Source organism: Electrophorus electricus, chromosome 13 (assembly GCF_013358815.1).
Source record: "Electrophorus electricus isolate fEleEle1 chromosome 13, fEleEle1.pri, whole genome shotgun sequence".
Classification (NCBI taxonomy): domain Eukaryota; kingdom Metazoa; phylum Chordata; class Actinopteri; order Gymnotiformes; family Gymnotidae; genus Electrophorus; species Electrophorus electricus.
The window spans coordinates 3,083,619-3,227,797 of NC_049547.1; the positions used below are offsets into that span (position 1 = coordinate 3,083,619).

Consider the following 144,179-nt stretch of genomic DNA (forward strand, 5'->3'; position numbering starts at 1 on the left):
GAAAAAAAACAAACTGCTGAGCACCCCAAACACTCTCCAGATCTCTCTTGTACTGCTGATTACACACCCACACACACTCTGAAACAAACACATGTCCACACTGGCATTGCACAAGCCCTCAGCCTGTGCTCATGTTGGAGGGTCTGGGCAAATATTTTGGGGGAAATATAATGGAGTTGCTTGGTCAATGCTACAGATAGTGGCAGAAAAAAACCCCTGATCAGCAGGAAAAACAGATTCGAAGTGCCCCAGATCTCTCTGGTCACTCATTTGGAGTTTAGTCACAGCTCACTTCTTGGCAAACACTCTGAAGAGAATGTCAAACAGCTCCCCGGCTCTGCAGAGTTTGGCTCGTAATGTTGGAGGAGATAAAGATGGTCAATAAACTCACACGTTTCTCTGTCTTTTTTAAGGGCAAGTGCAAATTGACAGCAGCCCTGTGGAGCCTAACCAGGACATTAAGTGCCCTTTATTTGTGTCCAATTACAGCACTATCCCACACTAAGCCACTCCCCTCTAAAACCGCACAAAAGGCTACATACACATGGCCTTCTGCATGAACATTTCAGTCTTTAGTTTTGGAAGTTCGGTAGTCTTATCCATAACATTAAAACTAGCTGTGGTTTTGTTTAAAGAAAAATGGCCAGTGGTTACTGAATACCACAGAAGTGGGGGCGGTATAGCTGTTCTTGTTCTAACAGATATTTTCAAAATTGTCTCATTATTGTCAATAATTAAACACATACTGTGCAATGAATGTGTTTCATGCCCATTTCCTGGGCCTGTTTAATTAGTGCTCTGATTATAAGCTCCTCTGAGAGGCAAATTCTGCTCCACCACGCGAGAAAGACTCCATGTTCACAATGTGGAGCACATTCAGTGCACTCATCCAAACACATCCGTCAATCTTATATGAAAACTAGAAAACATGTTCATCTGGACAAATGTAACAACACTAAATCCATCTATATATCAGTAATAATCAGGAGTAATAATGAAAATAATAACAATGCAATCGATGCATTAAGCATGTATAGTAGCTTTTTTATTCAAGTGCAATAAACTTTAATCAGAGTGAACGTTTCTATTTTTAGTACCTTTGATCATTTCTGATTTGTTTTTAGGCAGTAATTTGACATGCTTATGTTAGTCTAAACCTTTCTGCGCCAACAAACAGCCTTGAACACTTGAAGAGGTAGAAAAGGTTTGGGCATCCAAACAGTTTTGTTTATTAAAAACCACTTCTTTGGGCCCACAAGGGGGACCCCAGCGCAGTTATTTACAAACGGGTGATATATAGGCAGAAAATGCACACTGAGGTCTGAGAGAAAAGAAATGCTACATTATAAGAGGAGAGGGTGGTCTGAACATGACTCTTCACAAGCTGCCGTGCTGAGCACATTCGTGTTTAGACAAGAGAACACAAGGGTGGGAAAAAGGAGCGCAGGGGGCTGGCAGATTTGTGGGCCTCTGGAGCAGGACGGGGGTTGCCAAGGCGCTGTTTGTGTGCGTTCCGGTGTGTGTGTGTGTGTGTGTGTGTGTGTGTGTGTGCGTTTTGGCGTGTGTTTGTGTGCATCTCTGCGTGTGTTTGTGTGCACATGGGTCACCATGCCCATTTTTCCCACTTTAGCATTGTGGGCGAAACGAAATGCAGAAACAAAGCGCGCTCATATTCAGGCTTCGGAGTGTCAAGGATTACTTGTTCCATTGAATATGCTCGCCATTATCTGCTTATCACTCTCTCCCTCTGCCCCTTTAGTCTCTTTCTTGTCTCTCCTCAATGGCTTCCTCTCACTATCTCTCCCTCCCCTCCCTCTCTCCCTCCCTCTCCAGCTCTCCCTTTCTCCCTATCGGCCTCTATCTTTTAACACTTACAAAACTGAAAGGGCTCAGTCTGGCCCGGGCCTGGGCCACCTGGAAGCAGCAATGGACTTTCCCTCGCCCCCCCCCCCATGGCTCCTCGCCAGTGGCCAGCTGTAGCATTGTGCGCCGCGCTCCCTGTCTTACTTCATTCCAAGCATTGGCAATTGTTGCCGCCTCTGTTTATGGCCCACCCCCTCCCTGGCCTCTGCTGGCTCCCCCGGGCCGATTGTCCCAGGCCGTCCCTTGTTTAATGCTGTTTTGCAAGTTATTAAGCCCTGGAAGTCTATTAATCACAGTTCAGGGGCTGGGTAAGCCCACACATAGGCGGGCGGGGGAGGGGGAGCAAGCAGGCACGCTCACAGGCCTGAAAGAGCTTAGACGGTGGTCCATTCAGATCCCTAACGAGATCATTACCACTAACTAAATACAAACCTGACCCCTGCGACCCGCTGGGAAATTACGTAGGAGGTCCCTCCCGGTGTGGGACATTAATATGCTGTGGTGGACCACCCCTCTAACCCCTCCCTGTTCCTTACACTACCCACCCACACACACACACACACACACACACACACACACACACACCCTTTACTCCTCCCTGCTTTCTCTCCAATGGCCAGAAAACTAAACCTGTCATCAAAAGAAGCCTAATCACTGCTGTGATTGTGGTAAACCAAGCCTGACAGACATTTTACTGAGGCCTCAATGGGACCACGTCGGTGCCACCTCCAAAGCCCCCTCCCCCGCTCCTATCCTTCATTCTCTCGCTTTTTAAAGCAGGCTCCCAGCCAATCAGTGGCCACAGAAGCCGGAGGCTTTTCAGATTACTCGACACACTGTCCACTTTTCAGGGGACCACCTGGTAAGCTCATTTTAATATAACACCGCCTTGGCCCGCTCTCTCTCTCTCTCTCTCTCTCTCACTCTCTCTCTCTCTCTCTCTCTCTCTCTCTCTCTCTGTCTCTTCTTCCTCTAATTCCACCTCTCAAGCCAAACCACCACCGTGAATTCTGCCTAATCCATTGACCCCGGCAGAACATTCCTGGTTAACACTCCTCGGAAGAGGCTGGATTTGGGGGGATTACATGGTTGCAGCACTGTTGGGTGGCACCTGTGACTGGGAACTGAGGGGAACAATTACAGCCGGCTGCGGAGAGGACAAGAGCCCCCTACCCCGGCCAGCGTTCGCGCTTTTATTCTGCCCTGCTTCAGTTGGGGTGGGGCAGCGCAGACCATCAGGCCTCTAATCCCTACCTGTGACTGTAACAGAGTGCCTCCATGCTGGGCAGCTCCTGACCCGGGGCAACCGGCGACTGGTTTGTGTGGGAGTGAAGGAGACCAGCAGCGAGGGAGCTGGGTTCAGGGGGTTGTGACAGGGTCCTCACGGCTTATGTTAAGTTGCTGTCACTTTTGGTGTCTCAAGTGTCTCCACTTCAGAGCGTGGGAGCTTAGCGGTGGTAGCAGTGGTGGGCGGATTGTCCAAAACAAAACAAGACAAAACAAAACAATCGAAACCATCGGTTCTTAAACGTCCTCGCTGGCTTTTTTTCATGTCTACATTCACTTGAAGAGGATGAATTTCAGTGGTGAAGAAATATATTCCCCCTACAAACTTCTTGAATTATATCTCTTATCCTTTTGGATTAGGCATATCTAAATTTAATTGTTTCGTTGTTTCTAATCAAAAGTGCTGTTTGTTTTTGTTATTTTTTTAAATTAGGGTCTCTAATCCAGATACTCTGGCTCTCTCATCCATGCGTGGTAGTTGGTTATGCCCATTTGAAATGGGGAGTGCTATCAGTCTGTTAATCCCTGATAAGAGTGTGCTACTCAGATGCTGTGAAATGGAGATTTTAGTCACAAGCGGTTTGTGATTAAAACACGCACGTTCATTTATCTGGATCTCATCCTGCCTAGGACAGACAAGGAACTCTGCTCCACTTCAGAGACTGCCAATGTGTTGAGTTCCATGCTACAACACATTTGTAATAATGTTCGGGTGGAGTGTCACTAATGCTCGGTAGAGTTTATTTTCATTTTCTCTTTTGACGGGTACAAGTAGGGCCTTGCTGATATCTTTCCTGTTTGCTGCAGTCTCTCTCGCTCCCTTCTACTCTCTCTCTCTCTCTCTCCCTCCCTCCCTCCCTCTCTCTCTCTCTCTCCCTCTCTCCATCCCTCTCTCTCTCCCTGCCTTCTACCCGCCCTCTCTCTCTCTCCCTCCCTTCTACCCTCCCTCCCTCCCTCCCTCCCTCTCTCTCTCTCTCTCTCTCTCTCTCTCTCTCTCTCTCTCTCTCTCTCTCTCTCTCTCTCTCTCTCTCCTATGCCCTCTCACACACACTCTAAGCACACACTCAAGCTAGCGTAGCAGGCAGGATGGAGCACTGCCTAGTTGCCCATGCTGATTGCTTCTCTCCACTGACCAATTGGAATCCCATCACCACCATCTCCACCGTGACAAGTGATTTTAACCTGCCTGTGATCCACCCCTCCCCATGGCCGCTGCTCAGCCTCATGCCGCAAACAAAAACACTCTCCTTGTGCTTGCCGTTTAAGAGCATGTTCATTAATTCCACTCTGAAGCACTTTCCGCTGCTGTTTGCTCAGATACCAAACGTCAAATCCCTCTTATGCACACAAATAAACACTCAAAACAACAAAGGGAATGGAGAAAAAAAGCACAATAAACATCGAAATTGACTGAGGGTACAAGATGAATGTTTTAGAAACCTGCTCATGCCACGCTGTAAAATTACTTTTACCCCAGTAGATGAGTGAAAAATGCCTGTGTCAGTGGTGTTTGTGTGGAACATCTCTTTATCGTAATTGTGCTCTAGCAGAATGTCTCCAAAACAGTCGCACAAGAGAGGGCAAACATGGATTTACGCAGTGGTTTGGTTTTGAAACACGAAAGAAACATGTGTCCAAACATTCTTCAAGTGGTCTCAGACACACAAACACACGTCCTCCCTCATATCCGCCACTGACAAAACCCTGTAGCACTCTAGTGCAAACACACATACAGGACACATTTCACTCCCCATTTGACACCCAGACACCCAGCCCTGTTACCTGTACCCCAGCATCCCATGATCTGTTCCATATTTAATGCCCTGGCAGTGCTGAGGTGGCAGCCGGAGTCGCCACGGCGATCCACAGGCCGGCAGGCGCTTCGGCTGGGTAATTAGACCAGCGCAGCAGGTGCAAGCGAGGTGAGCAGCACGGAGCCGTGACACCCCACCCTGCCGGCCATGACCTCTGCCCTCCCTGCGACAGCTAGCACAGCCGCGGTAGCCTCTCATGCAGAATTCAGAACCTCTGCTTAGTTTACCTGGCCCAGTGCTGCACGCATCTCACCACTCTCTCACCGACTCCATACATACACATATGTGCACATACACACCAACTCAGCCTAGAAACCCGAGTGTCAAGTTCAACCTAGGCCAGAGGCGCCGTACTGTAACCATGGCGACTTGGTCACCTGCCTGCCTGCTTTTTTATTTTTAAGGTACAAATGAAGCAGAAACGATGGAGTGTTTGTTTTCCCACACTCTTGTTTTGTTTTTTTTTTTCCTTCCCAGCTGCACTTCCTACCCCTCCACCCACACCCACACCCACACCCACACCCACACCCACACAGGCACACTCATCCACCACCACCCACCCCGCGCTTGTCATGTCATGGCTATAGGACTCGTCAGGGTGGAGAGTTCATTTAGAGCTCCTGCTGTGAAAGAGGCTGTTTGGAGAGGGAGAAGGTGAGCTCTTGCAGAAAATGACCCTCATGCTCTGATTGTTCATGGGATTTTTATTTATTTATTTATTTTTAAATGCTGCCGACTGACACTCGAAGCAGAAAACAAAGAGAAGGGGGTGGACGCTCAGAGCTAAAGTAGCGGTGGGCAATCAGACGGAGTCACCTGCGGCATCATGGACGCAGGCTTTAGATGGCGTGGTACTCTGTGTTCTTATAAAACAATGTAAACTTCGAAAAATGAATATTTTGGTACTGCCACTTATATTTCTGATGAACCCCAAAGCCCCCATGTCAGTAGTAACAGGTCAAATTATCTGGCTTTTTCATGTTTTCATTCTTTTATATAAATTTGGTTTTAGTTTGTACTGATAAGTTTGTTTTTGGTTTTTTTTTTGTACCAAAGTTAAGAGGAACCTAAGGGCTTTTTAGTAGCTAAAAAAACTAAATGTGGTCACACTGGTCAAAACAATGTTCAGTGTTCACATTCAAACAAAAGGATCCCGGTAAGAAGTATATCTAATGCAGCAGAAAGACACTAGGTGCAACAGCAGTCCATTAAAATCTATTTTATGCTAATAAAATTTGTGTGTGTGTTTGTGTGTGTGTCTGGATAGTGTCAATGGCATCAATTAGACCTGTTCGACCTGTACCCTAGAGCATGTTTTCTGCATGTCATGTCATATCTGCATATTAGGCCAGTCTCTGTAATCAGATGCTCTCATTCAGACACACTCATTTTGCTCGTGCTCATCACACAAGCATTCGCGTGTACACCAGCACACAGTCGCACTCGCACGTCCAAGCTTTCTTCTCCGCTCTTCTATTCACTTCGGCTGCGTGATTAATTGGGCTGAGCTCTGCTCAATAGTCGGTGAAAGTTAAACAGACCGACGGGCTGTATGCGGAGATTACAGCCGCCCATTACAGACGGAATGAACCATGAAATTGCTTTTTTTCGCCCACCTGCGGCGGTGGTGGCGAGGCCCCGTTCCCGGCCGCTATCGGGGGTGGGGGTGGGGGTGGGGGTGGGGATGGAGGGGGGTTGAAGGAGCGGCATGTGGATATTAACACTCCCTCGCCGGAGATCACAAATCAATCCCATAGGCCCGCGACCCATGTCTGTCAGATGACCGTCGAACGCTCACGCAGCGATGCTGAGAAGAGTACGCACCACGTTGTGGATGGCTTTGCAGGGACAAACAACCATGTCGGCATGCGAAAAACACGATGGCATGCTCTTATGCAGCCCCTAAGAGGCACAAGAAGGTAGGACGCAAGGAGGTACGGAGATCCTCTCTCTTTGGTTATGGATTTAATCACATGGCTTTGCCTACCTGTGTTATACTGACTCTGCGTGGTGCACCATGCCAAAATAAAAGTACTGGAAGCTGTGCGCCATGGCGACTGGCTTCTGCCCTCGACTAAGGCCATGTCCTCGTGGAGGAAGCCGTGCCAGGGTTCCAGCCTCCTCCAACACAAAGCGCCGTGAGCCAGTCGGGAGGTCATGTGGTCTCCTGAGGCTGTTGAGTACTTAGTGCTCTCCTCCAAGCTCATTGAGGCACTCCTTCAGAAAGATGCGCTTGCAGCTGCCTCCACACACGTCAGCGGAGGTGTGTGCGGCTGTCCAGCTTCCTGAGTAGTGCTGACATGCAACAGGAGAGAGCTGCTTTATATATAATATAAGAGGGCAATAGCACGTCAGATGGAGTGACCCGTACTTTGCTTTCGCTATATTAGCTTTTTTAAATAGGATGAGCACTTTCTCTGGCCCTGTGCATCCCAGGTTTTGGAATGACATTGTGGCCGCAAGGATGTCGGCTGTTGAGAATAATAGCTTTTTATCAAGCCACCCTTTCAAATGATGTCAGTTTTCAGTGTTAACTGTGCAGAAACTCTAGTTCCTTTAGATAACTGCCTTAAGCAGGATTTCAGGCCACTGTCCACAGCAAGCAGCCACCAAAGTCACTGACAATGTCAAAAGGAAAAGGTTCATTTTTAAAATTATTTCAAAAGAAAAAAAAACAACAACAACATTGTATGCTTCTCCAGCCTCTAGCTTTTAAGTAATACATTTCTATTATGGACCAAATTCAATCACTTGAGGTCATCTGTCTGTTATGTACATGCAAATGTAAGTGAGGATTGAACTGATTTCAATTAAGCCATTTCAGACCATGAGCACGAGGGGGATGAAAAAGGATGAATTTTTGTACCCTTTCTCCTCAGCCATAGGTATCAAGGCTGCATTCTACATAACATTCTAAATCATTTTCACATTACACAATACTCTCCTTAGAGGGAGCGAGAGAGAAAACATGAATAAGAGATAAGGGGGGAGTTCTCTATTTTTCTCCCTCGCTTTCTCTCTTCTCAAGTTGCTGTCTCTGTGCTTGGTCAGGGGTCAAAAGGTCACGGCCACAAGGCGCGGATGTTGAGGAGAGCAAGAGAGAGACGATTTGGAGGAGGCGGCAGAGCTCGGATCAAGCGCGCAGATGAAAGCGTTCACTCCTGCCTGAGGACTCCTCTCCATCCCCACAGCGAAGGGGGTCGTTTTTAAGGACAGTGTTATCAACGGGAAGCCCCCCTCAAAAAAAAAAAACAGGAAAAATGTTTACTACTGCAGAGTCGTGGCATAATAGGGTTTTTTTCACTGCTAGGAGATAAATAGCTTCCACATGCAGAATATATAGCATAATATAACAAATTGTATGGCATAGATTATAGAATGTTCCAATTAAATTTCATTTCTGTACACACCCTGCCCCTTAATCAGTATAAGTACATTATAATTTGGTATAATGTTTTGTGATTAGCTGTATGTGATAAGCAGAGAACGGTTTGTTTCCACATAAAATTATGTACACAGACACATTAGTGAAAACAAGTCTGTTTCTCTTTTTTTGTTAAAAAAAACGGGTATTAAAACAAAAGAAGAATTGTTTTGCTTACATCAAGTGTATCGTTTTAACTTCTTAACCTCCAAACACTTCATGTGTTTGCATGCTCTTCCTGCCCCTTTGATGGACAAAGGAGGCTCAGTGTGGAGTTACAGCACACAGCCCGGAGGCATCCATGAATGCTTATTACCCCAGCGCAGCCGTGAGGGTGAAGTCTGAGGTTTTGCCAGTCCCCAGCGGGAAGCGTCAGCGCTGGCCCAGTGGAGGCCCTCCTGGGGCCCGGGGCCATTGTGTCAAGGCCTGGTCTACTTCACGCACATTAAGGATCACATAACCGCAATTTCACGCCACCGTAGGGGAGAGGGTAAACCCGCCCTCCACACGCCTCCACACCCTCACGCCCTCACCCCCATCCTTTTGGTGGTGAGTTGGGCAGAACTGACATTTATTGCCTGGTTGATGTTAACAAGGTCACTGTTGTTAGTACACACTGAGTAGCGTGTTGACATCACAAGCTCAGCTGGGACTGAAGCGTTAAGGGAAAATGAAAAGCAGGGTCAGCTGGCTTTTTTTCTGCTATGTCGATGATGTTTGTTTGCTTGTTTTTTTGTTTGTTTGTTTGTGTGTGGCATGCCTGTAACCTGCTGAAGAAGTAGGAGGCTATTGACTGCTCAGGTTCCTTTTTTTCTCTGCTCCACTTCAACATTTCTACTGTCATTTTCCTACAGTCCTTCAGAGTAATTCTTCTTCCCCCTCTATTTCTGCAGTGCTGCTCTGTGTGGCAGCCTGAATTGTGTGTTATTACCCAGCTGGAGACAATATCATTACTACATATTTGCTGTCAAGGGTCTGCAAAGAATAGCGGCGTTGTGGGCCTGGGTGATCTAACAAGCACGCGCAGTGGTCCTGAATTACCCACTCCTACAGGGAGGAAGTCAAACACTAGCCGCTCGAGAGGTGAGCAGACAAAAGAGCACATGTATCTCTCTTTCTCTCTCTCTCCCTCTCTCCTCTATCTGTTCCTGCCAACACAACCTCACATAGATTGCTAACTCTCTGTCGCTATAATGTTCTTTTTTTAATTCCATTTTCTTCAGACTGGTCACACTGAGGTTTTAGACTCAGCTCTCAAATGTAACATATTACACAATTTATATGCAGAACTATTTCCATTTCCTTGTCTAATAACGACAGATGAAATGGATGCAAAGTTTCATCTCATCAACATTTTATTATAATCCTTTATACTTTTTCAGTAATATTTCAGAAGGTTGGGACCTTTTGTATTTTTTCTCCCAGAACAATATGAAAAGAGAGACCATTTCCAGCAAATATAAAGAAAGCTACACAAACTCTGGCACTAATTTAATGACTTTGATTTTGTAACAATGACCTATGACTGAGAAAAAGAACTTTGTGTGAAAGGTGGCCTATCACTCTCACTCCGTTCTGTCCCTCTCGCTATCATCCTCCCTCTCTCTCTCTCTCTCTCTCTCTCTCTCTCTCTATGTCTCTCTCTCTTTCCCCTTGCCCTCTGTCTCACATTCTATGCAGTCAGGCAGCTGAAGAACAGAGAGAGTAAGAGAGAAAGAGAATTCCTCATAATGCTTTTGAGACTATGCAAAGGAATTGAAAATGCACAAATACGCTGGCATATCTCCCCTTCTTATGTGTTCAGTACAACACTCTTGAAACAGCCAAATACCATTGTCTAAAAAACAAAACAAAACAAAACAAACAAGTAAAATGAAACTGTGTGGGCTTTAATATTTTTATATGCTACAAGCAAAGCAGCAGAAATCCTTGGAGCCACAGAATAAAAGGAAGAGTGTGAGCGAGCACTCTGCAGATTGGAAGGCGAAGCGGGAACACTTGATGAGGCAGTCCATCTTTAGCACACCCTTTCTGAAGCAATCTGACCAATCACAATAGTGGGAGTCCTTGATTTCCAAGAACAGGAGTGAAGAAAGCAACGTTTATACCTCCTCATTTAAGACCGTTGATTGAAATTGTGAGCTATATTTTAGCATCCTCGACGCGAAAGCCCTGTTCTGTAGAAGCGCCTTAAATAGAATATGTAATTATATTCAGGAAAACTGCCCTCATCTTTAACAATTTTAATCATTTTAACAGCTATGTATATTTGTGTCAAATATCACACATCTACTCAAGATGTGTTCTAATTTTGGAAATGATTATAATGAAAAAGTTCACATTTGTTAAATGCCTAAATGCTAACATTTCGTCCAATTAATTTGCTGAATTTGAACAAAAAATAATATCTTGTTTGGCATGATTTTAAATAATATATGGATTAGTGACACTGATATGTACTGATAAGAAGACGTTGAGAAGTTCCGTTTCTACGTTAACCTAATTCTAATTGGATTTTAGATAGATAACTGCACAAATGTATGTTTTCTTTTCAAGCTAATGTACTAACTGATCAATCGACTCGCCGTCCTCTTCCAGAGACATTGTAGGTCCATTTTAATTTTAGATGAAGCGATAAAAAATAATGGTTTGTATCTCATCTTTTCACATCCATTAAAATTTCTGGAAAGGATATGATTAGTTGAACAACGGGAAAAGAATCCACTTTGTGAAAGCAATCCAGCATTAGAGACAAAAGGAGAAGTGAAGGGGGCGGGGTTTGGGGTGGGGTGGGGCGGGGTTTGGCTCTAAATGCTCTTGTCTGTGGGACTTGATTCTCACACAGGGCTTTTTTTTAGCATGGGTCACTACACTGGGATGACGAGCCAAACTGTGTAGTGGTGCGCTGCTGCTTGTTTGGAACTGGATTACTGGGCCTTTTAACAGGGACTTCTCTAGTCAAAACAAATATGGCTTTCAGGATCTCCGAGGGCACCGCTTATCGGAAACAATGCTTGGTCAGGGTCTGTTTCATTTCCCATCTATGAATATCAAAGATGAATAAACCCAACTTAATTGCAAGATGGCGCTTTGTTCTAACTTGGATAGACACAAAACATACTATGGTTCAGTGAGAGTCAAGAGTCCTGTCCAAACAGGTGTCTGGCTTTGCAACATTTGGTCAATAAAAGCCTAATCCCTCCTTTTTGCAGTAAAATGACTTTTCTAACAGTAGGTTACACTTGGCTAAAGCGCCAGCCATGGGAACATGGGTTGTAATAGTTGCTGAAGTCTCTGAGCCTTTTGAAGTTCCCAGCAGTCAGATGTCATTGCTCACTAGACACTTCCAGAAAGAGTGAGATTTCAAGATAAATATAATGAGGGGGAGGACCAGGGTGTATAAAATCCCACAATGCTAAAGTGTCAGATAGCCCACTGATTTTCATACCTCTACAAAGATGCTAGTCTTTCCATGAACATGCCAGTCTGTCCATAAAGAAAAGTCAAAGAAGAACAGGGACATTTCAGCTTTAAATCCTTTAAGTCTAACTGCAAAAAAGCTTGTAACAATCATTTCCTGTTGCTTAATTTTTAATAAGTGTCTTAGAGATAGAAAGTAATTTTGGCTATTAGCTATTGAAATACATTCATATAGAAACCTTTCATATAGAAATCTTTTCCTACATTTTACCAACAAATTTGCGAATTTGACTACTCATAACTTAACAAAAGATTTTGAAGCGATAGCAAATAATGTCTGAATCTTGCTTCTCTGTTCTCTCAACTAATGCAGCACCAGATTGTTCATGTTAGACTAGAGGCCTGTGTCCACATCACAAAACACTTGGACCAATCTGCTAATGTTTGCTGTAGCTACGGAGGTCCCTCTAGTCGCGGTGTTCCTGACTAAGGCGAATTTGCTATACTTTTTATTGACAATCATGTTGACTTTGTGTGGAGTCTGACAGGCAAGCACTTCAGCACTCGTTGCCATGGCCACCGCCATGTGTCCAGCTGGAACCAGCCCAAAGGAGCCAACAGAACCCCCCTCTCGACCCACCGAGGCGGCCGAGGAGCTTTCGAGCTGGTCGGAGTCGGGGTGGCATGTCGGAGGTTTAAGATAGGTTAAAGATTAAAATTTGGCGTACCTTCCCTTGAAGTTCTCTGCCGTGTGCACTCTCCAACCAGAAAGCCAATTCGAGACGCTTTATAAAAGAGGAGGATGCAATCTTCCAGACCCAAGAGGCTTTGGGCTGGTGCTGAGAATGTAAATGCAGAGTTAGTGTGATAAGGTCAATAAGGTTAGGGAGATAAGGTCAGCACTAGCACTGTGGCACCAATCCCCTGACAGGTTGCCTCTGTGGGAAGGAGAAATCCGGCTCTAAACGTTAGTGCTCGGCAGACATCAGTGTCATTTACCGAGATGTATTCGATGTGATTCAGCCAGAGGCTGAGAGAGGCCATATCTTAATGGGATCCTCACCACTTCCTCTGCTCTATTCTCTAAGAATATTTCACTGGAATTTTGATATCATATCCACTAGTCCATTACAGCGAGGCAGAAACAGCAATTACGTTTTCAGAGGGGTTTTCAGATAATGTGACAGAAACCGGGTCTGTTAGATGACACAACTCTTTTCTGTCGTGCGTGCATGTAAGTATTTTATGCTCAGACAGTAAAGTTTAAAAAAAAAAAAGAAAAAAGGAGTTTGGAATTGATCTAGAGAATGTTGTAATTATGTAGACTTGGGCACCCTGACATGACACCACAACGTTGTACTCATCAATTAATTCTGGTATCTCCGGCAATGTGTCCTCTCTTTTTGAACTTACACACTCAGTAAACATGGCAGGTTAGATCTCCTTTAGCGGTCTAATTTCTCATCCGGTGTATGAAACTGACAAAGCGTCACGGTACCATGTTTGAAGGAAAGAGAGAACCGCTCACAGGTGCATGTCAAAATCAATTTAGCTGGAGAAAAGTGGCCGAGGGGTTTTCTCCCCTCTCCTTTTAAAAGGGTTTTCAACAGCTCGTTGCTTTTGAATAACGTGCCACTGCGCCTTCCCCTGTCCTTCACATTTCCCCAGCTCTGCAGCCCGCTGCTGTCTTTCACGCAGCCTGTGTGTCCTCAGGAGAACAGGGAGGGAAGGGAAAAAAGAAAACAACAAAAAGCCCCCCCCCCCCCCCCCCCCCTCCAAACAGCCATTGTCTTCAGGTGATTCCGGGCAGTAGTTCAGATGGAGCGAGGGCACGGAGCCAGATCATCTGCTGCAAGAGTCCTCGGCAAAGCGGCACAAAACACAAACACACATGTCTGGGAGCGCTTCACCACACCAGTGGATGCAGCTGGATGGGAAAACTGTGTGGGGTTTTTTTGGGGGGGTGGGGGGTTCTTGCAGAGTAAGTGTGGAGATGGCAGAATGGCAGCAGTGGTGGGGTGGTAGGGAGGGGGTTGCGGCACTAAACCTCAACGAGGACAACCAATCACCTCATTCAGCAGCTGCCTCCACACTGCTCATATTGTCAGCTCGCCAGTTTAAAGGAACCTTGAGCGGCATCAAAGATCTTTTCAAAGCCTTAATCCTAATAGGTCGCGGTTTGTTCTGTCACATCAAAAGAGTGAGAGAGGGAGGTACAGAGGGAAAGAATGCATCACAGGGGAGCTGGCAGAGATTCTTATAGGGAAGATTGGCAGAGGATTTGCAGCACAGGGAGCACTAAAATCTGAAATATCAGCCATGGAAAGCCTGTTGTAATAGATATGAAATGGGCCTTCTCAACACCATGAAAGGCTGACATTTGCTGAAAGTTTGTGGCAAGGAGCCTTTTATTCCCTGCCATCTATCAGTGTTTGTACTGCCACCATGTCCACACTGGAAATCCGCAAAGTGTCACTCTTCCTGGTTAATGTGGGATTGGTCATTTTGAATATGTTTTTTTTTTTTTTTTTTTCCCAGTGAAATGTTGCATCTTCAGTGAAAGTATTTTTCAGTCAGACCTGCTTTTTTAAATTGCTCACAAAGAACATGAGGAAATAAATATATTATTTTTGTTGCACACACACACACACACACACACACACACTTCCACCACATGAATGTACACATGCACAGACGGCCAAGCACACAACTACGCCGACAGGCTCTCACACACTGCCATGTGTTTACCTCTCACCCCCTGACACTTTCATCTGCAGTCCAGTGTCTCTCATGCATTTGAACTGATACGATCGCGTGACCCAGGGCTCCTGCCCGTGAACCGGCAGTGGACAAGTGCCGCGTTAATTATCCAGCCGTGCGAGAGCAGCTATCGATTTCCTGTCAACACGTCGAGGCTCCGGCAAAAGAAGAAGAAAGAAAGAAAGAAAGGAAAGAAAAAAGAGGAGCGCTTTGTTTTTACAGCCCTGCGCTGGATGCAGCGGACGACAGCGATGAAAGAGATCTTTCACTGGCAAGACGCTGCCGATGAAACGAGCCCCGCTCGCAGGCGCAGGCTCAGACAGGGAGGAGAGCTCTCGGTGGGGAGAAGAGATAATGATGATGTTGGTCTCTCTAGCATTTCGGAGTCAACAACAAAGGGTTGGGGGGGGGGGGGTGGATTCACTGAAGTGACTCAGAGACTGACTTTACTGTGAGAAGCACGGCCTGCCCCCCCAAAAAAGCCCAGGGCCGATGCTGGAGTTTCCGAGAGTTGGATGGTTCTCTATTGGCCCCGTGATGGACTGGCTCTATTCCCACTGGTGCTTGTTATTTCCCACCCCTGTGGCTAGAAACGGAGCCAGAAGTTGGGACACGGTCCCTTAAAGAGAGTGAACAAACTTAGAGAGGGAGCCTGGCTAATGATGCTATCACACATATGGCTATTCTTGCTGAAACCAAATAGGCCCCTAAAGAGACACTGAAATGTGTGTGCTTTGTTGCGGTTGCAGTGTGACGCCGTCCACTTTGCTGCGCACAGTAAGGTGGCTTGCCGTGTACCGCAGGAGGAAAGAACCGTAGAACAAAATGATCAATAACACAGGCCCAGTATGGAGTCACAGCGAGTAGTTTATCAGCCATACAAGATCAGACTTCAATTTTTGTCTTATCATATCCCAGGAAAAGGTAAAGTGCATAAAGTGCATTAAAGAGTTTGTTGTTCAATGAAATGGTGTGCTCTCCAGTATGAAACTGTATAGAATTTTCATATATATATATATATATATATATATATATATATATATATATATATATATATATATATATATATATATATATATATTACATGCATATATATGAATATTGAAATATATGTAATATATGTATATGTAATGTATTGAAATATGATGTATTCCGAACTCTAATTTGAATTTTCATAATGAATTTTCTGTATTTTACATGTTTTATGGGAAACACCCCTGAAGAATGATATGACTTCAGGCCGTCCTAAAATGTGTACCTGGAATAGAGTCCTCAATTGAAAGTGTGACCATTCATACTAGAAATATCTGAGTATTTGGGCTGATGACAAGCTGTTCAGTAGCAGGAAACCCGTGTAAAGGATCTTACCAAGGACAGCTTGAGAAATGTTCTTGAAAATGTCTCTGTTCTCTGCACAACCTCTGAGTTCTGTCCACAGCATTCTTATTGGTGTCCTCCTCTGCTGCTATCATTTTCAGCTGCTCTTAAAAGTAGACAATTGATCCTGGCTTTGAGACAAACTCATAGCCTGATATTCATTTACAAGGCCTTCTTTTGCAAAAATGATTCCCTTCCATTATATCTCTTTTGACGGTGCGAAACATGTATTATTCTGTTTGTACATCAGGCCCGGCTTCTTTTTCCTAAAACATTTCATTTCTGATGTAAATTCCAGCGTTAAGTGTTATTCTTTGAATGAAAGTTTTGATTCAATAGATTCTATAATCACTCTTACAAAGTCAAAGTAGGTCCTGCATTCCTTGTATAAACGCTCAGTGACATGTAATGCTAGTTTATGCATTTGAAAGTCATAGTAGCATGTAGGAAGCACTTTATATGATTTTTAGATCAAACTCTGAACTCTTATTGGTCATATCACCTGCTGGTGGATGAAGATCAAATCATAACAGTAACCCACGACCCTCTTGGTGCAAGACTGGGATTGAAGGCAGGCATTGTTTATCTCATAAATAAGGAAGTCATTTTCAACAAGAATGTGCTTGAAAAATGTCTAACTTTGAAATATAAGGCTGCTAACTTGGGGATGAATTCATTCTTCTTTTGATGAGCACATGAATGGAGACATTGGTTAACACATCATTTAACACATGAAATTATTTGTACATCATGAACTGATGTACAGTAGAAAACACATCGTGAAGAGCTTCAAAGATGCCAGATGGTTCTTAAGAAGGTAGTTTTACATTCAGGTGAACCCAATTAAAGTGTGAGGGCTTCTGTTACCCATCTACCCCTTCGTCTTCTAAGAGTGGGATGACTAGCGAAATTGGAATCAGATTATGAGCAAGAAATACTGAAGAACCAATTTCTCCGTACCCTGTATCACGTTTTCTACACAGAGACCCCCTGCCATGCATACAGCTAGAAACACCTTCTCTCCGTGAAAATAATTCCCTTTTCCTCTGCTTATTAATTTCACTGCAGATGATCTGTTCAGATAGAAGATGCTTTTAGGACAGAATTTAATTAAGTGTGTGCAACATTTTTAGAAGCAGTCATGTAAAATATTCTGCCATAGTGTAATATGCCTGATTCTGATTACTCAAATGCAGGCCAATCTCGTTAACCCCACTGATGTTTGAAATTCAGTGTTCCAAATGTAGTGCTTCAAATTCAGACCATAAGCACTGAATCTGAAAAACAAGCTTACTCTCTACTGAATTACTCACATTTTCACAATGGCACACTTAACGCAAAAAGGAAAGCAAAAACAGAGTTGTTTTGCATATTCACGTTTAGCAGTTCTGTCTAATGTGTGCATAGCTTTAAATGTTTTGTCGAAGGAAACTTGAACCAAACGAAAGGATAATTTCGATAAACCTTTAATATCAAATTAAGTGTTCATTTTGCGCACTACCTTTTGCTGCACAGTAGACATACTCCAAAGCGACCCCTGATGGTTGTGTGGAATTGACACGCTTCAGGATAATTCAATGGTGGCTGAAATCACCGTAAGTGTGGGTGTACTACTGACGGAAAAGGATAATGAGGTCAAAGGGAAGGGTGGCTTTTATATTTTGGAGTAAGCTGCCGTTTTTGACAAATGGCCTGTCTACAAAAATCTTATTTCAGAATTTTTCATCTTTGAACCTCCGCTGCTTTCACCCTTGTGTCTGCATGTGAATTAATTCTCCCCAGAAACAATTTTATGTATTTTAATTCCTGACAGAAGACCTGAAATGAACAGTTCTTTAGTAATCCTCTCATACGTCCTGCAGTAACGATGCTGCCTTGCTCCACTGTAAATTAATAAATGATGGTCAGTTGTTTCATTTACTTTGGGCAATAAGTGTACCGACAAAGGTAATATTCAAACAAAAAAATTGTACTGCTGGATTTCCTTTTTTTTTTTTTTTCTGAAGAAAGACATACTGACATATAATAGTGGCATCATTGTCATTAGCATCTTAATATGGGATAATGGGGCGCATTAGCTTTTAATGACACTTAGATTTTCAAAAAAGGAAAAGCCATAACCACGCGGAGAGGAAAGTCAAGTGTTTCCAAGCTCTACATGTGAATTTAGTGCAGACAAGTGCTTTTCAAACCTTGGAATACATTTGGTGAAATGCCACTAGAAGAGATTCATTTATAGGGTAATGGTGCCACCTTTTGGTTGGTAATATATCCTTGGACGTCAGTTAATTCTAAACAAATACATTAACTGTATACGACTAATGCAATATGTTAAACATATTAACCACTGCTGTAGAATAATTGCTTCATATTCTGTAGTGTTTAGTTAAATATTTATGTGGTTTGTGCATAATATGCACTAATATGGAACACTATAACAACACACGCATCCCGAATGCAAAATGGATTTCACCATAATGAATCTTTTGTTTAAACTTCAAACTTCTTCTCTTTTACTTAGTAGGGTTGTTTGTCAAGATTACAGCGTAAATACGTATGTATTTAGATTTGTATGTCTGTTCATTCATGTTTAGATGACTGACTTCTAAACTCTGCTGGTCTGAAATATGATAGACACGTGTGTGTGTGTGTGTGTGTGTGTGTGTGTGTGTGTGTGTGTGTGTGTGTGTGTGTGTGTGTGTGTGTGTGTGTGTGTGTGTGTATGGCAGTGAGGCTGTGACCATGTTCGCAAAGATTAAAAACAGTGTTGATAAAGAAATTGTTGGTGAAGTTAACTCACCAGCGCATCCACTACTCACAAAGAAAAGCCAACGTAGCCTATTCCATTAACTAAAAATCTGCATGACAAAATGTTTTGTCAAAAGAAGTACTGCTGACTTTAATCTGTTGAGCTTCCAAGTAAAGTGGATGTGGTTAATATGATTCTTAACTGGCTTCTGAGATTTTTGTAACTACAAAGTGAAGCAGCAAATTTTAACACTTAATTCATTAATTTTCAAAGTCAGGTCAGCTTTCTCTCGCCCAGCAGACCAAAGCTTGTCTGTTCAGGAGCGCCATCTGCTGACTGTCTTTCTGAACAAAGGAACAAATTCTTAGGACAGAATACATAGCCTACTTTACAGAACAAAACCATCGAGAGAGGGAGATTTCTTTTTTAAGATCTGAAATTGTTTCACATAAAGGATTAAAAGATAAACAAAGCAAAACAAATTCATGATATATCCAAGTTATCTCATTAATTCAACGACCTAGTCCCTTCTACACTATACACTATACACTATAAGGCACTATATTTTTCCTATTACAGTCAACTTGAATTTCTGCCTCAACTGCTCTTCAAAATGCTAATTTGCTGCCATGTTAAAAAACAATTAAACTCACCAGGAAGCTGAACTTATCTTAATGTAGCTAGACCTTTGGTTCACTTACACCACAGGAGGCCTGTCTGCCATAATATTTGATTTTTCTTCTTTTTTTTTTTTACTGGCAAGTAAAATCTTCCAGTCACCAGCTTGAATTAAAGGCAATAGAGAGTGTTTGCCAAGGAAAGAGAAAGCTGTTTTGACCTCGTGCTCCTTCAACTGTGCCCAAGCAGAAACCAGCACAGAGGGGTGCAGACCCAGAGTTGCAATAAACATGGACAATTTTATTGTGACTCTGGGTTTGCACCCCTCTGTGCTGTACTCTCTCTCTCTCTCTCTCTCTCTCTCTTTCTCTCTCTCTCTCTGTCATCTTTCTTTTCCTCTGAAGGTGACCTTACTTGACTCATTTTAATATTTTCCATACATGTTTTAGCCTAATTGTCTGATTATAAAATAGAGGAGACATTGCAGCAAATAAGGGTTCAAAATCAAGTCAGTATAATTATTTAACACCAGATGGCACTGTGGAGTTTTGTTTTCTAGGTGGATTGCAAACATTAAACTGAACTTCCACATGGTAAAATGTTATTTTGTTGCCATCTTTCCAAAATAATGTGAATGTACATTTGTATATATTACACTTGAGACCAAACCCCAGTTATAAAATGCAAAAATAGGCAAAACAAAAAATAGGTGAAGCTATTTAAAATGCTATAGTAGTAAAATAAAGGAAAAACAAGCGCCCAGTTTATGTACTTAAAATGCTATAGTAGTAAAATAAAGGAAAAACAAGCGCCCAGTTTGTTAGGTGGCATATATAAAGCTCAGATTATTATTATTATTATTATTTATATTATTATTATTATTGTTGTTGTTGTTAGATATAGTTACTAATATAATAATATACCTATAATGATCACGTTATTATTATTGTTGTTATATTTTTTATTTAGACAGCTCTAACAGTTGAGAATCGAATGCACTTCATCTGAACCCAACATATCGACATCCTTCCAATCGGCTATTACCCAAACACACTACTATACTGATCACCGATCCGCCAGTAACGCATGTTGACAACACGACGTTGTCGCCTAGTAAAGGGTTACAAACAACCCGCTACCTTCTAAAGGGGCGTGTCTCTTCGGCTCGGGATGTGAGCGCTTCCGTGTTTACACGCCCACGAATAGGCGGGCGCCTGGAACACGGGCGCGCGGCGACGGTGAGAGGAGGACACCGACTGGATGGTAAAGAGGAGGTAAAAGCAGGCTCCAAAATTGACTTTTACACCGGAATGTTCACTCGAAGGGGCTATGGAGACGTCAAGAAATCTACACAGAAAGTTCTGGACCCAAAGAAGGACGTGCTGACCCGCCTGAAGCACCTTCGGTCGCTGTTAGGTGAGTGAGGAGGTCTGATGCTGTGACGGAGTGTCACTGACAGGACGGTTAGCCGAATATCTTAGTTTAGCTTAGCCTAGCCTAGCTTCGGCTAACGCTGGCCAGCTATACGCAGCACTAGACGACCTGCCTTTTGTTTCATTGAATGGAGCTGGGTTTTTTGTGTGTGTGTCAATAAGGACACTACAACCTCTTAGCTATGGTTTTGATGAAAAAAATGGGAATTATGTTATGAATGCATCAGTTTGTGTGTTCTGCAGTGAGTCTGCCTTGCGATGCTGTGTGCTGTCTGGTGTCAGGTGTCGTTTGGGTTTAATTGTTCAGCGGTACGATGTTCTGGCTTAGTTTAGCTGGCTTGATGGCTGGGAGCTAGCGGTTAGCTCGATGGCTAGCTAACCTAGCTAGCTTCGTCGAGCAGCGGCAAGACCACCTGCTATCTAACACTGTCTAGCTAACCTAGCTATCTGACAGTTCAACGGTCAGACCCCTGTAGTTGGATAGCTAGGTTAACAAATTGCTTAAAATCCAAACAGTAACCTAGATAGCTACGTTTTCTTACTACGTAATTGTGCATAAAGTTATGTGCTACGAATAACTCTTTGCTTTTCTTGGACCTTTGACAACATCTGCAGCATTTTGTGGATGTCTCTAACACTATCCTTATGTCACCCTACGAAAAATGGTTATCTTAGCTTAGCTAAATTAAGCATCTAAAGCTTGTGAGTGTCATCGAGATACCCAGCAGCAATGCACACGAACTGTTACTTGTGATGAATTAATCGAGTATACGAGCCGCCGTAGTACTAAAGATTGGTTTAAAGAAAGCCTAATGCCCCGGATCGTGACCAGGAGAAATAGCGGTAGTGTAGGTACTTGGAAATGACTACAGCAGCTGATGTAGCGGCGGTGTTTGTGCAATATTTATATTGCAGTTAAAGAAACAGACGTGAAATAATTTTCAAAGTTGATAAAATGTTAAGGAAACGATCGGCACTATGGACTGTTTTACGGAGACATAGTCGTAATGATATCAGGCTATTTGATATGGTTGTTCAGAAATTGTCCAGTCTTTACTATGCTGGTCAAGTTGAACATGCGGTTTACTTCCTTCTAGTGTCCTTTCAAGACAACATAACGAGCAGCGAACCAATATGCAGGAAAAACAGAACTGCATTTTAGTGCTGGCTTGCACTCTTGGTATGAAAAATGTTATCAGGTTGCTTTTATGCAATTGCAAATATTATCTCAGGACCTATAATCCCTGCCTCAGTTGAGTTTGTAGGCAAGAAAGCACCTTGGTTGATTTAACTACACCACTGCACCATGTTGAAACACATAGATTGAGTAATTGTAACTGCTCTGATATAAACAAAATAACCTGCAATGCTGAATACCACAACAGGGTCAGGCCATGCGCTACTCTGATAGAATGTGACATTTTAAAAGGTTTCTGTGATTAATGTCAATTTCCCCCTTCACATTGTAGAAATGCAATGGTAACGCATCTGTAAATGACATGTGTTTCAAGAGACCTTGAAAGACTGCAGAGGTCAGCATGCTTAATTCAGAGTCTTCAACACTGCTATGCTAGCTCATCTCATGTTTATACATATTAAATATGACACCCCCCCCCCCCCCCCCCCCCCCCATATTACATGGCCTAGTTTTTGCCTCATCCACAAGGAAACCAGACTATTAGACTATTAACCCTATACAGGGAGATGGCTTGTTTCACCTCTGACATGTACTACTTTTGCACTACTTTTTTAATATTAAAAGTATCTACCTTTCAGATGTATATAGTCTGATATATTTAGCAGCTCTAAAGGAGGATTAGCCTATTTCAGTATTTGATTACTTCAGCAATCTGTCAAGTATCTTTTTGATTTTGGTTGAATAACTAATGACAGTTATGCTGTATGATTTTTACCCTTTCTAGAGCGATGTTTAGAGAAGTCTTTCAGCAATATCTTGATTGTATGCCATCTGAAAGAAATTCAGAGTTTTATGACCATATCCCTTTGCTTGACTGCAAATGCATGCACAATAAGCCAATTTCTAACCAGTCCTGATGTACCTGATGTATTCCTGATCAAGCAGGCAATCGAATTATTCCAGATTATGCAGGCCATCTAAACAAACTTTGTCATCTTCGATCAAGTTGGCTGCAAACAACAATGGGTGTGGTTTGTGTGACTGTATGATGGTAGCAAATGATATAAACTTTTACGTCATGATTTAGGGGTGGTTAAAAGTTTACATTTTTTTTAAGGAGAATGGTGGCTGTGACGCACTAACATTGAACCCCATTCAGACAGAGCAATACAATCATCTTGCTAGGTTCTGATCTACCATTTATGTCATTGTGGAAACCATTTCATGAATGTCAGCAGTTAAATTATGAAATTATTATGTTCTCTAAATTTGGCTAAATGATTTGGCTAAAACAAAAGTGGTGTCTTAAATTAATGATTCATTTATTTTACTGAGAGAACTTTTTTTTAAATGTTATTTTATTTTATTTTATTTTATTTATTTTTGCATCAGTAACCTCATTGCAGCCCTAATTATTGCAGCCCTAATCTAAAGAAATTTCCTATTAAGGAACAGGCAACCACCATTGTTGAACGTTAATAACAAGTACTCAGCTAGCAACAGGACACAACTAAGTTAACACATTTCAAGTAATGTAAATTATGTTAAAGCATCGCGACATTTGGGGACTTCTGCACTGCTTTGAAAGTGTTATGTCCACGCATTGTGAGGACAGTGGATCAGTGCCTTTCCTGCTGATTCCAGTCCTGGTTCAATGTCAAGCACACAGAACTGAGGTCATAGACCAGTTAATATTGCTTATAACTTCCCAGCATGTTGTTTTTGTCTGCATGTGTTAGGCTAGATAAGTCCCATCTGTTTGCCCTGCAAGGTCTATGTTCTGCCCTTGCAACACCTTTGCCTCATGGGGTGCTGCTTTCATAAAAGGAAGGATTTCCTCCACTGGCTGCTTCCTGTACAGATAGGAAGTTAGGATGAGTGATGGTGTGTTGCATGGCCTTTTTTCTTTTGCTCGGTTTTGTTTCCCCTTTCAGATGTCATTTACCTTCCCAAAATCCCTGTTTTTTTTTAATGAAAAAGGTTTATTAATGTTTGGCAGCTAAATCTTAGCTTATTGGTTAACAACTTGATTTATGGTTCATCTGCTAAATGTACATAAATTTGGTAGATTGTGATTCCACTGTCAGAAGATGTGGGTTTAAGTTGGAAAGCTTATTTGTGTGATCATCATGGTTGGTTGGGCATGGCTGAATTTGTTAATTACTGAAGCACCTGGTCACACAAAGCCTGTCTTAACTCACCCTCCTATTAGAACAACAAGGCTAAGTGTCAACATGACTACAACAGTGAAAAGAGGATTTTGGTTCCAGTGAGTGCTAGCTGTTGCTCTTCATTTTATTATTTCTGTTTCCCTGTGCTCACTTGCATACATTTACATACATACTTTGTTTTCATTTTAAATTTCTGTACTGACTTATTCTTTGATAAATACTTTTGTAACTTTCACCTCTTTTGTAGTGAGAGAATGTAGTCTAACTGCCACTAAGCAAATGCTCAAGCCCAGTATTTTTTGGTTTAGTATTGGAGCCAAATGTTAACTAGAGACCAGGCTGTTGTGCCTAACCTTGATTTCATAGTACTCATAGTTCTTATATTTAATATCCTGTATGTGAATCATTTGAGAAAAGACCTAATCATTTCTTTAAAATGGTTAGTTATATAGAGAAAATTGGTCGTGTTTCCTGTCAGGTAATGTACTGATCATTATATTTGCATTTTTGTTTGCATGTCTGGCTTGTTGATGCAAATTATCCTCAGGCCTGGTTAACCCGGGGGGGGGGGGGGGGGGGGGTTGTCCTCGTCAATAAGCCTCTTTGTTTACAGGTGGAGCCATACACCAAATGGGCCTACTAGGCTACATTTAATATTAGATGATCAAAGTTTCCTGTTGTAGATCACTTCAACTCTGATGTTTGATCTGGGGTTTTTTGTTGTTGTTGTTGTTTTGTATACTGATATGATGATGAATGTAATGAGCTATTTATTATTTATTAGAATGTCAGTGTCATATCTGGAATGGTGGAGCACTAACCGTACATAGTCGTATATGGTAATATAAAATTTCCTGTCCTGTAAGACAGTATATTTTCAGAAACAGTATAGTCAGTACCATTGTGACAGGGAAGTAGGGGGTGCAGTACAGGTTAGGTGACATTCAGAATCCATTAAGAGGGCTATGTCTCGTGCTCTCATTATGTTGACAACGTCTGTCATAACTTTATGCTTTTAGGGACTGGCAGTGCCCTGGCAGAAGAGGGAGTGGTAAAGAGTGCTCAGGCTTGTTTTCAGATAACTGTTTTAAGTGTAACGACCTTATCTTCTGTTAAGAAAGTGAGTACACATATCTATGCCCTTAAGTTGGAAAATTGTTCAGGAGACAGGTTGTTGTTCCTGAAAGTTGTACAGGAGACTCTTAATGGGTTGGGTACAGATTTTACCAGCTCTTTTGCAGGGACCTATTCATGAAATTGTTGGACCAACACAAGTTGCATCAGGTTATCATATTTGCATTGTCACGAAATAGTAAAATACACGCTAACCATAGTCAGGCATTTTCATCTTTCTTTTTTCTTATTTCCACTTTGAGAATGTTAGTATGACTTTTCTGTTCTAGCAGTAGCCCCCTGTTAAACGTCAAATAAGACACATAGTGCTACTGTGCCACATGTGAATAATGTGGTATAAATGGTCAATTCCCAGTTGAAAGAAGGGCACTTTCTTTAACTGGGTATGTTGTGTTATCTCTTTGGTTGTAGCCTGTTTCATGTTTTTAAGTATCCCACAAAGTATGCTTAGTTCCGTCTGTTGTTAACACAGTGGCCTACTCGTGAGGAGGTACGGCAGTAGTGACCAGTTGAATAAAGAATGGGACATCATGACTTTACTCTTTTGCACCCAAAGCATGTTGATGAGGTAGCTGCAAGTCAGTTTGTTGTCAAGGGTGGTTTGCTGCTTAGCCAAGGTATGACAGTGGTGTGATTGTGTTTTGAGCATGTCAGGGGAGGATGGTGCCTTGCTACATGAATAAGATTTTTCTTTAGAAGATGTAAATTATTTCTGCTCTTTCCACTGTTTACCTGTTTATGGAGAAAGCAAAACACATTTGTTTATTTGGCATATATATAATGCCTTTTATAATGGTTTGCTTGTCAGTGAGAAATATGCTATATCTTTTGTGAATGTTATTTAAGCAAATGCAGTTTGAGTGCAGTAATATACTAAATCTGATTAATGCATCAGTTCTAAAGACTCTCTAATATTATTGTGAAGCTATATACAGTAAAAAAAATCTTGGACAGTTTATTAAAATAAAAAAAAATATATATATATATAACTTCATATTTTGTTGCAGTCAAGATTGAAATATGATGATCAAGAATGACTACTTTAGGTCTTTAACCATTTATTAAACTCTGCTTAAGTAATTGTTGACCTGAATTTGGATAGAGTTTACAGAAGTGGGAAAGGTAATTTCCATATTGACTGTATGACTACTGACAAGAATTGTACATTTTCCTCATCATAACAAAATATGAAATATTGCCAAATATTAATGTGTGAACAAACCAATAAACAAATTGATATTGATGATGAAGCCTAAAGGTTACATGCAATGTATGCAGTGTATGATTTAGGGCACATACATGTTCTGGTAGGAAATGGAATGAGCTGTTTTAATAACACAAATACCTTTTTCCAGTTTGTTGAATTTTATAAGTTAACAGGTTACAACGGAGGCATGTCCATTTTTGTTGAGTTTAGCAAGCATACTGTTAGATGCCTAAGCAGGTCCTAGCCATTTATCACTCACAAAATTGGCTACCATACTTGTCTAGGACTGCATGTTTTCAAGCTGTATTTCAGTTCATCCAGCTGAGGTCACTAGTTCTAACACAGCTGGCCCTGTCCAATTCTAATAATGTGAGTGAGTCCTATGCTAATGATATGAGTGTGTCCTATCCTATGTCTATGCAGGGATATACTAAAATTGGGAGGCCATCAAACTGCACTGACTCACCACCATTGCATTCTCAGTCTCCAGTCCTTGATATCTCAGGCAGCACACCCACAAATCTCAACGTCAAACAAGCACAATTAAATTTGTTTAATTAAAGGGGTGGTCATATATGATGATGACTGATACCAAAAGTAACTAACTGAATTTGGGGACATTGACATCCACCAAATTCAGACAAAGGCAATCAGAGCACATTATGTACCTTTTGGGGTATATACCCAGCCCCAACCCCCCACCCAAGTGTGAACTGTGAATCTCTCCCGAATTCCAACGGTCTTTTCTTAACATATACATATTAGTGTCGTATGAGTTTAGCAAGCATACACCGCCAAAATTCCTATATTGGTGGATCACAGTGGTATTCATTGGGGGAAATGCTGGGGATCGTATATCAGACGGTGATATACAGAGCCAAAAGTTTATCTTGGAGCATACTGAGAAACTTTTCTTCATACCTTCACAAAAACCCTTCTTTCCAATTAAATGGCACCATCATCTACTCTGGATTATAGACAAATAACACTTTTGCTTTTTTAAAAAAAATAAACAAAATTGCTCACTCAGGACAGCAGAAGCTGACATAGCAGATGTAGCAGAGTTGTGCTCTACTATTTCTAAGAACCTCTTCTTAGCTATGTACACAGTGTTAGGTGTTATAAATCTAAATATAAAATATTGAAGACCCATATTCATTTTATGTTTTATGCCAGTGGAGATGAACATTTCTCTGCATGAGCATACATTTAAATGAAAAAATATTGTCTAAGAAACGCTTTAGTAAATGGTTTATTTTAAACAGATGGCATCAAACAATGTCAGGTCAGCTTTTAAATGACTTTTCCAAAAAACATCACACATGGATTTAAAGACTGAATTAATAGTAATTAATATATTAATGTAATTAACTGAATAGTTATTGAAAAAAAATACAGAAATTTAAAAACAGAAAGTATTTAAAAATGTACAGCATGTTCGTAAGACTTCCTACTCCCTGATTCTTTAAGAGAGGCATTTGAAGAAATCAGGGGTCCAGCCTCTCTTTTGGGATGGTAGGTGGCACTGAGCTTTGATCTGAGCACTGACAGGAACATTTCATCTGTCTCAGTTTTCCACCTTTCTGTCCCAGGCCACAGCTCTAGGTGGTAAATATGAACATTCACTTTGCCAAAACTCTGTAAGGAACCATGACCTAGTCTTTAGACTTTGCTGCATGTCAATATCTCTGCAGTTACTTTAATAGTTTATGTTGTAAAAAAACAAACAAAAAACAGGCAAAAGGGAAAAAAATAAAAGAAATAAGTAAGTTTTTAACACTTATTAATGTTATCAGCAGGTAATAATTCAGCAAATGAAAATCAATGTGAACAGCTAGTGTTTTTATATCAGAGGGGTAGTTATCCTGTTTATAGTTTGTCTTGCCCTCTTCTTTAGTATATGTATTGGATTTTCTTTGAAAAGCAATTGCTTACTTTTTCTTAATACAATTAGTTATCTGCCATTTTATACGAAAATGAAGAAATTCATTTATGTGTTTACTGTTCTGGTGTTTTTTATTTATTTATTTATTTTAGTAGGTTGCATACACTTCACTCCTTCAGTGTAGTCCTAGAATATAGAGTACCCTTAGAATTGGTCTTTTTTAAATATTTTTTTTATAAAGGTTAGTTTTATTTTTAGATTAATTTAAAAAAAAATCTTGAGATCTTGCCACAATTTAAAAAAATGATTCTGTGTGTTGTAGTTGTTTATTTGGGCTCTTTATGTTTTAGTTCATTTCAATGGCCACATACTTTAGTGTGTGTCGTATTCTCTGACTAATAAGTGAAATGCCTGGAGAGGTCATTGTGTCATGAAGAATACCAAGATAGTGTCAAAAGATACAATGTTTTCTGATACTTGAAATGTATTTTAGCCAGATAAATACCCACAAATGAATGTTGTAATGACATGGTTTAGAGTTATGATTTTGTCATATAATTTACGTAGTTCTTGGTATATGTAAACCTTGTAGTCCCAGTGCAAAATTAGACATTGAACTTCAGTTGAATTTAGTTTGCAAGTACTTTAGACAGTAGGTTATAGGACTCTAACAATAAAGAAAATCAGCATCATTAGGTAGTTACTAATGTACTTATTTGTTGCATCAAAATAGAGGCTTCCAAAGTTGGTAGCCTAAACATTTGGTTTGCTAAATAGAACAAATTATTTAATTTAGCTAATAGATAGCAATCATGCTGCTTTAAGAATTATGTCTTAAAGGTGCGATAGAATGGAAAAACATATTTATCTTGGAATAGTTGAGTAAGGAGTATTTGGTACATGGAACTATGAAACTCTGTTCTCACTTCCTTCAAATGTAAATTCCCCATAAGCAAAAATGTTTGGAAAAGTGACCAATTCCAAAAAATCCTAGACTATGGACTGATTATACCCCAACAATTTGCAGACACGTTCTAGCCCAGACAATATCAACATGCACCTGCACTGCCAGAACTTCAACAGTTCTACAGGTTTTGTGAAGAACAAAACAATGACCACGGAGCAACTGGCATGGTTGATATTCAAATTTAACAGGATCCCAGTTTTTAGTTTCCTCTGCACATTTTCTCAAAACCTTAGACAATTGAGTAGGCTTTGTGTTTGACACTGAAAAGAGGGGTAGATCCGTGACTGCAACCTGTAGGGAGCAGTGCCAGATAGCTACTTATGAGATTTTCCCCACTTTTAGTCGGTTTTTGTCAGCTCATCTTGCATTAAAAGTTTCATACTGAGAAGTTCAGTTTATTTTGTGGTGTTGTTCAAATTGAGTATAGTATAAATAATGTTAGCTACTAGCAAGTTCTGAGTAACTAGCTAGTTAGCTGAATGGTATGACAGGTTAGCTTATTTACATTGAGGTTCATTTTATTTTCCTGTCTGTGTCCCATTCAAAGAAATAGCCTGTGTTGTCTTATAAATCTACAGTGTAAGATGCATCTTTGTTAATTCCTTGGTTAGGTAAATTTCCAATGAATATATAGTATAGCATTATAAAAACCCAAAATATCCAGCTTGTCCCATTCTAGGGCCAACTCATAGGGTTGTAAATGAGAACATCAGAGAACAAGTTTCAAATGCGAAACCTTTAATGAGTTGGCTTGAACTTTTAGTCCATATTGTAATTTCATAATCTCATTTACATCTTTCTTTGATTTTTAATGTCAATTAATACTGAATTAGTTTGGGTAACACTTTGAGCGGTTCTTTTAGAGATGATTAATACATTCTCAACAGCATATCAGTGACATTATCTTATATAATGTTATATATAGTTACAGCATTATCATGTAGTTTCATAATCTTCAGATCTCATTTACATCTTTCTTTGATGTTTGATTTTTAATGTCAGTTAATATTGTATTACTTTTGGTAACACCTTGAGTGGTCCTTTATAGATGATTAATACATTCTCAACAGAGTATCAGTGACATTATCATGAATGAATCAGAGGTGAGTTTGGATACAATTGCAGATGGGTTCATTACACCAAGCCAAGTGGAACAGTTCAAGGGTCAGACAGCAGTGATCAGACCTCAAACCAACCCAACTAACATTACTCAACCCAAAATGTAATCTTAACCCTAATTCTAACCCAAATTTACACCTCAAGACAACACCTAACCCTCACACTGGCCCTAATCCTGACCCTAGCCCTAACCAAAATCCATTTACAGAATGTTGTGAACAGCATATCTATAAAGGCCCGTTGAGTATGCTAAGATGGTATTGCACCCACATGTTCACTTACTTATCAGGTTAATATCTACAGATATGAACCTGGACACTCAATGTGAAAAACAACTGAATTCATCAGATTATAAACAAATCTTAATCACACAGTCAGAAGTCTCTTGCTAATCTTCTGAATAATCAGATGCTTTTCTACTGCTACATTATTGATATGTTATGTTAGTTACTAAAGACTGTTAATTATTTAATGTAAAAAGGACCACTCAAAATAAAGTGTCACCAAAATGTTTGTATGAATCAGAGTTCTGTTTTTTTTTTCCATAAAAGTATGCCAAGATAGTAGATGGCATTTTATTTCTTCTATGAGTGCCACACACTGAATCTTTCCGCTTTCACTGGTGGTGTTTTTCTCACTTACTCTTACGACAGCGTAACAGCTGATAGTCAAAATATGCTCAAGCTCTCAGCCAGTCATCGACGTCTTTTGCAGTACATTCCAGAGATTATCATAGAGTGCAAAGTTTGCTAACAAAATTACTTAAGGCAGAGTATATGTTGACTCAATTTCTATACAAACCTTTCTCATTCTGATTGGCAAATTGGCTTTAAAAACCCTTTCTGCTGAACAGTAAACAAGTGATGAATGTAACTGGGATTACATTGGAATGTTTACAGTTAAAATAAGGAAGCTCTAGATGGTAGACTACATAATCATACTACAGACATACCCTTTTAATGATTCCTAAAAATGAACCATTCCAGGTGGCTTTTCAGGTGCTGGAAATAGGTGGAGTTTTTTTGTAGGTGAAGTGTCAGCATTGTTTGGTAAAAATTTGCTGCAGAACAGGTTTTTTTTTGTTTACTGTGTAAGCACAGTGACCATGTGAGGTCAAAGTTGTTACTTTATACTGCATGATGACTACATGCATATAATAGTGATGCATTAGTCTGATACTGTATGCTCAGTTCAGATAGACATTTGGGCATTTTGACCATGATTAAAGTGAATACACGTATGTCATAATTCTTTTGCATGTTATCTGGCATTAAAATTTCATATATAGGTGCCATCTTTTACAGAACCAATTTTAGGTTATAGAAACACTTCAAGGTGTCATGTGCCAGAACTCCCATAAGGTCTGTACTTTTATCCTTATTGTAAGTTCCTTTTTCCATGTCTGTCAGAGCACTTTCTCTACCTCCATCCATGACACCATGCAGATTGGTTTGACAGGTCAGGCTGCTGGAGAAGCACATGTTTGGGGAGTAGACAGCAGCTGGACAAGCTCCGACGGGTTTATGATACATCTAACTGAAGCGATCTGATATGGTTCTCTAGTTTTCACTGCTTTCCAGACCAGAAACACAAGAGAATATGTTAGCTACATGATTTGCAGGAACCATACTACTGCATGCTTTGATCATTCTGAATTTTTTTTATTTTTTATTTTTGTTTAATACAGTGTTATCAATTTTTTCTGTTGGAAGTACTAGTTTTTGAATAATATAAGCATTGGCTGTGATATAGTACTCTACTGTACATGAGCTCATATAGCACTTTAGATTTCTAGTCTTTTTGTGTTGTATTCTATGTAAATCACCTTTTGTACCTTGGAATAACAATAAATATGCAATGCATATACAATAAAATGCACACTAGATAAATCACAATGTGCATGTTATAAGCCCATCAGAGCTACTCAAACTGCCGATGAGCTGATTGAGGAAGATTAGTCATTATTTAGGCTAAACTGTATCTGAAATGTTATTAGTAACCCTAACCTAGTAATTTTAAAGCATAAGAGGGTGAATTCTTGGTGGGCCTTTAACATAACACATTTGGTGTTTGACACAGTAGCGAGTTTTCATATGCAATATTCTAATCAGAAAAATTCTAATGCTGACAATAAGGAAGCAAATAGATATTTGATCAAGGTTTCCTGATTCAGTTGAGAGTACTATACTGTGGGGGTTTATTATGCAGAAAAACATTCTTACATATTATTGTGATGTGCAACTAATGCACTTTAAAGCAGAGATCTTGCAGAAATCTGCAAAACTGCACCATTTCATCATTGCAATTAATACTGTGTGAGCAGCTCATAGGGGTGTGCATGTTTTAAGACATCAGAATTCTGCCATTGGCAGTCACAGCAGTTTAAAAAAAAGCTGATCCAGTCTCTGTGAGAGCTATACATGCCCATCCAAGCATAATTCAAAGGTTAAATTCAGTATAGTACATAAAATCTAAATTTAACTTGTATAGTGCCTTTTTTTATAGTACCCCTAGATTTGAACAAGGGATTAGAGTCAACAGTGGCACAAAGCTTTTCAGCACTCATGGTTCAACAGTCTTGGTGTTGTGCCTAATCTTTGAATTAAATATTTAATGTATATGATCCTTAGGGGTTAGGTGTTGACATACAACATTAAATATAAAGCAAAGGTTTGAGATTGGCGTCTACCACTGTTAAGTTGCCACTGTGGGGCTCCTGAGCAAGGCCCTTATCTCTCAATTGCTCAAGTTGTATTCACTCATAATTGTAAGTAGCTTTGGATAAAAGCATCATCTAAATGCTGTAAATGTAATGTACTTTATTATTGTATAGTATTCTTCAATATTGAATTGTATTCTTTGTAGTGATACAATTGTATGAAAATTGCTGATTGATACTGATAGTTCCTGATTTAGAAAAAACACTCTCTGATGCCAATAGTAACCTTGTTGCATAAGTTTCAAGTTTGGTTTATTTGTCACATACATAGTCATACATAGTTATAATTGTACACGCCCATAAACTAACACTTTTTTGAAGCACCTTTTTTGATTTCATTTCAGTGTCGACTATGTTTGGATAAGAGTTTATCAGCTTGTTAGTTATCAAACTAACTGCACACACTATCCATCAGAATACAAACTTTCTGTCTGGTTGGCTAGCATCTGTACCCTATCTTGCTATCTACTTAACATTCCCAGCAAGAATCAAAAGACACCATAAAACAGAAAGGTAATGCAGAGAAGGAAAGCACTGTGCCAGTTTTAAGTTTTGCACCAACCACCATACACCATGTGGAATGCCTCTTCGACATTTTCTCTCCTTTTTAAATCAAAATGACAGGTCACTAGAGACAAGCTAGTACCCCCAAGTTTTATTGACTAGATGGTTCTCATGCCATTGTGAAAAAGAAAATATAGGAAAATATGAATTAAACATTATTCTCATTGTTCTCATTGTTTGTTTCTTCTGTAATACATAGATGGTCTTCCTCAACAATACAGATTACATGAAGATCTCTACAGGTTTATTGATTTTCAAATCCTAAATTTTTGGAATATGTGCATAAGTTATGTATTAACTGAGGGCAGCTCTTGTTTACAGCCATCTGGAATTTGTTGTATTTCCATTCACATCTCTGGCAAATGTATTCATTATAATCGTTTATTGGTTACTGTAGCAGTCACTCACAACAGTTGTTAATGTTCATTCTCACAGCCCTGAGAAGTTAAATGACCATCAAGCTTTGTATTGCTTTAAGACTGGATCATCAGAGGACCACACTGAAAATGTAGTGTTGAGAATTTTTGTGTAAGTCTAAATTTGGCTGAAACCTTTCGGTGCACATTTGACATTGCAGGAATTGGAGGGGAAGTGTTTCAGATGGCCTGGGTAGAAGGCCAGTATAACTCGTCTGGGATGAGTGCACACAAGCAGATCAGCTTCAACACCAGATGCAGTCATTGGGACCTTTCTCTTTCTCCACATATACACAAATAATATATCACATTATTTCCCTCCCTGAAGATATATCTGCCGCTGGACTCGCTCCCTTCTTTGATGAATCAGCATGTTTTTCAGGAAGAGACCTAACACAATAAGGAATGCTGAATGGCACAGCATGTGACACGCTCTGATAAGAGCTCCACCCATGATATTGTATTGCTGTGTGTGTGACAGAGGTTTTGCTTCTGTAATTTCTTGTTTGTAAAGTTCATTGTCAGCTAAAGATGTACGTCTTTTGTACTATTCTACATGTAGTTTGCTCAATCACTTTCCTGCAGCACTTCGTGAGAATTGTGGCATCAGGAAAACATAATTTTTATTTATATTTCCTTTGTTATTACACACACCCTGGCCAAAAAAAAAGGTCACACACACTAATATTTCATTGGACCGCCTTTAGCTTTGATTACGGCACGCATTCGCTGTGGCATGCTCCCTGAACCACTCTTTCACAATTTGAGCCAGATGAATCCTGGCATTGTCATCTTGGAATATGCCTGTGCCATCAGGGAAGAAAAAATCCATTGATGGAATGACCTGGTCATTCAGTATATTCAGGTGGTCAGCTGACCTCATTCTTTGGGCACATAACGTTGCTGAACCTAGACCTGACCATAGCACTGCCCCCACAGGCTTGTACGGTTGGCACTAGGCATGATGGGTGCATCACTTCAGCTGCCTCTCTTCTTACCCTGATGCGCTTTTTTAAGAGAATTGAAGGTGCACTTCTCTTAAACCTTCAAGCCTTCAATTGAGGCTTGAAGGTTTAAGAGAACTGAGAAGCAAAGACACCGCTATTTTATTAAGTGAAACACTTTAAATCCCAAATACAATGCAAAAAATGTCTTATGTCTTCCACTGAAAACTATCTTGAGGTTGAGCATTTGCAATCTGTGCAATTTAGGCTTACCTGTTCAAATGTTTGGTTCTCATTCTCACTTTCCTTTTGACTTTTTAGGTTAAGGCTAGCATAAGAATGCAAAAAAAAAGTCACAAAAGCATGCAATTCTCTTGAATACTTGAATACAAATTTGAGTCCATGATTGGCCTTTTTCAAGATTTCAAATGCACATATTGAGTGGTGGTCTGATGGATACTGGCTCAGAGTAACGTTCCAACTGAGTATTTCAACCGTGAAATCTACTCCTCTTAATTATGTCAACCATTCTGAGTCCCAGTGCTATCAGAAATCAGGCCAGCACTGCTGCCGCAAATTGGCTCCAAATAACGGAATTTCCCCAGAGTTGTGGATTGAGGCTTTAGAGGGAGAGCCTAGCTTCTGTCTGCTTTTTTTTTTTTTTTTTTTTTTTTTTTTTTTTTGCACGTGATAAACTTTAAGTGACAGCAGAAAGAAAAGGCAATCACACAATTAGCATGTGGTCACCTCCCTCACTATGAAAGCATGTAGAGGTACCATGTTAGAGCCCATTGCAAATTGATTCCTTTAAGACTTATAGTGAATATCATTGAATAAAGTTGTCTTTGGTAACAGACATCTGTTTACACCATAAGCTTAAAATTCTTCATGGTAGATTTTGTTGTAGGATTTTCCTTAGTGCAGAAACGTTTGCTGTATGATTTTCAGTTAAGGGGCTAGCCAGCATAGCTACCATGTGATGTTCTGGTATTTATGGCACACACACAGACTACAGAGGTTTGAACATAAGAATAAAATGTTGGCATGACTGCAGAACACCACATCAGTAGGCTGGCCTCATTGTGACTTCAGTTTTTGTGTGTGTTGGGAAGGTTTAAGCTTCTTGTCATACTCTGCTTTGATGTTAATACAGGGCATGTATTTGTTGTTCATGCTAAGTCATGATACTTTCTAGATGATGTGGACTAGACATGCAGGTGAATTCCTTTGGCATTTGTAATCAGCATCATTCTTTGTATTGTTAATTGTTTGAACGTTTAAAACTCACACCCTTCTTGGGTTGTGGCCTTTATAAATCTATACCTCATCATTCCATTCAGCCTCAGAGAAAAGATGTTGGATTAATAGTGTAACATTATTAGAATCACACAACCTTTTTATTGGTAAATATATTCTTGTGCTGTGTGACAGGGCTTAGATATAACAAGAAAAAAAGACTTTTGTATAAAAATCTTTTGTATATCATCAATATAGAAGACAACAAATAAACATAAAACAGTGAATAAGATTTAAGTCATCTGCATTGTTTTTATATGCTTGCATCTTTAGACTTAAGTCTATCAGTATATATTAGGTTAAAGAATAAATGATTTTTCAAGTAGACAACTCTCTGCTTCAGCGTGTCGGCCCAATGCTGTAAATGCAAATACATATTGTAAAAATGTAAGCTGTGATGCTGAAATGAAGAATCAGTATTTTCTCCTTATTCTGAAATTTCCATGATCAAAAATTTCTACCTGAAGCCTTGTCCTTTATTAACCACTGAGCCTAGTAGGTTTGGCTACTGTGTGGCATTGTGGCATTTGATTACTGTACCTAATCAGCTAGAGTAAAACTACTGCTGTTTATTTGTACTCGTGTGTTTGTGGGTCCTAAGCCTTTTAAATAATTGTGTATGTTTTTGTATCTTTACAGACATTAGTGAGAGGAGTGAACTGAAGACATTTTTTGAAACCAACTGCTCACAGATTTATTTTATCTTCTATGAAAATTTCATTACACTGGAAAGTAACTTAAAGCAAAGAGGTAAGTTCAGTGGTCTTTTAAATTCTTCTTTTGTGCCTTGCAGTCTCTGTAGTTCTGCCATGTGTAGCATGGGCTTTGATGTTCTGCTGTCCTATGGGGTTGTGGGCTGGGGCCAACAGGCCTGAATCCTTTCCAGTGACACATGCTTAAACTTGCCGCAATGAGACACAATGAGACACATGAATACAACATTCATTGATGGCAAGCAATTCCATTAAATGTCCATTCAATTTCTGAAGGTTTAGACTTTTAATGCAACCTCTGTGCGTAGCTATATCCTGTATTACACTAGTCCGCTATAGTATTTTTGTTGAAACAGAATTCTGAAGTATAACAAAGGTTTGCACATCCAGATATATCAGCTGTTCGATGGTATACTATGGAATGTAATTTTAAATGCCTCAGATATTACTGTTGATTAATACATGGAATGTGTGATATGTGCTGTGTTCCTTCATTTGGCCAGGGTCTCAGTCCACTGCTCACTCTGAACAGCAAGGTGACAGCCTTTAATAGTTAAAACATGCAACTTGCATTTAAGCATAGGCCTAATGAGCTTCTGAATGATTAAAGCTGCTGGTTTAACCTGTCTTGGGGCGCAGTAACGACACAATGGTCAGGGGTTGTGTGTTTCCTGCCTAGTGGCCATTGAACAGTGAAGGGGATTGCTCAGTATGCTGAGATCTGACAAACTGCTGATTTAAAAAAAAAATAATCACAAAACATGGTTAGAAACACTTAGATAAACAAACCACAGGGCATCGGTCTAAACAGTTGCTTCTACCTCTACAACCAGAGGGGAGTGAGCTAACATCATGGCTGAAGAAACTTGTTATTCTAGCCATGACCAAAGCAGAGGAGAAAATAAAGAAGCTGTGTCATAAAATGGCCGAGAGTTATGCATTTCCTTTTTTCTTTTTAAATTTTAAACCCATTGCTCATCTTTCACTCACAAAAAAGTGAGTAATATTTCTGCTTGTTTGCTGTAGACTGAATGTCATTTGCTTTTCAGGGAACAAGTCTCATCGGGAGGAGCTGGACTCCATCCTCTTTATTTTTGAAGTAGGTGTTTTTTCAAACCCTTTGGCTGTTGCTTGGCAGTGTGTTCTGCTTGTGTTAAAGTAGCATGAGCCCATGTTATTGGTGAGAATGGTTGACCTGCGAAATAAATGTGTTCTTTGTCTCTCAGATTGTATTTGTGTTTAAAAGTGCCACATGTTGTGTGTTCATTGAAAACTTGACTAAAGAGAAATGGATATTTAACAATAGTTGGTATCTTTTGTTGCCCAGTGACAAGAGACGATAGTGACATTTGAGATGTTCAACAGCTAGTGGGTCCCACTGGAAGCTGCCTGTAACCCATTCATTACCCAATTCTGCCATTAGTCAGTTATGATTAGCGAGGTTAGCTCATCTTACCTTTGACTATACAGTATTATGTGACCAAATTAATTATTTGAAACCTTCATACAAACTGCTTTTGACTGAAGAGTGTCAAGTGCATCAAGATGAATGAATTCAAGTGAACAATCAGACACAATTTTATGGATGGGCCATGACACCTCTGTGTTTGTTGGCTTGAATACTGTTAAAGATGTGTGTCACTCTGTATACCTGCAAGCACTCTATGTACAGGTGTTTCAGCTGACAGTAGGTTTGTCAGTCTTCCCTGTGTTCCCACCTGGCCAAAATGGAGGCTGTAGTGTCCAATGCAAACAGGCAGGCTGGCAGGCTGCGTGCTCTAGTTACATTTATTCAGGGAGGTGAGAAATGGAGTCTGGGTATGAGTGGAGTATTTGTATTGCGCCAGTAGAGGTCAACTCAAAAGGCCACAAACAAACAGACTGTTAGATTTGTAACAGAGCTGAGTCTGTTCTACAGAGTTCAAGACTATAGAAAACCTGCTGCTTCGTCCTGACACGTTGACATCATTTGCTCAGCCAGTCACTTGCCATTTCAGCTTTGCGTGTATGGGACCTTTCTGACAGAGCCTTGAGTTATGAGCTGTGTACAGGACGGTGGCCATTAGTGGATCCATGCTGTGTGAAGCGCATGAGTTAATGTAGCATGACAGCTACATAATATCCCACCCTCCTCCCTCATCCATCCTGCCTTCTAGAGGAGAGCTGCTGCTCCTCTAGGCGTCCTCCCTGCTACACAGAGAAACAGGCCTCTATGCATATGAAATTCTGCCCCTTTGTCATAACCCAACTTGGCATCTGTGTTTTCTGCTTGTGATAGGGGTATACAGGATTAGCCTTAATGCAACTGTGTGCTGTGGTATGTGACCCCCTTTTGTAGGGGATCACCCCCGAGGCTGCAGTCAGAGTGGAGGAGGGAAGCTATTGTTCCATCTCTCTCCCTCCCCACCTCCCCCTCTCTGCTCTCTTTGTGTCTGGCACCATCTAGACATCCACTGCAGTGGGTGTGGGTGTATGTGTGGATGTGAAATAGGAGTGTGTTAGTGTGTGCCTGTGCACTGAATACTACCATACATTGTACAGGATATGTTGAACACTCTGTATTAATCTGTTATTTCATGTGCAGTATGTATCAATTTCTGAATGTCCAGCCAACACAATGCTGGCACTCCTCAAGACCACGCAGAGAAGTGTAGATGGTCAAGACAACAATGCTTTCTCAATTTTATGTTTAAAAAAAATCTGTACTCACTTCTGGGAACACAAAATCATAAGTTTAGCATTATTCCTTCAAGGTTCCTCTCTTTGCAAAGCATGATGGTCGATTTATGTTGTGTGAATTATTTTTGCTCTCAAAATTCTTTCCCATAGGTAAAAATGGCTGTGATTTCAAATGCACCATGAGTGCTGGACTGAGGAATAAGAGCAGCTGCTCTTTTAGCGTTTGGATCGTTTGCTTAGCTACTAAACTAAAAAGGCACAACACTCAACATGTTCTGCATTCACAACTCTAACTCATAAGAGCCCTTAAGCTCTAACCATCAAGAGCCAGAATGGTTCAGTCAAAAATGCTTTTTGTTGCCAACAATGGACACTAATGGGTACCAAATTGACATTCCCTGATATTGTAACATAATGTTAACTGGTGGATGTTTATTCCTTATTAGACATTCTAAAGTTAGTATTTTTGTCAAAATTATTCTTCTAGGTCTGTGTGTGTTTGTCTTTGTCTGTGTGTGTGTGTGTATGTTTGTTTGTAAACACTCATCACAAAGCATATGGGCAGTTACAGCCAGTTCATGAATCCCACTGTCTAATAGCATGCTGTGTGAAAAGTGGTAGGATTACAGTTTGAGTCCCTGCTCTTGACTGCAATTAGCGTAAACTAATTTCTTCCCCATCCAGATCAGCACATAAATGCTGCTTCCACTCTTCTGTGAGCTCTTTATTAGTGCCTTAGTGCCTGGGTAAACCATAGCTTCAGCCTGCAGCCTCATCTCACACTCACAGGTGACACACACATACACACACACACACACACACACACACACACACACACACACACACACACACGAATACAAAGAGCTTCTCATGGCAATAGAGAGGCAGTTGGCGAAAACAAAACACACATTTGCATGGCTTCTTCATCTCCTAAAGCTCTAAGAAGCACTGGTTTAAAGGAACACTTCTTAGTATAATGTAAAGATGGATTTGCTTTTGTTTGTGAATCAATTTTGTCAGAATCTCAATCAATAATAATCAGTAATTGTGTGTGTGTGTGTGTGTGTGTGTGTGTGTGTGTGTGTGTGTGTGTGTGTGTGTGTGTGTGTGTGTGTGTGTGTGTGTGAATTTTGAGAGAGAGAGAGAGAGAGAGAGAGTTTTACATGAATCACCTGAAAAACACCACACACAAACATGATGAGATGAAGAAAAATGATAATTTAAAAAGTCTAATAAATTGTTAATAGTGGCTTATACTATACAGTACCAAATGTGCATCAGTAAATGTTAAGTACCAGTCAAACTTGAAGACAATCTAACATTGACTGCAAGGTTCTGGGCATTAAGCAGTTTAACATCTGTTCATACAGTGGATTTGTGGATTTGGTTCTCACATCTGGACACCTGAAACTATAGTCCAAAGACAACCATTTGAAGGATTTATGTAAATTTATGAAGTATTTCACATAACTTGAACCTTCTATAATATCTTTTTTTTAAATTATTATTTTAAAATTTGATTTAGCTTTGCTTTTCTTACCAGGAAATAAAAAAATCTCATTAACAGGAGAGACCTGGCCAGAATAGCAGCTGTACAGACTCAGAACATATTTAAAATACAACATGACATAAATAATGTGATAAATCATATTTTATGATGCACTTAAAATTTTCAATAGATACAAGTGTATTTAGTTTGAAATCTTTTTGCAATTTATTGCATGTCCAGGGTGCATAATAAAAATAAATAAAATGTAAAAAAAAAAAAAAAAAAAAAGGGTTACATTCAAAAGTAGACACTTAGAAGAGCATAGTTGGTAAATCCTCGAACTAAAACAAAGAAGTGTACACAGGAAAGATGAGTTTGAAAAAGGCGCTGAATAAATGTAACAATAATAATAATAATAATAATAATAATAATAATAATAATAATGCAGTTTTCCCAGAATCACTTTATAAATGAAAATACCAACAAACAAAAAGTATCGGCACAAGCTATACTGAGTCAAGTCTCAGTAAAATTGAGGAGGCTGCATGCATATACAGTATATCACCATAATCACAAATAAAAACTGCTTTATCTGCAAGTTTATCTGAGATTCAAAGATCTTAGCCAAGATTGAAAGGAAATCGGACGATGGTTGTTCAACTCTGAAGGGACTCAACCTTTGAACAAGGGGAAATGTAGCAGCTTTGCAAGTTTTAGGTATGGAGTCCTTAGCCCTTAATTGCTCAAATCAAAATCGGTCACAAGTCGATTTGGACTAAAGCATCAGATTAATGCCATACATATAAATGTTGGTTTGCAGTTGGGAACATCTCCAATACCCCCAACCATGTCTATACAAAAACGAAACATATGTAGTCAGTTACAATAAATAAGCATAACTTTTACTGTAAATAATTATACAATTTTACAGCTTTATGGTGGTGCTCATATTGTTATAATTTCTTTGTTTGTTTATTAGAAATTGTATTTTGGCCTATAAGACAGAGAGCCAATTTTACACTATGCTTTCTACATTTACTTTGAGCATTGACTTTGAGCTGAAGACCTCCTGAGTCTTTCCCCAACATCAGTACTGTGCTTCCAGGTCCCTCTCTGACCCACTCGCTGGGTCGTCCACGCGTCAGCACGGGCCGCATCACTGATACAGGAGCCTTTTTCTCTCACCACCCCCACTTTCATCACTCTGACCTCATGACTATAACCCATTCACCCCAGAACTCTCCATGACGTCTTTCAGGCTCCAGAATAAGAATGACTGATGATGTTTAGTCTGATCTCAAATCTTTGATGCTGAATGCATTCGTTAGTCCTGGGTAATGTTTTGTATAATCTAGACTCATTTTCTTCTTAACACTGTCCCAACTGCTGGTACTACATGAACAAGCAGTAGGTAAAACAAATAACCCTTTATGCATTTGGGTTCCCAACTCTCCTACTCTACTAAATTAGGAAATAAAGTCACTGGAAACATTAGCGATGCATTTCTAGTTCTTTGCCAAATCTCTTGCGCTGGTTTATGAGTAGTAAGGCTGTGACTGATGTTTGTTCAAACCTGTCTTCATACAGCCCATTAAAATGCTCCAGTGTGAAAATGGGCCAAATAGGTCATGAATAAAAGAACGAGGGGCTGTATTAAAGTCTGCAATCAGTAGCCATCATTCTCTCTCTCTCTGTCTGTGTCTCTCTCTCTTTCTCTCTTTCTCTCTCCCTGCTGCATTGCATGTCAGGCAAAATATCCTCTTTAACCTCGTAGATGCATCCATGAATAGATGAGGTTTCTTGTGCAGTAGTAGGCTGCTTAATGTGCCTTTTTCCATTGGTTTGACTGCTTACACCATAAAGAATTCAGGTTCTCATCCTTTACCTGGCAAATCCACGTTGTTCTCCTCTCAGAATGCATGTAGGATTTATGTGAGAGATGAGCGTACATATAAAAATAATTCACTTTGAAAGAGATTTCTTTTTCTCTCTTGGCTCCCTTCCTTCTCTGTTGGCCTGGTTGATCATAAAATTATATAATCTGATGTTTCACATGACCCTGTCCTGCAGCCAGGCATCATACGCCCATTGATGATTTACTGGAGGTTATGAAGGGCAAGGACATTTTCAATGGTTGTGCCCTGTACTACGTCAATACGATGCCACTTGAGAGCCACCATTTGAAGACTGTTCTGAGATCAGCTGTCGGGGATCTTAACCTCAGGTGGTTAGTAGGCCTAACTGTAGAGCAATCGGTGTTAAGTTGCTGCCACCCTCTGGATCAAATAAATAATACAGAGTTTCAGATGTAGAAAACTGACAGGTGGTGAAATTTTATGTCGTTTAGATTATTTTGGTTGCTTTTGAACAGATGGTGCTTTTCAGTTACTTTTCTTTGTTACTTTGTTGTCTGTGACATTATATTATCTTGATCCTTTAGAACTTGACTCTAACTGCTGTGTGAATCTCCAAGCTGCTGTAACTAGGCGTCTTTTTCATCTCCCTGTTTCTTATGTGCCTGTGGAGCGCACGCACACACACACTGATGGGCACTGAAGTCAGTTCAGGCTCAGGTTTATATTCAGGTTGAAGTGCTAAACATATTTAACTGGTAAATAATATATAGCAAAGTAAATAATATATAGTGGCAGTTATTTTTCCTTAAGGTCTCTCGCTTGCTTGTTTGCTCCTGCCCTTATGCATATGTGCGCGTGCATAAACACACACACACACACCTGTCATGCAAGGCCTGGGGCGTTCTGTAACCATAATCTGTCTGGGTGCAGTATTCAGCCTGGTGGTCTTCCTGTAGGCGTGGATTCTCATAGCAGCAGAAATGCTGAACTACTGCATTTGGAATGTACACGGTCATTTTGCTCTCACACTCACTCTATCCAAATGTCTCATCTGCAAACCCCTACATTTAATGGACTGTGTTTGCGTTTGTCTTTGTTGTCTGGCCATTTCACAAATCTTATGTGCATGCTCAACTCTGACTTGCGCTGATCTTCTTGTTTTGAAATCGACAGTCAGATAGGCATCACTACCTGCTTTGGCATCTGTGAATCATCTTAAAGTTGTGCAGGCACCTTTGTGGAAAAGCTGGGCGCTGCGGTAAATCCCCACAAGGAGAGCATCTCGGATTGTCTGTATTCTCAGTCATGCGTTCCGCGTGGCAGCAAAGCCGAGTGTGGATCATGTAAATGCGCAGACAGGCAAGGTGCCGGCCCGCTGTAATGCTCCGGCCTTATGCCTGGAGAGCGGCGGCAGATTAGCGGAGGCCCCAGTGCCCGAAGCCATGCGGCTGCTCCCCCCTTACCCCCCAGCTCAAATCCACCCATCCTGGCTCGGTGGGGGGTAGCTTTCCACCGGCTCGACAAGAGGCAATGAAGTATTACAGCAACCTCCACCTTCTGCCCTGGACCTCCAGCGCGCAGGCTTTAAACGAGCCCACCCAACATCACCCCAAATAGCGCGTCTCCTTCTTAACTGCGATGTCGAGCTCTAATCCCGAGCTGTGTTGCACGCATGCGTGCGTGCACACGTGCACACTCACACTCCGAGGATCAATAACTAGGTGCTACAATGCTATACTGCTCATGTGTCATCACGCCTCAGATCAGCGCAGACAGTAAATAAGGTTGACACACCGAGACGTGGCTATTGATGGGCTGACTGATTCCTGTCAGGGCTTGGTTACTAACACGATCTCTGGTCTGACACCCGCAGAATCACATCTGGCAGCACTTGGTACTTCATTGTAGAATGCTGTTCCTTGAAAGTGGTGACGAGCTTTGTACACATGGGGTCATTATGTCTTGTAGTGTGGTTCTGGGTATTACAATTTCCTGACATTACCCACAAATCAGTGGAGTTAATTCCATTATCCTTCCTGATTCCTAGCCCCCCAGGTCCCCTGTCTCCTAAAGGGCACTAAATGTTCTGTAATGAAGTAGTGTCAAAAGGGAAATATGGCATTCAGTCTAAAGGTGGTAGAATAGCAGCATTAGTAGTTGAGATGGCAGTCCACTCTGTGTTTGCTTGTCCATCACTTCAAATTCAGCTGACATTATGATGCATCATAAGTGCAGCTAGATTTAAACTAAGCTCTTTATTCAGGACTTGTGTTTCTGTGTTCGGTGTCATGTTCTAAACAAGGTTTCTCAATAATGTTGGTTTTACTTTTTGCAGAAAATTCTTCAACTTCTACCAGAGAAAATTAACAGTCGGTGGCAGTTTCACAGTATAGGTAAGTTACAGAGATTTATTTATTTATTTATTTATTTATTTATGCAAAAGTGCTTGGTTTTGCAGAATCATTTGAGAAAATGCCAGTATTGCCCATATTGTGTATACTTTGAAATGTTTTGGCTATTTGTATGAAAGGCTCCTTAAATGTAATCTGGTCTTCATCTAAATACTTTAATATTAATGAATAGTATTAATAAATAGACAGTCCTGTTTAACCAAAACCATAATCAATATTTACGCTGCAGTGTCTTAATGAACTTTATGGTTTAAACAGTCAAGGACTCTGAAGAAAAAAAACATACAAATCCTCATGTAGCAAACCTCCTCCTGTCATGGGAATAACCCAAATCAAATGCTTTTTGCACCTGCTTCTCACTGGCTTAAATGTGTTTTGGTGCATTCTTCTAATACAAAAAAAACGCAGTTCTTTGGAGTGCATTGCTTGAACAACCTGCTTCAGATGTGCGCACACACAACACACACACACATCATTTCAGTGGGATTGAGGTCAGGACTCTGACTTGGTCTTGATGAAATATGGAATTTCTTCAGCTTGAGGCCAGCTGCTGTGGGTTTACACCACTGTTTTTTTAATTGTCATGTTACATGACCCAGCGTTTTTCAGTTTGGGACCACAGACAGATGCCCTGACATACTGCTATACAACTTGGAATTAAATGTTTCTTCGGTGATTGCAAACTATCCAGGCCCTGGGGTAGGCAAGGCCCACACCATTCTACTTCCTCCACCAAGCTTCTCTGTTGCAGTGAGGCTGTGGGGATTTAATTAATTTTGAGATTTATGAGATTCAGCAGGTTTACCTCTGAGGGCCCCTAAAATCTGTTGATTTGTGTCATATTGCACAACAAAGGTGTGTTGTTAAGAGCAAGTACCCAAAAACGTCTTTATCTGTGCAGGCATGTCTGTGCATGCATGTGGGTGCGTGCCTTTGTGTGTGTTTGTGCGTGGGTACATTTTGTGCATGCATTTGTGTCCTTTTTATTATACAGCAGGGCAGGTCAAACCTGCACATGAATTGATTAGAACACCTGACCCCAATTACCCTGTTTTCAAGTTCACAGATTTTTTTTTTTTCTATCAAAGTCCTTGATCATTTTAAACCACTTGCTCAATAAAAATATGACTGTGAAATGAAACTGATTATTTTTATGATCTTAAAAGAATAAAAGATCACCTTAGTGCATGTTAAAATAATTAGGTAAGCTAAGACTACAAAATTTTTACTGTGCAACCTAGATACTCTGCTTTATTAGTTCTCATTTTTGCTATTTTAGTCATTTTAAAGCTTATATTTTAACCTATAAGTTATTAAAGCAAATGATAGCATGCATATGCATAATTCTGCTTAAGCTAAGCCCTTGGCAAAATGAAAATAGCAAATGGGGTGCGTCGTTTGAAATGCAAATGATTAACTGAATTATGCGCTGCTTGGTTTTTGCTTTGCTAGCAGGAGGACCCATGCGTAAGGGGATAACCTCGATTAGAAACCTCCGCCCAGTACTAGAGTCTATGCTGAAGCACTGAGGTGGGGATGGATGTAGCCATTTGCCCTGGGGGCTTAGTGTAGCTCATATTAATGGTGACCCTTCTATGCATATGCACGTGCGCGCGCGCGCGCGCACACACACACACACACACACTTGGTGGATGAAACACTCGTTTCAAGCAGCCTCTACAAGGCAAAGGAATATATGAAGGTCTACGTCAAAATGCAGCTTTATTGCGCAGCAAGTCCCACGTAGCACTAGATCTAGTGGCTGTTGTACTGTGTATATGCTGTACCTGCTGGTACAAACTGGCATTGATCATTTTGTTACCAAAAATGGGCATATCCTTGATTTGATCTAACTCATTTTCTTGCCTTCTCTTTCATCCAAACTCATAATCCACATATCTCCTTCCACATCCCTGGGTTTCCGTGCATCCACTGTTCATCGGCCTTTATTCAAGCAAACCCCTCTTTTGAGTTAATGAGTGCCAGTTGTTTTCTGGCTCATGTAGTACAAAGCGTAGATGTATGAGTTTCTCCTTTTGTTAACACTCACCTGACTGGCGTGAAGATGCCAGGCTGGGACTGATTTCAGAGAGGAAATGTGTCCATAAAGGAAATTTCACTCTAAATGTCTGTGCTTTTAATTGTACGTTTATTTTTATTGGACGGGGTTATTGTATGTTCTTTATCTCTCTAGGTTCTATCCTCAAAAAACTTTTGCACACTGGAAACTCTTTCAAGGTAAGCTGACATGTAAGTTTAATGAAAACATTTTCAAACGAAGATGAAATGAAGTATTAGATTTCTGAACCTTTGGTGCGCGTGTGTGCGCGTGCGTGTGCAGATCCGCTGTGAGGGTATGCGGCTCTTCCTGTTGTGGCTGCAGGCCCTGCAGACACACTGTGCGGAGGAACAGCTGCTCATCTTTGCTTGTCTGGTGCCCGGCTTTCCAGCGGTGCCCTCCTCCAGAGGCCCCTGTACACTCGACACCATCATCTACAACCCCTTCTCCAATCCTCCTGATGGTGAGAGAACACACATGTGCACACCACACACACACACGCACACGTGTGCCACGGTGGCCATGTCTAGATGTGGCCCCCTCCCCCACTGTATGTAGGGAGGAATGAGTTAAGCACGTTAATCCAACCACAGTAATATAGTGCTCCTTTGCTTTTAGGAACAGGTACTGGAATAAACCCAGTGGCACTGGGATTTTCTTGTGATACAACCAAACCACCAATCTTTGAGTAGTCTCTAGCCCGTGTCCTGTGCTAAAGTCCGCTCTTGTCGGATGTCGTCTCACATTTATATTAACCCCGTTTATTTATTCCTCTGAATGATGTCCATCTTCTCAGAGAGTAATCTTGTTTATAAAGGTACATCTTGTCTGTTGTATTATGGGCACAAGCTTTTCTTTTTTCCCCCACAGATAAATGCTGAATGGTAATCCTTTGCCCAGATGTCACTTCTCAGACTGTCTTTGTGTCCTTGAACTGTCCATACAGCATAAATCTCTCGCTGTCCTTGTGTCCGGTGTCTTTTATGCCTTCAAATCGGAATGGACATAATAACTGAAAGGACGTGGTAAAAAAAAGGTCCATTCAGATGGACTTTCCTTTGATTTTCAAATGACTATTTCAGTGGTGAGCGGAACTTTTCTAATAAACGAATAAAAGAACAGATGAAAGCGCAGACCCGCTATAGATGTATGTCTGAAACTATATATTTCACCTCTTGAGCCGTCCCTGGGCACACGCTGCTGTGAAGTGAATAACTTCTATTTCTCTGCCAGTCGCCTTCGACCAGTTACCGACTCGTGGCTTCTTCCTTCTTTGTGCTGGTGCAGCCAAGATCGTGCCCGAGGAAATCACCCCGCTTGTGCCGGCCATTCCCGGGGAGAAGATATCAGACGACCAGACCTGCTACATTCTCCAAACTGTGCTGAAGTTCATGGTCGTCCAGGTAAGGTGGCAGTCCTGAAATGAAGATCTTTCTGTGCGTTTCAGCTTAATTCTATAGACACTGTGCTCATCTTACTCCAAGTGGCGTATAGAGACCCATTTCTAATCCAAAGTAATTAAGGGAAAAAAATAAAAATAAAAATCTCCCAGTGGCCTTTGTCACACATTCTGTTTACCTAGTATCCTTTGTCCTACTGAATACATATAGTCTTCCAGTGGCATTAGCATATCTGCGATTATGTTCGTCATCTTCCTCTTTGTAGGCATCCAGCCTGGAATGGCACAAGAAAGACAACCAGGACTCTGGCTTCAGGTTTCTGTTCTCCCTCTTTAAGAAGTACTACCTGCCCCACCTCTTTCCCTCCTTCACCAAGCTCACTAACCTCTACAAGCCATTGCTAGGTGAGCTTCCACTTTGTAAAAGGGCAGCGGAGATGACCATCCAGGATCTTTGGCCTAATTCACGTCTGTTCATGTAAACAATTATTTATTGTGTATATGCAGTTTTAACAGAGTGTAGAATGCCAAGGTACCAACATTTACCTAAAAAAATAAATAAATTCAGTGTGAAAGGAGCTGGTTGAACTGTTCTGGGCTCACGAGGGTCACACCACTCTTAGAGCTGTGTGGAGGACCATGGCTGGTCTCTCCCACCCACAAGTTCCTTATAGCCATCAGTGTAATAACACAGCAGCTTCTGGGATGAATGGCAGTCCTCCATGCCCATAGAAGTTAACTGTCAATTACCTCCGAACCCCTTGCATGAACGTGGGCTTTTTGAACTGAACATTGAATTCCCATTTAATGTGGAAAGCTGTTCTGTGAGACGTATTTAAAATGAGCTACTTTAAAAATGATTTCATCGACAGTGAGAACCAGAATTTGAGAGTCTGCTATGAAAAGACTGCAAGAAAAAAGCGATTTCTGTGATTTAAGTGTCTCTTCACCCTTCGCCTTGAGATCTTCAGTCTTCTGTACCTGTCTTTCATTTCTGGATCTTCATCGCCACGCTCCGCCTGCTACGGCATTCCTTCACAGACCTCCCCCACCACAGACCAAAGCCGCTGTACGTGCAAGTGTCGCGCAACAACGAGAGCACGTTCTGCACGCGGGACCAGTACCTGGCACCCCGCGTGGCCTTCATCACCTGGCTGGTCAACTTCTTCCTGGAGAAGAAGTACATGAGCACATCTGCGAGCAACGCGAAGAACGGGGGAGACGTCCTTCCTAAGCTCATCCAGGTAGGCCCGCAGCCCCACGGCCTTCTGTTGACTGGCTTTATTGTAATATTACTGTTTGTGGTGGAAAAATCATGTAATGCTTGTTTCATTTTTATGAAAGTGATTTAAAATGACTGAATTATGGGTTTTTGCGGTGTGGTAGAGGGATTGTGACCAGCGTACGTGTCTGTGCGTTCGTGTGCACGTCTGTGCGTGTGCGTGTGTCAGACTGTAACTGCAGGCAGTAGCAGTCAGGAGAAGAGCAGCGAGCCGGAGCCCAACGGGCCGGCGGAGCAGGAGAAGAGCCACTCGAACAGCAGCACGCTGTCGGACCGGCACGCCAGCAACTCCAGCCTGTGCAGCGTGGAGGAGGAGCACCGCAGCGTCTACGACATGGTGCACTGCATCCTGCTCTCCACGCCAGACAACGTCAACTTCGTCAACGAGGTCTTCCACCAGGTCAGAAAGTGCCAGCTGCGGCCGCTGGGCTTGACCAACAGCCTTTTCCAAAATGCATTTCTGCACAGTCGTCAGGTTTTTGCCACTGTGCTGCCATCTTGTGGGCAGATTCTGTTGATGCAGTCTGTGCTTTAAATATGAGTAATGTGTACTGTTTGTTTCTGTGCAAAAAAACGTCCTTAACTACTAACATTATTTTTTACTTTAGCTGAAAATGCAGTCTGCCCCTATGTAATTTTACAGTTTTGAGGGGAAAATACATATGAATACCTTTTAGAATTTATAATATTTAGACCAAAATATTTACCAAAAAGAAAATGTAGAAGTGTTTACTTTCTTTCCTCTTTGAGAGCATGTTTTGAGAGCAGGCTTCATAACAGGGTGCTACACAGCTTGCAGAGATTCCTTCATCTGACAGTCAGTCCGCTTCCTTTTTAAGTGTAATGGAAGGTGACATCTGAAGGCATACGCTCATTCATGAGTGTCATGGTGTGTAACACAGCAACTGCAGAGCGGGTCACTGTTCTGTAGGATGACAGCTGTGTGGTGCCTTCTCCCAGGCCTTTCTGCTGCCGTCCTGCGAGGCCTCGGCCACCCGGAAGGTCATTAAAGTGTACAGGAAATGGATCCTGCAGGACAGGCCTGCCTTTATGAGCGAGCCAGACAAGACGGGTCAGGATGAGGAGGACACAGGGGATGACCATCAGACCACCGAGGCTGACAGCACACACGCACAGGTGCCGTGCATGCACACGCCCAGAGAAGACCATCACGTGCGCAGAACGATCCAAAAAATCATTTTTGCACAAAAGACTGCATTCACCACATTTGTGTTGGTGTTCATATAAAGCAAATATGAAGCGTGTCGGTAGAAAAGTAATAGTTTCACTATAAAGCATGTGAAAAGGTTTTTAGTGCGAGTGAGCGACATGTCTGCAACATCACAGCAGAATGAAAGTTCATGAGACTCATGATGGTTGTACACGACCCGGTTCAGCATCTGACCTTCAAGACCGAACACAACACCGTGTCAGACTGGAAATGTTAAAAACACTTAGGAAGGAGAAACTTGGATACCGTTGAGGTTGAACATAGTTACAGTTTCAAATGTGGCGCAAAGCCACCTTTTGTGACCTAGGGTGACCCCTCTCAGTGGAGTTCCCATGGTTATGTAACGGAAGCACCTTCGTGCCGCTGTCCTGCATGTGTCTCCCCAGGTACTGCAGAGTCATGGGCACAAGCGCACATCCAGCTGGGGCCGCACGTACTCCTTCAGCAGTGCCATCAGCAGAGGCTGCCTGACCGAGGAGCAGAGATGCGACGTGAAGGCTGGCATGCAGGCCACTCTGCAGGTGCGCGGGAGAGGGTTCGCTCAGAGCTCGTACCCAAGATGCTGCTCCTCCCAAGGCTTAGTGGTCTTCTGAAGGACTGACCGGATGACTGATTTTAGTTATGACAGGATTTGTATAGATTGTATAAAATACCGTTGCAGTGGCCATTCATTATGTACACGCAATATTTGCTTCTTTGTTTGCCTCCAGGTCTTTTTGACAAACTCGGCTAATGTTTTCCTGTTGGAGCCATGTCAGGATGTGCCCAAGCTGCTGGAGAACCAGGTGGAGGTGTGCAGAGCCGTGCTCAGCATCTACCGCCGCATGATCATGGAGCAGACCATGAACAGACAGACCTGGTAAGTCTGTGTGCGCGCACACGCACACACAGACACACGCACACACACAAAATGACATAACTATGTAACATGGCAGTTTGTATTTAAAATATTAACAACGTGATGAAGTCACATAATCTTGTACTCTTGGTTTTTGATTAATGTTCAGATTAATGACACACTGTTAAATGCTGTCTGCTCTGGCGCCCTCTACCAGCTTTATATGTGTATTGCAGGGAGCAGATGCTACAGGTGCTGCTGAGGATCACTGAGGCGGTGATGAAGAGGCCACAGGACGACCATAGAAAGGATGCCTTCGCCCAGAGCCTGGCCAGTGTCCTCTTCCGGGTGAGTCCAAGTCCTGCTCCATACCACAGTGCCTGGGCGACTCCGGAGACCCAGGTCAAGGACACCGTGACTGCTTCACTGGGATCTGAGCCACGAAGCTGTGCTTTATCTTGCAGACCATCATTGTGGCATGGGTGCGGGCCAACCTGAGCGTGTTCATCTCCCGGGAGCTGTGGGACGAGCTGTTGGCAGTGCTGTCCTCTCTCAGCCACTGGGAGGAGCTGGTGCACGAGTGGGCTAACATCATGGACTCGCTGACCATGGTGCTCGCCCGCTGCGTCTACGGCCTGGACCTCAATAACCTTCCCCTCGACAAACTCTCTGAGCAGAAGGAGAAGAAGCAGCGTGGGCGAGGTGTGTGTTCACTCGCTCGTTTCTTTGACGTAGTACGTCCACATCAACCAGTCAGCATAATGCATTCTACATCTTAACTATTTCTAAGTTGATTTATAAGTGATTAAATTAAATACAGCTTTTTAAAGTCATTTTTTTAATTATCTACAACTTTGTACCTCATTTTGGACACACTTTTGTGTACATCAGAATTCATTTTAAACTTGCATAGTTTCATCTTGCAGGTTGCATAGTGCTAGCATCATCTTAGAAAATGTTTATGTAATTGTGCAACAAAAACAGATTTTATATTTTTGAGAACATTGCTTGCTGGCTGTTGAGTGTTGTTTCCAAACTTGTGAATGGTTAGCTGTGTGTGTGTGTGCGCGTGTGCGTACTTTGTGGTTCACGCCACTGCAGGCGTGATGCAGGACTCCCAGAAGGCCGCGGCGGTGGCACGCTCATTCTCGCTGAGCTGGAGGAACGCGGGCGAGCAGGCCGCAGCCCAGGAGCCCATGCGCTTCCGCAGCGCCACCACCACGGGGGCGCCGGCCGTGGAGAAGGCCCGCAACAACGTCAGGCAGAAGGCCTCCGGTCAGAGCACCACCTTTACACTGGAACACACGCTACTTTCTTCCTCTCTCTGTCTTTCCATCTGCCTTACTGCCTTGCTTGTCTGACTTTCTGCTTGGTGTTCTGTCAGACTTTCTGGCCATTTTTGCGTTTGGACCAAATTTGACTGAATTTCCGTCTTTTCACCAACACACTCTTCCGTCTGTGTGCTTGCCGCTGGCTCTGTCCTTTCCTTTTACTGCGTAAGGGGAGATAGCATCTCCTTGTGCTGGAGAGCTTCTTGAGTCTGGAGCAGATGCATTTGAGGCTGAAGGACTCTTACAAACCTCCCACAGATATGTGCACTAGCGTGCATGGCCGAACACGCCCCACAGAGCACTGCAACTCTGAATTCCTCATTTGATTTTGCCTAATTGGATTTCTCCCATATTCATCTTCAAACAGGCTGGCATTCTCCTCTCTTTAAAACAGTCGCCACACCAATTGCTGGGCTGTTTTTGATAGTTTCATTAAGACCATAATTAATGCTCATTAATATGCATAAATCGGTAACGCAGTGAAAGTGATGCTATCTAGAGAGCAAAGGCGGTAATTAAAGTACACTGCAGAGGAAAGGAGAGAGCCCTTCTCTTTCAAAAGCTCTCCACCAGACATGACATGAAGTGGCATCTGAGTGCAAAACCAATATTTCATCTCATTATCACTAGTAGAGAAAATTTTAAACTATATGTTTTCTTTCAAGACATTGAAGTTTCAAAGGATGCACTGAACAAACTAACTTTTAAGTTATTTATTTAATTAGCAAATCACCTGTTGTATGTTTCAGGCTATCACCCTTAAATCATACCTTTTAAGTTATGGAGGTCTGTAATATGATTTTGGAACATGCTATACTTTTAGACTCAGTATATTGTTAGTCTAGGTTCTTTGCACGTTGTGAATGGTCATCGTTTATACCACAAATTTAATAGTCTGTTAATAATAAGCTTCTAATATTATCCTACATATATAGATATCCTATATATAAATAACTTAAAATGGGTTCAAAAAATTAAAAAATGACTATAAATGCATATATAGCAGTTGAAACATTTGGAGAATAATGTGTTTATTAACTGTTCGTCTGAAGTATTTTATATCACTGAATTTCCTCCCCTCCCATTCCTGCAAGGAAAAGTCCTTGGCATGCGGTATTTTTCGCTGGCATTGGTTGTGGTTGACTTTGCTTTCTCTCTCTCTCTCTCTCTCTCTCTCTCTCTCTTTCTCCCCCTCTCTTTCTGCTGGCCTTCTGTCCTCGCTCCATGGGTAGCTAAGCGGAGCCAGTCTATCAGCAACTGTGTGCATCTGTGCGAAGCTTTGCCGGCCACTAAGAGTGTGCCCGTGCTGCTGCACACTGTCAGCTCTTTCTTACCTGGTATCTCTCACAACTCCCACTGCTCTCACAGACTCTCAGGTAATTTGGTCTCTGTCACTCTGGTTTCCTTTCTGAATATTCCTCCTTTTTTCTTTTCTTTTTTTTTTGGTCTCTTGGTCTCTTGGTCTTGGTCCCCATCCTCATGTACAATTCGATCATTGACTTCTTATTTTTTCCTAACAGAAATGTCACGTTTCCTGACGCAGTTTTTTCCTTTTTTATTTCATAGTTGTAGAACCTTTTCATAACTTTTTTTTTTTTGTGTCATTTCTTTACTTCATATGTGATACATTCCTGTATGTTGTTGTTGTTCTCACAAGGTGGCATAATTCCATTCCTAATTTCACGTAGCAGCTAATTTAAAACATGTAAAGTTCAGCACCATGAAAGCTTGGGCTGCATGAGGGTCGTCTTGCCTTGCCACCTGGGAGCCTCACGGCATCGCTCTTCTCCGTATGTCAGATGTAGATGAGGGTCAGCTGTCTGAGTGTGGCGGAGAGGGGGAGATGGGAGATGGGGACAGTCCCCTCCCACGCAGCAGCAGCACCTCAGATATTACCCAGCAGCTCACTGACTCCTTCCCAGGTACACATGCGCACGCACGCACGCACGCACACAAAAGTGCTTTGCTTTTCACATACTCCTTTCTTGGGATTGTGTGGGTCTGTGTGTGTGCGCCTGTCAGAAACCATAGGAGAGAGGAAGGGGGACTCTCCGAATGCCGGCAGCTCCGATGGCAGAGTCTGCATCTCTGAGCACGGCTCGTCTGGGAAGAGGGAGAGTGAGGCTCCTACGGTCAGTGCTTCGGCATATATCCGTCCCCCTCCTCTTCGTCAGTGCTGTGCCTGTTTCATCCCAGTGATTACGTGTGTCTGCTTGGACCTCCTTAGAAGATTGTGTTTAAAATCTGCTTTGATCTTGAAGATGAAGTCTCTTGATCATCCTCAGATCATGATTTGCCGCAGCAGCAGTCCAGCAGATCTGGACTGCCCAGGAGAGGGGGCACCCGCAAGCACGAGGGCCACGTTTCGAGAGAAAAGTGAGCTGTTGCTTGTCTGGATTGTTGTTTGTTTTTTAGATTTTATTGTTGCATATCTGATAACGTGTTCAAAAAAGTATGCTCATCCATGTTTTAAAGAAAAGGATATAGTCCAATGACCTTTCACTGGTGTTTAAAGTTAGCCAAAGTGTTTACAGTTTGAGTGAAAATGAAAACGCACACTCAAAACAAGGGAACAAGGAGAAATAGAGAGATGTACATTTCACACATGTAATTTTATTCATAAACCTTGATATAGAGAGCAGTCCATCTTGTTCTGCATCATGTACCCAATCCAGTTATAAGATTTTTCAGCCTGCAGGTTTAAAATGCACATAAGTATCTCCGTATCATGGTTTTAACCACGTGACAAAAGTCTTTAGTCTCACCTGTTTTTCCACACCCCGCAGCCATCAGTAACATTACAAGGTCAGTATAGCCAAGATGACCAGCGTGACCTGTGCAGTGAAGCCACCTGCAGTGACATTTTATCACACGGAAGCTTTTAATTCGCTTCTTACAGTAGAGTAATACTAAACTACAGAAGTGAAGAAAAAGTGAAGTGTAAACAGGTTTATGACGGGTGTCGCAGACAGTATGTTGGCGCCAGTTTCAAGGGCACTAACTGAGTAGGCCTCATTCCTGTAACGGCCAGCATCTGTGCGGTTCCGCCCTGTTTGCAGGCGAGAGCGTGAGCAGCGAGACCTCGAACAGCTACCTCAACGATGCCGAAGTCAACCTGCTGGCGTGGCAGGCCGTGGAGGAGGAACGCAACTCGCCCTCCCCCACCGGGGCGAACGGCGGCGGCGGCCGCACGGGCCCGCCGGATGACGCCGAGAGCCAGCGGAGTCTGCTGCTCAGCCACACGGAGGCGCTGGCAGGTACGGCTGCCCTGCTGTGCCGGAGGGCCACCTGTCCTGCCTCCCTCTTATTCTGATGGCACCAAACGGCAGAGCTCCCAGACACGGAGGTCGCACGTTCGTGTGCATTATAGCCCCAGCCCCAGCCCCTCCTTAACCCCTCCTCTGTTTACCTTGATCCGGCGTCCTGGTGATCAAGTGTGCTGTCTGTGACCACTCCCCTTTTCCCTCATATTCCAAATGTGAACCCATTGGTTTGCATGGTGGTGTGATGTCACGTGGTGTTTTATAATGTCTCATATCCCTCTGCTGTTTGTGTAGAAATGTCCTCCTCTGTAATTGTGAACATTAATCCAGTGTCCTGTAGGAGTGAATCCCTCTTCTCAATAACAAGTTCTTTTTTCTTTTGGATGATATCCAAAGCACCATATGATCAAATGTTAAGTCTTCTTACATTTGGTAATGCTTTTGATGTAAGTCGTCTACGGCTCTTATGATCAAAGCACTATGTGTGTTTTCTGTTGTGGTTGATTGTGTCTGTGGTTGTCCACCTTGTGCTTCCATTACTCTGTCTGTCTCTGTCTGTGTGTGTGTGTGTGTGTGTGTGTGTGTGTGTGTGTGTAGGTTCTGAGTGTGCCCACCCGCTCCACTCTGCCCCCCTGTCCCCCTGCCCCCCCATCTCTCCCATCCTGCTCCTGCCCCAGGGCTACAGCGACTGCCCTCAGCTGCTGGAGGACGCCATGCACATGCCTCCTGATCTGGGTACTGCACCAGTTTGCTGCTCCACCCGCCCTACCTCACATCCAGGGCCCTGCTTGCCCACAGCCTCTTTAATAGAACACAATTGAACTGTGACTTCTGTCTTGTATTACATGCTGGGTTTCTTTACCGTCTGTTTACCTCCTCACATTATTTCTCTTGTTTAATAAACTGTAGCATTAACACAGCTTCTGTGTTTCCACTTGAAGGGGTGGAGCCACAAAAGCCTGCTATGTGCCTTAATTTGAAAATTTAAATGTGACACTGAAAATTTAATACAATTGCTGTGAAAGGCATTATCATCTGATCCTGATATTTGTTTGCTAACACCTAAGTTATTATTCTCTCTTGCCCTCTCTCCCTCATTCTTTCTCTCTCTCTGTCTCTCTCTGTCTCTACCTCTCTCTTCTCCATCTCTCCATGCTTTGATTTGCTTTCTCTTTCCTGTTTCCCTCACAGACAGTAGCGAATTTCTGGCTGATGATATCAGCATCATCGCAGGTGGTTGTTTGACGGGCTGGCACGCCGACTCCGCCTTTGTGCTCTGGAGGAGGATTCTGGGAATTCTAGGAGATGTGAACAACATCCGCTGCCCTCGTATCCATGCCAAGGTCTTCAGTTACCTGTATGAGCTCTGGCACAGGCTGGCAAAGGTAATGCATCTTGGTTTTGAAAGAAACTGGCATTTCTACATCCCATCTAGGCAACAGTGTCTGTTCTTCTAGAACCCATAGGAGCAAACACCATTGGAGCCAAACATTTGACATTCAAGTTTTATAGGTTTCAGCATTAGTTAATTGAAATTAACCAAACAAATCTGTATTTTTCTGCCGAAATGTCATTTTCATGTTGCCTAATTTGAACTGCAGATAAGAGATAACTTGGGGATCAACATTGACAACCAGTCAGCTCTGCCCAGCGCTCTCTTCATTCCGCCTCTCCGAATGCTGGCCTCTTGGCTATTCAAAGTGAGTCACTGATCTATAAACCGCACACTTATGCTCCCTTAGCGAGGAGCTAATTGGGTGCAGAAGACGAATGTTGATCCGGAAGGCAGTGCTTCTCAGTGATACGCCGTTATCCCCCCCCCCATGTTTCATTCGTACTTCTTTGGGGTCTCTTTCTTTCCCTCTTTGTTCTGTGGCTGCAGGCCACCATGCTGCCTGCAGACTTTAAGATGGGCAAGCTGCAGGCCTACAGACTCATCTGTGAGATGATGACCAAGCACCAGGATGTGCTGCCCAACACTGACTTCCTGGTACATCTCTACCATGTCATGCGCAAGGGCTTCACCAGTGATGACCAGGTATCAGGCGACCTGCATAGTTTTTAATGGGTCTCAACAAGAATTCAATCATCTTGGTTCAACGAATATTCATTTATTCATTTTCAGTTTGCAGTTGTTTGTTTGGTTTTTTTTTTACCTTTCATGATGTGACCACCAGGTGGTGCTAGTGGTTTGTGCTGCTGAACTTTGTATGTATTAGTGTATGTAGCAACTTGCTGTTTGGACATGTTCCACTGTTTTGGTGCCTTCACATTGACCATAAAGTGCCAGGGCACCATAAAAAGAGTTCCAGCATGCAAGGTAGAAGTGTGAGGTAATAATGTAGTTTCATTCATCTGACATACATAAATAATCATGAGAGTGAAAACAAGGTTTAAACTTAAACCACCATTAGACATCTAGTCACTCAGTATAAATGGAATTATAGTCAGTGTAATGATTATTTCCAAGATCATTTAATTCATTAGGCATAACTGCCAAAAATTCTTGTTGGCTTGCTTGCTTGTTTGTTTATACATGTACAGCAGCTAATTTGATGAAAAATGTTTATTTGCATATTCATTTAAAAGTGTTTATTTATATATATATATATATATATATATATATATATATATATATATATATATATATATATATATATATATAAACACACAAGCTATGTATGTGGATGGATGGATGGATAAGTGTATTCCACTTTTTTTCTTCAAGATTTTCCATTTCTGAAAAACTAAATGTATATGTTGTATACATAAAAAATTAAGAGAAACATGGAAAGGAATTGATTAAAATTCATTTTTATATGTGTTTATATGTGTAGGCCTGTGTATCTGCCCATCTGTGAGTGCGAGTGTGAGTGCATGCCCATGCCTGGGAACAAACTATAGGCTTTTTTGCTCTGGCCGAGAGACAAGCTCATTATAATGTTTTCCGTGTCATTAAATAATGCTGGCGCTCCTCCGGCGTGTGTGGGATTAATTAAAAATGGCCAGTTGCAGCATGTGGAGGGAGGCGTGCTGGCGTAGCTCTGAGCCCACTCACGGCTGCCGTGCTACTTGCCCTGCTTTGCCTGCTCCACACACAATATGGAGGCATGTGCCAAACAGAGAAGGAGAGACTCTGAGAGAGTCCAGCTTTCACGCCACGGTGGCTCCACTGCTGCAGTCTTGGAGACGGATACATGTCAGCCTCCAGTGCCTTCAGAGCATTCGTATCGGCGGTAGACGGGCCCGGTCTTTTCCAGGCAGCGACTTGCCTCGTTTGACCCGTAATTGCCTGTACACCTGCGTGAAGGTGTGAACGCAGCCTTCAGTAAGCTCCGCATCTCCCTGCAAGTGGCCCGAGTAAAGACTACTGCTGGCGTATTAGCAGATGATTACTAGTATACGTTCCTTTGTGCATAAACTACAGAGCAGACCCTAAATCTTCCTTATGAAATGCATTTATGGCTGCCCTGTTTAAATAAAGACTTTGGTTAATGTTTGATGCCTATTATTGCATATGACTGAAGGAAAAGATAAGTCACCAAATCAAACCACTGCCAACAGGTGTTGTGTGGATTAACATATAAACCCTGCCTTAGTGATCAAGAGCACAGTAATTTCACCACAGTGAAATTAAGTCACTTTAATATTGTGTATTAATTCAGATAGATGGAGGCATTTGTCCAAAAATTAGAATTCATTTAGCACATGCTTCGAACCTCCAAACCACAGCCGTCTCCTGATTCCCAGCCAAAAGGAGAGTTTGTGAGCTCTTTCTCAAATGTACAGCGCACCGCCTGCTTCCCTGGCTTTCTCAGACCATTGTAAGCAGTACAGCCCCTGCCTCTGCCCTCAGGCCTGCATGGGCTTTTTCTCCACAAACTCTGTTTTGATTGGGCTTCGCTCTATTTAAAGCTGCATAATGGAGCTGCTTTAGCAGAAGTGCTGCTTCCACCAAGGCAGTCATTTTGAGTAATCACGCCGCAGTTTTATGGCAGCTAATTACTACTACTTGCTCGGCATCGCAAAGGTCAATTATTGCCAAATGACTGTAAAACGTCCACGCAAACTTGGCGCTTCCACCAATTTCACATCTTCATCCCAGCAGGTCTCTGTCTCGTCTCTCTGCCCTGGTTTATTACGCGCCGTTGTTCCTTTTTCTGTTGTCTGTGCCTCCTTGCCTACCTTTCTTTACAAAGGATTCAATTAAGTGAGATGAATGTAGCAGTTAGGACGAGGCTGTACGTGTTGGCTCCGCTGGGTGCCTGTGCTCATGCACACGCGCGTGTTTGAGGTTGTGCTTACTGTCTTAAAAGATTTGACTTTGAGGCATGCATTCAGACATGTGGCAGACAGACTGTTGGGTTTTGTTTTGGGGTTTTTTTTGTATCTAAGCCATCTTATTATTTCCCCCTTCCTCTATCTGTCTCTCCCTCCTTTCTGTCTATATCACACTCACTCACTCTCTCTCTCTCTCTCTCTCTCTCTCTCTCTCTCTCTCAGGATGTGTTGAACACGATGATCAGGTGCTGCTCGCCACGGTTCTTTTTCCTGGGTCTGCCCGGCTTCACCATGCTGGTGGGTGACTTCATCTCCGCTGCTGCCCGTGTCCTGAGTGCTGACTCCTTTGAGGTACCAGGACCCTGTCAGCCATGTGCATCCTCACACACAGCTCCTCTCTGCACCTTCAAACACAGGAGAGAATAGCAGCAAACTCCTTCTTGGTTAAAGTGTCAGACTGATCAGAGACCTGTTCGACAGAATATAGGGGGGTAGAGAATGCATTATGCATCTTGAGGTTTATAACCAGAATATGCATATATCATTTATACCTCCTGTGACCTAAAAAATATTGTGGCAAAATCAATAGTGACCTGATGAATAGAAGTGTAAAAAAACACACAAACTTTAAAAAGAGCAGTATGGCCACAGAAATGAGCGTGATTTTCTTCGCGCACACTAAAGCCATCTGCCAGCTCTGGCAGATACAGCTTAGTTATTCTGTAGCAGTTGAATGGTGAGAAAGAGCTTTGCCTCCTGGACAAGTGCAACTCTTCACCTAAAGTCTAATTGTGGTAGATAATGAGTGAAATGTTTATCTGTGTGGTAAAATGATAAAATGAATGGTGTGTGTAATTTCAAATTTTATAGTTTTACCTTAGGTGGGTAGCATAAATAAACTTGTTAAGAAAAGGGATGTTTGTCCTTTCTAAAATTTGTTGCTCTGCAACTCTTTATCATATATGCATACAGAAATGAATAGTAAATGTGCTCCTTTTTAATAAGTTTTAAACCTGTAACAAAGCTGTATTCTGGCCTTGGTTTACAGGCTCCGCGGATCGAAGCCCAAACGTTGTTGGGGTCTCTAGTGTGCTTTCCCAACCTGTACCAGCAGATCCCCTCACTGCAGGCCATCCCAGGAATAGACATAAAGGTATGCTTCTTGGTGCCTTGGCTCAGGAGCGGGAGACGCTGGACCCACGTAGCCCAGCTACCTAACTGCTGTGCTTACTGTGTCTCACTCTCTCTCACACACACACACACACACACAGTAGAACAGAGGTACAGAATACCACTGCTGACTGCCACCCCATCAACGTCAGTGATTGGTGCGGGCTAGGATACTGCCAGGCAGCCCAAAGCTAGACAGGAGCAACTGAGGGTTAAGGACCTTGCTTAGGGACCCAACAGCAGCAACTCAGCAGTGGTGGGGCTCAAACCAGCAACCTCCCAATCACAAGTCAAGTACCCCAACCACTGAGCCACCACCACCCCCGCTGTGTAAATGTCATGGTGTCTGTCTGCAGGAGTACCTGGTGAACAATCTACTGAGGACGGCACGCAATGAGCCTTGTGAAGAGGCCAGGTAACGTGCAGCCGCTTCTACGATACTTGTCCTATTTAGAGCCTCTAATGTATTTATGTTGGAAGTTGATTAAAAAAAAAAGAAGTTTTTTTTAAAACTCATCTCCCAAGATGGCTACTGACTTGAGTTGTATTTGTCCTTGTATTTGTTCCAGGCGTGTACCCAATTAGCAGTTGGCCGAATGCCTTTGACACTAGGTGTTGCGACAGTTGTGGGCATGTGGCGGTGTAATGTGAGCCTTGTCTCTGCTGCAGGTGTGTTGCTATCTGCAGTCTGGGCCTGTGGGTGTGTGAGGAGCTTGGCCAGCAGAGGGTCCACCACCAGGTGAAGGATGCCATCAATGTGCTGGGTGTCACTTTAAAGGTGAGTGGTGCTTTCTGTAGTTTGCTCCAGTGCAAGCTACACATGTGTCACTTCCATATGGTTGTATACTGCAGGGCTCAGCCTACAGCATCTATGATCTCTCTGCTTTGTGTGTGTGTGTGTGTGTGTGTGTGTGTGTGTGTGTGTGTGTGTGTGTGTGCGTGCGTGCATGTGTGTGTGTTTACACATGATTAGTGGCATACCTGGAGAGGACAATGGAGCACTCTGCTGTTCCTCTTCCTCTCTGAGTTTTTGAGGGCTCTGAAAAGTGCCAGGGACACGGTGGAATCGTTTCTAAGCCACTTACTCTAAAATGATGCATTCCAATTTGAGCTTTCTCATACCCTGCCCTCTCCCACCCCGAAAATGGACGAGTAATCACTTCTGTGCACAACTTGACATGGAGTGAGCTTGCCTGAAAAAGAAAAAGCCCGAGAGGCTTGGGAACAGGAGCACTCATCTAAAAGCAGGCAGTGAACTACTGGGGCTTCTGCTTCCTTTTTCTTTGGCTATTTTTCCTCTATTACACTTCCTGTCATAGTCGGAGAGCCAGCCAGGCTAAACTAGAGAATTTTCACACTGCCTTAAACTCAAAATGACCAAGTCCCAGAGCAGGAAATTGTTTGCTTTGCTGTCATCAGAAATCCATGTATCTTGTTAAAATATTGTTTCTGTTGTGCACGATGTTACCCACTTATTAGTGAAATAAATAATAAAAGTTTTCCAGATTTTAGGTCCCAGCCTTTGATAGCGTTTGTGTTTATGCCATGTGATGGTTCCTGAGGAGAAGCTTTGTACCGCTCTCTGCCAATTGCTGACAGCTCGTCGTAAATTTCAGTTTGGGAACAAGTCGGTGTCCCACGTGGCCTGCGACGTCTTCCAGCTTCTGATCTGCCACTGGCGCAAACTCCAGAACGTGGAGCGCTCCCTCCCCAAAAGGATCATCGAGGTGCGCGCACCTGCACCCCCCCAACACGGCAAACACGTGGCCACGATTTAGCTCCCTCTGGCCGTGCTCGGCGGCCCGGGCAAGAGCGTGCTTTGATGTGGAGGACCTCTTTTGTTCCCTTCTTTTGTAGATCTTTGTAGCGACTATAGCGTTTCTGCTGCCCAGCGCTGAGCACTCCATGGTGGAGGCAGATAAAAAGGTAAGTCCAGAAAGTCCCCAAGGACGCGTCCTTGACGCGAAAGCTTGCTTCCCAATAGTTTATTTACTGATGAATGTGAAGCTTTGCCTCCTTTCACGCTCTCCAAAATGTAGTGCGTCGCGTGCTAATTTATCCATGATTGCGAGAAGCTTGGGATTTTTACAAAATTATTATTTCCTATTTTTTGCTTCCAAGACTGCTGAACTGAGTAACCAAACGGATTGTTCTTTCACCCCTGTGTTCTGTAGTTAATGGTGTCTCTGCTGCTGTGCCTGCTGGACTGGTGCATGTCTGTGCCTTTGTCTATCCTGCTGGAGCCCATCACGATGCCTGTGCTGGATGACCCTGCCTCTCAGAAAGCACCTCTGCTGGACTACATCTACAGGGTAGTGTAGCATCCACTTCCCCCAATGAACAAAAAGGCCATTGGGTTAGAGACTGACCCTTTTCCTTTATGCCTCCTAGCGCCACTGAAGCATATGTTTGCTATGGTATATATGGTACATTCCCAGTTGATCCCAAACGAAGATTCATAGTGTTGCAAATCCACTCATCGGCTAGCGGAGGAAAGCTTGTATTTAGTCATCGGACACCGACGAGAGGACAGGGCAGGGCACAGAGGGAATGAGATATTAGTCCCTTGCTGTTGAGCAGATGCGGTCGGCCACAGACCTTTGTGCAGATGTCATGCTCTGAAGGAAAAAATGGCCAAATTATTTAAATGTCCTATTGTTCAATTGATAAGCCTGCCAATGAATGCTGAACTTGAGAATTCAGTTCATCATCATATGAGAGAAACTGCACCTGGTGCAAAGACAAAAAGGACAGAATAAATGTCATTAGTTTTCCTCTTTACTCGTATGACTGTTAATCATTTTCAGCTGGTCATTATATGCACAGTGGGTTTACGTTATTTTTCCATTTATCAGTGCTAGTCATGGTGTACGCCAAGCACACATAATTCATGCTTTAATTTGCCATTTGCCATTGCCTCTATCATTTGCCATTCCCGTTTGTCAAGTTAGCAGAGGAAAACATATTTGTTCTGAACAAATATGGCTCAGTTTAGTTTAATGCATGGAAGTTAGCAAAGAAGGAATGCCTTCTTCCCATGAGCCATGTTTGTTCTTAATGATGTCTTCTGAGACCTGGGCCAGCAAAACTGCTGAGTGCCGTCATTCGTACAGTTCACCTCGCTCAGGGACCAGAATTTGTCAGTCTCAGAGCATCTTTTAAGGTTCTTTTTTTCTGCTGTAGATTTTCATGCAACATTTAATTCCAAGTTGCAGCAGCCAGTCATGGGTGTGTGTAATTAGGCGTGTAAAAGCCTCCACTCTGATCTGATCTGATCTGTTTGCACACTTTCCCCTTCTCTTGTCCGTGGGCTTGTTGCTATGCAAGGTGACCCACTCTGTCACCAAGCAGTTGGCTAGAGGAGGCACATAGGAGCTGTGCAGGGTTCACATTCTTAACTCTCTATCCTAAACATGTGGCCTTTCCTCTTATGTTAGGAGGTGAATCAGTGCTCCAGCAGTACATGCATGCAATCAGAGCATGCATTGTGCATCACAAAGACATGGTCATATGTGCTGTGGTGGGTTTGTCAGACAGAAGATTCCTTAATTACGCGTTTTCTCCAGTAGCACACATTAGGGGTTTACGTGAGTCCGCATGCAATAATTTCCTCTTTGAAAAGATACTATATTTATGTCCTCTTAATACTGAAATAATACAGTAAACCGGCAAAGATTTTGTAATATAGATTTAGGTTGCATGTGACTGGGTTTGTTTTGCTTTGGAGTGTATTGTTTGTGTGAGCTATGTTTGAGACCGAGCCAAGGGATAAAGTCTTAATTAAATCAAACAGAGAACGGCTGCTGAGGCACTGTGATGAACTGTGCAGGACTGCTTCTTATCTCGCCCAGCCAACGGTGGCACGGCCATCTGTTTAAGCACCTCCATACACTGCCATACTGCATAAGAACTGAATTATTAGCCTGCAATAACCCCTCTCGTAGGGTTTTTCTGGCTTAGCCTTTTGAAATAATGCGTCACCTCCATATGGTGGTTTGCTGTAGAGCTCGGCTAAACTAATCTGTGTGTGGCAACAGTTGCACATAATGTTTCAATTTAAACTGTCCGCTTGGGCACCGTCTCTGGTCTTCTTTCTTTTTTTTTCTTTTTTTTTAACAGGAAGTCTGTCATCAGGAGCTAAAATGCCCATACAGAGTGTGCGTGTAGTTGCATTGCTCTTTCCTTTGTTCAGGTGCTGCACTGTTGCGTGTCTGGCTCCAACCTGCACACGCAGCAAAGCCACTACCTCCTCAGCCTGTCAGACCTGTCCACTGACTATGACCCCTTCCTGCCGCTCAGCCAAGTCAAGAGCTCAGAGCCGGCACCCTCGCCTGGCGCCGCCGGCGACTTCGGCAACCTCCTCACCGTGGCTGAGGGTAAGCGCGGCTTTGTTCACGCCACCTGGCTCTACAGGGTCACAAAGCTATTTTTTTTGTTATTGTTTTTGTTTGTCCTACAGTGTTTCTGCATGTGTGTTTTTATCTATCTGTGCCTACTGTGAATGCGTGTGTATATTTCTATGATGAGAGCTAGTGTATATGAAGACTTAAAGTCCCATTTTGCTTTGCAGCAATGCAGAAGAGCAGTGGCATTTTCTCTGTGAGTTTAGTCAGAGCTTTTTTTAAAAAAATATTTGACAAAATGTAGCACAGTCTGAGCTGAAACGTTTAGAGTCCTGCATTAGTCGTCCACTTAAAGGGCCCATTTATGTCAGTTATTTAGGAAATCAGATTTCTGACCTTGCCATATCCATTAGGTAATATTTTCAGACTTTTTATGTCATTGTAGTGGGTTTTAAAAAAAATTTTATTTGAGACTCTCCCTTTTTCAGCAGCTACGTGTTTTATGATAGTCCTCATACAGCTTTAGGGAAGGTGAAATAAAGCACTGACATTTCCAGTGCTAAAATCTGTCTGTTGATCTTTTCTACTTCCACACACAATACAGCAGCCCCTGCCAAAGAGCAACTTAAGAGCAACATTCTTGTGCCCAACCTCGTATTGATTAGTTCACCTCAAAGCTCTGCGCATCTCTAATTGCAGTGCAGTGGTTTTCCCCAAGAGTCTTTCCTACTTTGATGCACATGTCACTGATGGCACTGTCATAATGTGCATATCTCCTTTTCTCATCTTAATTTGTGCTAATCACAACACTAGATTTCTCTTTTCAGCCATCCTTATAGATTCACATAGATATGATTCAGAGAGCACTATAGAAACCTGTTCCCTCGCTGTAAAAAGTGTGATGCTCATTAGGACAGATCTTTTAGTTTTTTCCCCCACCACTTCATTGTGGTGAGTGCATGGATCTTTGAAGGAAATCATCTTTGATTAAAAAAACAAAAAAAAAAAAACCTGTGAAACCCGAAAAACAGACTCTTTGTAATTAGTGTTAAAAGCGAGTATTGTTATTGTAAGAGCTGAAGGAGAGCTCTTTACATTACTACAGGGAACCTGAGAAGCATGAGCAGAACTGGTTTAGGGAATATAAATTCACTCAGATTATACTGGTCTTATAATCATACTGAGATGCTGAACTTGTTTTTCGGAAAGCTCACATAAAACCTCTTGGTCTTGGTCTCGGTGCTGCAGAGAAGAAACGAAGGAACATGGAGTTGATTCCTTTGACTGCCAGGATGATCATGACTCATCTTGTGAACCACCTGGGTCACCATCCCCTAAGTGGTGGCCCTGCCCTGCTGCACAGCCTGGTGAACGAGAACCACGACAACCCCTACGTGGAGTCCTCTGAACTCTCCTCCGAGGTTTTCAAAAGCCCCAATCTGCAGCTCTTCGTCTTCAATGACAGCACCCTCGTGTCCTATCTGCAGATCCCCACAGAGGGCCCCCCCACGGCCTTGTCTGGCCTGAGCCCCAGGGAGCACTCCTCCGAGGTTCGCGTCATCGTACGGGACATCTCTGGAAAGTACTCGTGGGACTGTAGTGTTCTCTATAAGACTCTGGAAGGGACATCTGTGCACTGTAGCAGCTGCAGAGAGGAGTCTTTACACCAGTATGCCTACCAGTCCTCCACCCCCTCTAAGCCGGGCTCGTCCCACGCCAGCAGGTGCTCCTCCGTGGTGGAGGTGGAGGATGGCATTGATGTGCTGGACCAGCTGCTGGAGAACCTGGGCATCAGCAGCCCAGAGTGCCTGCCTGAGCCTCAGCTGAGGCTCACCCAGCCTGCCCCACCACCCATGGGCATGAACCATGAGACAGAGGGGGCTATCATGGAGACCATCCAAAGACAGGCCCAGCAGGAGGGCGAGGAGCTGGCCAGGAGGCGTAGCGAAGATCCCAGCATCAGAGCAGCAGGCCAGAGAGAGCCCACCCATCAGGAACCCAAAGCACCATTCTATTTCTGCAGACTTCTCCTCAATGAGTTAGGCATGAACTCGTGGGACCGAAGGTATGTTTTTTTCTAGGTGTGACTTATGATCAGAACTAAGAATTTATTCAGTGAAGTCTATTTTTGTTCACCAGTGTGCCAGTATTCATGTATTTTTCTCACCTGAGGGATGTTTCCTTCCTCTGTTGGTGGGAAATCACAGGCCTTTTTCTGTCATTAGTTGTATTATTTTTTGTTGAACCTTTTACTTGTCATCACATTCGTGATAGAAATTCCTGGAGGAGTCTAGTAAACCCATGGTATTTTTCTGAATCCTGCAGCGCCATTGTACGACATGCCCCACTGTTTCCATTTATGCTCTCTTTAGTGAGAAGAGTACACCTTTTAGAATTGAGTGGTTACCTGTAGATAAATGAATGTTCTTGTTTCCATAGATACTAGAAACTGTCCAAGCCTGTGCATGTAGTCAGTAGTTTTAGTACTTTCAAAAGTGAAGTTTGTGGGCTTTATGTATAAAAGCACATTGATCACTGGTCTTGAGGACATGCAACAATAATCTAGATTTATGAAACGGGTTAATGCAATGTATACAATAAGGGTGTACATGGCTAACCAGTGGACCTACTTTAACTGTATTTCTTTATTATACAATAGAAAAAGCTTTCATCTCCTGAAGAAGAACTCAAAGCTCTTGAGAGAACTCAAGAATTTGGATTCGAGGCAGTGGTGAGTTTTAGATGTCCTCATGCTTCCCTTTAAGTACTGCAATAAGTTTGTAATAGCATGTATGCTTTTATCTCTAATTGCCAACTCTCTGTGAACTCAGTCTAGCTACCTAGTCATGTACACTTTTACCAGAAATGAAAAACCATGCACAGGGATTCTAAAGCAGTGAGATTAAACTACTTTATTAATCTCCTGGTTCAAGCAACTGAAATCTGTTGTGAAGCAATAACTTTCATCATGTAACACTGGCCCATGCTGCTCATTCCAACCCATCATTTTAGCATTCATTTAGGGTGGAAAAACATCTAATGCAATGCCCAGTGTGACTGCAGAGAGCAGGCTAAATCCTTTAAGAGCACTATTAGTGAGACATGTCTTAAGACCACTCTTAGCTACTCCTCTCTTTCAACCCCCGCTAGTTTAATCCTCCCCATCTCTGGCAGAACACAGCTCAGCACTCCTCAGACCACAGCGATCAATAGGCACTCAGAGTGGCTAATTACAGGGGCTTATTAAAGAATACCCCCAGGATCGGCCCCCACTTTCTGCCTGCGTCCATACCTGCCCTGCTCATAGCAACCACTGTCTGAGCATGCTAAACATCACAGAGTAAGGGCACGGTGCCTCCGTAGCAACGCCGCTCAAAGACTTCCACCAAAGGATGCAGACAGAAGAACACACAAAATAACGGCAGAATACACATACACTATATCATATGACATTTGTTTACTATAAATGCATGGCTCAATGTAGACTTCTGATTTATCCTATTTTTCTATTTATTTTTAAGCTGCCAGACAGCTTTACCTTTCTATGTCAAGTTCCATAAACATAAAAACCAGAACAACTCATACTAGCTACGAAAGATAGCTAACCTTTTTTGGTCTGAACACTAACATTTGGTGCACGTGTTTAATATCACATGCTTCTCATCAGTTCTCATCATCGAACTTGAGGTATTGCATTATATATGGTGATAATTACAATGTCTGAGTAAATTTACATTCTGAAATAATTATCACGTGAAAATATTAGACCCTGACCCAAACGTTGGACTGTGTCTTCTGCATGGATCCTGGCAATGTTGAGTGTTTGAGGGTTTTTTGTTTTGTTTTGTTTTTTTAGAAATACATTTGTTGAAAGATATGTCACTAATCCATTTGTATTTAATTTGAGTGAATTGGCAGAATTGTTTACTAAGACGAGATCTATACTTGTATGTGTGCCCATGTGTTTCAGTCGAGAGACCCACAAGATTGCTGTGTTTTATATTGGTGAGGGCCAGGAGGATAAGTGCTCCATATTGTCCAATACCGAGGGAAGTCAGGCTTATGAGGAGTTTGTCTCTGGACTAGGGTGGGAGGTACAAAGCTATCATACAGACACACTCTTTGTCACTCTCGCTCTCTCACTCTCACTCATGCTCACTCTTTCTGCCTGTCAAATGTACACTTACATAGACACACAAAAATACTCGCATTGAATTACATACAGTATTTCCAAGTCCTGAATTAGTCAAATAACATATGTTCGTTTGTGTGCTCTCTCTCTCTCTCTCTCTCTCTCTCTCTCTCTCTCTCTCTCTCTCTCTCTCTCTCAGGTGGACCTGGCAACACATTGTGGGTTTATGGGTGGGCTGCAGAGAAATGGCAGCACTGGAACCACTGCTCCATACTACTCTACCTCAAACGTGGAGGTCATCTTTCACGTGTCCACCCGTATGCCCTCCGACTCTGACGACTCCGTCACTAAGAAGGTAGGTCACATTTTTATTCATTTCTGTAACATGGGTCATAAAAAGACGTAAGCACCATAGAGCTGGGGTTTAGACAAACCTAATGTATTTTTGTATACCTTTCATGCCTGAGAATTCTGAATTGACCTAAATATACCTACATATTCATACAGCACAGAATGTCTGTCATATCTGGAGAGAGCAGCTTTGAGCTGGCATGCCATGCTGGTAGTAAATCAGCATCACAAAGCATGTGACAGACGTGTATAAGGCGTGACCATGTGGCTGTTCGGGTGGTTAGCTGGGCCCTCTCTCGCTGCCGCACTGTAGAGGCGAAGAGAGCAGTAGTCATCTCCTGCCTCGGTAATGGCCCCAACTCTCTTGACTCCAGCGTGTGCTGTGACCTGGACCTCGATCAGCCCATTAACTCCCTCCGCCAGGGCCAGGGGCCTGCCGGATGCCAGCGGGGCCTCGCTATCGAATTCCGCCCGCGTCAGCAGGGTAGCGATCGACAGGCGTTAGCTCGTTAGCGCAGGCGAAATGAGCCACTGCGCTCCTGTCCTGGCAGGCGCGGACAAATCTGATCATGCGCTCACCCGCCGAGAGGAAATTCACGAGAGGGATCGACGGGCGAACCCGTCCACTGCTAGCACTCGAATTAGCCCCGTGTCGACCGTGTTCGATCACCTCCACCTGCAGCCGTGCTCGGAGCATGGGTCCCCAAGGCTTGGTCCACTGGCGCGTAAATGTGTGCGTGCGTGAGAGCTTGCACTGGGAAGGTGTGTGCTGTGATCCGCGGTCGATTCCTTTGGGCTGGGGGCGCCCCATAATTGCTCTGCTCCTTCTGCAGTGGTAACCGGGGGGTGAGTGAAGGGAGGGTGAAAGGGCTGCTTTATCAGCAGTGGCCAGACAGGAAGTTACCCCTCTAATTTACAAATGCAACTTTCAGCAAAGGGAGTGAGGGGAGGGGGTCTGGTGTGGGAGAAAAAGGAGAAAAGAGGGGAATTCCTGAATCCAATTGAGTGCTGGGCAGAGCAGCTGGCTGAGCTCGTAATGCAGTTATCTGAAGGGCTTGGCCATCCAAAGCCTCTGTCTCAGGAGGAAGCAGGTCACCCTGACACCCATGCATGCATGTATGTATGTATACATACATACATACATACATACATACATACACGCGCACGTCGCACATAGCCAGCAGGCAAACCGAACAGAAGCTGATGTATTTGAAAGGCACCTCTTGGGGCTTGAGACATGTTGTGTGCAGATACATTTGCATTATGTGTGTGTTTTTGTAGCTCACTATCACTAATGAGGCTAGGTGAGGGTTAAATGAGGCTAATAATGTTGGAATCATTCATAGTAGCAGAGGTATCTTGCTCCACTAGCCTTCTGCTCTCCATCATCCAAATCATGCATTATTACAATGTTGTCTTTAACAGCTGGTGCATTTCAGCTTGGGTGGCATCCATAATATGTGTACAACATGTTATCTGTTTCCCCTCTTTTCCCTGACCTATTTACGTGCTACCGATTCTTCTGCTGTCTCTGTAATGGATCAGTATGCATTGGCCCAATCAGCTTGTTGTGAATTTGTTTAATTCTGGACCATTAGCATAATTAAGGGCTTATGGGGAAGTGTGGTAATTGCATTTTTGGTGGAGAGGGCATGTTTTGTTAATGGCTCATTATAGACGTTAGTACACTGGCAGATAGTCAATCAAGGGAATCCTACCTTGGCTTCCAGTTACTGTTGTATAATTCTGATAAAATAAGTTAAAAATAAGATAAAATAATTAAAAATATCTGTTTTGAACTAGCTTTTTAGGTTTTGTATGTAAACATGTGTTTAAGTATTCTGCAGTTTAATTCTTTGCATAACATGCTTACAATGTTTTTTTTATTATTTTAATCATGAATTTGGTTGACTTGATGGCATTGAACACCTGTCTTCTACTAGCTCTATGCATAATAAAGGAATCATTATATTCATGATCACATTTTCTTTGGGAACAGATGAAGTATTCCTTAATTCCTTAATTATTCGTCAATTTAAAAAAAGAGAAGGAAAAAAAACTTAGTTTGTTATTGTTTTATTCAGAGTTAAAGATTGAGGTGCATGGAAGTGGACTATTGGCAAATGCATACATTCAGTAAAATTTGAGCACCTTTCCTTTGTTCTCTTGCCTAGAGCGTAAACCTGAAGAAAATATCAAATCAAATTTCCTTGAAATGCATTTCTCAGTTTAATATAAAATGAAAATGTTAGCAATTTGACAGGCAAAGCAGTCAATTTAATCCAATGATTGACTCATAATAATCCAATTTCTGAAACTCATTTCACTCTGCAATTGAAAGCGCTGTTACAAGATGCGGGGCCATTATATACTGAAATATATGTGCAAAAGTTTTTGGGTTTTTTTTTTGTTTTGTTTTTTTTATCCTAAAATTACCGCTCTCCTCAAAACAAATTTTCATGATTAAGCCTTATTAGAGTGTTTTCTAGCTGTCAGTGTCTAGTGGAATTGAAATGATTACCCAGTTCTTTAAAACAGGCCAAAGTGCTCTTAAAGAAATATCTGCCTGTTCAAGAGTTGTAAGGCTGCATAGGTTTTACACCTAAGGCTTAAATGACTCACGTTCCACTGTTTTACAGTGTTTTATTTTGTTAGTTAAGAAAAAAATGTTTGCTTTAAGCTTTATTCACATCAGTTATTATATTATATGGCATTTATTCACATTCAGACTGAGCATTTATCCTTTGTTTGATTGCAGCTTCGTCATCTGGGAAACGATGAAGTCCATATTGTGTGGTCCGAACACACCCGGGACTATCGGAGGGGCATCATCCCCACTGACTTCGGAGACGTGCTCATTATCATCTACCCAATGAAGAACCACACCTTCTTCATTCAGATTATGAAGAAAGCACAGGTATGTTTACTGTGTACCGTGGCCTGGGAGTAAATATCACCGCTGCACAGCAAAAAAAAAACAAAAAAACATAGTTTGAAGCATTTCATTTATCATATGGACTGTTGTTTTACAAAGACCAACACACTTGACTCTTCTTCATGTGACAAGGTTCCAAACTGAAGCCAAGCTAAAGAGCTTTTCACCATTACCAAAACATCTGTGCAGTGTTTAACATAAAAAGTAATAAAATAAGATTTCAGAATTGGTGGAATGTGTTCTGTTTTGTTTGGAGACACTAATGGACCACAGTGAATTGCTGCTGAAGAGGAAAGTAGGCTCTTTGCTATGAAAGACTCATATCGAGGGCATGAATAAATTGGATACACGGGTCTGTAATGCTTCTGAGAAGCAGGTTTACTCTGTCACATATCACTCATCTTTCACTCAGCCCTTCCTGGAAATATTCATATGTATTTATTGTATTTATATGTATTTATGTTTTCATAGTGTGCTTAAAAAAATCAGCTATAAAACCATTTTGCATAGAACTGTTGACTTGAAGTTATAGAGTAGTAATAGAAGGGTTTCGAACTGCACATTTGAAGTAGTTATATACATTTTTTTTTTTTTTTTTCGAATTCCCAGAATTCTAACCAGGTCAGTGGGGAGGTTGGTGGGTTTGAGTAGGTGCTGTGTTAGCTGGTCTCCTGTGCATGCCTTCCTCTAAACTCAAGAGTGCATAAACCCTCCCCCTTCCTGAATCCATTACTGCACCGTCGGCATGCTGCTCTCATCACTGCCAGACAAGCTTTCATCTTCACCATTCACTCATGCTGCGCGCACACGAGCACACACACACACACACAGCTTGCCTGGACTTCAGACAGGTCAAAAGCACCTTGAGTGACCAATGCAGGGCTACAGGTCATTTTTCATAACAGCATATCTACAAATCTAATGGAAATACATAGGAACATATTGAATCATCATTAGATTAGGTCTTTTATACACTATTGATTGTCAAATGTGAACCTTTGGGGTGTGGGGTTTTTTTAAGTAAAAAAAAACAAAAAACAAGACACATCTGAAAACAGAATGGCATGGAGCACTTGGAGAAGCTCCCTTGACACTGTACGTGCCTAAAACTGTACGTGCCTATAACTCCTGTGTTCAGTGAGTATGAACCTGGGAAAAGGCTTATTCTCACCGAGCCTTTCCCAAGACTACGGACTGGAGCTATGGTCCGGCCTGTCATACTTATTGATTTTCTGTGGGATATTAGTGTGTGCGTGAGTCATGAAATGGAGGGATCACTCCATGAGATAATCAAAGACTTTTTTTGGTGGAAACATGGTCATCACTCTGTTCCGTTAATAAAGGTTTTTTTTTATGCTCTCCCTGATCCGTCTTCTTCCCTGCTGTCTTAGGTCCCGTTCTTTGGACCTCTGTTTGATGGAGCCATTGTCACCGGGGTGCTCTTGCCGAGCCTCGTGCGGGCCACCTGCATTAACGCCAGCAGGGCGGTGAAGTCGCGACTCACGCTTTACCAGAGCTTGTATCCTTTCCAAGCTCCTGCTGCCTGAACAACAGTCAGAGAGGCAATGTAGGATCCAAGGGGAATGTTCTGGAGGCCTTGTTGGTGGTGATTCCTGTTTGGTCCACACAGCTTAATCGTGAGTTTTATATTGGAACCACTGTTCTGAGCCAGTTTGACACACTTTAGTTTAAAGGGGCTAAGAAAATAGATGAGAATGCAAGTTAAACACATTCCTACCTTTCCCTGAATTCTGTTCTGAGTCCCTTTCTCTTTCAGTAGAAAGAGAAATCTCTTCATTCAGTGCATTCTACGCTGGTCTCATTCTTTTGAAAAGAAACCGAGAGGCTAAAAAGATGCTCGGTTTCGCAGCTGCATACAAAGGCTTGATCTGTTCTAATGAATAATTAATTAGTCTTTGACTCACAGGTTTGCACCATTGTCTCTTCTGTTAGACACAGGGACATCTGTGATACAGTACCGCTCCTGCACACATACCAACATAGATTTAAACTTCAGCCCTCCCACTCACAGTTTCCTCCTACTTGTTCTGCTCTTACCCAGTCAGGCTTTCTGCCACTTCTTCATGCTCTCATTTTTTTTTTTTTTATATACTTCTGTGCTTTGTTTACTGCCCCCGTTCAGAACAGTGTTCTCATCGCCGTAGTCGAAAGGCGTCTGCTTTTGCGTGGAGATGAGATCTTCTCTGGAGTTTCCCGGCACACAATGGTCAGGGTCCCAGCAATCAGCAGCGTTGTTGTTCGACCGTGCTCCAAGGTAATTAGTTGAATTCGCCTTCAAAGGCAGTGGCGGCGCTCGGGCTGCAGGCTGATAAAAGCAGGTGGTGCTCTGTGGCAGTGCCGCGCGAGCTGGAGAGGCCTCCAGCAGCCCACCCCCATCACTCAGCTTTAATTGGATGGGCTGTGGAGAAATGGCCACCAGTGTTTGGCCAGGTGCATCCCAGTCCACCTCCTCGCTACCCAAGTCCGTGCTTGTGTGTGTGTGTGTGTGTGTGTGTGTGTGTGTGTGTGTGTGTGTGTGTGTGTGTGTGTGTGTGTGTGTGTGTGTGTGTGTGTGTGTGTGTGTGTGTGTGTGCTGGCAAGCAGCTCCACGCCAGCATGGGCATCTCCACGGCCCTGGTCCCATGTGCACGGTGCCGCCATTCTCAGGTTGCTGCGGCTGATGGAGCGATGTTGTTCCAGTGGGCCTGGCGGGAACTCTCTGGACAGACAGGCCTCTCTCCTGCTGACACTGTATTACACAGTCCTTTCAAATCTCACATAATGTGTCATCTATTATTGATTCGGTTCAATTGAAAGAAAGGGGAAAAACAGCTGCTGTGAGTTTGAAGTCTGGCATGCTGGAGCCTTTTTCATGCAGGAATGGACAGGGCTGGTGAGCTTAAAATCTCCTGGGAGGAGGAAGATTTGGAATAAACTGTACAAGAAACTGCATACTCTAAATTAGGACTTTTTGTAGGTTTAAATGGATATGGGTGTATATATAAGGTGTATATATTATTCGGTATGTGTATTTATATATTTATTTATATGCACTATATAGTATGTGTTTTTTATTATACCTTGAAAGAAATATACACACACACACACGTATGTGAAGGTTTTGCTTGTTTGTTTGAATGTTTATGCTTCTGTGCTGTGTCTGGCTGGCTCTGTCTCTGAGGACTGTCTCTTTGCTGTCACTCAGCAGAAGAGCACTGGGGAAATTGTGCAGGGGCTCTGTGCGGGCGTTCTGATACCCAGGCTGGGGGGTGTGGGGGGGGTTTAAGAGGCAGGAGATTCACCGACCTTCAGTCTGCCTCACTGCCTCCCCTGCTGACGGGAATCGATGGAGTTGGCATGCTTTCCCCCCTCCTTTCCTCTCATTCGCTCCTTCCCTCCTCCTCCTCCCTCTCTCTTCCTCTCCTCTTCAGTAAGATCCATCTCTAGGCACCAATCAATAGCCATAATCTGTTCCTGCCCGCCGCCAGTCATGCGAGCCCCAGCTTTTAGCCCTCATGAGGAGGAGGAGGAGGACAGTTGCCAAATGGCAGTCACTATCTTTCCTGTTTGCGATGTTGTCTGTATCATTGTGCTTACTCCTTGGTCAGCTTCAGTCTGTCCATCTCCATCTCTTTGTGCAAGTGTTCTTTTTATTACTATAATGGTTTTTCATGGCACATTCTTATATTGTGAATATTGTGAAGCTCGTTTGATCCTATCATTTTCCATTATTGTCTGTGTTGACCTATGAGTTCTTAAAACTCCTGAAATAAATGACAAATAAGCAACGTGCCATCCTTGAATCAGGATTTATGTTTATGAAGCCTATTTTACCTGTTTTGCCATTTAAGCAGGTGTTTAGTATGGTGGTGGTTAACTAAATAGTTGAACATTCCTCCTAAGTGCACTACATGAGATCCTCTGCATTTTGTTGTGCCTTGCTCTCGTTCTGCAGAGCTTGGCTAGAGTGCCTGCAGTCAGTGTGTGCTCTAAGGCCAGGCCTTTGAGAGGAGAAGCTCCAGTGCCCCCCACCCAATCAGAGTGTGGTGACTCTAATCCCATTTTCACTCCAGCACTCTGGCTTCTCTCCCCTCGCCTCCCCCTCCTGCTTGCCTTCCAGTTCCTCCCAGCTCACCAGCTGTTCCCAGGGGCTCCGTACAATATCGAATGTGTTCAGAGCCCCTCACCCCTGCATAGCAGCCCCAGCGCTCCCTGTCTCGCCCTCTTTCCAACTCTCTCTGTTTTCCACTTACTTTCAACAACAACAACAACAACAACAACAACAACAATAAAAAAAAAACTCCAAAAAAATCAGTATCTACGTGCCCCAAGAAAAAAAAATTATTTGCTCCCTGTCAAGACTGGTGACTTGGTTGTCTGCTTCAGACACACACACAAACGCACACGCGCACACAGGCATGCTCTCAGCATCCGGCGGTAGGGGGCTAGGCCCGCTCATCCCCAGACCTGTCAAGCCCAACCCTGACTGGAGAGTCAGTCAGTCCCATATGGCATATGGCGTATAGCTGCTGCTTCATGTGAAATGCACAAGTATTCTCCCTTCTCTCTTTCCTCTAATGCAGAATGACTCATAGCATTACTGCTCCCCCCACCCCCCCTTACCTCTGCCCTTCTGCTCATGATGCCTGGAACAAAGGCAGTGCGCACGCACACAAACGCAAACCCCCCTGGGGCGACGCTTTCTTGTGGGTAACACCAGCTTAAACACAGGTAGAGGGCGAGTTTGTAAACAACTCAGTGACAGCAGAAAGAGCTGGCAAAAAAAAAAAAAAAAAAAAAAAAACAGGTGGTAGATACAATAGAGGTGTGTGTGTGTGTGTGTGTGTGTGTGTGTGTGTATTCTCCTTCATGTTTATTTATTTTTTCCTCGGCGTATGCATCTACTGTGTGGGTCCAATTCTCCAATACATTGACCCTGAAAACCTGAAGACACTTTTTTTGTCGACTCACTGTAATGCAAAATATTGCCTGTCTTTTCCTGTTCTTCCACATTTCAGCCTCCAGTAGCAATTACTGGTGCTGCTTTTTTAATTTTTACGTTTGTTTTAATCATCACTGGCATGTTATTGCCACTGGTTCTGAACTAAATTGGAGATTTGGAAATGTAGAATTAGCATGGTGTAACATTAGAAGACATCTTTTCATAAAAGGATTATCAGTATAACTGCAGTTGCATTGATAAACCAAAGGACTAGATGTATGATTCTACATCTAGAGTCTACATTCTACATCTAAATGTTTTTTCTCAGAACAATTCTCTGGCAGGTCTCTACAGTTTACTAACTGCACCTTTAAACCTGAACCCCACCCACTCTTCATGTCCCTCCCTCAAAAACAGTAGACTCCGTTAGGCATTCATGCCTGACAGCTGTCTGTGTTCTGGCGGCATTGTGAATGGGTGAGCCGTTGCCAGATCTGGGCGGAATCCCCCCCTGTATTGGGAGTGGGGTGGGGTTCTGTAGACGTGGGGAGGGGTAGAGTTACCCTGAGCTCACTCCATTATTATGGCTCCCTCAGGAGTGACGCGGAGACGAGCTGGGAAAACGTTACTTAATCACCTCTTAAGCATGAAGGATGTGCCTGTTAATTCACACTTGCCTCTGCTGCTGCTGTAATTTGCTGCTGTTATGCTTTAAAGTAAATAGTGCACATAAGGCAAAGAGAAACTAAACAAAGAGAGAAATTACTTGTAGTAAGATGTCTTGCCTGTAAGGAGTGACCCTAATAGAAGGGTGTCAGAGGGCCGCAGTTAATTCAGCTCATTCAGCAACATCATGGATGTTGGCTGACACCACAAATAGCCATTATCAGACACTGGTCATCAGAAGTGCTGAGAGCATTCGACGTTGTCTTCATTGAATGTTGAATGCCACAACCCTCAAGGTTTCAGACATGTGTGTATGGGTAGTAGGAGCCGTTTTACAGTGTGCGCGCACACACACACACACATACATATATTAGACACAGCGAGAGTGCGCGCATAAGTCAGAGTTCCACCAAACACATGTAGAATGCCTGAACTTCCTGCTCTCTCTGCCTGCTCTGAGCTGAGTGACCCAGGTGAACATTTTGTAGTCGTGCTAATTATGATTGATGGTGAAGCAGTCATGGACGAGGGTGAGACCTGCTTGTCTTCTCTGTGTAATTAGCGTGCAGCTAGTCGTCCATCTGTCTGCCCAAGCCCTTGTTTAATTAATGAACTTTTTTTTTTTCTCTACGTTTGCCAGACTGCTAACACTGGGGAAAGCTGTTAGCCTTCTCAGGTTATCCAAAAGGATGTTCTCCCTGTCTTTCTCCCACAGACACAATGGAGGTGTTCTCATTGATTAGTTCTGTATGGTTTCCCTCTCTGTCTGTCTGTCTCTCTCTCTCTCTCTCTCTCTCTCTCTCTCTCTCTCTCTCTCTCTCTCTCTCTCTCTCTCACACTCACTCACTCACTCTATCCTTCTCACTCTCTTTTTGAGTGTGGCTACTTAAAAGAAGTGATAATGAGTAGTCCTGGCAAGCTTCAGCATTTTACTGTAGGCATGTTTGAATGAGTGAGAGAATGTTTTTGTGTGTGAATGCAGTCGTGGAGCGAAGGATTGCGGCACTGTTGCGTTGTTTTGTTGGATTTTGTTTCCTTCTCAGTATAAAATTGCCTAAAACACTGGAGGTATTCTCTACCTGACCGTCACTCCCAACTGTTTATTACAGAAACCTGTAGTGTCTTTGTGTGTGTGTGTGTGTGTGTGTGTGTGTGTGTGTGTGTGTGTGTGTGTGTGTGTGTGTGTGTGTGCGTGTGCACTCTCCCATACATCTCTGATTTTTTCCTCTTGCTAATGGCCTGGTCCTTCGCAACCAGCTTGTGTTTAAGCACATTTCCCCTTTGCTGGATTCCTTTGTCTGAGGCCTGTGCTGATAAGAATCCTGCCTCTAGGGCTCTTGTGATATTGAAATTCTCGAATGGTGAGAAAGAGCCTTCAATCATTCATTATCAGTACTGCACTGATTACCATTCAGGCTGCTTGGCCTGGCAGGCGTCGGCTCTGTCCCATCAGCCTGGACCTGAATAGAGCAGCGCCATCCTCACTTATCCTCTTATATCCTACACATATCCAGTTCTACTCCTAAATGTCACAAAATGTCACCTGCCATGTAGCCCACTGGTATTATGCTCTGTAATATTTTTTTACTTAATAGCATTGTTAATAATAATAATGTTAATGTTAATGTTATTGTTGTTATTATTATTATTATTATTATTATTATTATTATTATTATTAGATATAAGACATGATTTTTTTAAGGTGCTTCTGAGAATCTGCCAGTGAGCACATTTTGTTTTACTGGTCCATTCATTATGAAATATTCACACATTCACACTGTCATTTTCAAGTGCATTAAAGAAAAAAAAAGACATTTTACAAAGGGGTATTAGGACAGTGGCAATTTGTACAAATTTTTACAGTCTTTGTGAATTTGTAGCAGTCGCAGAATCCTGTCAGAGATTTGAGTGGTGTTGCAGAGTTCACGTCCTCCTAGTCTGTTCACTGTAGATGAATTGTAGATTAAATTGCCATGTATTCCGGTGAATTTGTTTGTCGTGTTTCTGTTGTCTTAGGGTCTTGGGGCACTGAAGCAATGCTTCAGTGTGCTTCTCTGATTTTTTTTTTTTTTTTTTTTTGTGGTCCCCCCTCCCTGAACTGACAGCTTGGACTGAACAGTGAGAAGCAGATGATTTGTTTGTGGGCTTAGGTCAGTGAGGGCTGTTTGTTTAAAGACCGTGGCTCTGTGTTTCCTGCAGCCCATTATGGACCATCTTAAAACAGGAATTAGTTGATTATTTATAAGTTCTGCATTAATGCCACTTTAAAGAGTTCAAAGGCAGCGTTGGCTCCTCCACAAGCTGGACGTTATTGTACTGTGCTAAAGGATGCCCTTGTGTTCGCCATTTGCATCTTTGCACAAAATAGAGTCCTCCGCATTGAAGGATAAACAAAACAACAACAGAAAACATCAACACAACATAAAAGTCTGCATCATGCTTTTGTCCAGCCCTCCTCCACACCAGAGGTGGCCTTTGATGTGGAAATGGAGGTTCTTTACATTCTGAAGTAGAAGACTGCAGTTTGGTTGCATAAGGGCAGCATGGAGGACTAGACCGCAGTGCATCACTGGTTTCTTTGGTGTTTTGGCAGGTTTCTGAAGATGTTCAACTTCCTCCCAGGTCCCTGTGTAGAGGCATGAATACAAGCACAGTCACGGCCCTCGTAGTCATGCTGTAGTTTGTGTAAGAAACAGGTACATTCATGACAGTCTGAATGATATTCAGGGATATCTACCCTATTGAGATTTTGTTAAGTTTCCTTAACAGAATTCCTTACTGGACACATAAATTAACATAAGTTTGAAACCATACCTTAATGCAACTTTTAAGTAACCTCTTGTGTATCTGTGGTAAAGGCTTCCTTTCAGTTACCTCTTTGGACAGCCAGACGCCCAATTTGTTGCTGAAATAAAAGCACTTAGCATCTCATTTCAATGCACACGCCTTTGCTACAAACAGCGCATATAGCCCCTAATTAGTATTGAGAGCTTCTACAAATCTATAGCTATTGTTATTCAGATCACGTTATTCATGCTGTGTGCTCAGCGCTTCGAGCCGAGAATGCCATAGGCTTTGTGAGAATTTTCAGAAGAGTGTACAAAGCAACAACCCTTCTTAGTTGTGTGGGGGTTTTTTTTGTTTTTTTTTTTTTTTCTTGAACCTCAAAATCACTTCAGGACAGACAGAATCTTTCCTCTTTCTCTATCTCTGTTTACCCCTTCCATATCCTCCTTGTGCTTTGTCTCTTCGTAAAAGGCTCTATTATCTGAAGAACTCAAAACGGTGCTGACAAACAGATTTAATCAACCAACGAGCATCCCAGCTGAGCCAAAACTTCCCTAAAACGGCTGTTATTACGGCGACTGCTTTAACCGACAACAGTATGCCGCATAAAGTTGTCAAGCCAACAGAAAGGAGTCAAGCTAATGTGGGTCGCTCAGAGGCAAGGTGCTATAGGAGTCATGCCGAATTTATCCTTTGTTCGGCAAACTTGGCCGCACTCCGCAGACGTGCCGAGAAGCATTCTGAAATCATCAGCTGTCTTTTCAGCTCTCTACATATGCAGTTGGAAAAGTTCGTTGTCTGCTAGGCCCATTTAGGGAGCCGGTGTTTGCGGCTGGCTGAATGCGTCCCACGCAGATGGACCGGGCCCGGATAGGTCCTTGATGAACCCTGGAGTGACTGGAATGAGTAGCTAATGTCATTGAAGGAGGACCACCTGGTGGGGGTGGGGGGCCGAGGGATGGGGTGGGACGAAGCTTGTACAGTCAGCTGCTGCCGAAAACGCCTGAATGCCTCGGACCAGGTGCCGGCTTCCACAGCCTGGCTAATTGTTGCCGCGTAATAGTGCGCTTGACTGCACAGAGCGCCTCAAGGCGAGGATTAAGAAAGAAAAGAAGATGAAGGGGAAGAAAAGGCTGTTGCCAAACCAGAAGTCCATACTCTGTTGCCCCCCCCCCCCGATTTCTCACTTGTAATATATTCTTGCATTTCCCCCCACTTCTAATCTGTTCAGGTAGGACTGGCCCTCACTGTTTTGACACTAAGCCAAGTCCTTTCATCCACAAACTGGAGGATTAGTTGATTATCTATCATGGCTTTGCATTTTTTGGGCAGCTTAGGCTAGAGGCTGTGTTCATATTTGGGTGTGTGTCCCAGATATATGATCTGCCTGTGAGCTGCCTCCAGTGGGAGCTGCGCTGTGTATGCATCAGAGGAGCTGTCCCCAGCAACCCGGACTGCTACCTACTCTAGCACTTTCCTGGGGAGGAAGTGGTGTTTGTGCAACACCGAATGGCCTGCCTTGGGTACTCTTTTACCCCACCCCACCCCCCCTCCCCTTCACACCATTTGAAACTGTAAAGACTATTGAGACGTGTGTTAAGCTCCGCCATTCAGTATTCAGAGCAGGCAGTGACTCATGTATTAATCTCATTGTCTTAATGAAGAGTGTGTTGTGAATGATGAAGCTTTTCATCCCGAGGAGTCTGATGTCTCTGTAAAAGGGCTCTTCAGCGATCTACACTGCCCACCCCGCCTTGATGGATTCATCTTGTCATAACTTCCTCCTAACACGGTGGTCATCAGCGAAGGTCTTTTTATAGAGACGCTTCGGCACATCCAGGACCTTGCTTTGCCCTCGTCAGCGCATGGTTCCTGTAAAAGGGCAGTGAGGTGGTTCTGTAGAACATCGGAAAACACGAGACAGTGGTCGGCTTCATGAAACTTATCAAAGAAGGAGGTGCTGATGTAGGATATGTTTCTGTCAGTACAGCCATAGTTAATAAGAGCTGAATCCGGATCCTTAATCAGCACTCATACTATGAGAGGTTTCCTGATTATGGGCCCGTGTCCTTATTGGATAGAATTCCTGTGCCAGTAAACTGAAGTTCTCAGAATTTAGTCAATGAAGTGGGTCTTCTGAGGGCTTTATAAAAGTTGTATTTCTAAGTTTTGTTTGTTGGCTTAATGCTTTACGTTGCCTGTTAAACCCTGCATAGTTTTCACTCAACTTGCTTGAATAATGACTTAATGTTTTGTAGGACGTATGAGACTAGTTTGCAAGTATTAGAAATCAGTGTCACTTGAGTAAGGGTTGCCTAGTCACCGCGCTCTCCTCTTTTATCTTCCACTACCCTGGGATGCAGTATATTAGAGCTCTCCATGTGCTTTCAATGGCCCTATCGGTGCTGTGCAACCCGCTGACCTTTTCCATTCGGAGTCTGCTCTGACAAGCCCTTTCCTGCGCTCCCCAGATCAGATCAATAGTCGCCGCTCTGTTAAGGGGGCTAATGTTACGTGTACACTGCACAACGTGGCAGACGTTTGATTTAGTAATGCTGTAAATCAGTGTTAGTGCCAAGCCCAGTCTGTCGGGTCTTTGTGGGAATCTGTGTTGGCAGTGATGTCATGCTCATAATTCCATTTCTATGCGTCTGGTTCTCAGATGGATGCTGCTGAGGTGAGATGCAAAGGACATCCCATGGAGTGAGCATCCCCCTGGAGGTTCAATTAACCTGTCCTTACCCTCACACCCCTCCCCTCCCCCTCCCCAGGGCCTCCCACCCCTTAGCACTGGGCTTAATTAGTGTATGTGTCTGTGTGTGTGAGAGCGAGAGCTTGTAAAGACATGATTGACTATAAGCCAAATTCTGTTGACTCCATCCTTGCTTGTACTATGCTTTCTTTTTTTGTTTCTTTTTCATTTTCTTATTTCACTTTGATTCTTGTTTCTCTTTCTTTTTTGTTTCTGTATTTTATTATTCTGTTGCTCTCTCTGTCTCCCCCTATCCTATAATCATCTCACACCTCCTCTTGTTTTTTCCGCTGGGACGAGCTTCACGCCTCAGTCCAGTGGCGTGACAACAGGTACCCTTGCAGCAGTGGCCCAGAAATTCACCAATCAACACGTGCTGTCCCATGGGCTTACGTAGCTGATAGAAACTGGCATATAGTCCAACGTTGAGGGCATAATGTCTGTCTGTCTCTGTCTGTCTCTCTCTCTCTCTCCATCCATCTATCTATCTATCTATCTATCTATCTATCTATCTATCTATCTATCTATCTATCTATCTATCTATCTATCTATCTATCTATCTATCTATCTATCTATCTATCTATCTATCTATCTATCTATCTTCAGAGCTAATAGTCCACTTTCTCTGATTGAATCCCCTGAATATGTTATCATTTTTGGAGTTCTGTTAAGGACTTTGAGCACAGCATATAGTACATTTCATCTTAAACACAAGGACCTCTGTTGTGGCTTGCCAGTAGTATACGAACTATGTCCCACTCTGTGCAGTTGCTTCTGACTCTTCAAATGCTAAGTGTAACCTGGATGTGGCATCTGTTTCACTGATGTGCAGCTGAAATTTACTGCGTGATTGCACTCTTGGTACCATGCAGCTCTGAGCCATTGTCAACATTTGTCTGTTTGAATTCACCCTCTGTATTACCAGCTCATTAGAAGAGAAAGTGCTGGGGAAATGTGCATGGCATCCTTAATCACTATCCAGAATATTCTATTCAGAAACAGAGAGCATGTGTGGTATGCCCGCCAAGCCAGTATCCTAAAAGCACTTTTTTTTTTTTTTTTTTCCTCCACCATCTCTCTAAACTGGCCAATTATCCTCTTCCATGGCCGGATGGCAAGGTCATTGTGATTGGCTGAGGTTAATGGCCGGTACTTGGCTGGAGTGGAGGTCGAGCATGCACGGCCACTCTCCCCTTCTTCTTCAACTTCTCACTCTTCACCACGAGAGCCCATTCACTCACAGCCTGAGAGAAGGAAAAGGAAATATGTTGTTAACCTTGGCTTTGCTCATTGTGAAGGATTTTCCTTGTCTTTGTCATTTACTTGGAAAATGCCCAGTGTGGAGGTGTAACTATTGGGTTGAATCAAAGTTAATAATTCCTGATTGTTAAAATACCTATAGTGGTTTGAATTACAGTCTCATCAGAATTAACATTTCATATTTTCCAAAATAAAATGTTTTACAAAGATAGATCTCACAGTAGGGGTTGCAGCTTCTTGCTTGGTTACCAATAAGCTATGTTTTGTATTTCAGGCACAGGTGTGCCATTTGAGCTTTTTAATCACTGTGATTGACAAGGTATTACTCACCTACGTGCACACTCTGTGTGTGTGCGCGTGTGTGAGTGCGAGTGCATGTGTGTGTTAAGGCGAAAGGCTTTTGCAAATGGCACACTGCTTTCAAATGGAAGCGTGTCAAATATGAAATATAATTGGATGTCTAATTGTATATTGGATGTTCATAGTGTTGTTGTTGTTTGGCGTTTTTCTAGCATTTCATGTTGAATATTGAGTAAAGTACTGCATTATAGCTTAATAGAAGGCAAAATAAAAATTATGTTGAATCACAGCTTCTACTAGCACCAAAAACCTCTCAGCCGCTCTAGGTTGTTGTTGTTTTTTTTAGCTTTTTACGCAGATTTCTTTTGCCTGTGTGTCCTGAACTCCCTGAGTTTCCAGCTTTTGGAGGTTGATCTCATCATATCTGTTAATTCCTCTGGGTGTCTGTACTGGATATCTCCATCAAATTCTGAAAAACAGAGAATTTTTGGTATAGCCTAAGCAAGATTTCCCCAGAATTTCCACAACAGACAAGTCATCTATATTCAATAACTGTTTATTAATGTTTTAATGACTTTTAAATGTGCTAATTTCAGAGTTGAATTCGTCTTCAGTTATAAGGCTAAAGTTTTATGCTTTTATTGTTTGACTTGTTGGCTATAGTCCTCCTTTTTATGCATACATCTTAATGACAGATTTATGTGCACTTACTAGCTCTCATTGTGACCCAGTGTCAGTGGAGTTGTGTGCCTGGCCTGGTCTCTAGTGGGGTAAGCCCTATTGTTGAAGGCTTCTAGTGCGGGGGTGTTCAGAAGTCTGTCCCAGGGGTCTGGGACCTGAGCGGACTGCTAATGAGAGGCCATCTGAGCACCCCCTCCAGTTCCCTTGGACTCCCCACGCACCTTGAACATGGCCACCAATGCCACCTGACCTTGGCTTTGATCCGCCAAACTGATTGACCTCTCTATTCCCCACTGGCCACCCCTAACCATCTGGACAACACCACACACTCAAGCTCACAATCTTACAATCCCACACGGACGCGAACCCACACCAAAACAAACCAAAATAAATGGCCTCACACCTCACCAACCCGTAACAGCACAGCTTGGTAACATTATGTTTATTAAATGGTTTCCCTCCTTATCAATACATTACTGCTGCTTTTTAAGTGATTCTGTCATTCTGAGGTTCCGAGTTGGTTACAAATCCGTTGCAAATTGTAAGGCATGCTAGGATCCTGCTGTACCCTGTGCTGGTTCATTTAAACAGATGTATCTGAGTTTGTTTGTGCCCATCTCTGCCTACGGGATGAGTCAGACCTGTTCCCCAGGCTCCTGCTTTATCTGATGCTTAATGCCCTTACTGCCTTTGTCACCTGGCGCACCGCAGGGTGGCAAAGGGCCCACCAAGAGCAGGAAAAGAGCATTATCTGTTAAAGCCCTTCTGCAAAATGCTTAGAGGACGTTTTTCCCCATTAAGTGGATTTAAGCTGTGTGTTTTTCTCTCCCTACTATAACAGTTCCATTGTGTTTCCTTTCTGTTCCCCCCCTCCTTCCTTGGTTTCCCATCTCCTCTCAGGCTGACCTGTATGTGAGTGAGGTCATCACATTATTTTACATGGCAGGGTGGTCTTAAATCTGTGCTCCTGTCGCCACGCCTGCTTTTTTTTTTTTTTTTTTTTTATGCCCCATGCGAGGGCACTCGGTTTGCACCAGCAGATTGCTCCATTTAGACGCTGTGTAGTTGTGTGGATGCATTTGGAAATTCCCTGCTCACACCTTGCTTAGTTACCAGCTGAAGTGTAGAATGAGTTTCTCCAATCCAGCTGCTCCAGGGATGACTTGGATTACAGTGCAGTGGGAAATCCCAAACCTTCTGTTGTCATTTTAAGTCATGCAGAACCTATATTAGCTGTTAGTAGCCACAAGTCACTCCCATCTCCCCGAGTTTATAGTTGAAAGTTCGATGTGAATGCGGTACGCCGGGCCACATGTTTTAGTGCATGTCGCGCGCTGCCAGGATCCACTGCTGGTTTGAGAGCCTCTGGAGTCTACCGGCGTGGATAGCATCAGATGCAGGCTGGCTTACTGACTGCTGCTTTCTAGCCTGCGTGCAGCCGGTGTGCTCCTCCTGTCAACTCAACACATGTATTCAACAGTACGGGCTGCACTCAGCATGGGAGAGACCGCGAGGGAGGGAAGGGGTGTATGTAATGCGATGTCCAGCGATGTCTGAGACAACATCAAAGAGTCGTCTCCCCTGCGAGCCCTTCGTCGCTCTGGGGCTGGGGCACGCAGGCTGGTGCAAGCAGGCTGGACCACATGGGCTGGGGCGCGCACGCTGCGGCGTGCACACTGGGACAGCCAGCTCACAGGCTGTGGTCGGCTCGAGTCAATATTTGTTTTAGGAATCTGAATAGCAGAGCCACGCTCAAGTCATCTGCGTGGTCCCATAATGGAGAGCCATATGGCTGTGTTGACCTAGTGAGAACAGGGTTATTATCCCGCTCCCTCACTCACGGGCCCATTCTGCACTTTCTTTCCTTTTTTTTTGCTTCTCTTTCACTCATTCTTTGGCTCATTGCGTTCACTCTTGCTTGCACAATGGTTTTCTCTTTTTGTTTTATCCTCTGTATACCGTGAGGTTTTCCAACTCAAGCTTAGAGTTAGTTCTGTCTTCTCCAGCTAGTCCATCTTTTTTTCATCTTTCTTATCATCCCTTGTAAACTGAAGTGGCCCATTACTGTAATATGACCCAAAGTTGCCATAGCAGCTAAGCCAACCCTAGCTCAGAAGTCCTTGTAAAGAACAGCCGAAATGATAAGTTCATCCTGAAAGTCAGATATAAAACCGTTTTCATTCAAAAGCTCCGCTGGTCTTGACCATGCTGCTTATCTTATTCAAAGATAATAATGTATGTGATCTTTTCTCTGACCATTTTTTTTTCACAGTCTGTGCACCCCCCCTTTTCTCGTTTTCTTTCTTTCTTTATTTCTCTCTCTCTCTCTCTCTCTCTCTCTCTGAGCGTGGTGATGGAGGGATGAAGCGCAAAAGAGAGCAGGAGTGGAGCAGATTGCTCTCTCCCTGTGTCCAGCCCTCAGGCTCAGGTGCCTGTCAGTGCTGGGTTCAGACGGACCTTTTCAACAATTTGTCACGGCTCCCTCAGCCCCTGCTGCGCCGGCACGTGGCACAGACGCACACACAGACACACACTCGAACGGGTGTGTGACGGGCAGCATGGTCATGATGGAGAGCAGGGGCCTTGGCAACAGCCTAGCTCCTGGCGACATAAGCAGCTTCCCTAATGAGTTGGGAATGGCATCAGTGGGGCCTTTCAGAAATTCAGCAGGCAGGCGTATGGACAGCCCCAGCCTCCACTCCAGCAACATGGTCATTAGAGTACAGAGTCATCAGCAGGACCCAGCCAAGGCCACTGAGTAATATACACACACGAATGCATGTGTATGTGTGCACGACGCAAACTCACAGACGCAGTGTACTTTTTATTGTTATTCTAACTTTTTCTTTTTCCAGCCCTCTCCAGACATTTCAGCTATGACCCATGAACATACACATTTTGATGCAGGGGTGGTGTAAGGCATCACTCGATGCCGTTGTAGCACAGCTCCCCCTTCGAGGGAAGGGGGTGTGGGCCAGAGGAGGTGCAAGCACGGCAGCAGTGCACGCAGACGCCAGCAGAAACACCTGCTCCTCCATTTGTTTGGACGGTTAACTGTCTCTTGCTGTAAATGTAGTCACTGGCCTCGTGGTCTGGAATGACTCAGAGAGCAGTGGCTTTGAGGGCATGATTACATTTCATTAACCGAGGACAAGATTCTCTCTCGTGCTCTCATTTGCTCTTCCTATCTCCTGATTCTTTTGTTTCCTGCTCAGACCCCACTGTTCCAGTACAAATAGAAAATAATGCTTAAAAAACTATTAGAATAATGCATAAGTCATGCCTAAAAGAACTTGCAGTTGTGTGTGATGGAGCTAGGGCTTTTTACATTTAAAAAAAAAATGTTGTTTAGGATGAGGTTTTAACTCTGATTTTAGGATGGGATGCTTTTTCTTTTTTTTTCCTTTTTCAACACGGCTGGACATGGGCTAGCTTCCAGTAGACCAACGTTAGGTCAGCGCGCACGCAGTTTAGAATGGAGGAGAAAAGAGGAGGAGAGAATGGTTATAGGTTTATATGCATGTGCCATAGACACAAGCTGAGCCTGGTGCATCTAAAAGCGTTTGTAGTACAGAAAAGAGATTTTTAAAAAATTTTTAATTGAAATTATAATTTAAACAGATGAGTCTTTAATTTGAGGCCACCAATCCCTACTGTGCAAGTTTCCCCTTGATGAACTCACTCTCAGCTATGAGGAGCGGGCTCTGTATCTGGAGGCCATCATTCTGAACCACAAGGAAAACATGACGTTTGAGGACTTTGCCGCCCAAGTCTTCTCACCCTCTCAAAGCTACTACCCAACGAGTGGTACAGGTAAGAGGCCGCCGTGTCTGTCTCGCCGTAGTCCTGCGGCGACTCCTCCATCCTGGCTGCGTCCGGCTCCTCTCGGCTGCTTTCCTGTCATGCTCTTTGTCCTTTTTCTCTCCGTATCAAGGCCAGTGTGGGCCTGGAGCACAGCTGCCCCCTTTTAAAGGGACCGTTCCCGCCCTAACGTAACACTTCAGCCAGACAGCTCCGACGCAGCTAGCACTGAATGAGCCCCACTGCGAATGGTTAGCGCGGCGTCATGCTAATCAACTCCGTTAACGCTCACTCATCCTTAGTTCTGTTCCCTTCCATTAGCGTATTGTTCAGCTGTCCCTTTCAACTGAATGGTGGCAGTTTTGTATATGATGTTGTCTTTGGCCCTTTACCTGACAGTAAAACACAGGATGTCGTGTTTGTTAACCACACTTAGAAATGCCTTTAAATAGTCCTCAGCATTTTTTGACTAACGTGATTCGCCAAGGTCAAGAATGAAACCATTGTTCGAGGCCGGAAAATTACCAGGCGAACAGCTTGGCAAAACAAAAACATCCTAATCTGCATGCAAACTAAAAGAAGCTTTTTCACCTAAAAGAATGAACTAGACATAAGCCTGTTTCTGTTTCCATAGTTCAGCTAAGATATGTTTGAAATAAAAGGCAGCGCTCTGTCAAATACTCCTCCATGTTCTCTGAGCAATGAAAGGCAGTCATTAAACCAGTAAATTCAGGGTCATTCAACCATCTTTGCTTGCTTGACACAAGCAAACTAAATAACTGCTAGAATATGAGGAGAGCCATCTCTTGTTTATCTGACTGCATCTGACCATCTGTGGTTGTACTTTATCTGAGCACACCTTCGAAATGCCTTTGTATGTATCACACTTCAGGATTAACATGTTACACGTTGAGACATACGGCACAAGCTGCATCATGCTTTGGCTCCTGGCATGTTCATAAACTAGAAAGGTAAATCCAGTCCTGCACCTTGCGTACACCTTGCGTACACCTCGCTATGTTGGGTTTGAAGGCCACAGACTTTCAAAAGGGCTGAACTTTAAGCATCCGAGATCCTGGCCAAATCCTGAAAGTGACTGGGCAAGAGCGATAAGCACTGTCCCGCCCCTGCAAGCTCATGTCTCCCTGTGAAAGGGGGGCTTTCGAGGGCCGTGAAACGTGTCGGCCTGAGCAGAAATGGTGCAGCCGAAACATCAAAACCATTTTATTGCAGCTAGGGAACCACAGATATGCAAGACCAATTGTGCTTAGGAGACAGTCGTAGGACAAGGGTTGCCGATCGCTGCTGCAGTAGTTAGTAGCAGGAGCTGTGGCCAAAGCCCAGTGTTTAAGATTGTTCACAGCGTATCACGCTTGTGTGTGTGTGCAGCAGACATGCATGAGAATGGAGTGTCAGACAGTATTGAAGGTGGATTATGCTGCTAGGATACAGCAAGGCTGGATTAAGTCTGTACTCTGGATGAGGTGAAAGGGACCTTGTTCCTGCCCTGCTGCCGTGGTCCAGCCACTTGCTTTAGAGCAACCAGCATAAAATCAAAATAGCACCTGATTCTTATTTATTTAAAGTAGAGGTGAAGTCAAAGTGTGTCAGGAAAAGTCTGTTAAAAGCTATGACAATTTCTATCTCTGACAGCAAAGAAATACTAACAAGAGATGTAATCTGTTTTGTCAGTGCTCTCTTGAAGGGATTTAGATATTTAGAAAGTACTCAGGCTTGTAGTTAGAAAGTTTGACATGATACAAAATGACACTTGGCAATGGTAACTTTCTATGCGAATAAAAGTTTTAATTAACATGCTATTTGTTATTTAACACATCATTTTTGTAAATTAGTGTTATTCCATAAATTGTCCTGTAAGTCCGCTACAGAAGGAGGGACTGATAAGCAGCCCAACAGAGGCAGGGCGTCACTGGGGTCTATTTCCATAGCGACGCCCCCTTTATTTCCTGGAGAGGCATTGAAAATCACCACAGTGACCTCCATTGACCTATCACAAAGCTGAATACTAAACAGCCCCAAGATACCCCTCCCACCCCCCTCCCGAATATGGGGGGCACTTCCACTCGTGTTTGAGTCTTGCTGCTGAAGGAGTCGTGCTCCGAGCTCTGGCCGAGAGAGACAGCTTACAGGGCCTCTTGATTTTACTCGCAGTGCATTCATCTGCCTTAGGGGGCCTCTGCTCAGACTGCATGCAACCATTGCCCCATTGTTAGCGCACAAGCTGAAGATATGTTGTACATAATGCAGCACCAGGGTTAAAAATGAAAATGTTCTGTGGCATAATCAAGGTTTAATGGAACTGGCTTTTCCGGAGGAAATTTGTTGTCAATTATGTTTGTGCAAATGATTTTGCTGTGGTCAGAAATATTTCTCTCAGTCTCTCTCTCTTACTCTCAATCTCTTTCTCCCTCCCTTCTCTCTTTCTCTCTCTCTCTCTCTTTCTCACTCACAAACACACACATTTTTCATTTTGAAATTATTCTGTAAAAACATTGCTTCAAAACTAGAAACATGTATGATCTACCACATTTTGGAAAAGATGCACATGGATGAATACCATTAAAACACATTTAGAAATACATTCACTTTTAACAATTTACAAATAGGAATGTACCAGCATCAAAACCACGGATGTACCCCCGCACTTTGCTGAATGCATATAAATGTGAAAGAAGTTTTAGCAGGGAAAATGATTCACTATTTATGGCTGATAATGTATAAAAAAAAAAGAGGAACATGTGGTTTAGGTTTTTCTATCTTTCAATGTCAGGGCTTTACACCACAGTTTCCCCAGCAGCAATCTTTTTTTCTAAAACTGCAATTAATATCAGTCTACACAAGCATAGAACACGTGCGCGCGTGTGTGCACGTGTGTTTGTGTGTGTGTCTGGCTGGTTGATCCATTCTTCACTAACATCTCATCCACAACAACAGGCAGGCGTTGGCCAGGCATGGTTTGGAACATGGAGTACTCTTGGGCTAAACTGGAGTGTAAGATTATTTGTTTGTTTGGTTGGTTTTTATATTTCATTTCCTCATTTAGGCATGTCACCCTGAACCCTCTTATAACACACTCCTCACCTGACCTCCTCTCCCTTTCAGGTATTCTCCCGTTTGGTTGATCCTGCATGTTCTCCTAAACACTATGACACTATGAACATAGCACATGCATAACTGCATAACTCACGGTCACGGTAGTTAAGAAGAGTTCAGAGTTCAAATAAGCTCTCTGTGATTGCTTTTGAAGCAGTAAACTGTATTCTATGTTTTATATGTTCTCCCTGCCTTGACGTTTAGATAACTCCAATGTCTTAGTTCATAAGACAAACACCTGTGAATGTTTTCTCTATTCCTGCAGATCCAGTATTTCACTTTAAGACTGTGGTCTTTTAATATTAGTTCATCATACTAAAAGAACAGAACTGTTCTGGGCCTCCTCTGGGCACAAAAATGTTTAAATCATCCAGCGAATCACAGCCGTGTAGGCTGTGGTGCCTCAAATGCAGATTAGCATGCTGTTACCAGACTTCTCACCTAACCAAAGAGGAGGAGTTTTGTATAGGAGAATGGGCGGAGTAACTGAGGTTGTTATGGTAACTGCGTCTTACTCTGCAGAACTCAAGTATTGCAGTTGAGCCTTGTGCAGCATATCCAGAGAGTGTGGCTCCTGTAAGCAGGACTGGAATGGGCAGTGATTTGGACTGCTAGTTCTGCACAATTGCAGACTCATATATGATCCCCACAAACGTCACGGTCACTGTGGACCTTCAGCTAACCAAGGTTAACCCTGCTCAGACCCTCGGGATTACGATTCTGATTTTGGCTTGACTGGAGAGACATGCTCTCTGACTCTGTTGTCTCATTACGTTTTGAATCTGTTTCTGTGCAACTCACAGGCAAAAGTGGCCGTCTCCTTCAGTTCGCCCGCACTGTCCATTTTGAATGTCCTGTTGTTTGTTTTTTCCTGTAATGCTGAGCTCAGGACTGAACTGTAGTCCGAAATGACTACACAGGAAAGCCTCTTCTTTCTCCGCTGCTTAAGAACCTGCAGCCTTTCTTAGCCCGATTGCTTTTTTTTTTTTTTTTTTTTTTTTTTTTTGTCTATGGATGTGCTTCATTTTGTCATGTCCCACTTCCATTCACAGGAGAAGCCACTAACACTCTGCCGTGACCTGCAGGCTTGTTCAGTGTCTACACACCACCCTCAGCATCCTTCTCTCTGCCTCTCTGTCTTCCTCCTCTCCACATTTCCCTTCAGTCTGCCTCCTTTAAAATACACACACGCGCGCACACACACACACACCATTCCCCTTATCCCTGTGACCCTGTAACGGTGTGCGTCTTACCTGTTGCTCTATTGTCTTCTCTCCCTTTATAGATTAGAAATGTTACAGGTGTCAGTTCAGTAAATGAAGGTAAGATTCCCCTTAATTGGAACCTTGTGTACTGTCACAGAACCCCTGCCCCCCCTTCCTTTTTTGTGGAGTGGGGAGGGGGGGTCTGGTTTACTCATCTTTCACTCTTTATTTCACTAATGAGCTGCATTTACCCAGAGCTTTAAACTCAATGCAGAGGCAGGACTGTTTGGGCGGCTGGCTGTTCTGAGGTTGGTCAGCGCATTGAGAGGCGTGCACGGTCAGAGCAGTTGTAACCCAGTAGCAGCATGTATGGTTTTGGTGCGCTTATTGCCTTTCTTTCTCTCCTCCTCTCCAGCATGTCTACTTTAACTCCCCCCCACCCCCCTGTTTTTTGTCCTTTGGCGTGTGCCTGTTTGCCTGGGGCCACATCTGACACTAACACCTGCCCTACTGGAAAATGTCTTTGTCACTTATGCTTTGTTTGGATTGCTGCTGGGAGCCAATAAGGATGAAGCCCATTTTACTTTAGTTCTCTCTCTCTCTCTCTCTCTCTCTCTCTCTCTCTGTGTGTATGTCTGTCTGTATGTCTGTCTGTCTGTCTGTTTTTGTGTATTTTTATATGCAACAGTGTCCTCCTAGTCTCAGGATTGTTATATTTGTTTTTTTTCTGTTTTTGCCTTTGGAATTGGGGATTAGTTGTTTGTTCTTCTTGTTGAAAATAACTAAAGTAATATTTAATAACCATGAAAGACTATCAACTAAATCGCCATTGCCCTGGCTTCAGGAATCCCCTTTCACTCTGTCATATCTTGGTCCTGCGCAGGTCTTGCAGAGCAAACTGTAGCATTGATGCGAAATCCCAGTGGTGAGTTCTGAAAACAAAGCATAGCAACCACCAGGACGGTGAATAACTTCTCCCCGAGTGTCAGTTCGGAGCAGGCATCACACATGCCACAGGAGAACCCAGTGGATTAGCCTCCACTCTGTCCTCACTGCTGGCATCCTGGGAACCAGGCCGCTCGACTGCGGCCTGGGTGTGTGCACGCCTGGAAGGGGTGCCTCCCCTTCCTTGCTCCCCCCACCCTCCGCTCAGACGCTGAGGGACGGTTGCTGTCGCCCTCCTCCTCCTCCTCTCTGTGAGGAGCCCTATAGAGGAGGGCAGGGAGGCTGCAGCCCTCTCCACTGAGTGCATGTTCCCCACACCATCTGCTCCCGGGAACTTGAGATGCCCATGAAAAAAAGAGAGCGAGAGAGAGAAAATGCCAGAAAGAAAGACAGAAATGAAATAGCCAAACAGATGCTAGCTTTACAAAACAGAAAGCTTTTTTATCTCAAGTCTTTGTCAAGATGGATGGCAGAGTCCACTATTTAGTGTTGTACTGTGGTTAGTTTTCTCATTTTGGGCATTTGATTTTTGTCTCATTGCACAACAAGCAACACTTTTGCTTAGATTTTGAGGCATTAGAGAAACTAATTAAAAGTTGGAATGGCTTAGAGTGAATTCTTAAAATAACCTGCCATATCAGCCTATCCAATCTATTCTCACAAAGTGAGCCAATTTTCTAATTTTTCAATTTTTTTATGCTTATATTATTAAGCTTCTTTTATTTATTTATTTTTGCCTATTAGTCGTAAGTTCCCAAGGCCTACACCTTAATGTAATTAAACAAGTAAGCCTAATCAGGACTTTGCTGTGTTGTGATTGAGTTCTAGTTCTCGCCCAGGCCACTGGTGACGTGCCATCCCGCGTCCACAGCCCTGAGCAGGTGTGCTGCCCAGCTCCTCACGTCCTGTCCAGGGGCTCATGCTTGTCCTCTCACTTGCCCTTCCTCAGGCTCCCTCAGCGGCAGCACAAGTGCTGAGCTGAGCGCTACTGTCACAACCAGCGAGTCCACTGAGCAGGTCTCACCCACCATGCCGCGCGCCTCCAAGAACCGGGTTTCTGGAAAGCTCCGCCGCTCAGCCAGCGCCATCAGCAAGTCCTCCAACTGAGCTCCGTCTGCCAATAAGCACTTCACCAAGCCCCTTCAGCCTGCAGCGTGTTTAAACTCTACTGTGTGTATGTCTGCGAGCGTGTGTATGTAAGAGTGTGTTTTTTTGTTTGTGTGGGGATTTTTGTCACTGGAAATTTGTTCTTTTGCTTTAAGGATGCAATTGTTGATTTCTGCTGCCATGTTTGGTTGAGTTTTGGTGGCAACGGGAGATGAAACTGCTGTCACAGTAATGAGGTGCTTCGCTACAGCTGAGTGACCTCAACTGCTGCGGCACTGTCAGAGAGCTCAGTATGCTCTGCTAGTAGCTTTAAAGTGTTTGCTGGTGGAAAACTACAAGACAAACTAAATGCCAACCAAACTGACATCTCTGAACGTTCATTGTAAAGAGCTGCAATATAACAGCAGCAGTTTGTCACAGGATTAGCCTGAAGCACCTAATGTGCTGGACATAATATTGAAACAGACATTTATAATAATTCCACACTTTTCCTTCTCTGACTAAGTGAGGGTTAAAGGGAGTTCATTGGGAACACAGGAAACAACTTCTGGAAACAACAAGGTTTAATCCCAGTGCCAGATGTCCCCCTCTGTTCGTTATTTACCATCAGCTGTCCAGACTTTCTCTTAATGCAGGCAACAAGGCCGACTCTTCTCAATGCTCTTGTGACATTTTCTTAGACAAAATGCTATGTGAGTACCTTTTACCCTAAAGCTCCTGCTGTCATTAACACTGAAAAGTTGACAAACGTCATGACCATTTAGAGGAACATGCTGACCGTTTCTGTCTTTTTTTTTGGTCCTTCTAAAGCTCTTTGAGAGAGCATTCATAAGCACTGTATTTCAAGTTCATAAGAATTTCAGAGATGTTTTAAGGAATTGGAAAGTGACTTGCACACCCCATGGGCAAAGCATAGCACCAAGAGGATTACAATGTGGTCATCATACTAACATGCTTAATGGCATGGAACACATGTTAGTAAGCCTAGAAATGTGTTGAGATGTGGGTCTCATTCTTCTCAGAATAGAGCCTGCTTTGGTGTGAACGTCCACGTCTCAAGGGACAATCTGTCTGGTCTTTCTCACAAATAGGATTCAATGAAACTTGTTTTTATGCTGACTGGAGTAATTGTTTTTGACGTTTGATTTATGCAACTATGCTGGAATGAAACGACTGCATTCATCTGTAACTGTATTGTGTTGTATTATGTCAATGTGTTGGATGGATACTTGTTCATATTCTGTGAACTGAATAAGTCCTGTTTTTGTCTTGTAATTCTACTATGACATTCTGATGTTTCATACAGTGATGTGATTGCACTCACTGGTGGTGATAGTTTAGAGCGATTTGCTGTTTCTCTTCTTTAATTCTTGGATGTATATTGCTTTAAGTTTTATTGGATTTTTTGGGGTTTTTTTGTTGTTATTTTATATACTGCCTAATACCTGCCATCTTAATAAGACATATGCGACAACCTACTAAATGAAATGGCCACCAGAGCCTCAGGTGAATCTTAACTCCATGCACTGGTGTGGGTGTGTGTGTGTGCGTGTGTGTCTGACTGTGAGGAGGCTTTTGACAGCTAACATGGCGCCTCTGTAATACCTGTCCATATTTTCCACTGTGCTGACTGCAGTTCTTTCCTTTTTTCTGCCCTCGTCTGTCCTTATTCCTTTCGTCCTACTTGGGAGAAAAAGGATGTGCGCTTGTCCCCGTGACTGCAGAGCACAGGGCTTTTGGGATCCTTCCGTACATTTCAGTGCTTTGTAAGAGCTGCTTCTCTCTGATTGGATCCTGGATGGCAGTCCTCCTCTACCTGGTCCTCTTCATTCTCCTTTGCCACTCTGATTGCCCTCTACCATACCAGCAGGGAAATGGGCACATGCCAGCATTCTCGCTCATGCACACACTTCTTTCCTTCTTTTTGTCATCTTTCTTTATTCTTTTTTACTCTCACCCCCTTTTTTCCCCTCTCTCTCTCTTTCTCTCTGTCTTGCTTTAAAGCAACCAGCAGCCTGGTGCTGCCAAGCCCCTAACACCCCCTCTCAGTTCCCCTAGTGACCCAGCCTAGTTGCCATGGAGGCCAGGTGTTACACAGTCTGTAAGCACCGCCCAGGCTGCAGCAGGACACATGTTGCACTACTTTGCCTTACCTGTACACCTTTTGGGTTTTTTTGTTTGTTTGTTTGTTTTTGTTTTATTTTTTCCTATTGTTCTGCTGGGTTTTTTTAATGATCTTTTTTTCTGTTTTCAGTCTTTTTGTTTCTCTAAGCACTGATAAGGAACATAGGAGGCGTAATCTTTAGCTTTGCTTTGACTGAAGAATATTGAGGAATGTATACGAGCTGTACCCTGAATCAAAGCCCCGATTGCACCTGGCCATTTGTAGCTTCTATGAACTGTGACCAGCCTCAGCTGTGAAGACTGCGTGTCTTGTCCAGTAAATTTGGGATGGGTTTTTTTTAAGGTGCTGATTTGGTCCTCACCAGGGATTTGTCTTACTGCAACTGGTCTAACTGATTGCTGTGGTCATTCTACATTTAGTTCGCATCCTTGTGCATTGTGTCCTTTTCGAGGGCTCCAAATCCTGAAGGATATAAATATATTAATGCCTGTAATATAATCTTTGTAAAGAAGTGGGGGACATGAAGATTTCATCATGACTTGTTAACATATCAGACTGTTTTTAATGGAAAAGTAATTATTCTATCTTTACTAGAAATGTGGAAATCAGAACATTTCATTAAATCAATTTGAGATTCACATTTAAGTGTATTTATTTGATGTTTTTGCTGAATGTTTTCTTAAAAAACCTAATCTTTAAATTTGTTGTATAAATATGTACTTACATACTAATATACTTCATTTACTGTTTAATTAAATATGCATGTTAGCAATGCTAAAATGTGTAATGTATTATTATTGAGTATAACACATTATGTTTACAGTTACTAGTTTGTAATTAGTAATTAATTTGATTATTCGGGCACTTAGCTACAAAACACTTAGAGCCAGATTTTTATCATAGTTTCAGATTTTATTCAATAATGGCTTTCGTACTTTTGCTCAAAGGAAATAAATCTGTTGGCAGTAAAATCATTAGTAAATAATGAAAAATTCTTATATATGTAGAATCTTGTTCCATATTTACTCTTAAGAAGGTTGTGATCCAGTGCAAAAGGGTAATTTCTGCATGCATGCTGACTTTATTGCTGGGTTTGTCTGGCAGGTTGGCTGGGTGTGGGAGGGGCTGGGAGTGGTGCCAGGGGTTAGAGGTTGCCCTGCTCTTTAGCTGCTGTGTGGGGAGCAGCAAGGGTAACCTGACCCCCCCTCCCATCTGTCCCCTCTGTGTTGTCCAGCAGGCTACACCCGCCCTACGGCTCCCGCGCGCTACAGGTGGACCCATTCCAACACCTAGGTCCGCCAGAGGAAGACTGATGAACACATCTAACGCTTAGCTAGTAGTCACAGTGGTTTGTTAAAGGACCAGCCTTGCATCCTTTATTTGAACTTTGTCTATAGATATATTACATATAAAATGTTACGCAGACGGGATTTTGTAAATTGGTTGTGTGTTTCTAAATATCAGCAAAAATGTGGTTTTAAGTGCAACTGCTGAATATCAAAATTAATAATATGAAAAATATTTGATCTACATCTAATTTTATGTACAGCTTTTCTATCAGTATTTATGGATTGTTTTGTAGGTATATGCTGGTTATAAATACTATGACTTGCAATTGTGCATGATGCAAAGAAGGACAGTAGATTTACTGAAAAATGCCAGAGAAGACATCCAGTAGGTACCTGAAACAGGTGAGCTGGCACTATATACACACATGGGAGCAAAGCTATGTTATGCAAAACTCATTATGCCACAAAAAATGATAAAATTATCATCTTAGTGTGAAATATTAAAAAGATGCCATTTGCTGCTTTTCATTTTGAAAATATTTTATTTCAGTGGACAACACAACATGGACAGCGCTAGTAGCAAACATTTAGGAAAATAGCCTGTTTATAAAAAAGGATTGCATCTATAAGAGCTTCACGTTTACAAGAGCTGAGAAGATTGTAAGACCACTCAAAACACAGGCCTACGTAACTCAATATCGACAAAATCATTTGGCTACAAAATGTGACAGAGACCCACGAATTAAATCACTCAGAACACAATAATTTACATGAAACTTGTGAATAAATAAATACATAAATAAATAAAATATTACGATTAAACATATTACAATAATTTTACACAATGATAGCAAACTGTAAATATGTGCCGACATTCAAAATCAAAACAATCATTACACCGAGATCTTAAGGCAGTTGTACAGCAAGTGTTTGACGTATTTCTCTAAAGGCATTTCTGGCTATACTAAAGGGAAACTTTCTGAGAAGAAAACAACCTGCAATTCACATCCTGCAATTCACATACTAGATTAAAGCTACACATGAGAGAAATGTACAGCATGTGAATTCAAGGCTTTCACAGAGGTTCACCAAGGATCTTAGGTCTATAAGCTATTACATTACTACTGTGTGCGTCGGTCCTAGAAAAATACCATTTCACAACCAAACTAATACTTTCCTTTAGACTACTTGGCGTGCGAAATCTGAAAAATATAGACCTTTGAAATAGAGAGTCGTGCCAATTTTGCTAGGTGATTGGGAGCGCTTCCGTGTCGTGTTCATTCAGGCTCCTGCTTCGCTGTTCTTCAGCACGCGGGACGCACAGGCATTTGAAGTAGGATGACCTGCCGGTTTTCCGTGGGGTGACATTTGTTGATGTGTCTGGTCAGACCCGGGGAACTGTAGAAAGTGGCAGGGCAGTGCTTGCACGGAAAAACCTGAGACGCGTGTATTAAGCGTACGTGTCGCTCCAGGCTTGCCCTGTTGGGCAGGTTCTCTCCGCAAATCGGACAGAGAAGGCAGTCAGCGGGGCTTAAGTTCAGTGGACTCGGACTTTGGCTGTCTTCGGTAGAGGATGATGCAATATCTGGGCTTTCCACTCGCTCTGCGTTTTGAAACGCATCGCCGAGGATTTGATTTTGCGGAGAGTTATGTCCTAGAATATGTTTTCTAAGGTACGCCTGGCGCTTAAACCTTTTCCCGCACTGCTGACAGTCATACAAACCATCCTCAGATCCGGACTCCGACAAACCTGGGCTGGGAGAGTCTCTCTCACTCGGAAACTCCGCTCTCACGTCTCTGACTTCTTCGGGGAACGGTCTAACTGCGGGTGGTGTCTTGGAGTTGTCGCTCTTGGCTGCCTGTGAAGTTGACGTTCCGGGTGCGCTCTGGGCGCGCGGTTTGTGCCAACGCCTATGAGAGGCCAGGTTCGCCGGACAGCTAAAAACTTTATCACATTCTGGACACCTGTACTCGACTCGAACTATTCTCGAACACTTGTGCTGCGCTAAGGAGAACGGGTCCGCGTATTCTTCTTTACAAAGTTGGCAAATGAATTCTCTCAAGGGCTTGCCGCCTCCGGCTGATAATGGTCGCGGTTTCACATCGAGAGGTCCCTCCTTGATTTTAAGGCCAAGTACTGGAGATGTCGTCACCTCGTCCTCGAAGTTGAGCTTTCGTATCGCTTTGGTTTTCTTGGATACGCTTTTGCTTTTCCGCTCGTTGTCGGAGGAAGGCCTTTTGGTGCTGCTCCTGGCTGCCGGTATCGGTGCGTTACTGTTGGTTCCGCTCCGACTGCTGTTGCTGGTTCCGATTTTCAAGTCTACTGGTGCAAATAATAGGTGATCCAAGCTGGTGAGCGAGGTAGGAGTTGGAAATGATTCGGCGGATATCGGTGAGCCCAGGTTAAAACTTCTCTCGAAATATTTCCTTTCATGATCCTTGCTGATGGGACGGGTGGGACTATATAGGGATTGGTAGACTGCCTCTGGGTTCCCAAATTGCACTGGTTTTGCGCCATGAACGTGAACCGGCGTGTCTGCTACATCGGACGGCGAGGAATCGGCGACGTCCGGACTGGAGATGCCGGACACAGGCGGCGATGCGTCACTTAGACTCTGACAGTCTGGAGTGGCTTCACGCCCATCCTCGCTGCAGCGAATCCGATAAGAAACGTGCGCCGCTTTCTTGTTTCTTTTCACCAGGAAACCTTTGGGCATGTCGGAGGATGGATGAACAAGGCACTTTGAAAGGAAACGTCACGGAATGATCCAGGGCTGTGGACTCGACTAGAGACACGCGCGGGTCCTTTTGGTTAGGGCGTGACTACCTCCCTCCCTGTAATGTTTTTGCTCTCAGTACATAGCTGCACTCTTTTTAAGGAGGGATGATGCTATTGTTCTCGCCCCTTGTCGCTTCGTCCTCATCCAATCAGGCGCTGCGAGGATCTCTGTGGAATTGCCTGTGGGAGGGTTGAAACACTTGGACTGTGGGCTGTAGAGGGAAAGCTGCCGATTTGCTGAGCAGATGTACCTGCGCCTGATTAATTCGCACTCGGAGCCCCTCCCTTAAGAGAACGCACGCCAGGACCTTTCTCCGTTTACGCGTTGATGGCTTTCTATTGACAAAAACACGTGCCGTGGCTATGTGGGGCGCCTTCAGGGGCCACTGAACTGCCTGAAGGAAATGTCCTTCGCAACAGCAACAATAGTAATAATAATCATAATCATAATCATAATCATAATTTTAAATGGAATTAGGAAAGATCATTGGGGTAACACAAATATTTTGCGTCGTGTTGGGAGTCTTTATTCGCTACTGTTAATAGGACTTTGTCGTACTAAATACTGTTAGTAACCACAGCATAAGGGCTATATTTCCGTTTCTGGTTTGTTGCTATGGTTTTCCTTTCTTCGCTTTACTTTTCTTTTCTTTGTGTTTCTTTTCTATGTAGACTACGTTTGGACGATACGACAGAATTTGAAATTCCGACGGGACATTTCTTTTTAAAAGACTGCCTTCCACTTACTAGCTTCTATAGCCTCTACTCTGTCATCTCAGTCGAGATACTCAAACCAACCCAATATTACCGGGGCACGTGTCCGTCTGGCTAGTTTAACTCGACTTATAAATCAGCTGGCTAGCGCATACATAAGTAATAAGAAGGGCTCTCATCTTTTAACACAATGGCCGCGTCTGCCCAGCCGTCATAGCCTTTTTGCGTTTGAAAAGCAAATTGACCTCTCCACTGTGAAATAGGACACACAGACAATCTGGCCAAAAGATAGGCGCGTGCTGGGAGAAATCAGTGCGCGCAGCAAAGATGAGCGTCGCCCTGGAGGTCAGTCCACTGGTTACTCATCATTACATTTTCCAAACCTCCCGGATTAACATCGCCTCAAATTATTTTTAGAAAGCGCATTTTGCCAAAATGCGAGGTTTTTTTTTTTCAATATTTTATTTCTGCCTAAATCTGGCTAAATGCTTGATATAATGAAAGCATTTCTAACTTCTGCTTCGTCTCTTGATCGCATTTAATTCAGCCTAAAATAGGCCTGTTTGAATTCGAACGTGATTTGTTTATCTTTTTTGTTGTTGTTGTTGTTGTTTATGTATATTTTGTCCCCTACTGTGGTTATTGTGGGATTTTTTTGCTGACTGCAGTAGAGTGAAGAAAGTGAAATTCTTACAATATCTTAAGATGGCGAAATTTTTGTTTACATCTAGTATACTTGAATGAAATACGTATACATCATCATACTGATATATATATCTTTACATATCAGTAAACAAACAATTACCATGTTTAGGTGTAACTTCATTAAACATTTGAAGTTGGAAATTAATATGTAATGTGTCTATCCTACGTTATGATATAGTTTAACTCATATCCCAATAAAACAAAGCTTGTTAGTCAAGCCCCATAACATGCAACATTTTATAAGTCTGTAAGCTTGAAAAATACTTGTGTATTTTGTAAAAATATGTTTAATTCCGTTGCGACTCTTTTTAATATATTTGATGGATGTAGGCTTCTGCCAGGACGTACGATTTAGTCTTTGGGGAAGCCCGATTTGAATTAATCTCCAGGCATCATCGCGTATTGTTCCCCTCATTAGCATAAAGCTGCTGTATGACCGTCAAATAATTACACAAGCAGTCGTTGAGATATAGGCCTCTGCCTTCTTTAGGCTCCTCCTGCTCCATGCCTCACAAGATTGAACATCGCAATGTTTTTTTTTAAATCGCTAATTAAAAGGGAATATGATTTTACACCATTGCCTTAAATGGCTGGACTGTAAACTGTACTATACTGTGCCAACGTTATTACGTGGTGTTCAACAATTCAGAAGCCTACCCCCTTTTATACCCCAATAAACCTCCCATTTACACTATGTGTTTTACTCTCCTTTGACTGCTTTGCTGCTAATATTCTCTGAGTCGTTCTGTTCGTCGCGCTTTGGATTCGCCTATTTGATGGCATTCTAAAGAGTGCGCGCGGTACGCACACCCGTTGCTCCAGCACCGGCAGCATGCGCGCTCGCTCGGTGGCGCGTGCTTGTCCGCGCGGGGATACAGACTGCTTGGCCTCCGATTTGCATACAGCTGCTGGCTCACCCCGGACTCCTCGGTAGGGTTTCACAGAGCTCGATTCGCTAGTATGTGCGATTAAATGTTTAATTAAATATCTTCATTGCCAAAGCGTACAGTTAAATTTTGTTCCGTTGTCTAATTCAAGATATCTAGCCTACATGGGTTTTGTCGTGAATTCCAGTATAGTTTGATTTTGTGAAATGGCTGTGTCGATACACGTTACGGGTGTTGAACACATAGCATGCATGTGTTACAGTATAGATAGATTTTGTATATTAGTTAGCGTTTACATTTTATGTGAACGTGTGACAGGTTCTCGACAACATGAATAGAGCGCATGCCGTGAAGTACAGCAAATGAGTTTATGAGCTCATTTTAATGCACCACCTACAGGAAGAACTAAGGGACTGGACACATCGTCTTTTATTTTGCTTTCTATGACCTAACATGCCAGCTCACATAAAGACGTTCATAACTAATTTCTTTTGAATGTCCAACGGATGTCAGTTGATTATTGTAAATGACGACTCATCTGCTCCATTCAATCATGTATATGATTGAGGAAAAATGAATTAGTTTGTGTAATAAAGCAAATTAAGAAGTCACTTTCACATGTCAGAAGTAAGGGAATATGTCCTGCCTGCTGAAGTCTCAGGCGTTCTATACATTTTGTAGGGGGCAAAGTTTCACTCAAGCAGAAATAACTTTTTCTTTCAGGAGTATTTTGGGTGACCTTGGAGGTTATTAGGTTTTGTAGATTCCTATGAATGCTTAGCCATAACATGAGAAATGAAAGAGGTGGAAAAGAAAGAAAAACAGAAGCTTGTTCTATTGATTTATCTGGGGATGGTTTCTTGGAGGAAGACCAGTGAGAAAACTGATCTATCTGACTAGAAAGTTAATTGTCTTTATGGGTCTTTATCTTATTATGGATTGTTTATTATGGATATCTGAAAAGCTTTACAGTCATATTAAACTAAACAAATAAGGGGCAAATATACACACATAAGAATAATTTGAAACATGTATCACTGACATAAATTAATATGAATGTGACTGATTATATGCATGTAACGTGCATATTATAAGCATAAAACTATTTTCTACACAAGACGATCTCTTGTAGCATAATTTCTAAAAATGCTCTAAAAGAAAACAACTACCTAGACCCTGAGCTCAAATAACTTAAATTACATTAACCCATTTTATTCCAGAGACCAATGGTGCTTCAGCACCTTTTAAATATGAGCAACTTGGTGGCTGCTGTCCATGGTCCTGAAAGCATTCAGTGATTTCTCCACTTCACCAGTGGTGTGCTTCAGTCCACAGGCACAACATGGCATGAGCTGCAGCAAGGATATCAAGAGCTTGTGCACACACTTTTATGCTCCTTGCAATTATGCATGCACACACATGTACACACAACTGAATAAATGACCCTCTGTTGAGAATGCTGAACATCACATTTTCCAAACAAAGCATTTCCTAAATTGACATGCAGCTCGTTAGCTTGCATAATTTGCATTCCCCCATAATTGTGCAGCTTCCTTGATTTTTATATGATCTTCCTTATTAGCCCATATAATGGGGTTAATCAGAGCCTGCTCATCACACTCATCATTTCTCCTCCGAGAGGAGGGAAAAACAGAGCCAGGACTTAATTAATTGTATCAGTCTTTTCATCTGCAGGAGTAGTGTTCCCACACGAACATTAATATGATTCTGTAAATGGAGGGAAGAGGCACAGCCCGGTCCTGAGACATGAAAGATTGGACTCAAATTAATTTAGGCCTAATTAGAGGGTGGGCGTCAGGGAGTGGTTTGCATAATAAGAGCCAGCAAATGAGATCAGACCGTGTGCTTCAGGCAATGCCTTTACATCTCCCTCATGGACTCATCCGACACACACTCCAGAACGGGAGGCAGGGAAAGACTACTGGAGCTATGGCTTTGGATCCACAGATCACAGTGACACCAAACATTAGCACAGGGAATTTGCACTAACAGCCTATAACAACACAGGTGAACACAGGGCTGTTGCAGCCTTAGAAGTGTGACTACAGCTCTGTCACTATCCAGAGTTATTTAGGTTGCCTGTTGCACGTTCATCTTAATTGTCAGTTTTTCCTTACAAAAACAGCCATATTCACAGTAACGCAATGCCTGAAGAGACTTGAGGCTTGATTCCCCAGGGGTTGCTCAGTGAGCTCTGGCATGGCAGTTGTGTTGAAATAAGCTCCTCATCATCATCACTGCATTAATCACACCCATTCTCTGTGCAGTGCTAGAGATTCTGCAAGCTGATTTCTTCCAGGCCTCAGCCACTCACGTGATCAGCCATGATGAACTGGAATGGCAGCATTTCAAAGAGCTGATGGGAAGTACAAAGAGTGTGATTAGGTAATCAAAGCAGTACTCTTCTTTTGTTTATCTTATTCCATTGTGTGTTTCTTCATTTTATTTTGAAATAACACATTTCACTCAGCGAGGTAATAATTTGCATATGCCCACTGTTATGCACAATATAGATAGATAGATAGATAGATAGATAGATAGCTAGATAGATAGATAGATAGATAGATAGATAGATAGATAGATAGATAGATAGATAGACAGATAGATAGACAGATACATACAAACATGTATACATACAATAGAAGACTATATAGATACCATAGAATTGTGTATGCCAACTGTATGTCCAATATTGCAGCTTGAAAATAGCTTTTTACATTTTTTAATGTCTGCTTGAAATGCTTCCATGCATGCATACATACATGTTACAGGGTATATTCGTTCCTACGGCATTAATCCCATGCAGTGAGATGTGCATGAAACAGCTATCTCAGTGTGGCTCCCTTGTATCTCATCGCACATTGTGATAACTAAATTGTGATCATGTTCATTACTTTCTGGTTTGATCTGGCCTCCGGACTACACGGCAACACAAAGGGGAGCGGGAGAGGATCGCAAATGTCATGTGGAAATGTCATGTGTGCAGTGCTCTGGTATCTCAGCCTGGCAGGTGGCTCTAATCTGCGGCTGCATTCCTCCAGCACTGGGCGCAGCAGGCCAGCCAGGCTCGCAGATGTTGGGTGAGATGAGACCAGGCGAGGCGCTCCAGACGCATCCCAACGGTGGTTGGCTTTCTTGTCCCTGCTGTGCTGCTGCATAAAAAGCCTTTGTGGCTCAGGGACACTGGAACAGAAGATACAGGAGAGGTCACATCTTATGCTGCTCACCAGTGTGGTTTGGGTTTTTACTTTACTTTTTTTCTTTTTTTCTTTTTTTTTTACATGTTTTCACATTTTCACCATCTACCAAGTGTATGTGTTGTCTTTTTTTGTTTTGTTTTGTTTGTTTGTTTGTTTTTTATTTTCTTGGTTGGATGCAGGATCTGTATAAACCAGGGGTTTTGTGTTCATCTATGTTTGGACATTTTTTTTTTTTTGTTTAATCAAATACCAGTAAGCAACTAGTCCACTGGACTTCCATCCCTTCTGCAGCTGTTTTTCCCAGCAGTGAAGCTGGACACATATTGCTCTGTCAAACCTTTCCTGTCATCATGCCAATCCAATAAAGTGAGACGCGTCCATCTGAAAGTTCTGCGCCAATGGCCCTGGTGCATGATGTGATGGATGTGACGAGTATGATGGTGGCCCCATGTGGAACCCTCAAACTTGACCTGATCTCTCTGCTGTTGACACCCCACATTATTAGCCCCTGACAGATGCCCATTGTGACAGAAGCCGGAGAAAGGGTTCCAGGTCAGAGGGGATCCCATCCATCTCTGTCCTAGGGGGTCAGTGGAGGGGGGCACATAGTTGATTCTGTTGGAAAGAGGAGCTGTCCTCATGAGTGATGGCAGGGGACCTCGCTGGGTCTCAGCACATGACCAGAATGAACAGGCCACGATCAGGGGTCAGAAGCAGCTGGTAAGACCAAAAAAAGGCACATTGTGCATGTGTTCTTATATGTTTGTTATGATTATATGATGGCTGTATCATTTAAGTTTCAAAATGATACTATATGCTGAATAAATTAATTCACTCAGTCCACAATAATATAAGCTCCTGTCGTACGATTATTCTATTCTTGTGGTAGCAGGAGAAATACATAGATGAAGAGAAAGAGATTTCATAGATCTATTAAATAAATTCAAATAAATTGGCTGGTTTCCAAGACACGGATTAATTTTAGCCTCAGACTAAACTGCAGTGACAGTATTAAATCATGATCTTAGACTTAGTCTTGGTCTGGGAAATTTCATTTGCTTCAAGTCATACCTTTAAAATACTCATAAACAAATAGTCAGTACCAGTTTGCCGATACTGAGTATTAAATGTTTACTACTGTCATAATATCAAAGGATGCATAGGTTTCTCTCTATTAAAGAATCTTCAAAAAACTGACACTTCTGTTTACACATACAGTATCACAATATCATGAATTAAAACTGGAAGATGAGGATGATTGAACATGTTCAAATATGTTTTCATAATTCACAATCAATAATCACAACAAAGAAAACCTTAATTTCAGCTCCAGTGTATAAACATAACAGTCACAGTAAAACACTGTACCTCAATTCTGGGTAAAACTATTTCACATGCGTGGGATCTGCCCTCCACATCTGCTATAAGCCCTTTGTCCTGGGAGTAGACCTGAACCATGCCGGTATAGTGCTCCGCATTACAGTAAACACAGCCACGAAAATCACTAAGCAGAAGACGGCGAGGCAGGGCAATCTGAGGCATGGTGTGTTATGGACTGGGCGTTAGGTTTAATTACAGGAAATTGTAATGTCACCCTTTGTGGTGCTCTGTGGGGCCGACTGCCTGACCCGCCATGTACACAATCATCTGATCCTATGCTGACAGAAGGAGCCAGGTGTTCATATATTTACACAAAAGCGCATATATTTGACAAGACCTTTAAAGGAAACGAAAAGACATAAATACTATGCTTCCTACAACACACTAATGCAGTATAACTGTACAGCCATTTCAAAATTTCAACAAAAAGTGCTTTTATGTTTCATATTATGTTTATTTTTGGAAGGTACTGCATGTCCAATAACCGCAGCCTGAAAGTAGCAGTTTATATCTTTTAATGCCTGGGCCCTAACGACAAAAGTTTACAAAACACAAAATGACAGTGGTTTTGGTTTACCGGGCAGACCACAGTGTCTGACAAAAATGACCTCCGCAGTCCTTAAAACCTTTTATTATGCTTGTGAACTGAAGTCACAATCCAGGCTGAGTTTCTTTATGACATACTTCACTGACTCCACTCGATCTAGCAGGGTCTCTTTGATCTCCCGCCACACTCAGCTTTAAATAATTATGCATATCTGAAATGTTCCTGCTTCCTCCTCCTGTGCTACTATCACCCCTACAATTACCTTTGCCCAATAAAGCTTTACGGGCAGAGACATGGCATCTGCCACTCTGCCCCCAGTGCGTGGTGTTTGATATTTTCACCTGTTCTGCACACATACACTGCTGAGAGGTAAACATGCCTCGGTCCCCACTTGTTCAAGGGCCCATCTGGTGCCTAGCATTAAAAGGGCCTATTTAAACAACAGGCCTGAGGAACAGAAAAGGGCAGATTGTGCTGGAGTTTCTAATAAAGGCAAGCGGTGCATGACATTTACCTCACCACACACTCTAGGGCCGAGCCTCATGCAGGGTGCTGCTTGTCACCGGCTGCTGCCAATAAAAAAGGCAATCTCAGGAGACGTTGTCCGGCTCGTAAAAATGCCCTCTTCTTGCTTATTATGTTGTTGTCAGAGACGACAGCGAAGATGCACCACAATGAAGGAAAGTTGACATATGGATTTACCATAAACTGCAGATATAGCACAACAAGTGCTAGCTTACTTTCTAAAGCAGTGTGTTCTTTGTGCCGTAGATTAGACTACTTGGATGGTTTTGGAAGACTCAGGACTGGATTTTCAGTAGAATGTCAGTCTTTGGGGTTTGGCGCCCTCGTGTGGTAAACAATAGGAACTACGAGCTTGAACAGTCGGGAGAGGGCTGAAAGTGGGCTGTTCTAACCTCTTTGTGCAGGACCACAAAGGGAAGACTAATGAGTGAATGTAGCGAGAGTGTCAGGGTGAGGGCTCAGCTTGGCTGCTTTCCGAAAACAAGGTTTTCTTAGTCTAGCTATGAACTGACTACAGCTGCCAGCACTAATGAAGCTAATTAGCTGAGTAATTACATTACTGTCTCTATGGGAATGGAAAGAGGAAACAAGAGAATGGATATGAAAAGCTTGGGGTTTTTTTTTTTTCTCCCTTTGGAAGGATTCCTCTTTCGTGAGGTGACTCTTTGAGAGTTAATCACGGGCGAGCTTCAGTCAGCCGCATTCGGATTCCTCGGGCTAATTTGGTTAGAGCACACGTTGACATGCTCTCTGCTGTGTCCTCATTTTCTCTGCAGACCTCTCCTTTTTTTTTTTTTAACACTTTGCTGTAATTCTGACCAAGCCGCACAATCACTTTATCTGACTCAAATTTGCTCAAGATAATTAACATAGGAGGAGGCCGCTACACCAGTCTGAAGTTAAAGTATACCTAACTGACACCAGAAGACAGAGAGAGAGAGAGAGAGAGAGAGAGAGAGAGAGAGAGAGAGAGAGAGAGAGAGAGAGAGAGAGAGAGAGAGAGAGAGAGAGAGAGAGAGAGAGACTAATCTCTAATCAGTATTGGGCAGAGCACGTGTAGCCGAGAAGTCTCATGTAGCTAAAGTGAGTGACTGTTCCTCGTGAGGAGCAGGAGAGGATTAACAGGCACTCAGGAAGGATTGGGTACAGGATCCCCACGTCCCTGGAGATGCCTTCATCCTGCTGAAAGCGCTACTCACATCCCCTGCTTCCCACTTCTCACTTCGCTCAGCCTAGCATGGCACACATGCTGGGATTTACTAAAGCAGAGAGAGCCAGAGGAAACCAGAGATATGTTGTTTAAAGTCATTATTTCATCCGGATTCAAAGTCGTACCATGCCCTAGTTAATGTAGAGAACCTACTTTCAAGGGCGTTAAGGAATAGCGTGGATAGTTTTGCGTTGAGGGCAGACTGGGTTTCACGTGCTCTGTTATGTATCTGATAATTCAAATATTTTTGTGTAATTTATGTATATATATCATCTTGCCTTTTCTTAAATCTGATATATGTCCATGATCTTTCAGGATGTAATTCAGCTGATATTGGTAAAACCCTAATAATGTTGCCCTCCTCTGGTGGTTGTGGAGTATTACATATTTCCGTATTCGCTATAAGGACAGGACTGTTTTTCCGGTTGTTTCGTGTGAGATTTTGTGGCAAAGGGAAAAGAATATGTAAAACTTGGCGATTCCATATTCTGGCGTGTTATTGCAGCTATCGATTCCATGACGTGGAAATTCAAGTAAACACAATTACAGTGAAATACAGTGAAAGCAAGAAGAATAACAAGGACCTGTGTTGCAATGCTTATACCAGTCAATAATCGACCAGTAATGCTATACTCACAATCAGCAGAGAGCATCCAATTTCAGAGGCCAGTGTCACCACCAGTCTACAGCTCAATTCCTTTCCTTTAAAGTTTTTTTTGTTGTTGTTGTTGTTTGTTTGATTTATTTTCTTTTTCTTTTATTACTTTTAGACATGTTTTATTTTCTGGTTTAAGGATTGCTTCCACTATCTGTTATGTATTAATAATGCACTGCATCAACAGCTGGCCTACAGCTGCAGTTCTAGTGGTTGTGAACATCTGAGGTTGCTGTTCTGTGCAGTCATAGTGAACGATTGTTGTCCTGTCTTGATGTCCCATGGAGCCTTTTGGAGGTACAGTCTCCTGCAGCAGATGGCTTTCCCATCATTCTGATTTACGGCAGGCTGTTGGTTGATTCTTTTCAGGAATGTCCATGATTTTTGAAGGGTCAAACTAGTGGTCTACCATAAGTTGCTCTCACCAAAGTCCTCTCAATCCTTTTTTTCCCCAATCTATTTTTTTTAACATCTTATAGCAGAAGGTATCTCATGTCACTAGGTAACTACAGGCCAGACAGTAAGCAGTTCTTTGCCTGGACCTTTTCTCTGGAGCTGGCCTCGAGTGAGCACAGCTGAAGAGTTCCAGAGCACGTACTGCTGGGTACTGTGTAAGTGTTCACATGGAGTTTATGGGCATCAGTGTCATCCATCTTCACTATTATACACCACGATGTTTCTACACTGCTTTGAAGTATTCTGTGTGTATTTACAGTGAAATAATTCTTCCACATCAGGTGGCTCATGCTTTCTTTCCATCTGTGCTGTTATGGTACGACCGAAACATTTGTCTTTTACAGTGTTGGCTGTTGTCTCATTGTGCTATACTGAGTAACCCTTGACATAGGACCTGTTGAATAAGTTTCTGGGAACCAGATTTCCCACAGCCTTTTCTCGGTCTCCGACAGAGAAAAATCTCAGAATACAGAATCCGGAGACTGAAATTTTTTTTGTTCGCACTACCTAGCTGTAGTGCCTGCAGTAACTGTGGCTGAGTGGGTTTGGCAGGCCTGCTGTCGCTGACCCTGGACTTTCCGGAGGTTTCTTCTGTGGCAGCTCAGCTTCAGATAGTGGTGGTTGTGATAAACATTCAGCAGCTGTAGTGTGCTTGGTCATTTTTTTCTGGGCACCTCCTTCCTGTTTGTGAGAAGCCGTGTGTCAGTTCATATCCAGGATGTGACCATTGCTGGACTCTAAACTGTGGTGAGAAGAACACAGCCAACATTACATTGAGTATTTGTCCAGCAGTAAAACCTCATACATATGCAACTCAGACAAAGCATCCAGCACAAAGCCATGGCAAATTGATACAATTTTAGTGTTAGACAAGAACATCACAGGTGGCAACTCTTTTCTCTTTTAATACAGATATTGACATCTTAAGCATCCTATAGTTGCTAGAATTAAGCTGTTTTGTCTCACACATGGTGTCAGTTTTGATTCCAATATGGTTGATTTTTTAGTGTATTTGAGGCCATCTGAGGAAACACACCTAGGGTAATGGAACAGAACCTGTATGTAATTGTAAAGGTTGTTAATGATAGTAGTTAGAGAGTTAAAGTCAGAGTCAGGGCTTCTTCACACCTTGTCGCCCACATGTGTTTTTCTCACAGTGTAGACAGAGCAACAAAACACAACGCAATGAACTGACAGAGATGTTAATTACTGAAGACTCCCCTGGCTGTGCAAAGTCATGGTCCATTTCAAAGGCTAGGTGCTGCAAATGTATGCATTACATCAATGGAAAGAACAGCTAGCAGACCGATCACTTCTGGCACATGGTCCCTCACACTGCTGTGATTTCTCAGGGCATTGTTCAAGGCAACTTGTCCAAATCAATGCGATTTTTTGGAAGGCAGTCCGGGCGGTATCACCAGCAACTGTAGGCATTAGTCCCAGGGCACTGACCTCTGGCAAATAAAGCGTGCGCTTCAGAATTGCAAATGCTGAAGAATTACGTGTGCCTTCGGCGGATGATGGATTATAGCGTTCAATATATATTGGCTTCTACATTTTATCCATGAGATTGTTTGCTTGTCCTGACCGGATCTTTTCTACCCAGGAGGAGGTCACTGAGATGCCTGCACTCAGCAAGCTGAGGAAGGGGTAAATATTTATTAATACCCACTCACTGAACATCCTGTGTACATCTATAAAATGTACATTAGCATCTTTAAAAACATGTGGCAGACATGCCAAATTCCTGACTGCAGCATTTCGATGTTTGTGTTTCAAAACATGGGTCCAAACCACAAAGTTAATTAAAATGCATGTGTGGAAATGGTTCCAGTGTCTCAGGCACTACATGCGACTAGAGTTAGAATTAAAAGCTTAGAGTGGAACTCTGGCTTTGGATGTCACACTTATTATAAATTCTCAGTTAATACAACCACAGAATTACACAGTATTACAGACAAAAATACCTCTGTCAGTATTCTTTATTTAATACTCTCATGCACTGACTATTCAAAACTTTCAGAATTCTCACGTTTTTGAGTAGCATCTTGAGGCAACAGAGAAAAACCAAAACCAAATGCTTCTCATGCCTTTGACCTCTTAAGACCGAAAAGGAGATGCATGGAGTGCAGAGTAGGAATTCTCTCTTGATTTATTTGTTTTACATTCAGCCTGAGTGTGCAGCTGAGTCAGAACTCAGTTAAATATGGCTGAACTCAGCGTGATCTAGGCCACTCCTCAGCGCCGCGAGCTCTGCGGAGCCTTGGAAGCCCTCGAGCTGCTGTGCTGCCACACTCACGGGCCAACAGCTCAGGCCAGCCAAGCCAAAAAAAAAAAACCCAAATATGAAAGTAAATATGATGACCATTTAAAGGTGTTTACATGCCTTCTCTGGTCACCTGGCCAGATATGTATATATAGAGATATGACTAGGATCATTTGCAGAGAACATTTACCTTTATCTCTGTACTGTAAAGGTACGTGCACCAGAGAAGAATATGCACAGCATCCCAGATTCGTGATTAAGGTACATCATCAGTCATGTTGCGAAAACAGCCTTCCCTCCTTCCTGTTAAAATAAATCTCTCAAATGTTATGGCAAAAGCCTCTATGCTGTTCTGAAGAATTTTTATCAGAACACAATGTGGCTTGGAGCTACTGATTCTCTTTAATGACAATATCCTTCCTTTCCATTTCAAAGACTTTTACTATCTTATTTGTTCTGTTGGGAAAGAAAATAAACATTGTGTTTACTGCTGACACAAAGCAGATGCGTAGGGTGTGTTATCACTCTCCACATTTCATTCCTCTTTGAGTAATTGACCGGTTGCCATGGTTGCTTTGATGGACTGTTTCTTCAGCTGGCCCTCGCTGTTCCGTAGCCGGGCTGCACACAAGGGAAGCTTCCTGACCTGAGCTGCTTCTAATTAGCCCCAGTGTGACTGCACTTTAATGCCGTCACAACAAGTCGAGCCGTTCCCAGCCATGCTGGATAACTGAGAGAAGAGGAATACAAAGTAATTCCTGTACAATAGATGGCCATGATCTCTGGAGCCTAAATCACACAGGCACTCTGCTGAACTCTCTTTAAAGTATTTGATTCATGCCTAAAGAATTCCAAGAAGTCTGGCTCAACATGGTAGCTCTGTGCCCATTGGCTACTTTATCGCTAAGACTCCCAAGCATGCTAGATGGGCTGCCCATCTCTAAATCTCTAAATATATTGCTTAACCATCCATTGAATAACCCTTTAGTGTGTCCCCATCTGCAACGCGACCCTATCTAGCACATTCAAAATATATGCGCACGTGATTGCTGTTGCGTCCAGGATGGCCTCCCTCCCCGCGGCCGGCCACGTGGTAATTAGACACCAGCTCCCATAAACACGTTGCTCTCTTAGCGTGAAGATCCTAAGCAAACGTAAACATTACCGTGGAAGCAGGGTGAATGTGAGCGTGCCTCAGCAAAGCCGCTTACAGGGAATGCCCCAACAAATGGTCACATTACGAGCAGATACAAAGGCGGCAAATGCCTGTTACAAATACTTATTACAGCACGCAACAGTGCCAGGCACCATTAACCGCATGGAGAGGTGTTCAGGTAGCAGCACAGTGCATGTGAGATAGGAAGTCAAGTGCGTTTCTAATATTCTGCTGAGCGGGAATAACCATAAGAAATGTATCCCAAATACATCTCTGGTGTTCTGTTTTGTTGTGTGTTTTTTTTTTAAAATTTGTACAGTATTTTCAGTGACAAAAGATAGAGTGTGACGTCAAGCTTGATCAAAACAAGACTCGCTCCACTTCATAACAGATCTGTTGAATATTGCATTGTTGAATATTGCATTGTGCACAGTGATGGTTAGCTGTAACAATTCTTTGTCACTAAAAGTGCAAACATATTCACCACTATTGGCTGTGCTACATCATTTTGTAGTGCTACATTCTTGTCTGGTCTGCAGTCATTTTACAGCATTAATAAGCATGCTTTGACAAATCACTGAACGAAAACATATTATCTAGTATATTGGTAACACTAGATGGCAGTCTAGAATATCCTCTCACCATCCTCTCGTCTTTGTAGTTGTAACTGGAGAGGAGAAACGCTGAGATACAATCAGACCCAGCAGGAAACTGCTGACATGAACATACATGAGTAATTACTAGAGTCTGATCACACGCATGCTGAAGTGATCACTAAATTGTTATGCTTGACAGACCAGTACACGACAGAAAATAGCAATTATTGGGTGAATGTTTTAAACAGCATTTAGGATAGAGATCAATCTGAATGATTATGGTGTTTGATTTACTTTATATTAGCCTGGATTTAAATTTACATTTTTTTTTCCTAATAATCTAAACAAGAATGAAAGAAAAAAAGATTTAATGCTGAGCTCTCAGGTTGGACAACCGAACTTCTTAACTTGTATACTTTTACATACATATTTTTATATACGTTTTATTTTTCATATATTTATTGTCTGTTTTGATGATGAGGCTCTTGTTCTGCTTGCTTCACTCATTTTAGGAGACAAAAGAGCTTTCTGCATTTCTATGGTCCGTATAGCACGTGTAACCTAATGGTTTAAACAATTGTTCTTACATTCAAGCAAACAAACAGTAAATAAATTATCCTCTGAACAGTAGCACCAATCCTGTACCTCTAAAAGGGTATACTGAGTCTAACCATTATCAGCTAGGCCTGATAATGGTTAGGCATTGCACCACTCCTATGCTTATGTTTGCCAAGGCATGCTAAAGTCATCAGGAATCCTCACGGAAAGTTTTTGCGGAGCTGCCTGTTTACATAGCCACGTCATTTTATAGCATCCATCAAGCAGACCTGCTGCAGCCCGAGGAGACGGTTCTGTGTTCATGTACATGGAGCAGCTGTAGCGTTTCAGCCCCGGACAGCATGGTTTCAGTTCCCCAGTCCCAGATCAGGAGCAAACCTGCATTAACTCCTTCACCTCTCATGGGTGAACTCTGTAGCCACATCAGTCACTTTAGCGGAAACCCCCGGCCCCTAACCCCTTCCCCATAGCTCATGGCTCCTGCTCTGAGTCCCCTGCTCTGCTTCGACCCACCCCTCCAGCCAACCCCGGATGTGTGAGTAATCTTACACCTCAGCAGTCTGGAGTGAATGAGTCTGCTTAGTCGATGAGTTATGTATGGCTGGATGCCTGAGTGTGGATATATGCAGAAAGAGATGATGTGATCTCAAACACCAGTCTGCTGGTTAGAAAGCGTTAGATAGTGCTAAGGGCCCCAAAAGCTCAACCAGCACCTTCTCTCCAGCATGTTAGCCAGTTACTTTACACACGTCATGGGTAAGGATCAGGGAAGGGTGAGCCCCGTCTAGAGCCACTAGCTTTTAAAGCAACAAGACTGATCAGACCTACTGCAATGAGACAAAGGCATGACAATGATTCATTTAGTCTCGAATACACACTTTACGAATCTGACTTACATGTTAAATAAATATTGCTTTAGCTGATTATTCCCTAGTGAGCTAAAAGTAAATACTTTACCTTTCTTAGGCAAACCTTAAAACCTTAATTGGCAGCTCTCAAAAAGGCAATTAGAGCTCAGGTATTTACTGTGTTAAACTGCCAAATTTAAATACATTATTCCTGACGTAAAGCAATGTAGAAAATAGGACTAGACTAAAGGTAATTTTTCATTTGGGCCACACAAATCAAAGATTTGTCCAGGTAGTGCTAAGAACTGTGCAGAATAGTTGTGATGGTTTCACACACCCAGCGATGCTGAGTCCTCAGACAGTGTCTGCTTTAATTCCACTGTGGATCGGAGTGAAATGGAACAAGAGTACCTGTGGTTTTAAAAAAGACTTTGAAACAGACTAAGGGCATGGGCTCCCTGATAAGAAAATGCTAAACTGTTTTCTGTGCCTCTTTACAGTTAAACACAATATTGTTGTACATTGACAGCTAAATGATTATATGCTTATGTGATTGAAGTGTAGAGTAGCTTGTGCCTGTTGATGACATTTTTAACTCACCGTGACATTACCCCTGACCACTGACTTACATGGATGTTATAAATGTGCAAAGAGCAAACTGGCACAAACAGTAATATCTATCACATTACTAAGCACAAACACAGCGCAAATGAATGAGAGTGGTTTCATTCAGTTTCTTCTTTAGATGATATATCAATTTCTCAAAGTTGTTCATTTCTCAGTAGGAATAACACAGAGGTTTTCGAGGGTTTTAGGTTACATTTCCCTCAATGCAAATATTTAAGTGCAAAATTCAGGAAGACGCCACACACTTCCCTTACCACAATGGCCAATTAGTTTAATCAGAACCAGGTGAGTCCCAGTAAGACCTTAACCCTCTCTGAGGCTGTGAATGCCATGTGGGACTGCATAGAGGTTACCAATGGAAAAACCGAGCCACTGGCCCACCGCTGCACAGCATGCTCTGTCAAGCTACTGCTGTTTGACAAGAATGGACAATATGGAGCGTTGGTGGTTTTGAGTAGACCCGTCAAGAAACACGTCCAAAAACATTAGGCCCAGCTGAGCAGTTCTGAAACGAGCCTGAAAACATACATATGCAGTAGCAGGGACCCAGAGAGTGATGAATGGCTGGGTTGTTAAAATAAACCTCCTCAATGTTATTACAATGACATGTGCGCTAGATGATAGTACGGAACCCCCGAAACTGACGAGGTTTTGGCGAGCGGGAAAAGCTGCATGAAAAAATGTTTATGACTTTTTTGTTGCTGTTATGACAGGCGTGCTGAGTGCAATATTCTAAAAAAATTTAAAGAATTAAACTTGTTTTTTTGACTTGGTATCCATTATTTCACTGATCTCTCTGATTTTATTTTAATGGAGGTGTCTAAATAGTTCTGCCTGCAAGGTCCTAATCAAGAAAAAAAACAAAAAACTTAAATTATTGTGTCCCCCACCTTTTTTTCTGGCACATATGTGAACCTGATTACTTCCCTGATAACATTTCACTGGAGAATAGCCAAAGCAATCTGTCTGAAAACTCCACTACTAGTTTTCTTTAAAACAGTCTTGTTAATGGTTTAAGCATTTGTTCAAATCTAGTTCATTTTCTGCAGTATGAGGACAGCAAGTATGCTGATCTGTGCCTCTGTTTCCAATTAAAAAAAAGATGTCGTTCCCATTTGAATAATGTTAAGAAATTGGCTTGTGGAGCCTCTTATTATAAAATAATACGTGATATTTTGTAAATGACTAGTTCCAAGCCAACAGTAGCCCCTTGAGAGTAAAGGGGGCGGATGGGATGTCAGGTATCACCAACCTAACAACCAAACCATACTGTCTTTCGGCCCCAGCTGAACAAACCTTTGATCCACATGCAATACATTTCTATATCGTCAGCTGTGAGCACCTCAGCAGATGCTTAAGCAGGAAATGACGAGAGAAACGGACACTGAAATATGTCATGTGCACACTACCATATTGTTGATTTATGAATTGTTGTGATGTGTTCACGTCATGAACTGTGCATGTGCTGAGATGCCTTTAGATGTGAATATAGATGAATCATCTCGAGGTTCTCACTGCTGAAAGCTAGGAAATGTATGTTCAGATCTGGCCAGTAATCATACACAGCACATGATTTAGGGATGAACTCAGGCTCTTCTGAAACATGCCGTAAACGTTTCCCTTTCCTGATGTCCTCCTTCACTCATGCCTCTCTTTGCAGTATATAATATAGCATGCAGAGTGGCTTTGCTTTTAGTTTAGTGGGGGGGGAAACCATTTTCTGCTCTCTGATGAGCTACCATGCAGAGACGAAGTGACACCCCCCCCCCCCCCCCCCCATATGTCTATTAGATCATGGAGTTTCCTGTTGGCGTTTTTTTATAAACATGTGATCTCCACATTGTTGAGATATTTTATGTTGATTTTGACTTGGACCACAATCTAGTGAGTCAAAAGAATCAAACTCCTTTAAACCTTAATGGAATATATGAGCTGTCCACTGTGCTATTTTAATGAATCCAGAATCAGTCCTATGCCTGAGCTGAGTTCATGGCCTGCTCATGCAAGAGAAACTTGTTAAAACCTTTTAAGGTTCTTAAAGTCTTAGCAAATGTTTTATATCTAGTAGTTTTTGTGTCTTTCCAAAGCAATAAACTCTGTATGTGTAATCCATATGCCCATGTTAATACTAACTTGGGGATTACTGTTGAAGAGTTTATCTGAGAATACTATGCAAACTTGGCTCCCTTTTGATACACTCTGCTAGGTCAGAGCACTGAGTCAGCATACATGTAGAACGTTTCTGTAAACTCTGAAGAGGGCAAGTCCTATCTTGGAAAAAGGAGGTGTGACATATTTGATGGCCTAGCTAGGTTCTGACTTTGAGTAATGATGGGTAATACAGCAGAAGAGAGATGCATGTTCAAGCGGGAACAGACGCATCAGGCAGGAAACATGCCTTTGCATATGTTAAGCTCAGCACGGCCATTATCTTGTCTAGACAGCCTGTGATGCATGTTCCACCACTCTGGCCACAAAGGCCTCCGGAGGTCTCAGCAGAGAGCCATCTGTATCGGCACACGTCTCCCCTCTTCAGGACCCTCTCTTCAGCAGACGTGCTGGAGCCGAGGGGAGAAATGACAGCAGTCCAGTCATGGAATAATCAGCATCTTCATTACTGGTTAACTAGAACGCACGTTATACCTCCAGAAGCAAAACTTAAGCCAGAAGTGTTGTGCAGGAGCTGAGCTCAATGTTACTTCAAACTGAGACCTCTCACAACGCAACCAATAGAACAAAAGACATACAAACCAGTGATGCGTGTATGTTTATGCTGATGCTGATGGTATTGTGTAGGGAATGACTATGTGGTGCACACCACAACCTGCTATTTGACACTATTGTCACCACTCTTAAGAAAGAACTAATGTTTTAGTTGCTTTGTTTCTATGGGTAAAAGGCAATGAGAAATGAGAAATTAGAAAAGGCTACTTTTCAGCAATAAAGGTATATGTATCGTCAAGCATCAAGAAGATTGCGAATGCTTAGAACAAAATGCCTCATTGTGTATGCTTTGATTTTAATAGGGGCTGCACAATGGTGATGCATGATGTCATAATCTGTGGGTCTATCGTTTGGAGTAACAAATATGAATAACTATGTGGAATGTAATGACAGCTAAACAAAGTGAGTTTGTGCTTGAATAATGGGCATTACCTCAGTCCTGGGTTTGATATACAATGACAGATGATCAAATGTGTTGTTTTTATAGTAATAAAGTGTCAAATGTTCCAGCTATTGCCCCCTGGGCCCTTTCTGATTCTGTTAAGTGTTTTTCTAAGTTCAGTTTGTACTAGTGCTGTTTTTAAACTTATTTTTTTAGCATATATCTGATCTATAGGTGTAATACACCTTGTCTCTGCAAATAACCATAAAAAAAAAAAAAGGTTTCTTCCTGTGTTGGATTACGTAGACAATCTTGGGATTGCTGTTCTCTAACGAGTCCACTCCATCCCATTAAACTTGAACCTGAGGATGTGAAAATATGCTGCTGGTGGCTTGAAGACCTGGAGAGTGGAATCCTGACGTCGGCAAGCTTCTCGTGCCTGTGGGACGCAGACGGCTTGGAATTGTTCCACCCCGCCATCAGGCTTCCCCACCACTTTCCAAACCAGCCATGCAAATATAGCCTGGCAGTTTTTCTTTTCCACTCGTTAGAGCGGAACTCGTGTCGTCAGATTTCACCCCGAAACAATGAGACAGACGTGCCGAGCCAGTGCTCCCCCTGGACGAAGCGCCTCCAGCCATCCACCGCGTCATTTTACTAGCTGTTGGCGGAGACTTCTCAGAACAGCCCCTGTGTCTGGGGCAGTACATACTTGCACGTGCATGGGGCATGAGTCACTGTTGATCCACATTTACGTTGCAGTAATCTCATCACAATCTGTTAATAGCGTTTTTTCTTAGGGGAACCTGTTAGAAAAGGCAGACATAGAACACGATTTTTGTAGAGATAATCTATTCGATAATGCTTGCAACTGATTAACATCTGGGCTGCATTATTTAGTGATGATACGTCTCATTAGCAACAGACAATATAGGTTGTTTAGCCAAGCTCAACGCGTGACCATAAATCTCCTATGCCCAGGCTGGCACATCATTAATCTTGGTGAAATTGAATCAATGTTAAGCCATTATCTTTCATACTCATGTCTTCCTTGGGTATAAAAGAAACAATTTCATCATGAAAAGAAAAGCATGGCATGGGAAACAAAGTTTTCCAGAAATTCTGTCATTCATATATAATACAGTGGATATAGACTCTGTTTTAGAGGAGTGTTAACTTAGTATAGTACAGACACATGGATATTTTCTTAAAACTCAGTGCAATTCCAATGGTTTGTTATTCAACTTATTGCTTTTCAAGACAGGAAACAGTGGAACAAATCTATTTGCTTGCAGGAAAAGCAATCATTTGATAGTCGTCAAGCAGTTGCTATTATTCATAGTGGGCCTTGATCAAGACTGAGGTGAGTTAGCATGGAGAAAATATAAACACAGTTATATCCATTGATTCCATTCTATAAAAAATTTATTATTCTCTTTTTTAGGTCACCCTGTTAGTCTGGTGTGTAACGGATTCTGAATTGCATGTGGACCACACAGACACACACAAACAGAGAGAGAGAGAGAGAGAGAGCGCGAGAGAGAGAGAGAGCAAGCGAGCGAGCATAGTCCGTAACGATTTCTTTGGCTTTTGTTTCAATTATTTCCAGATAGTATAGCAGACAGGATATTCCCTAGAAGACGAAGACAAACAAGGATACATTTATCTACATCTGGCCTGTGTTAGATTAAAAAAAAACTAAGATGCGAATGTTTCTGCATTCCATTTCCAAATAAAGAAAAAAAACTGTTCCTTCTTTAGTGAAAAGAAATACAGTAAGCAATTTGTATTTAATAGAATCATAATCACCAGCAAGAACAGAGAATAGTTTTCTTCGTTTCACTTTTAAAAAAAATAAAAACACATTAAACAATACTCCAATTTTCCATACGTTTAACTTTTTTTGGATCACTGCCATTGGATAGCTCTGCCAGTCACAACTTTAGATTGGCAGAGATGCTCAAGTAATTCACAAGTGCCACTCCTGATGGCTCAATAATCCAGCCACCCGGGCCAGTAAGCGGTAAAAAGGTCAGAAGTCATTGATCAAAGTCTTTTGACTTTGTGTTTCACAGTGCTCAGGAGCTGTAGCAACAAGCATCCTGACCTCCACAAAGAGATTACAATAATTTAAGGCTATGGGGGCAGTTGCAGCAAGAACATGCTCGACTGAGTTTACCATAGTGACTGTGAAACTCTCAGGATGTTGTAGTCACCTTTTCATGATTACCATGACTGAACTGTCAGGACTGCAAGTAATTACAATATAAGTAAATGTTTTGCTGTAGTCTTGTTTCGATATTGTTGCATTTTTTGTGATAGTAGATTTGGAATTGGTTTTGAAATAAAAATTCTGGTGTCATGCCAACTCTGTTTGGAGGTTAAATTGATTTGGTGTCTATTTTTGCTAAGTGAAATTTGTGAGTTAGCGCTGTTCTTTAATACAGAATAACAGTAAACTCAGGGTTTTGTAGATTCAACTGCACACAGAGTGCATTTTTATGTTTTATTGGTATATACAAACAAATCTGTATCCTTAAAACAGAAGCAAAAAGGCATTTAATGAAGGAATTAATACAATTCTTCTGGCTGTTTAGATGTTCATTTGATTACAATTACTGTATGAGAATTGAGGGAAAGATTTTAGCTGGCATTCTCTGACAAGGCTTAACATCTGATGTCTCAATATGTGGCCAATCTCAAGCCTAGCAGTCTTTTATTTTGCTTGAACTGTCTGTCAAATTGGTTGGTTTTTTTGTTCTCCTTCCCACTCCCACTCCAGAAAACACTTACTGGCTTTGCCACCAAGTGTCACTGTGGATCTGAAAACTGGTCCCTTCCCATGGGCTCTCTGGCTCCTCTCCCACATCTCTGTTTCAGTTCGGTTGGACATCACTGCAGGGAACCTCCATAAAACACAATAGTTCTCAGATATTAGCATATAAGGGCCAAATCCAAGGAACAAGGTATTTGAGCCTTATTGCGGTGCCTATGGCATTAGGCATGGAAACAGATGTTAATGTGGGAATGGAATTTTTAACTCTCTTAGGATTCATTTTGCAAAAATGTCTTGATGGTCACCTATTTGTACTATGCCACAATCAGACTCTAGTTTAGATTATGTTATTATGTGGACCAAACAACAACCATGTAACATAGTTTTTGTTCAAAGGATGTTATTAATTCAGGGTAGTAAAACTACGTATATATGTGAAATTTTATGCTCCACTAATAGTTCGTTGAAACTGATGTTTCTTTGCAGCACCCACGAGTTGGAGTTAAATCTTAGAAATGTAACTGAGTTGAATGACAGCAGTCACAGTGTTTTCACAGTTGACTGTTTTTTGGGGTTTTTTTTTTGGGGGGGGGGGGGGTGAGTTGTAATTGAGGATAAAAAAGGAAACACCAGGTCTTGCCATGTACAATGAATAAAGTCACTGAACTCTGATCTATGATGTACGATGTTCATCTCAAATTAGTTTTCCAAATAACCAGCATGGCATTCATTTGATATACATTAATTTTATGGGCAAGTCCTGCAATATAAGCCTACTGTATAGGGAATAAATATGGAAAAAAGAACAGAGATGAATATAAGAAGAGAAGGATTGTTGTTTTTGACTCCATAGAGATACAACAGGTCAATCAATCAACCACGCTTTAAGGCTGCTGAAAACCACTGCATCGTTTCCTTTGGTTTACAGAGAGAGAGGCAGAGTACTCATTAATGATCTCCCAGAGAATTTGTCTAAATCTTAGACTCCAACCAAAACGTATTTAAAAGCAATACTGAAAAACAGACAAATTATTAACCTCTTAAATCTAGGGCTTATTATTTAGACATTAATCATATTACCCAGTAAATGAGGTGATGATGTGAATTATTCACCAACTACATAATAAGATTTATAAGACAATTTTGTCCCCAATTATTCCCTCCCAACAAATGTAAAAGGTGTTCTGATTTAAAACTAGTCTTCAATTAATATTTTTTTCTTTTTCTTTTTTTTTTCTTTTTTAGAAAAAGCTCCAGAAAAGGTTCAAGTTCAGAATGCTAATTAACCAAGATCATGTAAATCTGCTGGGCTCTATTTTGGCCATATCACTAGTATGTGTTTCCATGACTGAAAAACAATTTTGTGGGCCTTTAGTCTTACAAGAGCTGTACAAAGGATCTGGACTACATTTGTAGGGCATTCTCTAAAAATAAACACCCTGTTATAAATTGCATCAGTAATTATTTAAACAGTTGCCAATACAAAGTCAACACAGAAATGAAAAATAATGAATTTTACGTTAACAGTTCACTAAAAATTCAAGTTCAAGTTCAAGTTTGGTTTATTCGTCACATACATAGTCATACACAGTATAACTCGCAGTGAAATGGTGGAGGGTGCTCTGTCCAAACTGAGGAAGAGAAACAGGGGTGCATATAGAAAAATATATATATGCAGATAAATATATATATTCTATGTATGTACAAAAATATATTAACAATGTATGTACAATATATGTATATTATGATTATATACACAATGTACAATGTGTACGGTTGGGTGTATATGTACACAATCTACAGAATGTACAGATCCATTTTGTATAATAACGTATCTACAGTTGTTGTGTAACAGGGTAATTGAGTATAAATCTATATATACAGATGTACAGATATACAGTCATGTTACATGGTGGTGGTGGTCCCCACAGTTTATCAGTTTCCCTGATTCAGGGCCCGAATGGCCTGTGGGAAGAAGCTCCTCTTCAGCCTCTCTGTCTTGGTCTTCAGGGAGCGGAAGCGCCTCCCTGACCTCAACAGAGAGAAGAGTCTATTGTTGGGATGGGTGGGGTCCTTCACAATTTTCCTGGCCTTGGTCTGGCACCGCTTGTAGTAGATGGTGTGCAGGTCAGGAAGTTCCGTGTGAGTGATGCGCTCTGCTGAACGCACTACCCTTTGGAGTGCTTGTCTGTCTTGCTTGGTGCTATTCCCAAACCAGACTGTGATGTTCCCCGTGAGGATGCTCTCGATAGTGCAGGTGTAGAAGTTCCGCAGTACTTTGGAGGGCAGTCTGAAGTCCCTTAGGCGTCTGAGGTGGTAAAGACGCTGACGAGCCTTCTTTGCCAATTACTTGAATACATAATGTAAATGAACAACTTAATGACCTGTATGGTTTAAAACCAGCATACTTCACAGAAATTGCCCTCACCACAGTTACTGCTAAACTTCTTGCTAAAAAATTGTCAGTAGTCATGATCCTCTTAAACCTTTCTGCAGCCTTAACCAGATTTTTGTCTGTGCTCTTTCGTCTTGATATCACAGACTCTGCATGGCAGTGGTCTGCATCCTGATTTCATATTCATATCAAGTGACTTGGAGTGGATCCTCATCTGTTCCCTGCAGGCTGTCCAAAGCCAGCGCAGAAGGATCAGTGCTGGGACCATTTTTCTTGTCTCTCTCTGCTGACAATACTCACTCATTCTCTCCTTCCCCTTCCTAACAAGACTACCGTAATTCACTCTTGGCAGGCCTCCCTGTACACAGCACTGGCCCTTGTAAGCTAATCCAGAAAGCAGAACCCTTCATATACTCTCATATATCTATAAATTAATATAACATGTATGTTAATTAAAATTAGATCCTTCTTGGGCATGATACAACTGAATAGCCGTGCTCACCATCTTGGTCTAACAACATCCATGTTGAATGTGACCTGAAGTACATTCCTGGGATGAAGAACACTGTTTATGATTGTCCAGTCTTGCATAAGAGATACATATGAGAATAGAGATGTCATGATTGATGTAAATCATTGTCAAAGATGAACTTAGGGCAGAGCCCTAAGCCCTAAATGTCCATGCCCTCTGGAAAACATCCATACCTCCAAGCCAGTGGAAATGGTGTGCATTGATTCTTGGACCAAATAACTGAGCAATAGGGAAAAAAGGTCAATGGCCTTCTTGTCAGAGACAATTTTCCAAGATGGCACATGCCTTTCCTTGTAGAAACCAGCTAGCCATGGGAACTGCCCACCAGTTGTGGAACAGTTTTCTATATTTATTGATTCCCCAAACAAATCCATTAGGATCAATTGGCTAACTTCAAAAGCAGGCTTATCAAGAAAGGGAAGAGGAAGGTTGCTAGTTAAGATAAATTCTATTATGTTTGAAGTTGGATCAGTAAGGTCCAAGGTCAGATGATAGATATCTACATGGGCAGAGAGAAATCTGTTGCTTTCTGTTGATTTCCTGAACCCAGATGAACAGATGAGTGAGTACTTCAGACTCTGATACAGTGCACAATAAGGACAGCTTTTTCTTGCCCTATGGCTTGGCTCATGTTACTTGGAATTGAGCAACCAAGGGCTGAGAACATTCCAAAAGATAATTATCACCCACCTGACGTTACGAGAAATGACTTGCAGCCAGAGTTAGAGCTTAATAATGTTCCTGATGACCCTGTAACTGAAAACATCATGCATGCAGATATCAGTTCAGGTCAAGACTCAGTATGCAGCAGACATGTGTAACAAGCTTACCTGTTATACATTCCCTTACTTGTAATGGCCTTCCAGATACTGTCGGAGTTAGGCTATAAGAGGTAGTTTGTGCACAGCAACAGAGCACGCATGCTGTTTCAGTCATTACTAGATTTGGCAGGTGCATCATACCAACACAGATGTTTATCTGTGAAATGCATGATCAGAGAATTGTAACTAAAGTTTCATCTGTTATAGGCCCTGTTCTTGGCTTTATTAAGAATGCCCTAGCAATTTAGATATGGTGAAAATGTGTGATTTCTCTTTTTCTTTCCATATTTGCTTTGGATCCATTGGCTACAGACCAAACAATAGTTTTATGGCCTTGTTAATTTTGTTTGCTATGGGTTTATATATATAGTGAGAGCAATGCGTGAAGTGTAGATGGCATCTCCTCTTGTCTGTGAGAGCTATGAGACAAAGGAAGGCAGATGTAACCAATTACCTGGTGAAGTCTGAGGGCACAATGTCAATCTTTTGTGATCTTGCCAGTTGTTTTTCTTAATGTGAAAAATAAATATTTGAAAACTGCAATCTATGAGTGCAGATTTCTCATTTCTTACATTTTTGTGATGGGTGTGGGCTTAGTACCACCCTATATTTACACACTTACTTGGGATGAATTTCTGATATGTTAGCATCTTCACAAACACCACAACATGTAATGAAACATACACAAGGAGCAACAGACATTGATCAAAAACAGCAAAACTAAGATCTCGTGGTACCTTCGGATGCAAACAGATCAGGTTAATCAGCCAGATACATATAGTGATCATCAGTAAGATGCAGAAAATAGCATTGGTAATAGATTTTAGAATCCTAAGTGATGGAAATATCCCAAGGGAAAAACACAAGAAGCTGAAGAAATACCAGAAAGAGGAACAGAGACAATATGGAAAATTAACACCAAGGTTGTCCCAGTGGTGATAGAGACATTTGGGGCTGTGACCCTTAAACTGGAGTAGTGGCTCCAGCAGATCCCAGGAATTACAACATTGACCTCAGTCAGTAAAGGATGAAATCTTAGGAATTGTGGGGCAAAAGGGATGTAACCACCCACAGGAAGCGTCACGCACTCGCATTAGTGTTTGTTTCTGCCTGTGCATTTGTTTCTGTATATGTTTATCATTTATATGTGAGTTCCTTTAACATTTATCGTGTCTTCGTGTTTTATCTCTTGTTCAATAAATGTTTGATTACGTCGAGCAAGGCTTCTGCATCCTGTTCCCTGCCCCTTCGGCACTCAGGCCATCACAGAAAGAAATCCTTAAAGTCAGTCAGCTCCTTCAGCTACATGTGGATCATTTTAAACTTCAAGCCAAAGATTTGAATTAATTCACTCGAAATGTTTTGAAGCAACTGATGGGAACATGCATATAACTCCATCACTAAAATCTGTTCTACATTTCAGCGCAAAGTTGGAGGAGGCTATTTAAAATGGGTCCTGTACTTGAAATAAATGCCTCTTTAATCAAGGCAGATAGAGAGACCAGTAGTTAACATAAAAGTCTCTATCTGAAGGCAGGAACTGTATAATTTAGCTAAGATAGGAAAATGGTGTTAATTGGCTGTGAATGTCAAACACAACACCTAGCAGCAGGAAATTCTGGTCCCTGTATGTCCAGAAGCAGCGGAGTTCCTTGTACACCAGCCTGGTTTGATTGTGACCAGAAGGTCCTGTCTGTCGTGGGGTTTTCACAGCAGCAGCAGCTCCTATAGGAAAGAGGCAAGGGACACATTTGCTGAGTTTGGCTATGGTGTGTTTAGATAGATAGATAGATAGATAGATAGATAGATAGATAGATAGATAGATAGATAGATAGATAGATAGATAGATAGATAGATTGATTGATTGAATGATTGATTGAATGATTGATTGATTGATTGATTGAATGATTGATTGATTGATTGATTCATTCATTCATTCATTCATTCAACTTTATTGTCCTTGCTCAGTACAAGTTCCAGTATGGTGAATACTAAATATACATAAGTCCAGGGTTCACCGCATGGACGGTGTAGGAGCAGCAGTATTTATCAGTGTATTGTAGAGTGATGGTGAATGGAAAGAAGCTGGACCCGAGCCGACTGGTTCTAGCACGGATACTCCTGTATCTCCTCCCGGTGTGTGGTTGGGGTGGGAGGAGACCCTGATGATGCGTGCTCTGCACACACAGCGCTGGTGGTGAATGTCTCCAATGGCAGGGAGCTGTGCACCGACGATGCGCTGAGCATTATTCACCACCCTTTGCAGGGCCTTTCTGTCAGCCACAATGGAGACGCCGTACCACACTGTCACACAGTTGGTCAGAACACTTTCCATGGTACAGCGATAAAAGTTAGTCAGAATAGGACCCAATCAGTTACACAAGAAGACACCTGATATATTTCATATAACATGACACATTAAGTGGAAACATCCCCCAAACTAGAATGTCTCAGCTACTATAAATCATCTCACATTTAGTGAAAATTTATGACACTAACTGACCTTCAGCATCCACATCAAAACATTTGATTCTGTTGTCAGCGAGCACCTCAGAGGTGTTCAAAAGAATTTATCAGAGCAAATATCCATTACTGCACACCTAACCAATGCAAAATAATTATTCCCTATTTTAAAAAACTAGGACATTGTGTAAACCTCAAACCTGACCTTCCACTGGTTTCGTAACTACATGCAGTATTATACATTTCTATTTTTTTGTGTTATATAATCTATAAAGTAAATTAATCCTGCAGTTAGCCATATTGGTTCACCTTTTACATGCAATTCAACAGCTCCTTCATTAATTTATCTTTTACAAAGAATTATACTGACATTTTTCACATTATGATGGATTTGTTATTGTTGCTAGCACCCAGAATATCACAAGAGTTCACGTTGTGCGTATTTCAGCATGGCCAGTATAAAGTCATTGGTGTTATTTTTCCCCTTTGCTGGCAAAGTCAATGTTTTCCTGTTCCTCACAGTAAGAATGATGACAAGTGACTAATCCCAGTAAAAGTGCTGAGGACGTAGACCACAATTAGAAATGTAATGGAGTGGAGCATCGCACACATCCCAACTGGCAAAAAAAATCTGTAGGATCACTTGGATTATGATGATCATTAATCAGCGCTCTCAAAGTGAGGTAGACACAGGAACCTTTGCCACATGCTGCCTAGAATATATTTCCTTGCCATGAGCATAAACTATAAAATCATTAGTTACATCAGGAAAGTGTAGGGACAGATCACAATCAGCAAATGTTTACACCTTGTCAAAGTGATGAAAACTAAGTTTGACAGAGAAAAAAAATAAGACATACTATGTAATACAACCTTCCGTTCGTGACATAAACCTTAAGCCGAACATGCAGCTCTTCTCCTAATCTTAATGCAAATAAAAACACATTTGATCATGCAGAGGCCCCAAAAAAGACTTATGGGAGCACTTTCTGAGCACCATGTCTTCCTGCACTCAGTAACGTACTGTAATCAATTAAGAAAGCAGACAGTGAAGTCACTTGTTTCCTCAGCCATATGCATGTTTACTTCATTCTTAACCAAAATTGAGTCAATTCTAAAACAAATCTAGCAGTCTTTCTCCATCCTTATCCTGGAGTAACCTTGTCTAGCACATTTTGGATTTCTCATTCCATCCTTGGTTATTACACACTGGGGAATGTCATGCAACTGGATGTTGTCTGATCATAGATCATGTTTAACCATGTGTCTGTTACTAAAACAAAGAAGTGTGAAACCTTGGGCCCACTTGCTGATAAATGGCATACATTGCAGTGGGTGGATTTGGAGCTAGGGAAGAATTGTGCACTTCTTGTGAATGCACACATACACACTTGCTTTTAATTTGCCCTTAATTTTTGTAAGACCATCATATAACCACAGTCCTCACCAGGGAAAGATATTCATATTCTTGGTTGGAAAAATAAAGTGTCACGCCATTTCCATTCATAGAGCCTGGAGGAGAGTTTTGAGAAAGGCCGCTTATATTTATTTTTCTGCAAATGTGACTATTCCATCTGTAGGTGTTGTAAATGTGTTCTGTGATGACATTGTTAGGCATATTGGAATATATACTGTGAGCTAACCATGATGACTAAAAACATAAATCTGAGTTAAAATACTCAAATTTTTTTTTTTCTCGGATAAATAAAAAAGTGTAATGGAATATTATCTTTTGTACACTAGTATGATATAGTAGTCTTACACAGTTAATGACATGACATTTTAAATGCCTGTCCGTGAAGGGATATGGTCATGCTTGGCTTGACATCCCCCACCCCAAACACCTCATAACTCAATCTCCCTTTTCCCCCCACAGTCTATATAATTTTACCATGCATACACAAAGCTTTTAGGCTTAGATGTGGGAAATAACATCACCGTTTATCATCACCAACTATTCTGGAAGCACTAGGAAACCAACTCCAACACACAGACTAGGCATCAGACGCAGTCAAAAGTAGATATTTATATTATATTTTTTAAAAGTTGTCAGACCAATAAAACCAGAGCAACTGTCAGGGTGGCCAAACAATGCAAACTGAACATCGAGTCATAAAATCACATAAAGGCTGTTTTGGATGAGCCAATGATAACTAACAATCTGACTGAGCTGTTGTCAAAATGGATGTTGACATAACAGCAGTAGATCGCAAAATAGCACCACATATTTCATTTTTGACTTTGATTCACTCATCATAAATCTGCAAGATGTTACTGTGTGTATTCTGAATACAACTGCTATTTTCCATATTTTCAGATGGTTTTTTCTTCAATGCACAATACTCCACAATTACCAAACAAAATTTTGCGAATAGAATGTTTTGTAAATGTATTAAATATAAAAGACTGAAATATTGTATTTATGTAAGTCTTCTTTTTTGATCCCTAGTTAGCATTTGGAGGAGAGCATCCTCATAAACCAACATGCTGCTGTGGGCGGTGCCACAGGACTTCAAACTCACTTGGTCACGTTTCCCCACGCTTTTTGGTTCATGGTCACGCTTCTTGCTTGGTTAAGGTCGAACTGTTGCTTATTTAAATCTGTTTATTTAAATGTTTTTTTGAGCAATGGATTTTCCACTGGGTGGCTTGAGTTTGTACAGTAATCGGCTCATGACCACTCTACACATATTTCAACCTTCGCTGTTGCATACGTTCCTTGATGGTCAGTTGCTGGTGGCGTCTGGCTCGGATAAAATCGTTTGCAAAGCAAACAATTCATGTAAGTATTCAGACCTTTTGATATAACACTCACAATTGAGCTCTCATGCATCCTACTTCTTAAATTGTTTCTAAAGACACACTGGAGTCCACCTGTGTCCAGTCAAACTGAACTGACTGGACATAATAAGAACAGACACACAGTTGTTTATATAAGGTCTCACAGTTGATGGTGTCTGTCAAAGTGAAAACCAAGCCACAAGGGCAAGAGAATGTTCCGTATACCCGTGAGACAAGTCTGTCCAGGCACAGAAACTCTGCAGCATTGAAGGTGCCTAATAGCATGGGTAGCCTTTATCATTCGTAAATGGAAGACATTTGGAACCAGTGACGGTATTCCTAGTTCTGGACACCCAACCAAAAGCTTGGAGGAAACCAGGCACTGAGAATCACCTCATTAATACCATCCCCACAGTCAAACACAGCAGTGAGCATCACCTCATTAATACAATCCCCACAATCCAACACAGTTGTGGCAGTATCATGTGGGAGAGTAGTCAGCACAGAGGGAAAGATGAACTTAGCAATACTAGGTGAAAACCACCTTTTCCAGAGAACCCAGGTGTGGGGGTGAAAGTTTATATTTCAAGAAGCCAATAAGCTGAAGCATATCAACAGGAAAACATGGGAGAGGCTTTGGGAAAACTCAGTGAAAGTCCTGGAGAAGCCCAGTCAGAGTCCAGACCTAAGCCCAAAAGCTCTGGAGAGACCTGAAAATCACTGTGCACTGACACTCTCCATTCAGCTTGACTAAGCTTGAATGATACGGCCAAGAAGAATGGAAGAAAGTTCCAGCACAAAGGTCTGCCAAGACTTGAGGCTGTCATTGCTGCCAAAGGCCCTTTAACCAAGTACTAAATGAAAGGTCTGAGTACTTATGGAAATTGGATATTTTCTTTTTTCATTTTTAATATATAAAACATATCCAAACATTTTACTGTCATTTTGTAGTATTGTGTTAAGATTGATAACCAACAACAGATTATTTTAGCAATTGAGTATTCTATCGATTACTACACAGATTAATCAAGTTTTCAGATAAGAAATTATTTTGCTTTATTAAAGAGCAATAATGTATATATGAAAGAGAATATAAGACAGGTCTCTTAAACTAACTGGTATCTATTTTAGAAAAATCTAGACAACACTCAACAGTGCACTCGCTGGCCCTCAACATTTGTGTAAAAGCAGAAACAGTTTTTCAATAAAGCAATTCCACTATATAATAGGTTTATGAGATGACCACACCTAAACAGATAACCTGCTTTTACATGTATTAATGCAACAATAGAAATAAATGCTGAGGGCACTTCAAAAGGTACAGATGAAATCATTATGTTTGAAACATAAAAACCCACTAATTAGTCTTGCCTCAGGTAAGAACTTCCAGCAATTTTGTGTTTGAATGATCATAATATTATTTCCATCTCTCCAACAACTGTAAACATTTGAAATGTTTAGATCATATACTTGTATGACGGAATAAGAGTAAAGGCTAGTAAAGTGTTTATAGAGACATCAGAGCACAGCAGTTAATTTTTTCCAGTGATGACTACATAATAAATTGTAATTCCTTCCAGACCATTCACTTTTTCAGTTCTAGGTTGTCTAGTTCTAGATTGTCCTGTATGAATGTGACCTGTGTGTAAGTGTGTGTGCATGTGTGTCCAGTGATGGACGGTGCTCTGTCCTCATCTTAACCTCCTCCCCTGCACACAGTGCAGTTGCCCAAGGGGCTGTGGTTTCTGATAGAGAGTATACTGTGTGCAAATTGGCTGCTGCTTCTCAGTGGAGTGTGACTGATTGTAAAAACTAATATATAAAGTGTCCTTAAATATGAGAAAGGCGCTAGGTAAATAACAACAACGTTGCATCAAATAGTTCATAGACGTTTATCTCGTTTATTGTAGTTAGGTAGTTTGCCACAGTTGGCGCCTCCTAGCATCCCTTTCTCATGTCTTTGTTTTGCGTTACTTCCTTGTTGTGGTTCGGTCCCTTAGTTTTGTTTTCTCCACCCATTATTTGCATCACCTATGTCTTGGTTAATGCTTGTTAGACCATGTATTTAAGCCCTCTTTTAGTGAAGTCTCGTTACTGGTTACTATGTAATCGACGCCTCTGTCTGTAATCCATGCCTCTGTAGTCTCTGTAGTTGGATATACTAACCCTGTCATGTTTGTCAGCCTGTTTGTGTAGTCATTTTCCTGTTATCGTGTTTTACTTTGTTTGTTTTCATCATGTTTCCTGGATCCCTCCACGTTGGTAAATTGACCCTGGACTGTGACTATGACTCTGATTATGGATTTGCCCTTAATTAAATCTTATTCTTCTCAGTGTATGCATCTGTCTTGTGATCGCTCCACATTACACAATTTAAGGTAAACCTACATATGCCACTGTACCACAGAACCTCTCAATTCACACATATTTCCTGAATCAATAATACACATATAATGGATTTCAACTTGGCAAGGTCATTCCTGTCTAAAAAATGTTGAAATGTCTTTGTGCAACAGGATCTCTCATAAAGAAAAGGAAATACTTTTTTTTTTTCAAATGTAACTATATCTCTATACACCAGAGGAAGCAGTGAAAGGTACAATGGTGTTTGAACAGATGCAGTGGCATCAGCCCAAATACAAATGTGCAAACACAGCAAAGCAGCAATGAAAAAAACACATCCAGACTCCACCGCAAGATGGACACTTTCTTTCTGTAAGTGACATGGTCCAATCACGTGGGAGCAGTGGTGTAATATATATTACAGACAGCCTGTTAAACACCGCAGACTACTTAGAATACAAGGTTGGACCCTTGCACTGCCTAAACAAAAACTATTCCTAATCTGTGCTTGCAAGTCATTGACTACTCTTGCAGTATAAACCTTGTAGCTTGATAAAGGGAAAAGATTGGCAACTGAGGAAAATGATTTAACCACGGCTGCAGAGGGGCCAAGTCTATTCAGAGGTGTGGGGATTCAACTCAATTATAATCAGTATGAATTAGATTGAAACATTTAGCAAATTTAAAAGAAAGTTAATTTTCATCATCAATAAGGTATTTTTTCCTAAATTGAAACCATCAGTGGCTGTATACTGTGTTCACTTTCTGGTTGAATTATGTTTGCATGGTAAAGGTGGTGAAATAATAATGTCATCAAGTGTAATCCTGTATCAATCATTGCTATTATATAAAGAAAACACTCAAACGGTTCCTTAACAGTCTAGAAACAAGACTATAGCCAAGATATATATTGACAATCTAATATTGTCTTAAATATTAAATACTGGAATTTGCTTTTTTGGAATATTTTATGTAATAGTTACATCTTCTTTTGCCAGTTTTGTTTGGGAGCAGAATAGGATTCTGAATTAGGTAACCCAGGTCTTGCACAAAAAACATCTAAGTGCTGTCTTTCTAGATACAGCACACAGACAAAGAATTTGTATTTCAAACTTAAATGTATGACACAAGGAACTCCAGACACTAATTATATGCCAAATGTAAATGCCAAAAATGTGAACATGGCACACTTTCTATGTAGATATTATAGCATTAATGAATTTGTAAGCCATGGAGACAGGTATGCACATGTAATCCATATATCAATCCAGTGTGCTTTCTGTTGAGCTGTTTGACAGTACACTTACCAGTTACTAGACAGTGATGTGGCATTCATGACTTCATGACAAGCTTATTTATTTCTAAACTTATTTATCTCTAAAACAATAAAAGTCAAACTAATGAGAATGAAATAGTAAATAATAAAAATGTAAAACACGATCAAGTAAATAAATCAAATAGTTTAGGTTAAACACTTTACAGTATGGTTCCTTAGTAACAGTAAGAAGGACGAATCATGAACAAATATAGTAAGCTAAATATGTCAGATGTATATTACGTTACACTTTATAAATGATTAATGAACATGAGATTAAGCTTTGCACTCTGTAGTATACATGGGATATATTAAGATTATGGAATTGGCTAATAGGCAACCTATGATTTAATATGATTAAATGATGATGCTTATGATTAAATAATAGGATGCCTAAACTTAGAGTATAATTGCAAAAAACCATCATCACAGAATGTAGGAGACTTGAAATTCGATATATATATATATATATATATATATATATATATATATATATATATATATATATATATATATATATATTCACGTAGTAACAAGCCATGAACAAATAGCCTCATAAAATATTAATGATTTAATTCATGTTAATTATTAATGCTAATGATTTGTTTTTTTTGTTGGTTAACTAAACATTAGGCCAAAATGACTTCAGATAGTTAAAGATAGTTGCTCTATTAACTAATTTTATAAAATATATTATCTAATTCTATAAACAGTTTGTTAACAACTGGGAGAAAATTTCTCATCAAAGCTTAAATGTTTATTATATTGCTTTGTGATTTTGCCCTTGCACAGTTACTAGGTTATGAAACAACTGTACGGTAAAGTATTTAGAAATATGTTGGCTCTCCAGGGGATATCATCCAGTCATAAATAATTTCATGTACTGTTATCTTTTACTTCAATACAAAATGCTTTGTTAGACTATCAGTGCAATTGGTATAATATCTTGGCATTTTTTCTACATCAAATAGTAAATATAGCCATTTATATTCCATCCTAAACATACAAGGCACTGACTGGCAGACACTATCATATGAACAATGACTTTAGTCTAAACCAGAGAGGAATTATCCTTGTACTATTTTCAAATGAGTGCTGGACATCTTTCCTATGAAAGTGCTCTTCAAGCAGTGGATGAGCGCAGACTTAGTGGCTCCCAAAGTTTTGTATTCCCTCATGTTACTAGGCTTCTAGGTGAAGTTATTTTCACTAAACACAAAATCACCTGGAAAACACATCAAGGCATGTTGATCTTGGATATTTATTTATTTGAATTCCAGAACTTTCCTACCACTTTGGCAGCTTTTCCACATAGGAAATCTTTGATATATTAACATATTTCTACTCATTTTTTCTATACAACGTAAAGCACGCTTGATATTTTTCCAATAAGCTTGTTTTTGCAAAGGCAGAAGAAAATTAATGACAAAACCAATGATTATATACTTCAAAGATCTCAGTAAACAAGAAATGAGCAAATATTTCAACATAATCCTGAAGTAAAAGAAATCATCATAAATCACATATTTATTTAAATATTTCAGGATTATTGAGTGTCATTCTTAGATTTACTGTATTTCTCATTTTCAGAACTTCTTACTTCAGTCAATTTTATTCCGGAATGAAAATCTTACAAATAAAAATGTTTTCTGAACTGAAGATATTATATTTTTACTGAAGACTTGCCTATTCTGTGTTGTTTACATCAATTTTAACTTTTACTTTAAAGGAGCTACTCTTTACTAATGACTTTACTTATAAATTAATTATATGATCAATAGCAGTCTTTTCATTTTATCATGGGCTATTTTTATTTACTTGGATCACTTTAATTCAGACAAATGTGTGCTCTAAGTGCCGGCATTTGACATCCCAGCCCTCCATCGCTTGGGTATCCGCTAACTATGTTGGCTTGTACACTATGTTCACATCTAACTGGGCTTTTATACTTTTTATGTAACTCTACTGTCTCCAAGCTGTTGTTTAGGTATTCCACTGCTTTACTGGGCAAGAAATAAACAGTGCCTGTATCTCAATCTTCCCAATTGCTTGGAAGGCTATCACTTTGGGTGCATCTTTCAGACAAACAGTGGCAAATAATCACAAATGTTCATGTAATTACTTTAACATGAGGAAATAATCCCCAAATCGGTCTCAGGTGTGCAACACTTCCTGCACCCATGGACTTCTACTTCCAGAGATACTGAATTAATTCATACATTAAAGAAAATATGAAAAATTGAAATGTAATGGAGTGTTAAGATGGCAAGACCAAAACCACCAGGTGTTTATGGACTTTCTTTGGCTCTTGCTTTGGGAATTATTCTCGCATACATTCCTTACAGCTGAAAGAGAGAAAGCAGAAACATTTAGGAGGGTTGGGGCCCCTGATACAGGAAAGCCAGTGGATTACTCACTGCTCAGAACACAGGGAGAGAATCAGGCTCAGAGTCCAGCACACACATTTCAAATGATGGATGTCACTTTCAAGGTCATGCTCAATTTCACCATGGGACTGTAGTTTAGTGATTGTTGGATCAATGCAAAAATTGGAATAGTGCACAATAGTTGTTCTGGAACCACTGAATGGCCTTTTGGAATACTTTACAAATTAAGGTTTATTACATTATCTCATATGATGCCCAAATGAACAACTAATGAGAAGAAATTCATTCATTATCGTTTGACGACATTAAACTAAAACCTAATGCTTTGGACTTGACTATATTGGTTTAAGACCAATATGTGGTTTAAGACAAGCCACAAAAGCATTGTACTCCATATACACCATTGACACCTTTCTGTCATTGCCAACATTACCTTTATCGACAATTTGCGCTGCAGTAATTCTTCTTTGGGATTAGACAAGACCGGCTAGTCATTGCTTCCCATCAGTCTTGGGCAACTGTAGCGGTGAGCGGTAAGAAGGCAGATGCAAGTGCGGAGAAGAGCGAAATTTATTAGGGGCAAATCCAGAGTCATAGTCGTTGGAACTAAAATACACAAGACAGGGAAAACATGGAACATAGAAGCTGGGAGGGAAAAATCATGACAGCGCCCATTACCCTAATGCTGGTCCACTAGTGTCATATATATATATATATAGAGAGAGAGAGAGAGAGAGAGAGAGAGTCAGTTGGTGTTTGAGGGGCCAGTAGGTCCAGTCTCTACCTCGTCCTGCAACTCTTTCCTTCCATCTTTTTATTACAACAAGATGAAATAATTTTGCCTCTCATCCCCACTGTTGCTGTTTCCCAAAGCATGTATGTTGTAATGTCTGGGTGTTGATTAGTTTCAATAAAAGCTGCCCATTCCTGGTTAAAGTAATCTAGGAATTCCTTGTCATTCAGTTTTGATGATCTGATAGAAAGGTAATGCTGATTGGAGCATGGTCTGATATAATGATACTACTGATGTTTGAATGAGTTATTTTATGTGTAATGGAGTTGTAAAACAGAAAGTAGTCTATATGGGAATGTGATTTGTGATAAGGGGAATAATATAAATAAGATCTGCTTCTGGGATTTTACAGTCTCCAAATATCCACCAGTCCATAATCTGACATACTGTTTGAGCAAGGATGCTGAATGTTTACTTCTGCTACTCTGTGTTGGAGATGAATGACCTATGCATGGATGAATGACCTATGCATGCCGTATTGAAACCGCCATCAAGTATAACAAATGAGTCTGAAAATTTAGATATTTCTGAGAAAAGAATGCAGGAGCGCCTGTTTGGACTATAAATGTTTACTATGGTAAAGTTGTCTTTCCCAATGGTGCCACTGATGATAATGTAGCAGCGCTCTGGGTCACTCAGTATAGAGTTATTAGAGAAAGGTATGTTCTTCCTAATTAAGATGGATGAACCACATTTTTAAAAATTATATGTAGAATGATAAGTCTGGCCAATCCATTTACCTTTAAGTTTATGAGACTGTCTTTGTGAAGTGGGTTTCCTAAATAAAACATATGTCAGATTTTAAACTGTCAAGATGGCTTAGCACTTTTTTCTTTTGGCAGGAGAGCTGATTTCTCTTGTATTCCAAAAAGTTATTTTCAGGGATAAAACCATGATTGTGGAACTAATACCATACAATGTTGAACTGCTATAACAGTACATATAGATGAGAAGATTACACACACAACAAGCAACAGAGACAAAAAAGACTACACTCACAAACAGAATGAAAAACAGATACTGTAAACAATTGTGTTAGCTAGCTAACTAGTGATGTTTACAGTCTGTAGAAAGTACCTTTACCAAAAGTAGATTAAATAAACAAAATTAATAATTTATTGCAAAACGTTGTATGTCATGTAACATTTTATGTTGTATTGATTGATGGTTTGTGGTTTGTGAAATGAACTGTAGCTAAATTTGACAAATTAGCATGGTGTGAAAGTAATCTAGTCACATTGCATATGATAGCTAAATGAGCTAATTTGCACGATGCTTAGAAGGACAGTTGGATCCCTGTAGGAATTTTATGCTCACCTAAACATTTTCTTTTATTGGTAGTTCAGTTTGTACTAGATCATGGTTGAAACAGATTAGGAAACTTGCACCACACCTTTCATATTAGACTCTAACATGTGCTAATGCTTAGCATGAGGTTATCACAGTCAAGATCATGGTGTTAGCTGTGTGTAATTTAGCTGTGTGAAAGTTGTACTATGTACTTTTTATTTGATAAAATTAAAATATATAATCAACCAATCCACTCCTAAAACTCCCCTTTTCTTTCTTTTTTATTTTTTAGGTATGTGAATGTGGAAGTGTGTGGTATATCAGTGACCAGTAGGTATGAAAACATAAAGCATTTTAAGATATAACATGTTCATTAAGAGAACATGTGTATGCAGTATTTGTCCTTATACTTTTAAATTGTGGAATTTTTTTTAAGGCGCATATACTGTGGTGTACAGTGCAGTGAGATGTATAGTTATAGTCTTAATAAGTAAAGTGCAAAGTGTTGGTGGGTGAATTGTCTACAGAAATCATCATCACCATTATCATGATTGAAGTGAGATATGTGAGTGACAAGCCATGGACAGCTGCCTGGTGGCCTGAGAGAAGAAGTTATTATGGAAGCAGCTGGTCTCGACTTTATGCTCCTTTTTGTTCTGCTGTTTGGCAGCTGCAAGAACAGACGTTGGCTTGAGTGGGCAGAGTCCTTTATAATCTTCCTGGTCTTCCTCAGGCAGCAGCTGGTGTATAATTCTAGGTGATTTGGGATCTGAACCCCAGTGATTTGCTGGGTGTCCCTACCAGCCTCTGCAGAGCATTCCTCTTGAATGCTAGGTAATGCAATTACCATACCAGGTTGGGAAACAGACACAATGCAGGTGTATAATATCCTGAGTATGTGGGTGTTCATACTGTAGTGCCCCAGCCTGGGGACTTTGGAGGTCAACACCACGTAGCAGGCCAGCCTCACTGCTCATATGCGTGATGGTCCAGAGAAATAAGTGA

General features: G+C 41.9%; 2 protein-coding genes across 7 annotated transcripts; one reads left to right on the forward strand and one right to left on the reverse strand.

Annotated features, from left to right (window-relative positions):
- Window positions 1-20,541: 20,541 nt before the first annotated feature.
- Window positions 20,542-100,391, forward strand: ralgapa2 (Ral GTPase activating protein catalytic subunit alpha 2). Of its 6 annotated transcripts, XM_035532581.1 has the most exons (42): window positions 20,542-20,728; window positions 36,945-37,055; window positions 38,068-38,117; window positions 45,378-45,435; window positions 47,648-47,691; window positions 47,795-47,975; window positions 48,800-48,915; window positions 49,178-49,316; window positions 49,953-50,155; window positions 50,363-50,593; window positions 51,154-51,330; window positions 51,811-51,945; window positions 52,135-52,283; window positions 52,499-52,610; window positions 52,727-52,964; window positions 53,364-53,537; window positions 54,826-54,969; window positions 55,393-55,515; window positions 55,616-55,725; window positions 55,879-55,969; window positions 56,653-56,850; window positions 57,454-57,591; window positions 58,048-58,241; window positions 58,458-58,556; window positions 58,739-58,894; window positions 61,360-61,488; window positions 62,186-62,290; window positions 62,664-62,722; window positions 62,977-63,085; window positions 63,924-64,034; window positions 64,165-64,233; window positions 64,482-64,619; window positions 66,500-66,683; window positions 67,899-68,715; window positions 69,310-69,381; window positions 70,621-70,744; window positions 70,982-71,137; window positions 73,892-74,050; window positions 75,460-75,587; window positions 91,145-91,269; window positions 95,657-95,693; window positions 97,471-97,556. In XM_035532581.1, exons 1-41 carry the CDS (start codon window positions 20,623-20,625, stop codon window positions 95,659-95,661), a joined length of 5,967 nt encoding a protein of 1,988 aa, XP_035388474.1. In that variant the 5' UTR covers window positions 20,542-20,622; the 3' UTR covers window positions 95,662-95,693; window positions 97,471-97,556. The 6 variants fall into 6 exon arrangements, with proteins under 6 accessions (XP_035388474.1, XP_035388470.1, XP_035388471.1 ...); XM_035532577.1 differs by lacking the exon at window positions 95,657-95,693 and having other exon boundaries at window positions 97,471-100,391; XM_035532578.1 differs by lacking the exon at window positions 95,657-95,693 and having other exon boundaries at window positions 47,837-47,975; window positions 97,471-100,391.
- A 1,227-nt stretch (window positions 100,392-101,618) lies between these two features.
- On the reverse strand, window positions 101,619-104,251 carry insm1b (insulinoma-associated 1b). Its single transcript, XM_027004851.2, has one exon. It carries the CDS (start codon window positions 103,757-103,759, stop codon window positions 102,347-102,349), a length of 1,413 nt encoding a protein of 470 aa, XP_026860652.1. The 5' UTR covers window positions 103,760-104,251; the 3' UTR covers window positions 101,619-102,346.
- Window positions 104,252-144,179: the final 39,928 nt, after the last annotated feature.

Excerpts from the sequence above, each read along its gene's own strand:
- ralgapa2 (XM_035532577.1), top strand. The coding sequence starts at position 20,623 with ATGTTCACTCGAAGGGGCTATGGAGACGTCAAGAAATCTACACAGAAA. Across the intron at positions 48,916-49,177 it reads TGAAGTTCATGGTCGTCCAG|GCATCCAGCCTGGAATGGCA; the intron begins GTAAGGTGGCAG and ends TCCTCTTTGTAG. Across the intron at positions 50,594-51,153 it reads TCAACGAGGTCTTCCACCAG|GCCTTTCTGCTGCCGTCCTG; the intron begins GTCAGAAAGTGC and ends GCCTTCTCCCAG.
- insm1b (XM_027004851.2), bottom strand. The coding sequence starts at position 103,759 with ATGCCCAAAGGTTTCCTGGTGAAAAGAAACAAGAAAGCGGCGCACGTT.